The sequence below is a fragment of the Aphelocoma coerulescens genome, unplaced genomic scaffold, assembly GCF_041296385.1.
Source record: "Aphelocoma coerulescens isolate FSJ_1873_10779 unplaced genomic scaffold, UR_Acoe_1.0 HiC_scaffold_46, whole genome shotgun sequence".
NCBI classification, from domain to species: Eukaryota; Metazoa; Chordata; class Aves; order Passeriformes; family Corvidae; genus Aphelocoma; species Aphelocoma coerulescens.
Genome location: NW_027183804.1, coordinates 1,769,053 through 1,909,247, shown reverse-complemented (window position 1 = coordinate 1,909,247; position 140,195 = coordinate 1,769,053). Strand labels below are relative to the sequence as shown.

The 140,195-nt window shown below is 55.2% G+C and overlaps 5 protein-coding genes across 5 annotated transcripts; 3 read left to right on the top strand and 2 right to left on the bottom strand.

Annotated features, from left to right (window-relative positions):
- Positions 1-9,792: 9,792 nt before the first annotated feature.
- Positions 9,793-12,058, bottom strand: LOC138101758 (serine/threonine-protein kinase pim-1-like). Its single transcript, XM_068999543.1, is given in 6 exon segments — positions 9,793-9,899; positions 10,155-10,331; positions 10,946-11,312; positions 11,516-11,566; positions 11,862-12,038; positions 12,041-12,058. Coding segments are annotated over 6 exon segments (897 nt in total).
- Positions 12,059-19,842: 7,784 nt separating this feature from the next.
- LOC138101736 (maestro heat-like repeat-containing protein family member 7) lies at positions 19,843-26,001 on the top strand. Its single transcript, XM_068999519.1, has 16 exons — positions 19,843-19,954; positions 20,287-20,354; positions 20,469-20,651; positions 20,934-21,086; positions 21,270-21,418; positions 21,675-21,822; positions 22,031-22,218; positions 22,301-22,438; positions 22,712-22,826; positions 22,999-23,136; positions 23,377-23,553; positions 24,119-24,274; positions 24,434-24,535; positions 24,912-25,014; positions 25,288-25,344; positions 25,658-26,001. The coding sequence occupies exons 1-16, from the start codon at positions 19,843-19,845 to the stop codon at positions 25,777-25,779; spliced, it is 2,109 nt and encodes a 702-aa protein (XP_068855620.1). The 3' UTR covers positions 25,780-26,001.
- A 26,522-nt stretch (positions 26,002-52,523) lies between these two features.
- Positions 52,524-138,333, top strand: LOC138101774 (zinc finger protein 436-like; the record flags this gene model as incomplete). The annotated part of the gene is given in 4 exon segments (XM_068999559.1): positions 52,524-52,575; positions 52,953-53,386; positions 136,245-136,259; positions 137,818-138,333. Coding segments are annotated over 4 exon segments (1,017 nt in total), but the record flags the coding sequence as incomplete, so codon positions are not given.
- On the top strand, positions 63,116-65,261 carry LOC138101756 (serine/threonine-protein kinase pim-1-like). Its single transcript, XM_068999541.1, is given in 6 exon segments — positions 63,116-63,142; positions 63,145-63,312; positions 63,488-63,538; positions 63,742-64,108; positions 64,723-64,899; positions 65,155-65,261. Coding segments are annotated over 6 exon segments (897 nt in total).
- LOC138101728 (zinc finger protein 391-like) lies at positions 120,181-123,789 on the bottom strand. Its single transcript, XM_068999510.1, has 2 exons — positions 123,763-123,789; positions 120,181-120,723 (listed from the first exon to the last, which is right to left on the bottom strand). Exons 1-2 carry the CDS (start codon positions 123,787-123,789, stop codon positions 120,181-120,183), a joined length of 570 nt encoding a protein of 189 aa, XP_068855611.1.
- Positions 138,334-140,195: the final 1,862 nt, after the last annotated feature.

Here is a 140,195-nt window from a genome sequence, read left to right as displayed (position 1 = left end):
ACCTCAGGAAATATTGATCAGCTGACAGATTGCACTGATACCCCCTGGAGCTGTCAAATTCCAGCAGTATGGAATCACCCTCAGACAGGACAATGGGAATGTTTCCAGCCAGTTCAGGGGTGTTTGGGCTGGGAAGGGAGCCCAGGCCTCCCACAGGACCCCTTACAGGTGGACAGGTGGGTATAAAATATCCTGATTGAACAAGGTCAAGGCCAAAGGATCCCAGGACAAAGGAAAAGTGGGATTGCCCTGGGACAGACACTTGAGCTGTTTGGAATGCTGAGGTCCAGCGGCTCCTGGCTGTGGCCCAGGCTCTGAGGCTGGGCTGTGCTTGTAGAAATGATTCTGCCTTTCTCAGGGACACCTGGGCTCAGCCAACAAACAACGAGCCTTGGAGAGGCACAGAGTGTCAGCAGGACACGGTCAGATCCTTAGGAGCCCCAGGATGGGTGGGAAGTGATGGAATTTGGAGCACACATTTGGCCCTGGGAGAATCAGGAGCACCGTGGACACTGGGGGTATTAACGTTCCGTCCCTCGTGCAAGGAGTCACCACCGGGAACCCGACTGTGGGGAAAGGTTAAAGGGGATGGAACTTGGAAACATCCCAGTGCGGGAACTACAGCGGGATGGATTTTAGAATCCATCCCTGCTCCGCAAAGATCTGCCTTTAGGAACAGACCAGCCACACACCATTGGGCTCTGCAGATGGAAACTTTAGGGAATGCAGCTCCTTTGGGGTTTGCTGAAACAAAGGAACAATTGCCAGCCACAGCTAAAATGACCTTACAGAGCAGATTGGCTTTAGCCCTATTGCTGTTACATGGACAGGGAGTATGTGGATTCTTGAACTGGAACAGCAACACTTGTTGTGTGCACATTCCAAATGTAATGCTGGATTGGATGATCGGGTAGAGAGGATAAAATCGGTTGCTGCATCCAGCAGGGAATTAAGGGGAGGGTTAGACAGTAACTGGTTGGATAAAATATTTAAAGGACATAGATTTCCCCTGACTGATGGTTGGCCTCACTTTTGCAAAGTCTAACTGGGATCCCAGCAATACTTGTGCTTCTGACACTTGCTTTCAGCTGTGTAAAGAACATGGTTGTGAAAGCAGCTGAGCAACTCGTGGGATGTGAGTAAAGGAGCAGAGTGAGGCTTACGAAGGCTTGAAGGGAAGAGAAGCTTCCCAACCCTCCAAGGGGGGGAAATTTGCCAGATGAAAAACCGTTTGCACCTGGTGGGTTCATACAATGCTTCTTCTCCAAAAGCCACTGGCCATGGAACCGCACAAGGCTGATTCTGTGGGCAGCAACCAGCCCAGGTGTGCCAACTTTCACCAGTTCACCGGGCAGTCAGGGCTGGCTTTGGGGTCACCGACCACCAGGGACCCCCAAAGAGACCCCCAGGGCAGAAGAAGGGATGTGCAAAGGGGTGGGGGAAATATGCAATGATTTTGGGGCAATGATTCTCGTGTGTGTGTTTCTTGTGGGACAGTCTGGGAATGTGTCTGTGAAACACAGTCTGCAAACAGGAACATTCCTGAACTCGGCACACACGACTTTGGGAGGGGCTCTCCCCTCGTGCATCCGGCCCAATAAAGAATGCTGCTGCTTCGTGCTGCGCTGGTGCTGAGGAGGTTTTGTTTCACTGAAGTTTTGGTACCACCTCTGTGCCTGTGTCACAGAGCCACAGAGCAGCTGTGATGTCAGAAAGGGGCTGTGTGACATCACAGAGTGGGCTGTGACATCACAGGGTATGGGTGTGACATCCCAGAGAGGGCTGGGCCATCCCAGAACAGGCGGTGACATCCCAGAGTGGGTTGTGACATCACAGGGTGGCTGTGTGACATCACAGAGCGGGCTGTGACATCACAGGGTATGGGTGTGACATCACAGAGAGGCCTGGGCCATCCCAGAAGAGGCTGTGACATCACAGAGTGGGTTGTGACATCACAAGGTGGCTGTATGACATCATAGAGTCTACTGTGACATCACAGAGCTCTGTGACCTCACAGAGTGGTGCTGTGACATCATAGAGTAGGGCTGTGACATCACAGCTTGGGCTATGACATCACAGGGCAGAGGTCAGACATCATCGTGCAGACTATGACATCACAGAGCAATGGTGACATCACAGGGTGCTGGTGTGACATCACAGCGCAGAGTTGTTACATCACAGACAGGGCTGTGACATCACAGAGTGGTCGAGTGACATCCCAGAACAGACTGTGACATCACAGAGTGGGTTGTGACACCACAGGGTGGCTGTGTGACATCATAGAGTCAGCTGTGACATCACAAAGCAGCTGTGTGATATCACAGAGATGACTGTGACATCACAGGTGGTGTGACATCACAGAGTGGCTATGACATCACAGGGTTGCTATGTGACATCTCAGAGTGAGCTGTGACATCACAGATATGGCTATGATATCACTGGGCAGAGGTCTGACATCCTATAGCAGACTATGACATCACTGAGTGGTTGTGACATCCCAGGGTGGCTGTGTGACATCCCAGGGTGGCTGTGTGACATCCCAGGGGTTGGATGCCATGGCAACCCTCATCAGTTCCAGTTCCCTCGGAAACCCCCCCAGGAGCCATTGCTGCACTCAGGGTCCGTGGCCACTTGCCCGCAGACCTGTGGCTGCCCTCGGCTGCCATGGCAGCCCTCAGGACAGAGCGGTGCCGGGGCTGGTGCCAGCTACAATTGCACTGACACTCGCTGATGCCCTCAGGTGCCACGGCAGCGGCCACAGGGACCCGTTCCTCACTTTGGTGCCACGGACACCAACGCTTGGCCCCGCTGCCATGGGGATTGGCACGCTCACCTGCACTCAGGGCCCGTGGCCGGGCACTGCTGCCATGGACACGGGCACAGAGCCCTGGGCCACAGTCGGCTGCCGTGGCCACCAGCCCAAGGTCCCGTGGCCAGGGCCGGGGCCATGGAAAGGAACCCGTGGAGCCGTGGTGATGGTGGGTGGCCATGGGGTGCTGCTGTGGGCTGGGGCAGAGGGAATTTCCTTGCCAGGCCTTTCTCTGGGGCTGTGTTTGGCTCTGTGCTGAGCACAGCGTGGCTCACACGGAGATGGTTTTGTTCTTGCTGAGCTTGCACAGAGCCAAGGCCTTTCCTGCCCCTCGTCCGGCCACGCTGGGGAGGGGCTGGGGGTGCGGGGGAGCTTGGCAGGGGTCACAGCCAGGACAGGTGACCCCAACTGACCCCAGGCATATCCCAGACCACAGGACATCATGGCCAGTGTATAAAGTGGGGGAACAAGGAGGAAGGGGGGACATTTGGAGTCAGGGTTTTTGTCTTCCCAGGTAACACTCAGGCAGGATGGGGCCCTGTTTTGCTGGTGGGCAGGGTCAGCACCAAAGACACAGACACCAACTGAAGGAATTGTGCAATTTATAGAATGCAAATCTGCAAAGAGTCACAAAAGCATAAGCTCAGCAAAGCACATAATCATTAGCAAAGAATCACAGCAGGAGCAGCTCAGCAATGCCCCCAATCATCAGTGCCAAAGATTGCCTGCAGTGATTAACCAAGATCCAGCCCCAGGGACCCTCAGACTTTACCATCACCCAGAGCCACCCATCAGCTGCGGGAAGCTGTCCCAGCCAAGGACTGCAGAGCCACTCCCGGACACTGGGAATTCCTGCAGCTGCCTCCAGCCACAGCTGAGGCTCCAACCCCGCTGCGAGAGGGCCCAGCTTTGACAGTGCTGGAGAAACAAACTGACAGCACTTCCAGTGCGGGAACAGCTGCTTTCATCCTCCTCTTGGCTTCCTCCTAAGCCTGGCCAGGGCTCAAGGAGGAGCCAAGGGAGCTGACTTTGACCATACAGCCCCAAACAAGGCCAGATGTGGCCTTGTCCGGTTTCTAAATACAGAAAGGTAAATCTGTGTTTCACCAATGCACAGGTACATAGAACATATTGTTAATAGTACTTTGTTAATGAGTTAATGAGTGGGATACAAAGATAACATTTGGTTGGAAGGTTCATCAGGAGGTCAGCTTTGGCCCAGGGCCTCTTGTTCAGGCCTTACTCAGGGCCTGGTGTTCAGGCCTTGGAACTTCAATTGCTCCTTTGACCTAGAGATGAACTACAACCTTCATAACAATTCTTTCAGTAACAGGGTCTTAGATTTAGGTATTAGGCAAAATTGGAGAACAAGAGGTGATGTCTTTAAGTGCTGCTCAAGGTCATCACTCACAGCTATAATTCACATTCCTTTTAAAACAAGCCTCATTAGTTGCTATTCTCTGTTATTTATCAAATCCCCCTTTTTCTAGAGACTGTGTCTCTTTTTAGACAAGTCTCAGTGCTCTATTTCCCAGCACAAAGTGTCACAACAGCTCTAACATGGAATCATAACACACCAAGTGCTCACACTGCAGTGATGACAGTGACTGCCACAAATGCATTTGGCAGCAGCCTCCAGTTTGGCAGCCCCAAAGCCAATCCCAGCAAGGAGAATTTTCTTCTTTCTGCCACTCTTCCACTGCTCTTTCCATCGAGGTGATTCCTGACTGTTGGACTTCAAACCCATCACTGATAACAGTGCAGCATTCCTGTCCTAGAATAGCCCAGGCTCCTCCTTGGCCAGCAGGCAGATAATCCAAGGCCATGCGGGTCTGCAGAGCCCCCGTTCGTGTTTGTTGGAGCTCACAGGATGTGCTGTTGGATATTTTAACAGTATCATTTACTGCTTCTTCTAATAATCGATTCAGCTCGTTAATGTGAACTCCACAGGACGAGGCAGCGCATGGGGGGCACAGGGTGAACCAGAATCTTTGGCTTTCTGAAATCCAAGGCACTCTTTGGGTGGAAAATGTTCTCTTAACATGAAGCTCTTCCTTGCAGTTGTTGCTGAAGCACCCTAAAGGGAGGCATCACTCTTTTTCTTATTAGGAAAAGGACTGCTGGATCCAACCCCTTTATCTCCACCAACAGTGGTCATTTGAGGTGGATCTCCTTTTTTCACAATTGTTTATAAAACTGCAATATCAATAATTGTGCTGGCCTGTCATGGAGTTAAATAATCCAATCTTGTTCATTATCATTTAACAGAATTACTTTGATCTCTCCTTGATAATCTGCATCAATTCCTCCTCCCAGGACATGAACGCTTTGCAGGGCCAAGCTCCAGCGAGCAGTTATCAAACCAAAGTGTCCCGGAGGAATCTGAATTCCTATTCCTGCATTGATAACTCTCACTTGCTTCTGATTTATCCCAATTAATCCTGATGCAGGAAGGCCCAGCCCTGCAGCCTCTGGGGTGGCCCTGTCAGGGCCCATCACACCCAGAAGGATTTCCCAGGAAGTCCAAGTCTCCCTGTCCATGGGTGGATTTGCAGACTGGGTGCAGCCGGGCACACCCAGGGGTTTCCATTTCCCCAGCGGGGCCATTGTTAAGGGTATGGAGCACATCTGGGAGATGGGTTCTCCATCGGGACGGGTTCCCATCTCCTTTCTTCAGCTGCTCTTTTAACAACCCCTTCATCTGCTCAACCAATTCCTGCAGCTTGTGGATAGGCTGGGATATGAAAAACCCAGCAGTCTTCATCACTGTCTTTTTCACAGGAACAGACAAAGCATTCCAGATCACAGTATCAGCAAACCCTATAAAAACAGCCAATTCCATCCTTCCCTCCTTTATTCATTGTGTGCAATCTCACAAAATTTACCAGTGACCTTTGGGTCCTGGCCAATCCTTTTCTGGAGGGTATTTAGTGTTACATCCCTGAGCAGCCATGGCTAAAGAATTCGTATTGTCAGCACTATTTCACATTATTATTTATTATCTATACAATATAAATATCATTTTATAGATATATAAACTAGGATATTATTACTAGTTCACTTGCACAAGAAATTCAAGCTCAAAATTAAAAACTTCTTCTATTGCTCCACGTGGGAGCGTTCCAACAACAGTTGTTCCTTCTGTTGGTGCTGTTTCCAATACGCTGTTAACAAAATCCATCCTCCTCTTCCCAAACCCACAAGCTCTTTTCCTTTTTCCATATCCAATTTTGGGATGCATTTTAAGACATCCAGCGCTTCAGCTCCTTTTAACCGACTGCCCCACTGCTCGCACGGTGCTCCGACCTCAGCCCACTCCAGAGCCAGGGAACTCCAGGGAAGCTCTTCCCATCCAGGATTTCAGACAGGACTGATTCCTTACATTTACATTTAAAAAGTGACATTTTGCTGTGATCTGGCCAGACTACACCAATTTTGTTGTACCGGTGGGCAGGGCCAGCACCAAAGACACAGACACCAACTGAAGGAACTGTGTCATTTGCTACAGCTCAAAGCAGCAAAGAATCACAGCAGGAGCAGCTCAGCAATGCCCCCAATCATCAGTGCCAAAGATTGCCTGCAGTGATTAACCAAGATCCAGCCCCAGGGACCCTCAGACTTTACCATCACCCAGAGCCACCCATCAGCTGCGGGAAGCTGTCCCAGCCAAGGACTGCAGAGCCACTCCCGGACACTGGGAATTCCTGCAGCTGCCTCCAGCCACAGCTGAGGCTCCAACCCCGCTGCGAGAGGGCCCAGCTTTGACAGTGCTGGAGAAACAAACTGACAGCACTTCCAGTGCGGGAACATCTGCTTTCATCCTCCTCTTGGCTTCCTCCTAAGCCTGGCCAGGGCTCAAGGAGGAGCCAAGGGAGCTGACTTTGACCATACAGCCCCAAACAAGGCCAGATGTCAGATTTCATGGCCTTGTCTGGCGCCTAAACACAGAAAGGTCAATACGTGTTTCACTAATGAGAGGATGCATCAATCACAGCGCTAATGATCATGCAAATTTCGGTAATGAGCAGATACAAAGATAACCTTTGGTTGGAAGGTTCATCCAGAGGTCCCCTTTGGCTCAGGGCCTGTTGTTCAGGCCTCAGTCAGGCCTCTTGTCCAGGCCTTGGCACTTCAGGGACATGGTTTAGTGCTGGGCTTGACTGTGCTGGCTTAATGGCTGGACTCGATGAGCTCAGAGGTCTTTTCTAACAGAAAGGAGTCTGTAATTCCAGGATTCTGTCTGCTGCATTCAGCCAGGTCCATGGCACCTGCATTACTTTGCCCAAAAGTCTCCTCTTGCTCAGCTCTTGTGGCCTAAGGCTTCAGCTCCTTCAGCTCCTGGTGCTGAGCTGCTCATGCTGAACGAGACGCCTCGGAGAGAAGAATACAGTTCATCCAATTCCTTCTGGCACACGGAGAGGGGAGGCTGTGAAAACAGGAGCATTGTTTGCTGTGGCCTCCTCTGTGCCCTTGACGCCTTTCAGCGCTTTGAAACAGCCAAGAGCTTTCTCCAAGAGTGCAATGAAGCAGCTGTTCCTGCTCCCAGCTCTCGCCCTGCCCAGTCTCTGCCCTTGACTGCTTTTGTCCCTCTTGCTGTGCCCTCTGTGGCCCCGGGGCTCGGTGGCTGCTGCCCAGGGCTGTGGCACTGGCACAGATCCAGTGCTCGAGACCCTCCTTTCTCTGCCCTTGGAGCTGCCTGCTCACAGCAGCCTTTGCCACCTGCAAGCTCCACATGGACAGGGAGTGCCCACCTCTGCTCCTTGCACACCCTCCAGGAGCCCAGGGCTGCCATCTCCAGTCCCTGCTGGCACTGAGGGTTCCCAGGTGCCCCAGGCTGCTGTGACACCGCTGCCAACGGGAGGGAACAGCGGCAGGGGCTGTGCTGAAAGTCAGCTCCATTTGCTGCTGCTGCTGCTGCTGTGGGGGTCATTTGTCCAGCCCTGCCCCAGAGTCAGGGATCAGATCCAGGCCCTGCTGCTGCTCCCTCGGGATCAGCCACAGTTTGGGTGTTGCTGTCAGTGCCAGCAGGAGCGGGCGCTGGAGCAGCGGGTGCTGACAGTGCCCCAAGCCCCGGGGCCCGAGGGGTGCCTGGGCTGCGGGGCTGGCAGGGAGCTGCCCCTTGTTCTCCCTGTGCCTCACGCAAAGCTGGGCCGCTCACAAGTGGGGCAGCACAGCAAACAGGGAGCCTGCCAGTCTCTGCCAGCCCTGTCTGCTCTGAGATTGGGCCTTGGAGCTGCAGGGGGACAAAGGCAGCTGCTTCTGGTCCCTCTGCGTGTCCCCGTGATCAGCAGTGCTGCTCCATAATTTAGGACGTTTTTGGTTTAATTAATAGAAAAAAACAAAAGAAAAAGACCAGAAAATATTATGAAACATAAAACTAAAACCCAAATGTGGAGTGAAAAGTCTTTTGTAACTCTGGATTAAGAGGTAACTGATCTTTTCAAAAGACAACTCAGGTATTTGTAAATATGCTGATGGCATTGATCCATCTTACTGACCTCAGCAGCCCTTTTTTAAAGATTTTGGGCTTTGTTTCCAACATTGTTATTTTAAATTGTGGTTGAAGCAATAGGAAATTGATTGTGCCCTGCCAGCTCCGAGCAGGACTGGCAATCTAAACTCTGTCCCACCCCAACTCACTGACAAGATGCCCTTCCTTCTCACCCTGCCAATGAGCTGCACATTCCCTTGGAAATTGTCAGGGGTTCTAAAAGACACCAAGTCCCACTTAGGGCTTTTTGCTCTGGTTTGGCACTGGAGAAGGGCAATTCTTCGTCCATCAGCTCCAGGCTGCACTGCCTCAGGAACACGGCCCACTCGCCAGGTTGGGCCCACTCGTGGCACTTCCAGAGGAGGAAGAAAGTGCAATGGCACAATTCCAGCCCAAAAGGAAGGAAGAGTGGGACAGACAGAACACCCTGTGCAGATCCAGGCGTTCAGCTGGGACTGTGGAGAGTTTGGGTTCTTGCCAGTGGGATGTGTGTCCCTGACTGCAATCTCTTGGCCTGCACCAGAGTCTCACTCACCTGCAAAAGCAGAAAGCTCCGTCGCTGTGCTCGCAAGGGGCTCGTCTGATGCAAAGCTGTCAGAGCCCTGTGAGGGGAGAGCGGGCCCAGCCGTGCCCGGGGCTGAGCCCCAGCAGAGCCCTGGCAGAGCCCGGAGCAGCCTCAGCATCGGCAGAGCCCGGCTGCAAGGAGAGAAACCAGAACGCGCCCGTCAGCTGAAGCCTCCTGTCCCCTTGTCCCAGCCGCCCGCAGTGCCCAGGCCGTGCTGGCCGTGCTCAGAGCTGGGCCCAAAGCTGCCCAGCATTGCTGCCTTTGGGAGCAGAGCAGGAGGGCAGGACATGTGCCCAGCCTGCAGCCAGCCATGGCACAGCCACCTCCTCAGCAGCTGCCCAGAGCCCAAAAGCAGCTTGGCAGCCACTGAAGAATTCCCTGCAGCCGCCCCAGCAAAGGGGGAACCTTTGGTGCCCGGCCAGGCCGTGCCATGCCCAGCTCTGGCAGCATCCCCCTGGCTCTGGACTCACCTGCACACTGGCCGTGGAGCGTGTCTTTGGAGAAGGTGCCAGAATCAAAGGCCATCATCTTCAGCTGCCGCTGGCCAGCTCCAGGAAGAGGTTGTCGGCCTTGAGCTCATCCTTGGTGGCTCCAGCAGCAGCAGCCCCACCCGCTACAGCTTCTCCAGGGGCTCCTTCTCCTTCCCTGCGGCCACACCAGGCTCTCAGGGTTCTGCCCAGGGCCCCAGCCATCAGTGAACCAGGCAAGCAAAACCAGGGGGGATGGTGGCCACCAGTGCTTGCCAGAGCAGGCCTCCAGCTCAGCTGCAGCCCAAGAGCTGCATGTTCCCTTCTGATGCTCCCTGCTCAGAGCTACAGGCAGGACAAAATCGTCTGCTTTGCTTTGCCACTGATTGCCAAGAGATGTGTGGGGCTGTTACCTGCCAGGCCCCTGGATCACACTGTGCCCGTGGGTCCCTGCCATCCTCTAGGGCACATGAACACCCTGCAGCCAAGGGGCACTGAAGAGCTCTTCCAAGGATGGCCTGTCCAAGGGCTGCATGGACAAGCACCTCTTAAGAATATCCTGGCACTCTGGGCACAGAAACCAGAAACCACCAGTCAGCTGTAGAAGGATCCCGCCTGCTTTGCCCCCCGTTCCCGTGCCCAGGCCATGCTGGCTGTGCCCAGAGCTGGGCCTAAACTTGCCCATGCATTCTGTGCTTTGGAGGGCAGCAGGACAGCAGGACATGTGCCACCTGCTCAGAGCTGCCAGAGCGGGATGCTCCTGAGCCCGCTGCTGGCTCCCAGCCCTGCTATTCCCCCCGTGCCGCAGAGATGAGGATCCACCTGGAGAGAGCCGTCGTGGGAACAGGATCCGCCCCCAGATGATCTCCTGGCCCCTCTTTAACGGGTGCTTCCCCACCACCAGCTGGTACAGCAGGATGCCCAGGGACCAGATCGTCGCTGCCTCGCCGTGGTAGCGTTGGTGGTGGATCCACTCGGGTGGGCTGTACAACAGGGTTCCTGTGGAACACAGACCGAGTCCATCGGGGGATGCTGCTGCTCCCAGAGCCTCGCCCCAGCATCCCTGGGCACGCAGGGGCTGCACCAGTGGCACACGGGGTGACCCGCTGCCCTCTCGCCTGCACCTGTGACTTGTGTACAAACTGGTGTTGGAAAAGAGGCCACTGGTGTTGGGAAAGGGCAGCGGAAGCCCTGGGGAGGCCCAACCATGACATGCAAATGAAAAACCCACCCAGTGGTGGGGAAAACCCACTCTCCTCCCTGCCTGCAGTGCCCCAAAATACATCAATAAGCCAAGGCAAACCAGGGCAGCGGAGCAGTCCAGGCCCTTCCTCGCCTGCACACCAAACCGGCCGGTGCACGGGGTCTGACCCCCCTCTCTGCTACCCCCACAGGGGATTTTGTTGGGCTGGCTGCCCCCGCTCCAGCCCCAGCCCAGGGCAGAGTGGGTGCTGAAGGCTGCTGGCAGCGCCGGGAACTGCCCCCTCCCAGCCCCACCCAAAAGCAACTTGGCTCAAGAATTAATCCCATCCTGGCAGCAATGAGGGGAAGCCCCGGTGCCACACCCAGGCTGGGCCATGAGATGCCCAGGAGCATCCCCTGGGAGGGCTCACCTGCAAACTGAGTGTAGGCTGTGTCCTGGAGGAAGGCGCCACAGCCAAAGTCGATCAGTTTCAGCTGCCCCGTGGCCAGGTCGAGCAGGATGTTCTCGGGCTTGATGTCCCGGTGCAGGACCCCGCAGCTGGTGCAGTGCCGCACGGCCTCCAGCACCTGGCCGAACAGCCCCCGCGCCTCCTCCTCGGGCAGGAACCTCCGCTGCGCCAGCAAACCCGACAGGTCCTGACACCGCTCCGGACGCTCCAGCACCAGCAAGAAGCTGCTGGGCAGCTCAACCCACTCCAGGAGCTGGATGACACCACGGAACCCAGTGGACACCTTGTCCAGCAGCACGATCTCCAGGGGCGCACGGGCGCCGTCGGGCTGCGGGAGGAGCACGGTGCCGTCGGTGGGGCTGAGGCCGTGCCAGGGCTCTGGGACCCCTCACCCAGCCCGGGACGCTCTGCGCCCCCCGCTCACCCCCCGCCCGCTCTCCCTCCGGGGCTCCCGGCGGCTCCCACCCCGCCGGGCCCCGGCTCCTCGCCGCCCGGCACGCCCCGCCTCTGCCGCTGGCCCCGCTCACTCACCAGCTCGCCCCAGTGCCGGACGCGGTCCCGCGGCACGCATTTGATGGCCACCTGCGAGCAAGGGGCAGCAGCGGGCTGAGCTCGCCGCCCGCCCCGCCGCGCCCCGGCCTCCTCCCCCTCCTCCTCCTCCTCCGCCCTCCGCCCTCCTCCTGCACCCTCCTCCTCCTCCTCGTCCTCCTCCTCCGCCCTCCTCCTGCACCCTCCTCCTCCTCCTCCTCCTCCTCCTGCACCCTCCTCCTGCATCCTCCTTCTCCTTCTCCTTCTCCTTCTCCTTCTCCTTCTCCTTCTCCTTCTCCTTCTCCTTCTCCTTCTCCTTCTCCTCCTCCCCGCCGGCCCCGCCACTCACCGGGGCGCCGTCCGCGAGCCGCGTGCCCGAGAAGACGCTGCCGAAGCCGCCGCTGCCCAGCAGCGAACCCAGCCGGTACCGCTCCTGCAGGGCCTCCTGCGCCTTCCCTGCGGGCGACACGCGGCCGTCAGCGCTCGGCCCGGGGCCAGACACGGCCCCCGACCGCCCCCCGACCGCCCCGGCCCGGGCATCCCCATCCGAACGGGACACCGGCGGCTCGGGGCCGGCGGCCGCGCTGCCGAGCGGCGGAGCTCGGGCCGGGGAAGCCGCAGCGGAGGCGGCGGGAGCGGCCGCGCCCCGGGTGTCCTCCGCGGGCCCCGGGAGGAGCCGGGCCCGGAGCCGAGGCCGGAGCCGGGGCCGGAGCCGGAGCCCGCGTCGGGGCCGGGGCCGGGCTCGGCACAGGCGGAGCCAAAGGGTGGCGATGCCGCCCCAGCCCCGGGCACCGATGCCCGCCCGGCAGCGCCACAGCCAGGACGGCGAGAGCCGGGCGGAGGCGAGACCGCGGCGGGACGCCCGGGGCCGGGGAGGGGGCGGCCCCGCCCGGGGCCGGGGGCGGGCCTGGGGCATGGCCCGGCCCGGCAGGGGGAGGGGGAGAGACCGGGAGAGGAGGGGGACACCGGGAAAGGGACACCGAGAGACGAGGGGGACACCGGGAAGGGGAGGCGGGGGGAAGGTGCGGAACACAGGGAGAGGGAGAGGAGGAGCAAGAGCACGAAGAGGAGAGAGTCTGTAGAGTCGCTTGTGCTGCCGCTGCTGCTGCCGCTGCTGCCGCTGCTGCCGCTGCAACTGAAGCGCCGGGGCCGTTTGTCCGCGTGTCCAAATGTCCGCGTGTCCGCGTGTCCGAGTGTCCGCGTGTCCGAGTGTCCGCGTGTCCGTTCCCCGCTCGCCCCACGCTCCCCACGGCCGAGCCCCGCTCGCCCCGGGGGCAGCCCCTGAGTCTGTGCAAACACGGGAACTTTGCCGTGTCCAGCCCGGATCCAGAGTCCTGGCTCCTGCACGGTGGCAGAGGAATCCCCTCGGCTGCTGCTGTGCCTTGGCCCTGCTGAGGGTCAGACACTGCCGGGCCACATTCCCTGCCTGTAGAATTCGTGCCCCACCCAAGCTCTGCACTTTTGTCTCCAGCATTGCTTTCCAATAAAAACAGGGGAAGGCAAACTGTGTGCAGCTCACGGTATTTCAGAGTGTCTAAAACTCGCTAAGGCACAGATCTTAGAGGTGAGATCCATTTGGAATTCATGGCATGGAGAAGCAGTGCAACATGGAAAAGGGGAGCACAGAAATAGAGAGGGAAACACCTTGGATTGTTTCTTTCCATTTTCATTTCACTTCTGGAAAGCTGTTTCAGTTTTCTGGGAATCTTCTCCACAGTCCTGTCTGCTCTTTTCAAGAACCTTTCCTGGGGAGCGAGGTGCAGCTCCTGTCACAAGATGTGCCATCAACTGCAGCTTCTCTTGGCTTCCCACACTGTGAGTGCAGCACGACTGCTGCAGCAAAGCAGGACAAATGCTGGGAGAACTTTACAAGTTGTCCTTTCTTTTCCCTGTGGGCTGGGCACTTGTGCCATCGGTGAGGTTTTCATTGTGGCTGTTGTAACCTAAGAAACCAGGAGGTGGAACCAGCAATTGTTAGGGACTGCAAGCCAGGGGCGTCACTTTGCCTTTACGTGGCAGGGACGACACTACGCACTCAGCACATTGCCCCAGGCATGTGTGCACGGCCCAACAATTTGTCATCGAACAGCGGTGAGCACTTGGATGAAATCAAACTGACTCCTCATACGCAACTCATTCATTATAGAGATGACATCTTGGGCCAGGGCAGCAATGAGGAGGAAGTGCAACAAGTCCTTGAATTAGTTGTGGATCATAGGAAACAGAAAGACTGGGAAATTAACCCTACCAAAATTCAAGTGAAATTTTTGGGAATTCAGTGGCAATGTGAGCATCAGGAAATCTTCCCCAAAGCCCAGCAGAAAATGTTAGAGTTTGCCGTGCCACAAAATAAAAAGGAGGCACCAAGATTTATTGGATTATTCGTCTTTTGGAGACAACATATTCTGCATCTGAGACAAATCTCAACCCCTCTGCATAAAGTAACCAGGGGAAATAGGGAATTGGAATGGGGGAGTGAGCAGCAGGCTGCCTTTGAATTAGCCAAAGAGGCTATTAGCCAAAAAGGCCTTTAGATCTATGGCCTATGCAAAAGGGAGAAGTTGAGTTAAATGTACCTGTAAATGGGTCACATGCTGATGGGAGCCTCTGGCAGAAACAGGGAAAGAAAAAGGTTCCCCCGGGGTTTTGGGGGAGGAAGTTGCCAGAAGCAGGAAACAACTACACACCTTTTGAGAAACAGTTATTGGCATGTTATTGGGCACTGATGGAAACAGAACAACTTACCATAGGGTATGAAGTGGCTCTTCATCCGGAAATTCCTATAGTGCAGTGGGTCAGAAGGTCCCCAAAAGCCCATTGGATTGGGCACGCTCCGGAGTGTGGTACTGTAAAGTGGAAGTGGTATATTCGGGATAGGGCCAAGGTGGGAATGGGGCGGATAGCCACTCTTCATGAGCCAGTAGCAGCTGCCCCCGGGAGGGACCAAGAGGTGAGTGCCAACTTCACAGCTGAGAGGGAATCTCCAGGGAAGTGGGAAAAGCCTTCAGATCAACTAATGCCACAGGAAAAAGAACATGCTTGGTTTACAGATGGGTCAGCTGAATATATAGGAGGGAAAAGGTTTTGGAAAGCAGTAGCTGACCATCCTCATTCAGAAAAGTTTTTAGAAATGACCGGAGAAGGGAAAAGCAGTCAATATGCTGAATTCTATGCAATTGATATGGCTTTAAAACAAGAAGATCTAGGAGAATGCCTTTCCTATACTGCTTCTTGGTCGGTAGCTAAATGGGTTCGCTCCGTGGCTACCGACATGGGTAGGCAGAGCCTGGAAAATCTACTCCAAAGAGGTCTGGGGAAAGGAACTGTGGAGTGACCTTTGGGAAATGGTACAAAGAACTGATGTGACTGTGATTCATGTTGATGCCCATAGTGACACAGACACTTTAGAGCTACTTTATAACTCTGTTGCAGGCAACCGGGCAAAGATTTCCAAGCAAGACCAGAGTTCCCTCCAAAGGCGGATCACGAAGGCCTGGCAAAATGTGCACACCAAAAATGTGTGCACCTTGGACAAAAAGCCCCTTACAGGTGGGCTCAAGAGCGTGGCATTGCCATGTCACTCGATATGAGTAGAACTAGAATTGCTCACTGCCCCGTGTGCCAACATATGTACAAATGCCCGGTGCCAAACATTGTAAAAGGACAGCTGGGGAGAGGAAAATTGCCCGGACCAACTTGGCAAATGGATTACATTGGACCTTTACCCCAGGACCGAGGGTGTAAATATATCTGCCATAGACACATATCCTGGGTATTTGATTGCCCATCCTTGTGAGAAGGCCACTCAGCATAGCACCATCTGTACTATAGACACAGTAATTCTGTATTACGGAATGCCATTACCGAGTCAAACAGATAATGGGTCTCATTTCCAGAACAAATTCATTCAGCAGTACGCTGAGCAGAAAAACATTCAGTGGGGTTTTCACACACCATATTATCCCCAAGCTGTGGGATTATCTGAGCAAATGAATGGGCTATTGAAAGAGCAGTGGAGAAACCTGGGAGATGGACACCTGTCCTGGTGGAGAACCCATCTCACTGATGCACTGCACATCCTTAACAATAGGCCCATCAGGGACATGGACACAAAGTCAGGGGACGGCGCTCAGAGTCAAAGTATATCATGATTTGGTCAGAGAAACATGGTCTCTTGACACCTCCCTAAGTAAGGGAAGCTCCCAAAGATGGGGACATGATGAACGGCCACCTGAGAGAGTTCTACAACATTATGGACCGGCTCCATGGAGCCCTAGCCAATTGGTGCCAGGGGCCAGAGAACCTGCCTATCATCTGAATTGGATAAGAAGACTGCAAGCTGTCTCAGAGATAATAACTAACCAGAGGGCTGCCGCCCCTGACCTTATGGCCGACCAATCCACGCAAACGCGGAATGCGATTTTCCAGCATCGCGGGGTTTTAGACTACCGGCAGAAGAAGGAGGAGTTTGCAGGAAAGAAAATGAATCCAACTGTCGCTTACAAATTGATGACAATGGAAAAGTAGGAAAACAGACAACTTGGGAGATGAGAAAATTAGCCCATGTACCAACCCAGACATGGGAATGTTGGGAACCAGATATATTCTTGTGGCTGCCAGGGAGTCTGTGGCTCAAAGGGGCCCTTTCTCCTTTCCCTTTGTGCAGCTGCTACCTTCTTCTTTATTCCTTGTTTCATTCCTTGTATTGTACCACTCATCCAGCACAGAGTACAGGGAAGGCAGCTCGCAGCTACACCTCAAGATCAACCAACCCTATGTGCAACAACTGCAGAGGCCGTCTGACAGCCGTGATTCATCCTGTAAGTCAGAGGAGCGACTGATGTGCTGAGGCCTGAGCCGCAGGCCTCAGCCGGAGCTGACCTACAAGATGAACCCTGGCCAATCTGTGACTAACACCATCAGTATTATTTAGCTAAAAACAGATGACAAAGATGCTTATGCTAGCCATTTAACGCCAAATGGGCTGCTTTAGAAACTTTCCCATAACCGTGTACAGTTATCTGCAAGAAATGGATAATATAGGAAACTTTCCCCAGCTGACATGAATAAAGGTTTGTTTGCAGGGTGTTTGAGGGGAAACCCTCCCAGGCAAGGCCTGGGCACTGGCCAAGCTGTGGCCCCTGCTGGTTGCAAAGTGTGCCATCAGACCCAGGTGTTTCCGGACTAAAAACTCAATCAAGTTACTTGGACTTCCTGATTTGGGCCTATAAAAGCTGGAGCCATGTTAGGGGCAAATTTGGAGGCCTCACATACAGGTAGATGCACCCATAGGATTCTCCCAATTGACGGGAAGGGTTCTCCAGATCCTTGCTGCGAAACGGGGCTCCCCAACGACTGCAGATCTGGATGATGGTAAGGTATTTAGGCAGTTGGTGATGCATCTTTCTAAATCACTCTCCTTTCTCTTGGATAGTAATAATTAGGTGCATTACCTTGCTTATTTTTGCTTGTTGCTAAATCCAAGCCCCTAGTTTTACTGAATGTATCGTTTTACATTTGAGGTTCCTTAATTTCACAGTAAAATAAGAGCATTCTTTCCAGTGCTGTCTGTGTCCTTTAAATCGCCTCTGCCCCTTGGCAGAACAACAGGAGGCCCCTGAGGGGCTGGGGTGGTGGGAAGGCCCGAGGAAGTGGCTGTCAGAGGCCATAAGCAGCCTCCAGGCAGCCGCCTCGTTCCTGCCGCCCGGCTGCTCTGGCGCTTCCCCGAAGCATCTCCCAGGCCTGCGGCAGAAGCCCTCAAGGCCGGGCCTCAGCAGGAGGGTGGGGAGCACCCCGAGGTGCCGAGGCTGGGCTGGCTGGGGACAAGGAGGGCGGGGGGGCCCTGCTGGGGCACGGCCCCTGGCTGCTGCCAAGAAGGGGCGGTGGGCAGAGGCAGGGCTGGCGGCCAGCCCGGGCCCCCGCGGCTGCCCAGGCCACGGGGCTGTGACCGAGGCCCCCCTGGCACAGAGCTCTGGGCCCGCACAGCTGCTGCCACCATGGGGAGGGCGGCGATGTCTCCTCGAGCAGGGCTGCCGAGTCGCTGCTGCCGAAACAGCTCTGGACGCCACAGAAACAGCACCAGAGCGTGCACAGGAACAGCAGGAGCCCCAGTGCCGGCACCAGCTCAACAAGGCATCCGCACCAGCCGGGACGCCAAACGGGGCCATACTGTGGGCACAGCTGCACGTGGCTTGGCAAAAGGCTCCAGCAGAATTGGCCACAATGGCTTCCTCTTGCCTTGCCGGCCTCACAGCGACGCTTGGCAGCTTCAGCTGCAGCCTGTGCCCCTGACTGACTTCAGTGGCCGTGCTTGAGGGCAGACTCGCCTTCCACAGTCAGGCGTCCCAAGGCAGCGGCATTGGTGCCATCGTGAGAGAGAGACTCTGATGGGACACAAGCCCTGCACTGCAGGTGCCATCCCTCTCCTGCATGCAGGCCCCTTAAAGACACGTACATGAGTTTCCAAATGAAATCCTGGACTTGTTTGGAACAAAGGAAGATGCAGCTGGCACTAAAGAAAAGCAGGGAGTGCTGGCAGACGTTCAGGGGCGGAGGGAAGCACTTTGCTGTGTGCAGAGGAGATGGCCCGGTTCACAAGCTCAGGCTTTGCTGCCAGAGGATCCTGCTTTGCTCTTGCTGGAGGCCATTCCCTACCAGTGCATGGCCCTCCATTGTTCCTGCATCACGACTGCTGGACCTGTGTGTCCCGAGTCCATGTGACAGCAGAAAAGGGTGGGACCTGTGTGCTTCCAGCGCCTGTCTTGGCTGCTCCTTCAGGGTGCTGGCACCATCATCAGAGACACAGAACAGCTTCTCCTCCCACAGCTATCCCTATCCTCTGCACTTCCCCAGGTGTCTCCCTTGATGTTCCCTGGGGAACCTCCCTGTTTGTGGCCGTCCATTGCCCTGCTCAGCAGGGACGCAGTTGTGTTTGGACGTGAGCTGCCACAGCCAGACACACAGCAACAGGAATGTTGAATATCAGAGGCTGGGACAATTCTTTCATTTCCAGAACGCAAGAAAGACAGAAAAGCACAAGGAAACGTCACAGTGTCTCTGTAGAATCTCTTTGCCCTGTGAAACTCAGCAGCTGATGCTGTTCTGGTGCTACTGCTAATCCCTTCCATGAAAAAATTCACTCCAGGAAGGAGCAACATCTCCTGTCGGATACCAAGTGCTGCCCCCAGTCACTCCAGGTGCTCCTGCCAACAGCCCCCTGTAGGAAGGAGCACAGACCCCAATGCACCTTGGCTTTGGCTGCCCTCTGGCAGAGAAGCCCCCGGGGGCACAGGTCTCTGGGGCAGGAGATGGGCACCAGCGCTGCCAGGGCTCGGGGGGCGGCAGGTCTGCTTCGGAGGGGACTCTGCCACCCCTGCTGATTTCAGCGCTCCCCGGGCCCCAGGGGTCAGAGCAGCATTTGCGCCCTGGCCCACACGTTCCTTGTCTGTGTCACAGCCCCGGCTTTAGGATGGCCACCGGCCGGGACGTGTCCCAAGGAGGCCGTGCCAGCTTCTGTGGAAGACCCCGAGCCCTTCCCGCGGCGGCTGCGGCGGCAGCCGTGGGGGCTCCTGGTGCTGCCCCGAGCCCGCAGAGCAGGGGAGCGTTTGCTTATGGCTGGAGCCGATGCTAAAGTTCCTGTTGGGCTGCCTTAGACACTTGGGGCAAGGCATTCCTTCCAACCTGGGCCACTTGGGGTGGGCTGGGGGCGGCCCCAGGGCAGGTGGGGTGTGTGCGAGGGCCCTTTGTGACGCGGCGCAGCACGGTCACCGTGGGATGGAACGGGACAGGATGTCCCAGGGCCCTTTGTGACACGTGCTGACATTGGGGCTGGCAGCGAAGCGGCCACGCCACAGTGCTCGGAGCACGCGACGGGACAGGACGGGACAGAGCGGTGCCGTGAGGAGCCCCCACACAGCGCACTCGTTCCTCGCTGACCCGGAGCTTTTCCGAGGCGTTATTCCTGCAGGTGACCTCGAGGCCAGACCACAGGACTTGGTGACCTGTGGCCTTCTCGAGGCTTCTCTTTTGCAGGTGACCTCGAGGGCAGACCGTGGGACTTGGTGCCCCGGAGCTTTTCCGAGGCATCTCCCATCCCTGTGGCCGGTGCCCTCAAGGCCAGACCGTTGGCTTTGCTGACCACAATCCTTGACGAGGAGTCTCCTGTCCTTGTGGCAAGAGCCCTCTGAGACCAGAGTGCAGGACTTGCTGTCCTGTAGCCTTCCTGAGGCTTCTCTGCTGCTGGTGCCTTCAAGGCACAAGTGCAGGACTTGTTCACTCAGAGCTTTCCCCAGGCATCTCTCTTGAAGGTGCCCTCGAGGCCAGACTGTGGCATGGCGGGCAGATTCCGTGGCCTGTTCAAAGTGTTCAGGGGGAAAAAAGGCCCTGGAGCTGCCCCAGCACAACAGCCCGAAGAGCTGGAGCAGTTCCAGCCACAGCAGGATGGTGAGTGACAGAGCTGGGCCACAGGGCTGATGGCAGCAGCCAGCTTGGTGCCTCCCATCCCATCCCATCCCATCCCATCCCATCCCATCCCATCCCATCCCATCCCATCCCATCCCATCCCATCCCATCCCATCCCATCCCATCCCATCCCATCCCTGGAGAACAGGCCCATGGATAGGACGGAAGAGGGGCCAGGCCAGACCCCCCGCAGCAGCCGTGCTCCATCCCCTGGGCATCCCGGGGCTGTCCCTGCCTGGGGAGCGCAGGGCTGGGCTGCGTTCTCCGGCCTCTCCCACAGCCCCTCAGCTCTGGCTGCGCTCCCTCTTTGCCAGATGCAGCCCTGGACCGGACACAAGAGCAGGACCATGCCCACGGCCACTTCCAGAGAAGAACAGCGCAGGTACCTGCAGCCATCCCCACCTGGGCTGGGCCTGCTGTCGCTGCTCAGCCGAGCACCGCGCCTGGAGCACCCCTTGGAACATCCCTCTCTTCCCTGTCCTCTGTTCTCCTGCAGATGTTCCGGAAGTTCATCCGCATTCGGCGTGGAAAGACCAGCACCACAGCAACTGAGGGCACAGCTGAGCCTGACTCTGGGCTGACCGAGCTCCAGGCAGAGCCTGGTGTCAGCACAGATTCACCTGAGTGCTCAGAAGACTCTGACAGTCCCATGAATGATCACACGGCGAAGACTCTCATGGCAGGGACTGAGGACATGGGAGGGACTGAGGATATGGCAGTGACAAAGGACATGGCAGGGACTGAGGACATGGGAGGGACTGAGGATATGGCAGTGACTGAGGACATGGCAGTGACTGAGGATATGGGAGGGACTGAGGATATGGCAGTGACAAAGGACATGGCAGGGACTGAGGACATGGGAGGGACTGAGGATATGGCAGTGACAAAGGACATGGCAGGGACTGAGGACATGGGAGGGACTGAGGATATGGCAGTGACAAAGGACATGGCAGGGACTGAGGACGTGGCAGGGACTGAGGACATGGCCATCACAAACACCGACACCAGAGAGACTCAGGGCATCGCAAATCCTGACACCACGCCCACTCCCACTGGGATTCATGCTCCCGAACTGGATTTTTTTGAAGAGAGTGCTGTTTCTCCTCAGCAGCAGGTAAGCAGCCTGGGGCCAGGGCTGGACACTCCAAGGATCGTGTGCCCCCTCAAGCCACGGCTTCTGGGCCCCCTCAGCTTTTGAGACCAGAGCAGTGAGTTGAGAAGGGAAGCATTTCTTGGGGGCGGCTGGGGAAGTTGCTCCCTTGGACAGTGCTCCGAGTCTTCCCCATGCCTCCTCCAGGTGCCAGCCATGGTGAGGAACATTCACCAGAGACTCGGGTTCCATGTCACTGTGGATGCCAGGCTGCCCATTAACCTTCTGAGGCTGGCTGAAGAGCACCCCGCTGATGTGGTGCTGACCCTCCTGCGCTGTGCCCCATCGTGCGACAGGTACGGGGCCCAGCTGCCTTGAGAGCTCAGGGCTCACCAGCCCTTAGGGCCCATTGCCCTGTGCCGCCTGTCCTATGGGGTCTGCCAGACAGGCGGAGAGCTCCAGGACCCTCGGGCCCCTCTGTTTCCTGAGCCTGCTGCCATGCTCCCTCCCTGCCCCTCAGGGCACTGGGGCTCTGTCACCTGGGCCCCCACAGCTGCACAGGGCATGGTACTGTGACTGAGACGCCCCTGACTCAGAGCTCTGATCCCACAGAGCTGCCACAATGATGTGGAGACTCATAGGCTTGTCAGCCAGCACACTGGAGAAGGTGCTGCCAACACTGCTCTGTGTGATGGAGGACTGGCCTCTGCACAGCATGTCCACCTCTGATGGGGACGACACACCTGTCCTTGCCCTGGCTGTGAGTTTCTGGAACTGGCCTTTGTTCACCCCCAAGCTGCTGCTCCAGCAGCTCTCCATCCTCTCCCTGCCTCAGGCGCTGGGTGAAACCTGGGCTAGGGGCAGGCTCAGGGGGGCATCAGTCCTGGTGCTCCCCCTGCGTCTCCCCTCGGGCCCTGCCACATGGACAGCTCGGCACTGAGCGCTGTCTCGGGCTGCTTCTTTTGCAGGCAACTCTGGCGCTGTGGGTGATTGTCCAGGTGCCTCGGTGCCACGAGGCAATGAACCTTTACTCCTCCCGCATCTTTGTGGCTCTGCTCTCCCATGTTGTCATCACCACACAGCAGACGCCAGAGGAAGTTGATCACTTCTGGAGAGCGTGCCGGGAGGAACACGGCCTTCCCACCAACCCCAACAGGTCCCAGTCCTCCTGTCCTTCCCATGCCCTTGTGGCCAGCACCAGTGCTCCCAGTGTGACCTGGGCTTTGCTCTGCACACAGGTTTGCAGTGCAGGCCATGAAGGCTCTGCTCTGTCAACTGCGCTGTGACAATGAGGTGGTGGCTGTGGAGCGCAAGCGTGGCTGGGACACGCTGCTGTGTGCTGACACCCAGCACTATGCAGTGGGTCTGCTGGCCAGGTGAGACCCCCTTCTCCCCACTGCCCCCGGCACTTGTGCCCTGTGCCCGAGGTGCCCCACATCGTCCTTGTGGCCATGGGCCAGAGGGCCTGGTCAATGAGGGATGGCCAAGGGCACTGGAAAAGGCTGGAGAAGGGTGCTCAGGAGCAGCCACCTCCCAGAGCACCCACATCCCCTGCAGGGATGCTGGGGAAAGACCAGACCTCTGTGAGTCAGTCCTGGGAGATGTTTGCCCCTCACATCAGGGTCTTGGTGCGTTTTTTCCTCTGCCAGAGAGATGCGCCAGGTCTTGATGCCTTTGTGTTCCCGCATCACACTCCACCTGCTCAGGCTGCTCAGCAGGGAGGAGCCACGCTGGGATCTGCCCTTCCTGGCATTCCTTGTGGAGGTGAGCCTGACGGCCAGCGCTGCCTCGCTGAGCTGCCTCCCGCCTCTCTGCCCTCTCGTAGCTGCAGCTGCCTGGGACGGTGCCCACGCCCTGCGCTGCTGCCTGGGCCCAGCCCTGGGCGGTTCCGGGCTCCTGCCGGCCGGCTCCCCTGTCACTGCCCTGTGCCTTTCAGGTCCTCGAGTGCCTGGACTTGAGGGAATGCGGTGACAGTGTCCTGGAGATGATGTCCAGGTACCTGCTGAGCGAGTGCAGGCAGAGATGTCGCCTGGCACTCAGAGGCCTCGTGGTGCTCAGCAAGGATCCTGCGATGGTGAGAAGGCGGCAGCGGCTGAAGCTGCGCTGGGGAAAGCAGTCACATGGGCTTGGCTGGGCTTCAGGAGCTGAGGCAGCTGCTCCCAGCTCTCCTGCCTCCCGGCTCAGCTGCCCCAGTGCTTCGGGACAGGCCTTTGGCCTCCGGGCCCTGCGGCAGCAGGGTGGGCTTGCAGGGCCAGGGTGGTGTAGGCAGTGCAGCCGTTCATGGCTTCACAGCACAGCCTTGTGTTCCACACAGGCCAGAAGGATGGGCAGCCTGTCCCAACGGCTGGTGGAGCTGCTGGATGATGCAGACGGAGAGGTGGTCAGGATGTCCCTCTCTGTGTTCATGAATGTGCTGGAGAACAAAGACATCCTGGTATCCAGCACCACCGCCCCGAAACTGGCTGAGGCGCTCCTGCCACTCTTTGCAAATGTAAGGCTCTGTGCCCCAGCCATAGGCACTGGATGCTGCCCAGAAATGCTGTGCCTTTTGCATTTTCAGGCTTTTGCCTAGGTGGGCCTGGAGTAGTTTGATGCCTTTTCCTGGTCTTAAAATCAAGAGTCAAACACGCTTAGAAGGGAGAAAGGGCTTTTACCTCTGTATTTATTATAAGGATCCTTAGGTGCACCACGCCCACGTGGAATGGGCCGAAATGCGCCCCGCAATGCACACACACGATAGATTGGGTATAACATTATAGATCTTACTAATTAGCATATCTATCAAAGATTCCCCAGTGAGAGGCTCAATTGAGCCCCCCTTCCCAAGGAACCTTCCCCCTCGATGGTCCTATCTTAGTTGACAAAATGTGTTCTGGAGAGGACATTGGTGTCTGGCGTTTCTAAGATGTTTAGTCTCCTAGCTTAACAAAATAAGTCTAAGAATGTAGGCTAAAAAACACTAAGAATACAAAAAGCTATAAAAAGGTATATAAACAGGGTATGAAAGAAAAGGCAAAAAACTCATCATGGCATCAAGTTGGTTTCCTTTCCTCCAGGACAACAGCCATGTGCAGCTGCTCTCCATTCACCTCTTCTCCAAGGTGATGGAGTTGGTAGTGGAGGAGGGAAAAAAGCCCCTGAAGACGATTGTGAACCAGAGCCTTTACCCACTTTTAATCTATGGGGATGATGAGAACTGGCGTGTGGCAAAGGTAAGGTTTTGTGGGATGCTGCTGCATCCCTGCGAGGGGGCTCGGCTGCCTCCAGCCCTGGCGCCTCCCGGGCTGCAGCCTCCTCCCAGCCTTGGCACAGGGACACGAGTCCTGTGCCCTGGGCCGTGGTGCCATCTCTGGGTCTCTGCTGCTCTCCAGGCTTCTCGCGAAACACTGATTTGTGCAGCCAAGTTCCTGAAGAGGACAGATCTCGAGCAGCTGCTGAAGAAGGACCAGAGGTTGAAGTTTGCCGAGTGCCTGGTAAGGACTGCCTGGAAGCCCAAGCTGAGCCTGGAGAAGCCCCCTGCCCCTGGTGCCCAGTGTGGGGTTGGCTGCGGTGCTGCACCAGGAGCGCCAGCCTGCGCCCCACACGCCGCTCCCTTGCCTGGGCTCTTCTCCAGGCTCCTGTGGCCCCGAGCCGGCTGCCGATGGAGCCCCGGCCCCGCTGGGCCGTGGCACGGGGCGGCACCGCGGCTCCCCGGGCAGCAGCCGGCCCTCGGCCCCCTCCAGAGCCCGGCGCCAGCGGCTGCTGGCCGGGCCTCGGGGCCGTGCGGGCAGGGGAGGCCAGGGCTGGGCGCAGAGAGCCCGGCCAAGGGCTGAGCCCGCGCCAACCCTTCCCTCCTGGCGCTCTCTGCAGCTGGCAGCGGACAGGAGCCGAGCGGCCGAGCTCCTGCACCAGGCCCTGCCGTTCGTGGGCAGCCCACAGGAGTCCCTGCGGGAGGCGGCCGCCAGGTTCATGGGTGAGCCACGAGCCCGGGGCCCCTCCCCGCCCCGCCGCAGCTCGGCCCCAGCCCCGGCTGCTGCCCCGGCAGCGGGATCCGGGCCCGGGGCCGTGCAGCCCCGCCTGCCCTCGGGGCCGCTGCCGCCCTCTCGCAGCCGTGCCCTCGGGCGTCAGGATGCGGCACGGGCCCGGGCTGAGCCCTGCCGGGGCAGGAGAGCGAGTGGCCACGGGGCTGGCAGCGCCGCTGCGAGGGAGCTGTGCCGCGGGGCCGTGACCGCCTCTGTGCTCCCAGCGACTGCCAGGGTGCTCTTGAGGGGGCAGAAGGAAGAGCTCCAGGTCCTCAGTGAGGGTGAGTGAGGGCAGCGGGCTGTCAGCGGGGGCTGGCGGGGGCGAGCTGCAATGCCTGGCTCGGGAGCTGCAATCCCTGCCCTGGCTGTGGGGGCTTTGCTCCATGTGTGGACTCGGGGTGAAGTGGGCAGAGCACAGAGAGGTTTCAGGGACACGGTGGGGAGCTCCATGGCCAGCACCTTCTGGCTGATCTCCTTGGCCCCTGCTGTCTTCTGGCCATGGCAGGAGCTGGGTGAGATGGCCCTGGCAGGAAGGTCTGCTTGGATTCCCGCAGATCCAGGCTCTGACCGTGGCTCTGTTCCTGTCTCTTCCAGCCCTTCAAGCCCTGAGGAGAGATGACAGCCCTTCCCAGACAAACATCGTAGTTCAGGAAATATTCAACAAAAGAGCTGCAGAACTACGTTCATCTGCTGGCTCAGAACCAGAGTCCCTTTAAGACCTCCAGATATCCTGCAAGATGAGACCATCTGGAGACAGAGTAGAGCAGCTGGACCTCCAGGCACAGCTGATGCTGGTCACAGCTGAGCCTGTGGAAAGCTCCCATAGCTCCTGCCCTCCCTCCCTTTTGACAGCTCCATCCCTCCAGCCCTCAGACCCTGCCCATCCCCTTTTTTCCTCCCAGCTCATCCCCTTCGCTTCGCCTCCTATTAATAAACAGTTTGGCTTCTTCACTTGATCTGCATCTCTGTGGTGCTGAAGCGGCGCAAAACCTGAGCCCTGGGACACACAGGCCTCTCCTGCCGCTCTCTTCCGTGCTATTACTGCAACCCTAGGGTATATCACAATGTCCCTCAGCCGTAGGGAGGAGGAGAGAAGATCCAGCAGGCAGGAATTGTGCAGCAAGATTGATTTATTTAATTATTTTACAAACTCTTTCATAAACTTTTTTCTTCATAGTCTAATTGGACAAAGGATCAGCCACCCCTTGGGGTGATTGGCTAAAATCCTAAAGCATCCATTGTCAAAATATTTTTCTACTGTACTATAAACAAGACTTTTCAAGGCTGCAGGTGTTTGGTTGTTTACATAACTCTGCTGCCTCTTCTGTGAGAGAGAAAAGTCTCTCACGGGCTTAGAAAATAGCAAGAAAATCCTTGCTAGCAGCATTTTTGTATCCACACCATGCCATATTTTATGCAGAGACACAGAGGAACGAGGGCAGCTCAGGCTGGAAAGGTCCCTGTCCTGAAGGTCCAGTTCCACAACACTGTGGAGTCAGAGGTCTTGCTGAGCACCCCAAAGGCCCTGGATTTTAGAACAGCCAACAGGAGTATGCTCCGGAGGCAGCTGTGAGGGATTCCGTGGCAAGCCTCCACAGAGGGCAAAGGAGCTTGGAATGCTGGAAGCTTTCAAGAGCAGCTTCCTGAAAGCACAGCAGTGCTCCATCCCTGCACGGGATCAGGGAGAGGGCAGAACCAGAGACCATCCGGGCTTAACAGTGGCCTCTGGGTGTTTGCCTACGAGCAAACGAAGCAGCAGCACAGTGGCCGAGACTCGGACGCGCGACCATCCCGGTGTCCGGAGCGCTGTCAGGCAGTGTTGGGATCCTGGGGGCGGTTCTGGTCTCCACAAGTGTGGAATTGCAGCCCCTCCTGATGCCTTGAGAGGCCACCTAAAAACAGAGGCTAGACCAGAATAAGGGAATAAAGGTAGGTATTTATTTGAAAGGCCTTCAAAAGTACATCCAGGGTAGCCAGAGGCTACTGCCAAGAGGGACCCCAAGATGGACAACAGGTCACGAGTTCTTCACAGTTTTGTAAGTTTGGTTCATTTGCATATGTGCCAGTTTGGCCAAATTTAGAAATATATCCTCTGAGAGAAGGCACAACCACCCCTCCCCTGAACCTGGTTCAGGAAAAAATAAGTTTTCCTCAAAGGAAAGTGAAGGAGATAAAAACTATTTCTTTAACGAACACACGGGAAAAGGAAAATAATGCTAAATAATACAATCTTTCAGTGTGGAGGAAAAACCTGAGAAAATGTTAGAGTCCTTCCTTTGGTCTCCTCGGAGCTGGGGCTTGGGCCAGGGCCAGGCCCTCTGTGCTCGGTGGCAAGTCCTCCCAATGTGCTCTGATATTGAAGCAGTCCATCAGAAAAGGGAGAAAATCCAAAATTCCAGGGAATGAAAAAAAAATCAGCTCTCAGTCTCCCTTTGGAGAAAAAGAAGCTGAAGAACTGGCCAAAAGCTGACCAGGGAAGCAGCAAGCTGGGTGCCTCCTCCCTCCCCTGCTGCAGCTGGGAAAAAGAAAGTCCCTATCTCTGTGTGACCTTGAACAAGCTGCAAACTGCTTTGAAAAAGTTTTGCTCAGTTTTTCCTTCCCCCTCTCAGGCTCAGTTTAGAGGCACAGAAAGGCACAAAGTTAATTTCTGGGCATAGGGCAGTGATATGGGATACACATCACAAAGTCACCCCAAGACATTCCACCCCTTATCCCATATTACTGGCTCAATGCCCAAACTAAGATATTCTAACTCTACACACACACATCAATACATATACATATACATATACATATACATATACATATACATATACATATACATATACATATACACAGCTATGTACGAACAGTGACAGTGACAATCAGCAAGCAGTGGTACCCAGGCATTCCACATTACAGATGGTTTTCACACGACAATCAGATCTCCCTGCGGTACACAACGTGTTGTTCCATCTTTCTGCATTACCCACCACGTGCAACCAGGTCCCTGAGCAAAGACAACCCCACGGGTGGGTTTGTCTGTACTCGAGGCAGAATTTATCCACACAGTCTTTCCTAACAGACCTCTGACATGCACTACTGGGACCTTATCTCCATCTGTTGTATGCAGGGATTCAGATTGGGCTGGACCAGCTCTCTTGGTGGAACCTCGGGTGTTAACTAACCAGGTGGCCTTTGCCAGATGCTGCTCCCAATTTTTGAAAGTTCCCCCACCTAGTGCCTTCAAGGTGGTTTTCAACAATCCATGGCACTGTTCCACTTTGCCTGCAGCTGGTGCATGGTAAGGGATGTGGTACACCCACTCAATGCCATGTTCTCTAGCCCAGGTGTTAATAAGGCTATTCTTAAAATGAGTCCCATTGTCAGATTCAATTCTCTCAGGGGTGCCATGCCTCCAAAGGACTTGCTTTTCCAGGCCCAGGATGGTGTTCCGGGCTGTAGCGTGAGGCACAGGGTAGGTCTCCAGCCATCCTGTGGTGGCTTCTACCATTGTGAGCACATGGCGCTTGCCTTGGCGGGTTTGAGGCAGTGTGATGTAATCAATCTGCCAGGCCTCCCCATACTTGTATTTGGACCACCGCCCACCATACCACAGGGGCTTCACCCGCTTGGCCTGCTTGATCGCAGCGCATGTCTCACAGTCATGGATCACCTGGGAGATACTGTCCATGGTTAGATCCACCCCTCGGTCTCGTGCCCACTTATAGGTGGCATCTCTGCCCTGATGGCCTGAGGCATCATGGGCCCATTGAGCTAGGAACAACTCTCCTTTACGTTTCCAATCTGAATCTATCTGTGACACTTCTATCTTTGCAGCCTGATCTACCTGCCTGTTGTTTTGGTGTTCCTCATTAGCCCTACTCTTGGGGACATGGGCATCTACATGGCGGACTTTCACAACCAGCTTTCTTACTCGGGCAGCGATGTCTTTCCACTCTTCAGCAACCCAGATTGGTTTTCCCCTACGCAGCCAATTAGCTTTTTCCCACTTTTCTAACCATCCCCACAGAGCATTGGCTACCATCCATGAATCAGTGTAGAGGTAGAGCTTTGGCCACTTCTCTCTTTCAGCAATGTCCAGGGCTAGTTGAACAGCTTTGAGTTCAGCGAATTGGCTTGATCCACCTTCTCCTTCAGTAGCTTCTGCAACCCGTCGTGTGGGACTCCATACGGCTGCTTTTCACTTTCGTTTCATCCCTACGATGCGACAAGAACCGTCGGTGAAAAGAGCGTAGCGTCTATCTTCTGATGGCAGTTGGTTGTACGGTGGAGCTTCTTCAGCACGTGTCACTTGTTCTTGTTCATCAGCGAGACCAAAGTTTTCACCTTCTGGCCAGTTTGTGATTATTTCCAAAATTCCAGGGCGATTCAGTTTTCCGATACAGGCGCGCTGTGTGATGAGAGCAATCCATTTGCTCCATGTGGCATTGGTGGCGTGGTGGGTAGAGGGAACCTCTGCTTTGAACATCCACCCCAGCACCGGTAGTCGGGGTGCCAGGAGGAGTTGTGCCTCTGTGCCGATTACCTCTGAGGCGGCTTGGATTCCTTCATAAGCTGCCAAGATTTCCTTCTCTGTGGGAGTGTAGTTGGCTTCAGACCCTCTGTAGCTTCGGCTCCAAAATCCCAGTGGTCGACCTCGAGTCTCACCAGACACCTTCTGCCAAAGGCTCCAGGACAGACCATGGCTCCCAGCTGCAGAGTAGAGCACGTTCTTCACTTTGGGTCCTGTCCTGACTGGGCCAAGGGCTATGGCATGAGCGATTTCCTGCTTGATTTGGGCAAAAGCTTGTTGCTGTTCAGGGCCCCAGTGGAAATTGTTCTTCTTGCAGGTAACCAGGTAAAGAGGACTCACAATCTGGCTGTACTGAGGAATATGCATCCTCCAAAAGCCTATGGCACCTAGGAAAGCTTGTGTTTCCTTCTTGTTGGTCAGTGGAGACATTGCTTTGATCTTATTGACAACCTCAGTGGGAATCTGACGCCGTCCATCTTGCCACTTCACTCCCAGGAACTGGGCTTAATGAATATGGAACAGTTTAAGAGAGTCCTTAAGTCCACAGGAAAATGAATGGAGGGCGCCTCTGGCAATATTGCCAAGCGCCCCAGCGCTGTGATTTGCCTTTGTTCGACTAATAAATGTTCAATATTAGATTGCTAAAAAATTCAGCTTTTGTAGTCATTTTCTTCTGAGAGAGAATAAAGAGAGAAAGAGAGAGAGGGGAAATGAGAGAGACAATAAGAAGAAAGAGAATAGAGTGAGAGTAAAGATAGAGAGAATAAAGACAAACACTGCTGCTAAAGAACGTCCGTGCAGCCCCAAACGCCTTCGCACACCGGCCCCAGTGTCCGTGCTCGGGGCTTGATTTACCAAGATGTGAATATCGATCTCATATCGATATCCAGCTGAGACAGACAAAAGCTCTCTAACAGTTTAGAGTTAGAAAGTGAATGTTTGATTGGCGCCGGACAGCGGCGTGGAACAGCTTCCTAATGCGCAGTGCCCAGGTATGAACGGTTACAGAGTTCATTTAGCCACAAAAGTGATGAGTATCCAAACTACAAATACATATTTCTAACAGTGACCCCTCCCATTCTCCGCTTCGTATGGAAATGAGCTTTAATGGCATTAAGCATGCGCAGTGCGTGCTCTGAATTGAGTGGCTGCTCTCGAATTGGGTCGGTGGTCCCAGACAGATGAAGTAAGCTCATCTCCCTCACTTGGACCTTTTTTGCCTTTCTGAACTTTAACAATCTTAATTACGTTAGTGACCTCCCAATTTCCTCTTGCCTGACTTTTGAATACGTTCCCACAGAGGGAGGAAATTGGGAATTGTCCTTGTTCCCTACACCAACTGATCAATACTTCTGTTCCTCGTTCTAAGCACAGCTAAACAAACACAGAAATGACAGAGCATCAATTATTCCGTAATCAATTACTAACATCTTAAAAAGCATTTCAAATCTAGCTCTCCTAACTATTTTAATTAACTCTAGTCCAGCTCAAATTCTTTCTTATTCTAACTCATTTCAACCCAGCTAGCCTATAACTAAAATCTTTCTGTTTCTTTTAAATCTATGTTTCAGGGTGTCACCATGGCCACGGGGCTGCCCCAGGGCAGAAATCCCCTGTGGAGATACCGGGACCGACTGTGGGAGATGGGACGCCAAACACACCGGCTTTAGTCTCTTTGGGATGAAGAAGTGAGTTTTTCAGTCTGTTTGGGATAGAAAACTACTTCTGATTGCATCAGCCTGTTATACATGGGGTTTAAAAAGCATAACAAATACTAAAAAGGAATAATGATAAATAGCTGTGGTTCAAAAGGCATAAAGGAATTAGGAGGAACATATCTACTGACAGAGGATTTAATAAAAAGTATACTGTAAAAAAATAATCTGCAATGTTGTCAGTGGGTGTTCTTAGTTTTTTAAAAAATTTTGTATTTCTCATTTCCACTGATCTGCTTTGTTTTGCAACCATTGAAGCTAAAATGAGCAACATCAGGACCAAATCAACAGCTGGGTGCAAAGCCTCAGAATGAATGTGGAGCTAATGGAGGATTCCCGTGCTTTAGACACGTGTGTGCACAGGTGCAGAAAAGCATCGCTCCTTTTGGAGGCTGCATTACAGCACAGGGGTGGTAAAATCAGATTGACTCCTGTTTTCACAGGCTTCCCGGGCATCACTTACCAAGGATCTCCTCAAGCCCAGTGAGTGAGCGAGGACAGATCAAGGGTGGTTCTGGATAATCTATTTTCACTCCAATTTTCCAACTCCTCCCACTGGTTTGAAGTGCCAGTGTTCATTGTTGGAGCCAGCACAGTGGAAAGGAGCAGCACAGCTGAACAGAGAAAGCGACTTTTGCCCTCAGAGTAGAGCAAGCAGGAAGGCACACGGCTTGCACACATGAAGGTCTCTTGTCCATTCCAAGAAAAAGGCATCCACCAAAAGCAAAGATTTGTTGGATTCAGTGTAACAATACAGCGATTTCAGGGAAACATTGAAAGGAATGTGATGAATGTGTCTCTGCAAACAGACCCTGTGAATCTGCTGGTAGGCAGGGCCAGGGACTTGTAGGTAGGGAAGTGACAGAAGAAACTATCAGCTCGAGAGTCTTCCTGATGCAGAGTGAAGTAGAACCTGAAACCAGAATCAGCATCCATTGAGCACCTCGGAACCAGCATCAGACCTGGATCCCCCCAGCTCCCAGCACCCAGCCCTGGATCCCCCCAGCTCCCATCATCCAGTCCTGGATCCCCCCAGCTCCCATCATCCAGCCCTGGATCCCCCCAGCTCCCATCACCCAGCCCTGGATCCCCCCAGCTCCCAGCATCCAGCCCTGGATCCCCCCAGCTCCCATCACCCAGCCCTGGATCCCCCCAGCTCCCATCACCCAGCCCTGGATCCCCCCAGTTCCCATCATCCAGCCCTGGATCCCCCCAGCTCTCAGCATCCAGCCCTGGACCTGCCCAGCCCCCTCACCCAGCTCTGGAACTACCAGCCCTCAGCTCCCAAGCCTGGACCCCCAGCTCCCATTCACCCGTCTGTGCCCCCCAGATTTCTTCTGCAGCCCCCCCGTGAGAGTGGGGGGTGGGGGCCGAGTGCTGGTGCCCCCCTGCCTGCAGCAGATCCAGCGGTGAGGGGAGTTCGGGGGTCCCTCAGCATTTGGGCTCCCCCGGGATTTGGGGTGAACCCCCGGGCCCCCCAGGATCTCCCTGAACACGCTGACGCTGCCCGTGCGCAGCGAGAAGGTTCATACCCGGCACGGGGTCCCCAGCTCTGTCACCGGCATCGCCCAGGTACCCCAAAACCTCCCGGGAATCCCCAACACCCCCCCGGGGAACCCCAACCTTTCCTGGGACCCCAAAAATATCCCCGGGACCCTCCAAAAACTCCCCAGGATGCAAAGCCCCATACAGACCCCCCAAAACCCTCTCAGGACACCAAAATTCCCACGGGACCTCCCAACACCCCCCGGACCCCCTTGAGAAGGTTTATAACTGGCACAGGGTCCCCATCTCCATCACCGGCAGGGACTCCAAAACAGCCTTGGGACACACAAATATTCCCACCGGGATCACCCAAACCCCCACTTTGGGACTCCTGAAAACCCCCCTCGGGAACCCACAAAACCACCGGGACCCACAAAACCCCCCAGGAGCCCCTCGCGAATGTTCAGCCCCAGCACGGGGTCCCCATCGCCATCATCGGCACCACCCAGGTACCCCCAAACCCTGCCGGTACCCCCAAACCTCGCTGGGACCCCCAAACCCTCCCGGGACCCCCAAACCCCGACCCGGGGCTCCGCTGCCGGAATCAACGGGAATGGTGTTGCCCTTTTAACGGGAGTTATAGTGGGCACCGACTTTCCCGGGGCATCTTAAAGCGCCAATGGCAGAGCGAACCCCAAAATTTCACCCGGGGGGCACTCTCTCGTTTGCTGCACTCGGGGGAGCCCCGAACGGCGACAGGTCCTGGGCTGAGCCCCCTGTAGTTACAAAAATGCTGCTAGCGAGGATTTTCTTGTTATTTTCTAAGTCCGTGAGAGACTTTTCTCTCTCACAGAAGAGGTAGCAGGGAATGTAAACAACCCAGACACCTGCAACCTTGAAAAGTCTTGTTTATGGTATAGTAGAAAAATATTTTGACAATGGATGTTTTAGGATTTTAGCCAATCACCCCCAAGGGGTGGCTGGCCCTTTGTCCAATTAGGCTATGAAGAAAAAAGTCTATAAAAGAGTTTGTAAAATAATTAAATAAATCAATCTTGCTGCACAACTCCTGCCTGCTGGATCTTCTCCTCCTCCTCCTCCCTATGGCTGCGGGACACGGTGCTATACCGTAGGAACCAGGCCTGCGGTAATATTTGGTGCTGCCCGACGTGATCTGCACTCTCTGACGTGTCCTGCTGCTGCGAGCCAAGCCGAATTCCTCTAGAGGTACGCTGCTCCCCTTTGCCCCCCGGGACCGGGAGGTCCGACAGAACTGAGAAATGGCAAACAGCGGCTCACAAACCGAAGCTGCGATGCTGATCTGGAAAGGTGTGTTTAGCATATTGCGCACCTCCATTCCTGAAAACTCAGTTCGGGAATTATTAGACTGGGCTACTTTAAAAGGGATTTCCATGGACAGAGATACTGCCCTGGACTTTGCCTTATGGCAGGAACTCGGATGCGCTGTCCGACAGGAGCTCCCGACTGGGGAGCCGGCAGCGTTAGAATTATACAAAACCTGGCGTTCATTATTTTTCCTGCTGACAGACCTTGACTGTGATAGCAGGGCTGGCTCGCCTATCTCGGTGATGAGTGACGGAGGAATGTCCGAGGGGGGCCCCGTTGACTGGGTTTCCGGGGAAAATGATAATGCATTCAGGAAAACCCCCCCGGCTCCACAGGCAGAGCCTGCGCCGGCTCACCCTGCACAATCGCAGGACTCCACAGCCCCCAGGGACCCCGCGCCGCCAGAGGCGGGGGGGTCAGGGCAGCGGGAGGGCACACAGCCTGCCTTGCCATTAGGCTGGGCAGCGGCCACGGCTTATCCAGTGCCCCAGATCAGCGGCTTAGCCACTTGGACGCCCAGAGAGGCTCCTAGCTCTGTTCCATATGGACCTGGATCTAACTTCTTAGCCGGCGTAGCGCCGGGCGTGCCTGCCCCGGGACTCCCTGGGTGTGGTCCGCTGCCCTCCCTGGCGCTGGACTGTTCTGCGCAGTCGCAGAACCGAGCCATCGACCTCTTAGTGCAGCATTTGCCTTTGCTGATGGAGCTGCCAAACTTATCCCGAAGGATGGAGGAACTCCTCACCCTGCTAGATCGGCGAATGCCCGAACCAGCGCCGCCCGCGCCGCCCGCGCCCCCCCCGCCATCCGCGGGAGATGCGGCTCCGAGCCGAGAAACGGCGCGGCCGGCGGCGAACCCGGCAGCGGCTGTGGAGACGCGGCCAGAGACGGCGGCTGCGGAGCAGCGGGCAGGGGGGGAAGCGCCCAGAGCGACCCCCGAGAGCGGGCCAGCGGCGGCAGCGCCGGGCGCGGCTGGGGAGCGCGAAACAGCAGCGGCAGCGGCGACCGCGCCGAACGCAGCTGCTGTGCCAGAGGCGGCGGCGCCGAGAGCGGCTGTAGCCTCAGAGACAGCGGCAGCAGTTCCAGTACCAGTTCGGTCGGGGCTGGCCGAGACGGCCTCCCGTACAGAAACTGCTGTTAAAACTGCCGCGCAGCCAGCTGCAGTCTGTCCTGTCTGTTCTGCCTCTAGCGAACTTAGCCAAAGTGCCCCTCCACGTAAATTTCTGTTCACTCCCAGCACCCCAAAGTTGCCTTTGCCTGATGATTCCTCGTCAGGCAGTGAGGCAGATGAGGTTCTGGCCCCAGGTCGTCAGGTGGCTGTAGCCGCGCGGCGAAGGAAAAGGCTGCGCCGGTCTCGCCCCTGGACCTTTCAGGACTGCACGGTAACAGTGCGTCCGACGCATTATAATCGCTTCTTAGAGTCCCTTAAGATGCGAGCATTGGAGGAGGGTGACTGGAGGTCATTAGAAATCCTTGGAATGCCATATAGATCTGAGGATTCTGGGGGTAACCGGGGAGCTGTTACACTCCATCCACAGGCGGTGCCAGAAGTTCAGGATGGTAGTGCTTCCCCTAAAGGGGAGATCCAAGCTTTCCCAGTGTATAAGGCTCTCCCAGATTCAGGAGAGCATGACAAGCATGAGGTAATTGCCTGGAAAGTTGCCCAGGACCTCCAATCCAAGGTGGCACAATATGGGCTAGGTTCTGCTGAGGTTATGCAGATAATAAGGGTGATAAATACAGATTTGCTTTCTCCATTTGATATCAGACACTTAGGTCAAATTCTATTTCAACCTGTACAATTTACAGTTTTTGAGAAAACCTGGAGAAAGCTGGCCGGCAAGACTGCATTAGCAAATATGCAGCTCCCTGCTGCTGATCCTAGACAGACAGCAGGAGTGGATGCTTTGATGGGGACTGGTCCCTTCTCTGATCCCAGTCTACAGGGTAACTTGCCCTCTAGCATCCTGCAGCAAGCCCAACAGGTCGGCATGGCTGCCCTGTTGAAAACCATAGAGTTGTCTGCGCCCAGAAAGCGATATACTGAAATAGTTCAAGGCAAATCAGAGTCATTCCTCTCTTTTGTAGAGAAAGTTGCTGCTTCTCTCGAGAAGCAGGTTGAGGATGATGGGTTAAGACAGATGTTGTTAAGGCAGTTAGTGAGAGATAACACAAACGAGGAGTGCAGAAAAATCATAGATGCCTTACCAGGGGACCCTGAGGTAACAGACATGGTCGAGGCCTGTGCTAAGGTGGGATCTGGGAACCAGAAAAGGTCTGCCTTGGCTGCGTTCCTGCAGCCTGTTCACGCATCTTCTGGTCGTGAACCAAAGCCACCAAAACAGGTGAAGAAACGGAAGCGGCCTAAGCCGAGCCAAAAAGAGAACACACCGATCCCCCAGTGCAAGAGGTGTGGCAGGCCAGGCCATTGTACAGGCTACTGTAGATCCCGGACTCATGCCGATGGTCGGCCTTTGTCGGGAAACTTCCGCCGGGGTGCAAGGAGGGGGAATTGCTCTCCGATGCAGTCACTCCCCCAGAGAGTGGCACAGGTACAGGCACAGGCCTACCCAGCCACCCTAGAGACAGCACCCAGGGATCAGACGGCACCCACGGATCAGACGGGTTTGACGTCCACACCGCAGCCGCAGTCGTCTTAGACTCTAGCGGTATTTATAAGGTTCCCTTGGATGCATATGGACCCTTAGCCCAGGGATCCAGCGCGATGCTGGTGAGAAAACCTGGCGTTGCCCATCAAGGAATCTTAGTGCACTCAGGAGTTATTGATGCTGACTTTAAAGGCCAGATTTGCGCTATGGTCTCCACGCAAAAACCCCCTGTAACTATTCCTGAAAAGACCTGCCTTGCTAAATTAGTGCCTTTTAAGTCTTGTGTCCCCAGGGTAGAACAAACTCAGGAAGATAACGGCAGTGGATCTACGGGACTTCCGCAGGCCTTCTGGACTGCAGACATCTCTGACCAAAGGCCACAGATGACGTGTACCCTGGTCCTGCCAAGCGCCCAACCACCCCGGATTCAGCTTCGAGGTTTGATTGATACGGGTGCTGATGTAACTATCATCTCCTTCTCTGCGTGGCCTCCCTCATGGCCTTTAGCCCCGGTGGGATCGGCCATCGCAGGATTAGGAGGAACCACACAGAGCTATTTAAGTGAACGGCCTGTGGTGGTGAAGGATTCAGAGGGACACACAGCTACAATTAGGCCTTATATTGCTACCACTTCCCATAACCTTTGGGGACGGGATGCGTTGGCAGCTTGGGGTGTACGGATTGGGACAAATTTTAGCAGGGGTCACTGTGTGTAAGAGCGCACAGTATCCTACACTGCCTTTGAGGTGGTTCATTAACACACCAATCCGAGTCAGGCTCTGCTCAGTTAGTTGAACTAAGGGCTGTTACCATGGCTTTTCAGCGATTCTCACAGGAACCTTTGAATTTGGTTACTGACTCTGCTTATGTAGCAGATATCACCCAACGCTTAGATTGTTCCCTTCTGAAGGAGGTGAATAATGCGGCTCTGTTTTCGCTGTTGCAAACCTTGTGGTCTGCAATTCAGGCTCGAGTGCATCCGTATTACATTCTGCACATTCGAAGCCACACCAATTTACCAGGTTTTCTAACGGAAGGCAATGCCAGGGCTGACATGCTGGCAAACCCTGCATGGGTAGGGCCTCAGCCTGACAAAATTGCACAAGCCAAGGCATCGCACGGTTTCTTCCATCAAAGTGCACATCACCTGCAGAAGCAGTTTCATTTAACGCCAACCGAGGCGCGCGACATTGTCAGCGCTTGTGCTGACTGTCATGGACTCGCTGCGCCTTTGCCAGCGGGGGTAAACCCCAGAGGGCTAAAAGCCTTGCAGATTTGGCAAACGGATGTAACTCACGTCCCAGAATTTGGTCGGCTGAAATATGTGCACGTGTCTATTGACACTTTCTCCTCGGCTATGTGGGCTACTGCTCACACTGGAGAGAAGGGCCGTGATGTCATTGCCCATTGGAAATTGGCTTTCTCAGTCCTGGGCGTGCCAGCTTCTGTGAAAACCGATAATGGTCCTGCCTATGCCTCGGAGAAGACACGGCAGTTTTTACACCTATGGGGTGTAGACCATACCTTTGGTATCCCACATTCTCCTACTGGCCAAGCCATTGTTGAACGCGCTCATGGTACCTTGAAGCGTGTTTTGGACAAACAGAAAAGGGGAATGCATGGAGAAACCCCACAGAGCCGACTAGCAAAAGCTTTGTATACAATTAATCACCTTACAGTACCACAAAATTCAAATAATCCTGTCATTCTGAATCATTTTTTCTCATTGCAGTCTGCAGGTGACAGACAACTGCCCCGGGCAAGAGTCTGGGTGCGGAATTTACTCACTAACCAGTGGGAAGGCCCTTATGAGCTTATCGTTTGGGGTCGTGGGTATGCTTGCGTTTCCACAGATACTGGGATACGGTGGCTACCTTCAAAATGCGTTCGCCCTGACCTACGGCACCAGAGGCAGAATAGGCAACCTCCAAATGATGACCAGAACGCCAATCATCCAAATGGCGACCAGAATGTAGATCATCAGCCTAATGACTCTTCTGATGATGACCAGGATGTCAACCATCAGGCAGATGGTCCTTCTACAAGCAGAGACTGGGATGGTCCTTCTACAAGCAGAGACTGAACTTTAAATTTCTTGTTATGGAGTCAGATAGTTAAAGCCTTAAGGACATATTTAGAATTAATAACTGATGTAGATTCTATTTGGCATTAATAGTAGAGTTGTTCTCTTATAAAACAAAAAGGGGGAATTGTAGTTACAAAAATGCTGCTAGCGAGGATTTTCTTGTTATTTTCTAAGTCCGTGAGAGACTTTTCTCTCTCACAGAAGAGGTAGCAGGGAATGTAAACAACCCAGACACCTGCAACCTTGAAAAGTCTTGTTTATGGTATAGTAGAAAAATATTTTGACAATGGATGTTTTAGGATTTTAGCCAATCACCCCCAAGGGGTGGCTGGCCCTTTGTCCAATTAGGCTATGAAGAAAAAAGTCTATAAAAGAGTTTGTAAAATAATTAAATAAATCAATCTTGCTGCACAACTCCTGCCTGCTGGATCTTCTCATCCTCCTCCTCCCTATGGCTGCGGGACACGGTGCTATACCGTAGGAACCAGGCCTGCGGTAATAGCCCCCCACTCAGCCGGGGGTGGCGAGGGAACGGGGAGGGCTGGGACGGGGTTTGGGGGTGCTGGGGTTAACTGGGGGACCCCAGTGGAACCCCTTTCCCGCTGTCCCACCTCCCCGGATCCCCCCTCTCCCACCCCTTTCCCATTGTTGCCCCAAACCTCCGCTGCCCCAGCTCGCCCTGGGCTGACCCAGCCCTTTCCCATCGTGGCCCGGCCCGGCCCCGCTGCCCCGAGAGCTCCTGGGCCGCGGCCGCAGCGACGGAGGAAGGGCAGGAGGAGGAGGAGGCGGGACAGAGGAGGAGGAAGAGGAGGGACGGGGGGAAGAAGGAGGAGGCGGAGCAGGCGGAGGAGGCTCCACGTGCGGGCAGCGCTCTCTGCATCCGCAGCCGCTCGGGCCGGGAGCATCGCCCGCCCCGCATCCCGCAGGTGCCCGGGGAGGGGGAGCTCGGCCCAAACATCCCGGGCGGTGCTTTTGGAGGGGGGAGGGATATTTGGAGCTCGCAGGAATCTATTTGGGGCTCGCAGTTCCATCCTCTCTGTCGGGGCGGGCGGCGCGATGTTTGGAGCTTGCGGCACTCCAAAGGCGAGCCGCAGATGCCCCTCGGGCGGATATCGGGGGGTCCCGGGCGGTGTTTTTGGGGGTCCCGGTGTCGGTGGCGGCAGAGCCCCGGCGGGGGCGGGGGGATGCGGGTCCCCCCGCGGTGGGGGTTGGGCTTCCCGGGCCGGGCCCTCCGAGCTCTGCCGGGGCCCCGTGGGGACAACGCGGGGCCGGCGGGGCCGGGGGGACACCGGTTTTGGGGACCCCCGGGAGAGCCGCGGCTTCCCTAAGCGGGACCCCGGAGAGAGGAGAGCCCCAGAAGCCCAAAGCGGGGACCCCGAGAGGGGGGACCCCTGGGATTGGCGGGACCGCGGCGGGGGGGTCTGGGGGCTGCAGGGGCGGCACGGCCGGGAAGTGGGCTCGGGGGTCCCGGGGCCGGGAAAGGGCTGCTCCCAGTATGAGCCCAGTTCCCTCCCCGAGTGGTTCCAGTTTCCTCATCAGTCCCAGTATGAGCCCAGTATGATCCCAGTATGATCCTGGTCACTTCCCCTCACTCCCTGTTGCTCCCAGTATGAACCCAGTCACTCCCAGTCACCGCCCATTATGATGCAATTTGCCCCCAGCACAGTCTCAGTTGCTCCCAGTTCCTCCCACTTTTGTCCAGTGTGTTCCCAGTTCTCCCAGTTGCCCCAGCATAGTCCCAGTCACTCCCAGTATGATGCCAGACTCTCCCAGCAGGGCCCCAGTCGCTCACAATTGCTCCCAGTTGCCCCCAGCACATTCCCAGTCACACCCAGTGTGGTCCCAGTCAGCACCCACATGGTCTCAGACACTCCCAGTATATCCCAGTTGCCCTGACCATTCTCGTGGTCATTCCCAGGCACTCCCAGTTACCTCAGCAGGGATCAGTTGCCCCCAGATTTATCCCAGCCCCTGCCAGTACATCCCAGTTGTCACCAGCATGCATCCTATCATTCCCAGTTCCTCCCAGTGCATCCCCAGTAGGCTCTCAGCATGGGCCTGGTAGCTCCCTGTAACCCCCATTGACACCCGCTATAATCCCAGCAAGGCCCCCGTCACTCCCAGTAGGATGCCAGTGGCCCCCAGGGTGTTCCCAGTTGCTCCCTGTCAATGCCAGCATGAGCCCAGTAGCCTCCAGTATGATCCCCGTGACTCCCTGTCTCTCCCAGTATATCCCAGTCACCCCCAGCATGCTCCCAGTCACTCCCATTTCTTCCCAGCTGCATTCAGCACAATTCCAGTTGCTCACAGCCACTCCCAGTCAATCCCAGTATGATTCCAGTCACCCTCAGTATGATCCCCGTCTCCCCCAGCATGGACCCACTGTGATTCCAGTATGATCCCAGTTGCCCCCAGCATAGTTCCAGTTGTTCCCAGTTCCTCCCAGTATGATCCCAGTTGCCCCTAGAATAGTCCCAGTCATGCCCAGTTTCCCCCAGCATAGATCCAGTTGCTCCCAGGTGCCCCCAGCATGGTCTCATTTCCCCCCAGCATGATCCCAGCTGTTCCCAGTGTGATTCCAGTCACCCCCAGTATGGTTACAGACACTCCCAGTATATCCCAGTTGCCCTCAGCATGTTTGTAGTCATTGCCAGGCACTCCCAGTTGCCCCAGTAAGGTTCCAGTTACCGCAGAATGATCCCAGTCTTTCCCAGTTACTTCCAGGGTCCTCTAGCATGATCCCAGTTTCTGTCAGTTTCCCAAAGTATGGTCCCAGTTGCTCCCAGTATGATCCCAGCTGTGGCCCCAGTTGTGGCCTCAGTTGTGGTCTCAGTGCCCTCAGCATGGTTCCAGTACCTTCCAGTTGATCCCAGTTGCTCCCAATGTGTCCACATTTTCCTCCCAACATGGGCCCAGCAGCTCCCAGCAACCCCCAGCATGGTTCCATTCACACCTGCTGTAATTCCAGTGCCTCCCAGTATGGCCCCAGTAGGACCTGTAGTTACTTCCAGTATGGTCCAGTCACTTCCAGTATGGTCCCAGTGTCCCCAAATGTGATCCCAACTGCTCCCTCTCAATGCCAGTATGATCCCAGTCACCCCCAGCATGGTTACAGTCACTCCCAGTATGACCCCAGTCACTCCCAGATACTCCCAGTATTATTCCAGTCATGCCCAGAGTGACTCCCTGTCACTCCCAGTGTGGGCCCAGTTGCTCCCAGTATGAATCCAGTCACTCCCAGTTACTCCAAATACAATCCCATTTGCTCTCAGCACGGTCTCTGTTGCTCCCAGTCACCTCCAGTATGGTTCCAGTCATGTCCAGAACCTTTCCAGTCCCTCCCAGTCTGATTCCAGTATGGTCGCAGTCATCCTCAGACACTCCCAGTATCATCCCAGTCAGTTCCATTAGGATCCCAGTATGACCCCAGCATGGGCACAGCTGCTCCCATTATCTCCCAGTGTGGTTCCAGTTGAACCCAGTTGCCCCCAGTTCAGACCCAGTCACTTCCCACATGAGGTTGAGCGCTCCCTGAATTCACAGCCCCCCACCCGTGGGATCATCGCCCCCCATCCCACAGGTGCCCGGGGAGGGGGAGCTCAGCCCAGATATCCCGGGGGGGTTCCCTGGGTTGTGTTTTTTTGGGGGGGATGTTTGGAGAATGAAGAACTCCAAAGCTGAGCAGAAAATGCCCCTTGTGAGGACATTGGGGGTCCCCAGGAGGTGTTTCTGGGGGTCCCGGTGGCGGTGCCAGCAGAGCCCTGGCTGCGGGCAGGGGGATGTGGGGTACGGCCCGTGGTGGGGGTTGGGTCTGCCCGAGTCAGTCACGGCCACCTCCAGCCCGGAGCCAGGGGGCTGCGGGACCCCTTGGGAGAGCCGGAGGGGGAACCTCGGGACCCCCAGAGTGGGACGAGCAGAGAGGGGCAGTACCGGGACCAGGGGAGCCCCAGCAGTCTGGAGGAGCAAACCCCTGTGAGCCCCAGGGCCCCAAAGTGGGGAGCCCCAAAAGGGGGGAGCACCACTATTTGCGGGACCCTCAACAGCCGGGAGAAGGGGAGGGGGGACTCCTTGGACCCCCTGCACCCCGAAGCAGAGAATAAGGGGAGAAGGGACCTGGGGACCCCATAACCCCCAGCATCCCTAAGTGGGGAGACCAAAGCAGGGAGCTTTTGGATTCCTGGACTCTCAGCAGCCTGGGGAGGGTGGAGACCAAGTAGAGAGGGGGACCCCAATAAAAGAGGGACCCCCAGCAGCTGGGACAGGGGGGAACCCCCAAACACCAAAGGGGAGAGACCAGAGACAGGGAACTCCTGAGAGGCTTTTTCAGAGCAGATTTTTATGGACACACAGTGCCCAGTGACTTCTAGAGATGGACTTGGGCAGAGGGATCTTACACTCAACACCCTTGTTTCACCCCAAATCAGGATTTCCCATTCCCAACCCTTGGCCAGATGGAGGAGGAGGCTGTGAGGAAGAGGAAGATGCCCCGGGAGCCCCAGGCAGGTGAGGAGGAAGTCAGTGCCCCTTTCCCCCTCTCTCCTGCTCCATCTCCCAGCCCAGCATCGCCCCCGGCTGCAGGACAACCCCGCTGCCGACGCCGTCCTGCCGGGGACGGACTGGGGGGATCTCCTTCCCCTTCCCTGTGGCACGGAGGCAAATCCCATCCTCTCCTTGTCCTTCCTCCCCAGACAAGGAGCTGAGGACGGAGCCCAGGGAGGACAAATCCCCGCGGCAGAACCTGGTGGAAGAGGCCGTTTTGACCGGCTCCACAGCTCAGGAATCCAACGGGGAGGAAAAGCCCCGGAGATCCCTTAGGATGAGGGGCTGCAAACGCAGCCCAGGGTGCTCTGAGGAGGAAAGACCCACCCTGTGCCAGGAAGGCAGCCAGAGATCCAGCCAGAGGCCAGAGCTGGTGGTTCATGAGCAGCTTCACAATGGGGAGAAGCCCCACATGTGTGGGGAATGTGGGAAGAGCTTCAGGTGGAGCTCCTACCTGATCGACCACCAGAGGATCCACACTGGGGAGAAGCCCTATGAATGTGGGGAATGTGGGAAGAGCTTCAGCTGGACCTCCAACCTGATCCGCCACCGGCGCATCCACACTGGGGAGAGGCCCTACGAGTGTCCTGAGTGTGGGAAGAGGTTTCAGAGCAGCTCCAATCTCCTCCTGCACGAGCGGATTCACACGGATGAGAGGCCCTTCCGCTGCCCCGACTGCAGGAAGGGATTCAAGCAAAACTCCACCCTCATCACCCACCGGCGCATCCACACCGGGGAGAGGCCCTACGAGTGTCCCCAGTGTGGGAAGAGCTTCTCCAGGAGCTCTCACTTGACCCAACACCAATGGAGGCACCACTAAGGGAAGCCCTGCGAGTGCCCCGACTGCGGGAAGAGCTTTGTCCTCTGCTCCAAATCCATCTCCCATCAGAGGAGCCACGTTTGGCAGAGCCCTGGTGGCCCACATTCCCTGTGATCCAGGTTGGGAAGACCCCTGGCTGGTGCTCTCCACGTTCTCCTGGATCCCCGTAGGCACCTGGGTGAACGCAGGGGCAGGAACATCCATCAGGACTCAGATCAACATTGGAAATTCATTGGGAAGAGCTGATTTTTTAACTTTATGCCCTAAAAATTTTCATCTACTCTGTCCAATTGTTTCTTCTGGTGGTATCAAGCCACCCCGGATGATCTTGGAGGTCTTTTGCAGCCTAAGTAATTTCTATGTTAATCCCATTGAAACAGCAAAAATTGGGGTAAAAATAAAAATTTAAAGACATCTAAAGCTGCACCATTTTCCCGCAATTTGGGGGTGAATTTGGGGTTCAGGGGAATATTTGGGAGGATCTGAGTGTTGTGGGGCTGTGAAGCCAGGCAGATTGGGGCCACAATCTCACAGTTGTGGGGGCAGAACGTGTGCACCTGAGCCCGTCTGTTCTCCAGGAATTCCAGTTGTGTGTCCCAGTCCCTTCCCTGGGTCTGCCCATCCAGGGTGTCCCCCCCAAAGTGCCCAAATCGCTGCTGAAGTGCCTGAGCTGCTCTGCGTTGTGGATGTTCCTGTCCACCAACCTGTCCTGGTCAGTGCCATGGGGGCTGGGAGGGGGTCTGAGGGGACTGGGCTGGGCTTTTGAGCCTCTTGGGGCCATTTGAGGTGCTGGGAGGGGGTTTGGGGGGCTTTTTGTGCAGTCTTCAAGGGAGTTTTGGGGTGCTGGCAGGGCTGTGTGTCTTGGAGAGAATTTGGGAGGGTGTTGGGGGAGATGGGAAGGGGTTTTAGTGGTTTTTGGGATCATTTATGATGCAGGGTGTGGTTGGGGGAGTCCTGGCAAGGAGATTTGGGGGGCTTTGAGAGGTCCAAGATTGGCTCTGGGGCTGGGTGGGGGTTTTAGGGCAGGTGTGACCTCCCCCAAGACCCCCAAAGCTGCCACCAGACCCCACCCCCAAGATGCTGCCGGGGGTCAGGGGCTCCATGTTGGGGTTCATCCTCCTGGCACTGCAGGAGAAGGTGAGGGGGGTCCCCAGGGGCCGTGTGTGTCCCCCCAGAGCGTGTGTGACCCCCCCCATCCCGGTGTCACCCCCTTTTCCCTGCCCACAGGGCTCCTGAGCCAGCCCCTGCTGCCCCGGGAGGGAATTTGGGGAGGGGGCAGAGGGGGTGCGCAGCCCCCGCCGGGGGATGACCCCGGCCCAGCGCCCTTCGTTCAGCACCGAGCTGGGCTTGGGGCCGCAGGAGGAAGAGGCCGATGGGAAGCAGATCCTGCAGGGGGGACAGGGCTTGGGCTCAGGGCAAGGTCCTGCCCTGCACACCTGGCTCAGGTGTGAGCCTGCCCCGGGAAGGGAGCGGGACATTCCCATCCCCACGGATCAGGGCTGGGAGCAGCGCTGGGAGCACGGACATGGACCTGGCTGTGGGGTCAGTTGCTCTCGGCGTTCTCGGAGGGAGAAGCTGCTGGTTCTTTTCGGCCGTTTTTTCTTTCCGCGGACAAAGATCCCAGGACCCCCGGCCCACCTTCCCTATCCCACTGGAGGCCGGGCTGTGGCTGCCCTGCCCCGCTGCTGCTTCGAGCCTTCGCTTCGTTGTAGCCGTGCCCGCCCTGCCTGCCTGGGCCTCCGGGGGGGTTCCCCGCTTGGATACATTGCGTCTGCCACCCAGGATTTGTGCTCATCCCTGCCGTTCCAGCCTGCTGTTCCCGAGGGTCCGGCCGGACACCGGGATCGGCTGCCCAGGGGTTTGTGAAGCCTTTGTTCCATCCCTTCCCAGATCCCAGGGCACCGGTGCCGCGTGCTCCCCGAGCTCGCTCCGGAGCGCCCCCTGCAGCCGCGGGGGAACCATCGCACCTGCCCTGCTCACCGGGAGCCGCCAGCGCCCCTGCTGGCTGCGAGCGGAACTGCACCCGAGGGGAAAGGGCCCGACAGCCGAGAAGGCCAGGACTGGGTTTGTGTTTGCTGTTACTGCCAGAGTTGTTGTTGTTTGTTTGATTGGTTATATATATAATAGTAAAGAGCTGTTATTCCTATTTCCCACATCATTGCCTAAAGGCCCTTGATTTCAAAATTATAATAACTCAGAGGGGAAGGGGTTATATCTGCCAATTCAAGGGAGGCTTCTGCCTTCCTTAGCAGACACCTGTCTTTTAAAACCAAGACAATGAGCTAGCCTGCTTTTTGCAGAGGTGTCTTTGGTTCCAACAAGGCCCCGCTGTGTCTCAGTGCACCCTGGCTTCCATGCGGATCTGGAGTATCACAAAGGCTCCTTGGTTCCACCATGTCCTGCTGTGTCACAATGGATCCTGTGCTCCATGAGGCCCTCCAAAGTCATCCTGGAGGCTTGCTTCCATGAGGTTCCATGATGTACCAGTGGTCATCTTGGTTCCAGGAGTTTCCTTAGTGTCACAATGCTCTCCATGCTTCCATGATTCCCCACAATGTCCCAATGCTCTCCATGCTTCCATTAGGCCCTGCTTTGCCACAATGGTGCCCTTGTTTCCATGAGGCCCCGCTGTGTCACAATGGACGTATGGTTCCATGATGCTCCGTGGTGTCACCATGGTCTTCTTGAATCTGCAGTGTAACAATGGACCATTGGTTCCATGTGGCCTGGCCGTGTCACAATGGGCTCCTTGATTCCATGATTCCCCACGGTGTCACAATGGAGCCTTGTTTCTAGGAGGTTCTGTACTGTCACAATTGTCTCCTTGATGCCATCAGCCCCTGCAGTGTCACAAAGGCTCCTTGGTTCCATGAGGAACACAAAAGCTTTGCAGAAACATTGAGCAACAGCTGCTGAACACAGCTGGCAACATCTGCTTGCATCAAAAGAGGACTTCATGCTGAGAATGGCACCAGCAGCTTCCATCTGCAACAGAGACCCAGGGAAAGGACAGGCTGTGCCGGTCTGGACAAATTTGGAGGAAAATATCCTCTGGTAGAAGGCAGGTTACACCCAGCCCTCCCCCACCAGGTTCGGGAAAAAAGAATTTTCCTCGGAAGAAAGTGAAAGAGATAAAAACTGTTTATTTTACAAACACACAGGAAAAGGATAACAATGCTAAATATTCAAACCTCTCGCTGTGGAGAGAAACCTGGGATAACTGAAGAGTCCTTTCGTGTTTCAGTGGGGTCTCCTGAAACATCCCTAGACAGCGAGGCCCGTGGAAAGAAATAGGGAGCGATTCTTGAGAGAAGTTTCAGAGCTCTTTCTTCTCCAGCCACATGGGCGGGGCACTGCCAAAGAACTGAGCAATCACGGCACAAGCAGGGCCCTCCTGGCACAGGGCAACACAAAATAACCAGTGCGGAACAGGATTAGGGCACATGTGAGCAGGGAGAAGGGAGACCCCGTGCCCAGGCCATGCCTCTACCCCAGGGTCCCCTCTCCCATGACCTCATGGCAGGGGGGAGGAACCCCAACACTTCTGGAGGTGTAGTCTCCCTCCTCCTCCTTGGAGCTGGGTCATGGGCCCACATTCAGGGCCCCCACCTCGGGCGAAAATTCTCCTGGTGTGGTCTGATGTTGAAACAGTCAAGAAGAGAAGAAGGGAAAAAAACCCCCAAAGTCCCAGGAGAACAAAGTTCAACTCTCCATCTCCCTGCAGAGAAAAGGAGCTGAAAACTGGCTCAAAAGCAAGAAGGTTGCTTCCTCCACCCTTGCTGCAAGCAGGATGCAGAGGAGTGTGTATGTGTGTCCTTGAACAAACGCTCTGAGAAGTTTGTCCGGTTTTTTTTTCCTCTCCCCCCTCTCAGGCTCAGTTGAAAGGCACAGAAATGCACCAAGTTAACTTCTGGGCATAGAGCAGCCATAGGGGATACACATCCTAAAGTCACCCCAAGACACAGGCACAGAGAATTCAGTGGAAAGACTCCGAGAATTCTGCTCCCAGAGATCATTCCTGCTCACACTGACCCTTGTAGAAAGGGGCCATCATTCCAGGCAGCCTGTACTGAGCATGTGGCTCCTGAGCGGGGTTTGTTGTTTAGGAAACCTGCTCCGGCTTTTCCATTCTTTCCTTGCAAACAGGAAAACTTCTCCTGGGCCTGTGTGCAGGCAGAGCCCTGAGGAGAGCAGGTGGCACATGGTGCGCTGGGCTGGGACAGCCAGCTGCAGAGCTCAAGGGAAGAAGCCCAAAGTGGCACAATGGCTCCTTGCCTTCACATGCAACACCTGGGTCACAATGGTCTCCTTGATTCCATGAGGCCCCACTGTGTCACAATGGCTCCTTGGTTCCATGCGGTTCCGCAGTGTCACCATGGTCTCCTTTGATCCGCATTGTCATCATGGACAGAAGGAGCCGGGCGGCGGCGGGGGCTGAACCCTGGCAGCAGCGAGGAGGAAGAACAGGAAGAAGAGGAAGAAGAGGAAGAAGAGGAAGAAGAGGAAGAAGTGGAAGAAGAGGAAGAAGAGGAAGGGGCCGGGGCCGCCTGCGGTGTCCGATCCCCGGCAGCAGCGGGGAGGCCTCGGGCAGCGGCGGCGGGCGGGGCCCTTTGGAGCCGCCCCGAGGGCTCGGTGCCGCCCCGGGCCCCTGAAGGAGCCGCTCGGCGGGACGGGCGAGCTGGGAACGAGAGAAAACGCCGAGGAAAGAAGAAAATCCAATCAAAGAGCCACACCGAGGGGCGTCTCCGCCGGCCCGTGGCACCGAAGGAGCTGCACCGCGAGACCAGCGAGGAGCCCGGCGCTGAAAGAGCCGCAGCGGAGGGCGTGGGATGGGAGGTGCGAATGGAATAAAAGAAGGAGAATGGAATAATAAATTCTAGAAGTGCACGGGGAGTGGCGGCTGCGCAGCGACTGAAAGAGCTGCAGCGAGGGAGCGTCGGGGCAGCAGCGCGGGGTCTCGGCCGCTCCGTGTGACCGAAAGAGCCGCAGCGAGGGACGGGCGGGGCGCGGCTCGGATCGAGCCCTCCAGCTGCGCCAAGAGCGGCGACCCCGCGGGACCGCGCCGGGGCCGGGCGGCGGCGGCAGCCGGAGCCGGGGAAGCGGCTTGGAGCGGCGGAGACGAGCGGGGTGTTCCCGTCAGCTCCGCTCAGCCCTCGGGCACCGGGGGGTTCCGGGGCTTGTTCCCGTCAGCTCCGCTCAGCCCTCGGGCACCGGGGGGTTCCGGGGCTTGTTCCCGTCAGCTCCGCTCAGCCCTCGGGCACCGGGGGGTTCCGGGGCTTGTTCCCGTCAGCTCCGCTCAGCCCTCGGGCACCGGGGGGTTCCGGGGCTTGTTCCCGTCAGCTCCGCTCAGCCCTCGGGCACCGCGCTGGGGCCCCGCGCACTTTTCCAGCCCAGCCGCCCCCACGGGCCGGGCCCCGCGGCTCCCGCTGCCGCCGCCTCGGCCCCGCCGAGCCCAGAAACCCCGGAAAATCGCTCCCATGCACTAAGGAACCTTTCCGTGCGCAGCCAGGGGCGCAGAGGGGGGATCCTTATGAAGTCCCCTCCCCTCAGTCCCTCCTGGGCACGGCCGGGCATTAGCGCAGCTCCCGGGGCTGTGTCCCGGCACCGGCTGCTGCCACAGGGCACGGGGCTGCCGCGCTCGGGCATTAAACGCGACAGATTTGGGGAGCAGGGACAGCCACAGAAAGCCTCGGGGAGCCCTCGGGAGCCTGGAGCTGCACGAGGGCCACAAAGGATGCCCTGGACACAGCGATGGCCCCAGCAGCGGCTCTGCCCCCCAGCACGGGGCTGTGTCCCAGACCCCCCGCTCCAGCCCGAGGTTTGGGGGCGGCAGCGGAGCTGCTGGACGGAGGACGGCTGGAAGAGCAGGAGCGGGAGGAAGAGGAGGGATAAAGGGGAAGGGCGGGAGGAAGAGGCGGGCCAGAGGGGGCAGGAAGAGGAGCCTCCATGTGCATCCATCGCTCTCTGTGTCCGCAGCTCTCGGCCTCGGGAACACCGCTCCCCCCATCCCGCAGGTGACCGGGGAGGGGCAGCTCGCCCCAAATATCTTGGGCGGTGCCTGGGGTTTTTTCGGGAGAGGGGATTTTTGGAGCTTGGAGGACTCCAGCACCGAGCCCCAAATATCTTTGTTGGTTCCTGGGGAATGGGGGTTTGGTGGGCTGGGGAGGGGAGGCGGATGTTTGGATCTTGCAGGGCTCCGAATGTGAGTCGCAAATGCCCCTTGGGGGATATTGGGGAGCCCCCGGCACGCGGGGTTTTGGGGTCCCGGTGGCGGCTGCCGGGAGAAATGGGATGGGGCGGGATGGGGCCCGGGAAGGGTGGGATGTGGATTGGGGTGTGGGATGAAGTGTGGCGGAGGGGGATGGGCGGGATGGGGCCTGGGATGAGGCAGACGAAGGTTGGGGATGATGAGGCCGGGGGACCCCAGTCCTCAGGGGCCTGCGGGGTATCCGCCAGCTCCGAGGGAGTTTTGGGGCACCCCTAATCCTGAGGGGGCGGTGCTGGCAGCGGGGGACACGTGGCTCCGGCACCTCTGGCCCCAGCTGAGCCCCCCCCGCCCCCAGCGCCCCCCGGAGCGGAATTTGGGGAGGGGGAGGTGGGGGCGGGCAGGCCGGGCCCCCCCGCGCTGTCCCGGCGGGGGCCGAGTGCGGGCGGGAGCCCCGCGGGGCCCGGCCCTGCCCGGGCACGGCTGATGCCGCCCGCCCGCGCTCCGCACTGGTCCGGACTGGTGCTCCCAGTGCCGTGCGGGGCGGGGCCGCTCTGGGGACCCCCCAGGGCACAGCGCGGCTGCTTTGGGGCTGTCGGCAGCGCCCGGCGCTGGGCATGGGGCGTGTGGGGGCAGCTGGGGCCGCACTGGTGGCACTGGTGGTGCTGGGAGCCCCCCCGGGCGCGGGGGGAGCGGTGAGAAGGGGGGCGGGTCTGGGACCCCAAATTGAGCGAAATGGGGAATGGAACCCCCAAAGTGAGCAGGAGGGGCCTGGAACCCCCAAAACCAAGGCCGGGGGAGGGGAGGTGGGGATTGGGGATGCGGAAGGTGCAGAAGGAGGTGGGGGGGAAGAGGGGGCTGGGACACCCAAAGAAAGCGGGATGGGGATGGGACACTCAAATTGAGCTGGAATGGGGCTGTGGATTGGGGGAACGCTGAGAAAGGGGAGGAGAGGGGAGGGAAAGGTGGGGTTGGGACAGCAGAAGAGCGGTTCCATGGGGGTGCAGCTCTATCCCCCAGCACCTGAGCCCTGGAGCGATTCCCTGGGGCTCTGGGGAAGGGAGGGATCCGCACTGGGGGGTCCCCAACCCCCCTGTCCATCCCTGGGGCTGATCGGGGGCTCCCCCCACACAGCAGCCGGTGCTGCGGCAGCCGTGGGGCAGAGGGGGTGGGAAAGGGGGGGCAGGGTGGGAGTGGAGGAGGAGCGGGAGGAAGAGGAGGGAGAGAGGAGGAGGAGGAGCTGGAGAACCACGAGGTTCCACTGCCCGCCCACTGTGTCCGCAGCACCCCCAGCCCCGGTAGCATCTTCCCCCCATCCTGCAGGTGAGCGGGGAGGGGGAGCTCACCCCAAATCTATCGGGGGGTCACCAGGAGGGTTTTTTTGGCGGGGTGTTTGGAGCTTGCAGATTCTGGAATTGAGCCCCAGATGTTCTTGCATGTCCCTGGGAGGGATTTTTTGGGCCAGAGGGGATATGTGGATCTTGCAGGACTCCAAAGCTGAGCCATAATTGCCCCTTGGGGGTCTTGGGGGGTCCATGTGAGGATCACCCGGTCCTGGTGGGGTTGGACATTGGCTTTGGGGATCCCCAGGAGAGCTGGGGGCTGGAACACGGGACCCCTGGAGTGGGGAGAGCAGAGAGGGACGATACCAGAGCTGGGGGACCCCCAAGAGCCTGGAGGGGTGGGGGGGCCTGGAGATGAGGTGGGGTTGGGATCTCTCAGCCCTAAAAGGGGCGGTGAGGAGAGGGGGGAGCCCCAAGTGCCTGGAGTGGAGGGAGGTCGAAGAGGGGACCCTGGGACCTCTGGGAGCCAAAGCAGAATCAGGAAAAAAGGGACCTGTGGGACCCCCAAAACCCCCCAGCATCCCTAAGCAGGACCCCAGAGACGGGGATCCCCAGGACCCACGGGACCCCCAGCAGCCCTGACAAGGGGGACCCCCAGAACCCCAAAGTGAGGAGACTGGAAAGGGGGAACTCCTGGAGGCTTTTTTTGGAGTCAGTCTTGGTTTTTTGTTGGTTTTATGGACACCAGGTACCTGGTGACTTCTAGAGGTGGACTTGGGCAGAAGGAAGCCCCAACCCAACACACTCATCCCTTGTTTCTCCCCAAACCGGGATTTCCCATTCCCAACCCATGGCCAGATGGAGGAGGACGCTGCGAGGAAAAGGAAGATGCCTCGGGACCCCCAGGCAGGTGAGGAGGAAGTCAGTGCCCCTTTCCCCCTCTCTCCTGCTCCATCTCCCAGCCCAGCATCGCCCCCGGCTGCAGGACAACCCCGCTGCCGACGCCGTCCTGCCGGGGACGGACTGGGGGGATCTCCTTCCCCTTCCCTGTGGCACGGAGGCAAATCCCATCCTCTCCTTGTCCTTCCTCCCCAGACAAGGAGCTGAGGACGGAGCCCAGGGAGGACAAATCCCCAGGGCAGAACCTGGTGGAAGGGGCCGTTTTGAGCGGCTCCACGGCGCAGGAATCCAATGGGGAGGAAAAGCCCCAGAGATCCCGCAGGAGGAGGGGCTGCAAACGCAGCCCAGGGTGCTCTGAGGAGGAAAGACCCACCCTGTGCCGGGAAGGCGGCCGGAGATCCAGCCAGAGGTCAGAGCTGGTGGTTCATGAGCAGCTTCACAATGGGGAGAAGTCCCACATGTGTGAGGAATGTGGGAAGAGCTTCAGGCGGAGCTCCCACCTGATCCGCCACCGGCGCATCCACACCGGGGAGAGGCCCTACGAGTGTCCTGAGTGTGAGAAGAGGTTTCAGACCAGCTCCAGTCTCCTCCTGCACCAGCGGATTCACACAGAGGAGAGGCCCTTCCGCTGCCCCGAATGCAGGAAGGGCTTCTGGTACAACTGTGACCTCATCACCCACCGGCGCATCCACACCGGGGAGAGGCCCTACGAGTGTCCCCAGTGTGGGAAGAGCTTCTCCTGGAGCTCTAACTTGACCAGACACCAACGGAGGCACCGCTAAGGGAAGTCCTGCGAGTGCCCTGACTGTGGCAAGAGCTTTGTCCTCTGCTCCAACTCTATCCACATTTGGCGGAGCCCTGGTGACCCACATTCCCTGTGATCCAGGTTGGGAAGACCCCTGGCTGGTGCTCTCCACGTTCTCCTGGATCCCTGTAGGCACCTGGGTGAATGCAGGGGCAGGAACATCCATCGGGACTCAGATCGTCATTGGAAATTCATTGGGAAGAGCTGATTTTTTACCTTTACACCCTAAAAAATTTCATCTGCTCTGTCCAATTGCTTCTTCTGGTAACATCAAGCCACCCTGGATGATCTTGGAGGTCTTTTCCAACCTAAGTAATTTCCATGTTTATTCTGTCAAAACAATCAAAATTGGGGTAAAAATAAATTAAACAAAGTTATCTAAAGCACCACCATTTTCCCACAATTTGGGGATGAATTTGTGGTTCAGGGAAATATTTGGGAGTATAGTTGTGAAGCCACAAAGCCAGGGAGATTGGGGCCACAATCTCACAGTTGTGCTGGCAGAACGTGTCCACCTGAGCCCGTCTGTTCTCCAGGAATTCCGGTTGTCTGTCCCAGTCCCTGGCCTGGGTCTCCCACTTTGGGGTGTGACCTCCGAAGTGCCCAAATCGCTGCTGAAGTGCCCGAGCTGCTCTGGGCTGTGGATGTTCCTGGCCCCCAGCCTGTCCTGGTCGGTGCCATGGGGGCTGGGAGGGGGTCTAGGAGCTCCTTGGGTCCTTGGGAGGGGCTTTTCAGCCTCTTGGGGCCATTTGAGGTGTTGGGATGGGGTTTGGGGGGCTTTTGGGGCAGTCTCTGAGGGAGTTTTGTGGTCCTGGCATGGCTCTGTGGCTTGGAGGGAATTTGGGTGGGTGTTGGGGGGGATGGGAAGGGGATTTGGTGGCTCTTGGGGCCATTTCTATTGCAGGGAGTGGTTGGGGGGAGTCCTGGCTGGGAGCTGTGGGGTGGTTTGAGGGATCCGAGGGTGGCTGTGGGGCTGGGAGGGGGTTTTAGGGCAGATGTGACCTCGCCAGAGCCACAAAGCCGCCACTGGACCCACCCCCCAAAATGCTGCCAGGGGTCGGGGGTTCCATGTTGGGGTTCATCCTCCTGGCACTGCAGGAGAAGGTGAGGGGGGGTCCCCAGGGGCCGTGTGTGTCCCCCCAGAGCGTTTGTGACCCCCCCATCCCGGTGTCACCCCCTTTTCCCTGCCCACAGGGCTCCTGAGCCAGCCCCTGCTGCCCCGGGAGGGAATTTGGGGAGGGGGCAGAGGGGGTGCGCAGCCCCCGCCGGGGGATGACCCCGGCCCAGCGCCCTTCGTTCAGCACCGAGCTGGGCTTGGGGCCGCAGGAGGAAGAGGCCGATGGGAAGCAGATCCTGAGGGGGGACAGGGCTTGGGCTCAGGGCAAGGTCCTGCCCTGCACACCTGGCTCAGGTGTGAGCCTGCCCCGGGAAGGGAGCGGGACATTCCCATCCCCACGGATCAGGGCTGGCAGCAGCGCTGGGAGCACGGACATGGAAATCCTGGGAGCCACTGGGACCGCACTGGGGGGTGAATGATCCCCCCCAGCACCTTTCCAGGCCGCCCTGCGACCTGAGAAATGCTCGCTGGGCCTCGGCCTTGGCCAAGAGCCCCCGGGCTCAGCTGCTCTGAGCTCAGGCGCTGCTGGCTCCCGCAGCCCGCCCAGGGCCGCCCTGCCCGTGCCGGGGCTGTGCTGGAATTCTCTGCTGCTGCTGGGCCACTCGGGGGGTCTGGCCCAGCAGGAAAGGTGACCCTGAGCCAGGAGCTTTCCTTGGCCGCAGCAAAGCCTCGGCACGGAAAGACCTTCCCAGCGCTGTGCCCTGGGCCGGGAGGGATTGTGCCACCAGAGCTGTCCCTCCATTTCTTCTGCCAGGCAGCTTTAGCACAGGAAAAGTGGAGAAGCCAGAGCTGCCTCTCAGCTTTCCGCAGTCCTGCAGAGGAATCCTGTGTGGGAAGCAGCCTGGGAACAGGGTTGAGGTGCCAGGGCAGGGGAATTCAGAGCCCTTTCCTCCCCCGTGGGCCCAGGCTCTGGCCCTTGCCCTTTGCGATGGCCCTGCAGCTGCCAGAGGGGCCTTTTTGGCTCAGCTGAGAGCAGTCCTGCTGCAAGGCTGTCCTCGAGCTGCTTGGGCTGCACATGTGCCCAGGGAATGCTCATTGCTTGCAGTCTCAGGCGCTGTGGGTGTGCAGGTGTAACTACTGCAGGAGGGAACAGCTCTGTTGGGGGCAGTTCTTGCAAGGTGCTGGCCCTGGCTCGGGGCTGGGCCGGGGCCAGCGGCAGAAAATCAACTTGCAGCTCGGGCCCCGCAGCAGGGAGGAGCAGCAATTGCTGGGGGAGAGAGACTCTTGCCAAGGGCCTGCGGGGCCGGGCCCCAGGGAACGGCTTCCCGCTGCCCGAGGACAGGCTGAGATGGGATGTGGGGCAGCAATGGTTCCCTGGCAGGGCGCTCAGGGCCTGGCACAGGCTGGCCCCAGAAGCTGCGGCTGCCCCTGCATCCCTGCAAGTGTCCCAGGCCGGCTCGGCCATTGGGGCTTCCTGCCCAGGAGGGCTGGGCTGGGCTGGGGCTGCTGAGGGCGGGATGGGCTCTGGCTGAGCCAGCTGAAGGCTGCGCATGATGAGGCCGGGGGGACCCCGTTGCTGAGTGGGTTCTGGGGTATCCCACATTCCTGAAGGGATGTCAGAGTATGTCCCGTTCCTGAGGCAGTTTTGGGGTCCCCCCAGTGCTTCGGAGGGGTTCTGAGAGGGGGGCTCTGGTACTTGGAAGGGGGACCTATTGTCAGGGATGTGGGGAGCCCATTTTGGGAAGGATGCTGCTGTTTCTGGCAATGTTGAGAGGTTCTGAATGGGCTGTGGGGCCCTGGCTGTCATTTTGGGACTTGAGGTGAGCCCATGGGCACAGCAAGGGCTGAGGAGAGGTTCCAAACTCCCATTTGGGATGGAGGGATTGAGCGGGTGCCTCCAATAAACTCAATGCCAGCCCCAATGTGTCGATGGCAGCCCCAAATGGCTCGATCCGTCAGCCCCAAGGCCCGGCTGTGGGGAGTCAGGAAGCACAGAAGGGGAATTGGTGTCCAGGAGGGGTGGGGTGGGATGGGATGGGATGGGATGGGATGGGATGGGATGGGATGGGATGGGATGGGATGGGATGGGATGGGATGGGATGGGATGGCATCGTTGGGGTGGGATGAAGTTTGGGAGGGATGGGATGGTTTGGGTACTTGGAGTGGGGCACTCCCAGGAGGGAAACCAGGAGCTACTTTTGGGGAGGCTCCTGCTGCTTTTTGACCATTTTGGGGCCTCTAAGTTGTTTCTGGGAGGTTGCAGTGAATTTGGGGAAGGTGCCGTAAACCCCAAACAACTTGGGTGGGCTGAGGCGAAGTCCCCACATTTTGGGAGGGTGAGAAGACGCCGGTTGGGAGGGGATCATGCTGCTTTGCACCCCTTCAATGGGGTGAGAAGGGCTTGTGAGAGAAGGAAGGAAGCTGTTCTGTGTCTCTGATGATGGTGCCAGCACCCTGAAGGAGCAGCCAAGACAGGTGCTGGAAGCACACAGGTCCCACCCTTTTCTGCTGTCACATGGACTCGGGACACACTTGCTGCCACAGGTCCAGCAGCCGTGATGCAGGAGCAATGGAGGGCCATGCACTGGTAGGGAATGGCCTCCAGCAAGAGCAAAGCAGGATCCTCTGGCAGCAAAGCCTGAGCTTGTGAACCGGGCCATCTCCTCTGCACACAGCAAAGTGCTTCCCTCCGCCCCCGAACGTCTGCCAGCACTCCCTGCTTTTCTTTAGTGCCAGCTGCATCTTCCTTTGTTCCAAGCAAGTCCAGGATTTCGTTTGGAAGCTCATGTACGTGTCTTTAAGGGGCCTGCATGCAGGAGAGGGATGGCACCTGCAGTGCAGGGCTTGTGTCCCATCAGAGTCTCTCTCTCACGATGGCACCAATGCCGCTGCCTTGGGACGCCTGACTGTGGAAGGCGAGTCTGCCCTCAAGCACGGCCACTGAAGTCAGTCAGGGGCACAGGCTGCAGCTGAAGCTGCCAAGCGTCGCTGTGAGGCTGGCAAGGCAAGAGGAAGCCATTGTGGCCAATTCTGCTGGAGCCTTTTGCCAAGCCACGTGCAGCTGTGCCCACAGTATGGCCCCGTTTGGCGTTCCGGCTGGTGCGGATGCCTTGTTGGGCTGGTGCCGGCACTGGGGCTCCTGCTGTTCCTGTGCACGCTCTGGTGCTGTTTCTGTGGCGTCCAGAGCTGTTTCGGCAGCAGCGACTCGGCAGCCCTGCTCGAGGAGACATCGCCGCCCTCCCCATGGTGGCAGCAGCTGTGCGGGCCCAGAGCTCTGTGTCAGGGGGGCCTCGGTCACAGCCCCGTGGCCTGGGCAGCCGCGGGGGCCCGGGCTGGCCGCCAGCCCTGCCTCTGCCCACCGCCCCTTCTTGGCAGCAGCCAGGGGCCGTGCCCCAGCAGGGCCCCCCCGCCCTCCTTGTCCCCAGCCAGCCCAGCCTCGGCACCTCGGGGTGCTCCCCACCCTCCTGCTGAGGCCCGGCCTTGAGGGCTTCTGCCGCAGGCCTGGGAGATGCTTCGGGGAAGCGCCAGAGCAGCCGGGCGGCAGGAACGAGGCGGCTGCCTGGAGGCTGCTTATGGCCTCTGACAGCCACTTCCTCGGGCCTTCCCACCACCCCAGCCCCTCAGGGGCCTCCTGTTGTTCTGCCAAGGGGCAGAGGCGATTTAAAGGACACAGACAGCACTGGAAAGAATGCTCTTATTTTACTGTGAAATTAAGGAACCTCAAACGTAAAACGATACATTCAGTAAAACTAGGGGCTTGGATTTAGCAACAAGCAAAAATAAGCAAGGTAATGCACCTAATTATTACTATCCAAGAGAAAGGAGAGTGATTTAGAAAGATGCATCACCAATTGCCTAAATACCTTACCATCATCCAGATCTGCAGCCGTTGGGGAGCCCCGTTTCGCAGCAAGGATCTGGAGAACCCTTCCCGTCAATTGGGAGAATCCTATGGGTGCATCTACCTGTATGTGAGGCCTCCAAATTTGCCCCTAACATGTCTCCAGCTTTTATAGGCCCAAATCAGGAAGTCCAAGTGACTTGATTGTGTTTTTAGTCCGGAAACACCTGGGTCTGATGGCACACTTTGCAACCAGCAGGGGCCGCAGCTTGGCCAGTGCCCAGGCCTTGCCTGGGAGGGTTTCCCCTCAAACACCCTGCAAACAAACCTTTATTCATGTCAGCTGGGGAAAGTTTCTTAAATTATCCATTTCTTGCAGATAACTGTACACAGTTATGGGAAAGTTTCTAAAGCAGCCCATTTGGCGTTAAATGGCTAGCATAAGCATCTTTGTCATCTGTTTTTAGCTAAATAATACTGATGGTGTTAGTCACAGATTGGCCAGGGTTCATCTTGTAGGTCAGCTCCGGCTGAGGCCTGCTGCTCAGGCCTCAGCACATCAGTCGCTCCTCTGACTTACAGGATGAATCACGGCTGTCAGACGGCCTCTGCAGTTGTTGCACATAGGGTTGGTTGATCTTGAGGTGTAGCTGCGAGCTGCCTTCCCTGTATTGTGTGCTGGATGAGTGGTACAATACAAGGAATGAAACAAGGAATAAAGAAGAAGGTAGCAGCTGCACAAAGGGAAAGGAGAAAGGGCCCCTTTGAGCCACAGACTCCCTGGCAGCCACAAGAATATATCTGGTTCCCAACATTCCCATGTCTGGGTTGGTACATGGGCTAATTTTCTCATCTCCCGAGTTGTCTGTTTTCCTACTTTTCCATTGTCATCAATTTGTAAGCGACAGTTGGATTCATTTTCTTTCCTGCAAACTCCTCCTTCTTCTGCCGGTAGTCTAAAACCCCGCGATGCTGGAAAATCGCATTCCGCGTTTGCGTGGATTGGTCGGCCATAAGGTCAGGGGCGGCAGCTCTCTGGTTAGTTATTATCTCCGAGACAGCTTGCAGTCTTCTTATCCAATTCAGATGATAGGCAGGTCCTCTGGCCCCTGGCACCAATTGGCGAGGGCTCCATGGAGCCGGTCCATAATGTTGTAGAACTCTCTCAGGTGGCCGTTCATCATGTCCCCATCTTTGGGAGCTTCCCTTACTTAGGGAGGTGTCAAGAGACCATGTTTCTCTGACCAAATCATGATATACTTTGGCTCTGAGTGCCATCCCCTGACTTTGTGTCCATGTCCCTGATGGGCCTATTGTTAAGGATGTGCAGTGCATCAGTGAGATGGGTTCTCCACCAGGACAGGTGTCCATCTCCCAGGTTTCTCCACTGCTCTTTCAATAGCCCATTCATTTGCTCAGATAATCCCACAGCTTGGGGATAACATGGTGTGTGAAAACCCCACTGAATGTTTTTCTGCTCAGCGTACTGCTGAATGAATTTGTTCTGGAAATGAGACCCATTATCCGTTTGACTCGGTAATGGCATTCCGTAATACAGAATTACTGTGTCTATAGTACAGATGGTGCTATGCTGAGTGGCCTTCTCACAAGGATGGGCAATCAAATACCCAGGATATGTGTCTATGGCAGATATATTTACACCCTCAGTCCTAGGGTAAAGGTCCAATGTAATCCATTTGCCAAGTTGGTCCGGGCAATTTTCCTCTCCCCAGCTGTCCTTTTACAATGTTTGGCACCGGGCGTTTGTACATATGTTGGCACACGGGGCAGTGAGCAATTCTAGTTCTACTCATATCGAGTGACATGGCAATGCCACGCTCTTGAGCCCACCTGTAAGGGGCTTTTTGTCCAAGGTGCACACATTTTTGGTGCGCACATTTTGCCAGGCCTTCGTGATCCTCCTTTGGAGGGAAGTCCGGTTTGGCTTGGGAAATCTTTGCCCGGTTGCCTGCAACAGAGTTATAAAGTAGCTCTAAAGTGTCTGTGTCACTATGGGCATCAACATGAATCACAGTCACATCAGTTCTTTGCACCATTTCCCAAAGGTCACTCCACAGTTCCTTTCCCCAGACCTCTTTGGAGTAGATTTTCCAGGCTCTGCCTACCCATGTCGGTAGCCACGGAGCGAACCCATTTAGCTACCGACCAAGAAGCAGTATAGGAAAGGCATTCTCCTAGATCTTCTTGTTTTAAAGCCATATCAATTGCATAGAATTCAGCATATTGACTGCTTTTCCCTTCTCCGGTCATTTCTAAAAACTTTTCTGAATGAGGATGGTCAGCTACTGCTTTCCAAAACCTTTTCCCTCCTATATATTCAGCTGACCCATCTGTAAACCAAGCATGTTCTTTTTCCTGTGGCATTAGTTGATCTGAAGGCTTTTCCCACTTCCCTGGAGATTCTCTCTCAGCTGTGAAGTTGGCACTCACCTCTTGGTCCTTCCCGGGGGCAGCTGCTATTGGCTCATGAAGAGTGGCTATCCGCCCCGTTCCCACCTTGGCCCTATCCCGAATATACCACTTCCACTTTACAGTACCACACTCCGGAGCGTGCCCAATCCAATGGGCTTTTGGGGACCTTCTGACCCACTGCACTGTAGGAATTTCCGGATGAAGAGCCACTTCATACCCTATGGTAAGTTGTTCTGTTTCCATCAGTGCCCAGTAACATGCCAATAACTGTTTCTCAAAAGGTGTGTAGTTGTTTCCTGCTTCTGGCAACTTCCTCCCCCAAAACCCCGGGGGAACCTTTTTCTTTCCCTGTTTCTGCCAGAGGCTCCCATCAGCATGTGACCCATTTACAGGTACATTTAACTCAACTTCTCCCTTTTGCATAGGCCATAGATCTAAAGGCCTTTTTGGCTAATAGCCTCTTTGGCTAATTCAAAGGCAGCCTGCTGCTCACTCCCCCATTCCAATTCCCTATTTCCCCTGGTTACTTTATGCAGAGGGGTTGAGATTTGTCTCAGATGCAGAATATGTTGTCTCCAAAAGACGAATAATCCAATAAATCTTGGTGCCTCCTTTTTATTTTGTGGCACGGCAAACTCTAACATTTTCTGCTGGGCTTTGGGGAAGATTTCCTGATGCCCACATTGCCACTGAATTCCCAAAAATTTCACTTGAATTTTGGTAGGGTTAATTTCCCAGTCTTTCTGTTTCCTATGATCCACAACTAATTCAAGGACTTGTTGCACTTCCTCCTCATTGCTGCCCTGGCCCAAGATGTCATCTCTATAATGAATGAGTTGCGTATGAGGAGTCAGTTTGATTTCATCCAAGTGCTCACCGCTGTTCGATGACAAATTGTTGGGCCGTGCACACATGCCTGGGGCAATGTGCTGAGTGCGTAGTGTCGTCCCTGCCACGTAAAGGCAAAGTGATGCCCCTGGCTTGCAGTCCCTAACAATTGCTGGTTCCACCTCCTGGTTTCTTAGGTTACAACAGCCACAATGAAAACCTCACCGATGGCACAACTGCCCAGCCCACAGGGAAAAGAAAGAACAACTTGTAAAGTTCTCCCAGCATTTGTCCTGCTTTGCTGCAGCAGTCGTGCTGCACTCACAGTGTGGGAAGCCAAGAGAAGCTGCAGTTGATGGCACATCTTGTGACAGGAGCTGCACCTCGCTCCCCAGGAAAGGTTCTTGAAAAGAGCAGACAGGACTGTGGAGAAGATTCCCAGAAACCTGAAACAGCTTTCCAGAAGTGAAATGAAAATGGAAAGAAACAATCCGAGGTGTTTCCCTCTCTATTTCTGTGCTCCCCTTTTCCATGTTGCACTGCTTCTCCATGCCATGAATTCCAAATGGATCTCACCTCTAAGATCTGTGCCTTAGCGAGTTTTAGACACTCTGAAATACCGTGAGCTGCACACAGTTTGCCTTCCCCTGTTTTTATTGGAAAGCAATGCTGGAGACAAAAGTGCAGAGCTTGGGTGGGGCACGAATTCTACAGGCAGGGAATGTGGCCCGGCAGTGTCTGACCCTCAGCAGGGCCAAGGCACAGCAGCAGCCGAGGGGATTCCTCTGCCACCGTGCAGGAGCCAGGACTCTGGATCCGGGCTGGACACGGCAAAGTTGCCGTGTTTGCACAGACTCAGGGGCTGCCCCCGGGGAGAGCGGGGCTCGGCCGTGGGGAGCGTGGGGCGAGGGGGGAACGGACACGCGGACACTCGGACACGCGGACACGCGGACACGCGGACACGCGGACACGCGGACAAACGGCCCCGGCGCTTCAGTTGCAGCGGCAGCAGCGGCAGCAGCGGCAGCAGCAGCGGCAGCACAAGCGACTCTACAGACTCTCTCCTCTTCGTGCTCTTGCTCCTCCTCTCCCTCTCCCTGTGTTCCGCACCTTCCCCCCGCCTCCCCTTCCCGGTGTCCCCCTCGTCTCTCGGTGTCCCTTTCCCGGTGTCCCCCTCCTCTCCCGGTCTCTCCCCCTCCCCCTGCCGGGCCGGGCCATGCCCCAGGCCCGCCCCCGGCCCCGGGCGGGGCCGCCCCCTCCCCGGCCCCGGGCGTCCCGCCGCGGTCTCGCCTCCGCCCGGCTCTCGCCGTCCTGGCTGTGGCGCTGCCGGGCGGGCATCGGTGCCCGGGGCTGGGGCGGCATCGCCACCCTTTGGCTCCGCCTGTGCCGAGCCCGGCCCCGGCCCCGACGCGGGCTCCGGCTCCGGCCCCGGCTCCGGCCTCGGCTCCGGGCCCGGCTCCTCCCGGGGCCCGCGGAGGACACCCGGGGCGCGGCCGCTCCCGCCGCCTCCGCTGCGGCTTCCCCGGCCCGAGCTCCGCCGCTCGGCAGCGCGGCCGCCGGCCCCGAGCCGCCGGTGTCCCGTTCGGATGGGGATGCCCGGGCCGGGGCGGTCGGGGGGCGGTCGGGGGCCGTGTCTGGCCCCGGGCCGAGCGCTGACGGCCGCGTGTCGCCCGCAGGGAAGGCGCAGGAGGCCCTGCAGGAGCGGTACCGGCTGGGTTCGCTGCTGGGCAGCGGCGGCTTCGGCAGCGTCTTCTCGGGCACGCGGCTCGCGGACGGCGCCCCGGTGAGTGGCGGGGCCGGCGGGGAGGAGGAGAAGGAGAAGGAGAAGGAGAAGGAGAAGGAGAAGGAGAAAAGGAGAAGGAGAAGGAGGGTGCAGGAGGAGGGCGGAGGAGGAGGAGGAGGCCGGGGCGCGGCGGGGCGGGCGGCGAGCTCAGCCCGCTGCTGCCCCTTGCTCGCAGGTGGCCATCAAATGCGTGCCGCGGGACCGCGTCCGGCACTGGGGCGAGCTGGTGAGTGAGCGGGGCCAGCGGCAGAGGCGGGGCGTGCCGGGCGGCGAGGAGCCGGGGCCCGGCGGGGTGGGAGCCGCCGGGAGCCCCGGAGGGAGAGCGGGCGGGGGGTGAGCGGGGGGCGCAGAGCGTCCCGGGCTGGGTGAGGGGTCCCAGAGCCCTGGCACGGCCTCAGCCCCACCGACGGCACCGTGCTCCTCCCGCAGCCCGACGGCGCCCGTGCGCCCCTGGAGATCGTGCTGCTGCACAAGGTGTCCACTGGGTTCCGTGGTGTCATCCAGCTCCTGGAGTGGGTTGAGCTGCCCAGCAGCTTCTTGCTGGTGCTGGAGCGTCCGGAGCGGTGCCAGGACCTGTCGGGTTTGCTGGCGCAGCGGAGGTTCCTGCCCGAGGAGGAGGCGCGGGGGCTGTTCGGCCAGGTGCTGGAGGCCGTGCGGCACTGCACCAGCTGCGGGGTCCTGCACCGGGACATCAAGCCCGAGAACATCCTGCTCGACCTGGCCACCGGGCAGCTGAAACTGATCGACTTTGGCTGCGGCGCCTTCCTCCAGGACACAGCCTACACTCAGTTTGCAGGTGAGCCCTCCCAGGGGATGCTCCTGGGCATCTCATGGCCCAGCCTGGGTGTGGCACCGGGGCTTCCCCTCATTGTTGCCAGGATGGGATTAATTCTTGAGCCAAGTTGCTTTTGGGTGGGGCTGGGAGGGGGCAGTTCCCGGCGCTGCCGGCAGCCTTCAGCACCCACTCTGCCCTGGGCTGGGGCTGGAGCGGGGGCAGCCAGCCCAACAAAATCCCCCGTGGGGGTAGCAGAGAGGGGGGTCAGACCCCGTGCACCGGCCGGTTTGGTGTGCAGGCGAGGAAGGGCCTGGACTGCTCCGCTGCCCTGGTTTGCCTTGGCTTATTGATGTATTTTGGGGCACTGCAGGCAGGGAGGAGAGTGGGTTTTCCCCACCACTGGGTGGGTTTTTCATTTGCATGTCATGGTTGGGCCTCCCCAGGGCTTCCGCTGCCCTTTCCCAACACCAGTGGCCTCTTTTCCAACACCAGTTTGTACACAAGTCACAGGTGCAGGCGAGAGGGCAGCGGGTCACCCCGTGTGCCACTGGTGCAGCCCCTGCGTGCCCAGGGATGCTGGGGCGAGGCTCTGGGAGCAGCAGCATCCCCCGATGGACTCGGTCTGTGTTCCACAGGAACCCTGTTGTACAGCCCACCCGAGTGGATCCACCACCAACGCTACCACGGCGAGGCAGCGACGATCTGGTCCCTGGGCATCCTGCTGTACCAGCTGGTGGTGGGGAAGCACCCGTTAAAGAGGGGCCAGGAGATCATCTGGGGGCGGATCCTGTTCCCACGACGGCTCTCTCCAGGTGGATCCTCATCTCTGTGGCACGGGGGGAATAGCAGTGCTGGGAGCCAGCAGCGGGCTCAGGAGCATCCCGCTCTGGCAGCTCTGAGCAGGTGGCACATGTCCTGCTGTCCTGCTGCCCTCCAAAGCACAGAATGCATGGGCAAGTTTAGGCCCAGCTCTGGGCACAGCCAGCATGGCCTGGGCACGGGAACGGGGGGCAAAGCGGGCGGGATCCTTCTACAGCTGACTGGTGGTTTCTGCTTTCTGTGCCCAGAGTGCCAGGATATTCTTAAGAGGTGCTTGTCCATGCAGCCCTTGGACAGGCCGTCCTTGGAAGAGCTCTTCAGTGCCCCTTGGCTGCAGGGTGTTCATGTGCCCTAGAGGATGGCAGAGACCCACAGGCACAGTGTGATCCAGGGGCCTGGCAGGTAACAGCCCCACACATCTCTTGGCAATCAGTGGCAAAGCAAAGCAGACGATTTTGTCCTGCCTGTAGCCCTGGGCAGGGAGCATCAGGGCTGCAGCTGAGCTGGAGGCCTGCTCTGGCAAGCACTGGTGGCCACCATCCCCCCTGGTTTTGCTTGTCTGGTTCACTGATGGCTGGGGCCCTGGGCAGAACCCTGAGAGCCTGGTGTGGCCCTAGGGAAAGAGAAGGAGCCCCTGGAGAAGCTGTAGCAGGTGGGGCTGCTGCTGCTGGAGCCACCAAGGACGAGCTCAAGGCCGACAACCTCTTCCTGGAGCTGGCCAGTGGCAGCTGAAGATGATGGCCTTTGATTCTGGCACCTTCTCCAAAGACACGCTCCGCGGCCAGTGTGCAGGTGAGTCCAGAGCCAGGGGGATGCTGCCAGAGCTGGGCATGGCACGGCCTGGCCGGGCACCAAAGGTTCCCCCTTTGCTGGGGCGGCTGCAGCCAATTCTTCAGTGGCTGCCAAGCTGCTTTTGGGCTCTGGGCAGCTGCTGAGGAGGTGGCTGTGCCATGGCTGGCTGCAGGCTGGGCACATGTCCTGCCCTCCTGCTCTGCTCCCAAAGGCAGCAATGCTGGGCAGCTTTGGGCCCAGCTCTGAGCACGGCCAGCACGGCCTGGGCACTGCGGGCGGCTGGGACAAGGGGACAGGAGGCTTCAGCTGACGGGCGGGTTCTGGTTTCTCTCCTTGCAGCCGGGCTCTGCCGATGCTGAGGCTGCTCCGGGCTCTGCCAGGGCTCTGCTGGGGCTCAGCCCCGGGCACGGCTGGGCCCGCTCTCCCCTCACAGGGCTCTGACAGCTTTGCATCAGACGAGCCCCTTGCGAGCACAGCGACGGAGCTTTCTGCTTTTGCAGGTGAGTGAGACTCTGGTGCAGGCCAAGAGATTGCAGTCAGGGACACACATCCCACTGGCAAGAACCCAAACTCCACAGTCCCAGCTGAACGCCTGGGTCTGCACAGGGTGTTCTGTCTGTCCCACTCTTCCTTCCTTTTGGGCTGGAATTGTGCCATTGCACTTTCTTCCTCCTCTGGAAGTGCCACGAGTGGGCCCAACCTGGCGAGTGGGCCGTGTTCCTGAGGCAGTGCAGCCTGGAGCTGATGGATGAAGAATTGCCCTTCTCCAGTGCCAAACCAGAGCAAAAAGCCCTAAGTGGGACTTGGTGTCTTTAAGAACCCCTGACAATTTCCAAGGGAATGTGCAGCTCACTGGCAGGGTGAGAAGGAAGGGCATCTTGTCAGTGAGTTGGGGTGGGACAGAGTTTAGATTGCCAGTCCTGCTCGGAGCAGGCAGGGCACAATCAATTTCCTATCGCTTCAACCACAATTTAAAATAACAATGTTGGAAACAAAGCCCAAAATCTTGAAAAAAGGACTGCTGAGGTCAGTAAGATGGATCAATGCCATCAGCATATTTACAAATACCTGAGTTGTCTTTTGAAAAGATCAGTTACCTCTTAATCCAGAGTTACAAAAGATTTTTCACTCCACATTTGGGTTTTGGTTTTATGTTTCATAATATTTTCTGGGTTTTTTCTTTTGTTTTTTCTATTAATTAAACAGAAAACATGTCCTAAATGATGGATCAGCACTGCTGAACATGGGGACACGCAGAGGGACCAGAAGCAGCTGCCTTTGTCCCCCTGCAGCTCCAAGGCCCAATCTCAGAGCAGACAGGGCTGGCAGAGACTGGCAGGCTCCCTGTTTGCTGTGCTGCCCCACTTGTGAGCGGCCCAGCTTTGCGTGAGGCACAGGGAGAACAAGGGGCAGCTCCCTGCCAGCCCCGCAGCCCAGGCACCCCTCGGGCCCCGGGGCTTGGGGCACTGTCAGCACCCGCTGCTCCAGCGCCCGCTCCTGCTGGCACTGACAGCAACACCCAAACTGTGGCTGATCCCGAGGGAGCAGCAGCAGGGCCTGGATCTGATCCCTGACTCTGGGGCAGGGCTGGACAAATGACCCCCACAGCAGCAGCAGCAGCAGCAGCAGCAGCAAATGGAGCTGACTTTCAGCACAGCCCCTGCCGCTGTTCCCTCCCGTTGGCAGCGGTGCCACAGCAGCCTGGGGCACCTGGGAGCCCTCAGTGCCAGCAGGGACTGGAGATGGCAGCCCTGGGCTCCTGCAGGGTGTGCAAGGAGCAGAGGTGGGCACTCCCTGTCCATGTGGAGCTTGCAGGTGGCAAAGGCTGCTGTGAGCAGGCAGCTCCAAGGGCAGAGAAAGGAGGGTCTCGAGCACTGGATCTGTGCCAGTGCCACAGCCCTGGGCAGCAGCCACCGAGCCCCGGGGCCACAGAGGGCACAGCAAGAGGGACAAAAGCAGTCAAGGGCAGAGACTGGGCAGGGCGAGAGCTGGGAGCAGGAACAGCTGCTTCATTGCACTCTTGGAGAAAGCTCTTGGCTGTTTCAAAGCGCTGAAAGGCGTCAAGGGCACAGAGGAGGCCACAGCAAACAATGCTCCTGTTTTCACAGCCTCCCCTCTCCGTGTGCCAGAAGGAATTGGATGAACTGTATTCTTCTCTCCGAGGCGTCTCGTTCAGCATGAGCAGCTCAGCACCAGGAGCTGAAGGAGCTGAAGCCTTAGGCCACAAGAGCTGAGCAAGAGGAGCCTTTTTGACCAAAGTAATGCTGCCAACATGGACCTGGCTGAATGCAGCAGACAGAATCCTGGAATTACAGACTCCTTTCTGTTAGAAAAGACCTCTGAGCTCATCGAGTCCAACCATTAACCCAGCACAGTCAAGCCCAGCACTAAACCACGTCCCTGAAGTGCCAAGGCCTGGACAAGAGGCCTGACTGAGGCCTGAACAACAGGCCCTGAGCCAAAGGGGACCTCTGGATGAACCTTCCAACCAAAGGTTATCTTTGTATCTGCTCATTACCGAAATTTGCATGATCATTAGCGCTGTGATTGATGTATCCCCTCATTAGTGAAACATGGATTGACCTTTCTGTGTTTAGACGCCAGACTAGGCCATGAAATCCGACATCTGGCCTTGTTTGGGGCTGTATGGTCAAAGTCAGCTCCCTTGGCTCCTCCTTGAGCCCTGGCCAGGCTTAGGAGGAAGCCAAGAGGAGGATGAAAGCAGATGTTCCCGCACTGGAAGTGCTGTCAGTTTGTTTCTCCAGCACTGTCAAAGCTGGGCCCTCTCGCAGCGGGGTTGGAGCCTCAGCTGTGGCTGGAGGCAGCTGCAGGAATTCCCAGTGTCCGGGAGTGGCTCTGCAGTCCTTGGCTGGGACAGCTTCCCGCAGCTGATGGGTGGCTCTGGGTGATGGTAAAGTCTGAGGGTCCCTGGGGCTGGATCTTGGTTAATCACTGCAGGCAATCTTTGGCACTGATGATTGGGGGCATTGCTGAGCTGCTCCTGCTGTGATTCTTTGCTGCTTTGAGCTGTAGCAAATGACACAGTTCCTTCAGTTGGTGTCTGTGTCTTTGGTGCTCGCCCTGCCCACCGGTACAACAAAATTGGTGTAGTCTGGCTGGATCACAGCAAAATGTCATTTTTTAAATGTAAATGTAAGGAATCAGTCCTGTCTGAAATCCTGGATGGGAAGAGCTTCCCTGGAGTTCCCTGGCTCTGGAGTGGGCTGAGGTCGGAGCACCGTGCGAGCAATGGGGCAGTCGGTTAAAAGGAGCTGAAGTGCTGGATGTCTTAAAATGCATCCCAAAATTGGATATGGAAAAAGGAAAAGAGCTTGTGGGTTTGGGAAGAGGAGGATGGATTTTGTTAACAGCGTATTGGAAACAGCACCAACAGAAGGAACAATTGTTGTTGGAACACTCCCACATGGAGCAATAGAAGTTTTTAATCTTGAGCTTGAATTTCTTGTGCAAGTGAACTAGTAATAATATCCTAGTTTATATATATCTATAAAATGATATTTATATTGTATAGATAATAAATAATAATGTGAAATAGTGCTGACAATACGAATTCTTTAGCCATGGCTGCTCAGGGATGTAACACTAAATACCCTCCAGAAAATGATTGGCCAGGACCCAAAGGTCACTGGTAAACTCTGGGAGATTGCACACAATGAATAAAGGAGGGAAGGATGGAATTGGCTGTTTTTATAGGGTTTGCTGATACTGTGATCTGGAATGCTTTGTCTGTTCCTGTGAAAAAGACAGTGATGAAGACTGCTGGGTTTTTCATATCCCAGCCTATCCACAAGCTGCAGGAATTGGTTGAGCAGATGAAGGGGTTGTTAAAAGAGCAGCTGAAAAAAGGAGGAGATGGGAACCCGTCCTGATGGAGAACCCATCTCCCAGATGTGCTCCATAGCCTTAACAATGGCCCCGCTGGGGAAATGGAAACCCCTGGGTGTGCCCGGCTGCACCCAGTCTGCAAATCCACCCATGGACAGGGAGACTTGGACTTCCTGGGAAATCCTTCTGGGTGCGATGGGCCCCGACAGGGCCACCCCAGAGGCTGCAGGGCTGGGCCTTCCTGCATCAGGATTAATTGGGATAAATCAGAAGCAAGTGAGAGTTATCAATGCAGGAATAGGAATTCAGATTCCTCCGGGACACTTTGGTTTGATAACTGCTCGCTGGAGCTTGGCCCTGCAAAGTGTTCATGTCCTGGGAGGAGGAATTGATGCAGATTATCAAGGAGAGATCAAAGTAATTCTGTTAAATGATAATGAACAAGATTGGATTATTTAGCTCCATGACAGGCCAGCACAATTATTGATATTGCAGTTTTATAAACAATTGTGAAAAAAGGAGATCCACCTCAAATGACCACTGTTGGTGGAGATAAAGGGGTTGGATCCAGCAGTCCTAATAATGGAGCCAGAGTGTGGGTCCAGAGGCCCAAAGGCCCTCCCGAGGCAGCTGAAGGAACAGCTCCGGGGAAAGACAGCACTGTTTGAATCCTGGAACCTGGGCAGAACGATGGGAATGTGTCCCTGCAGCCAAGTGTTCTGTGTGAGAACAAGGAGATGTTACAGGATATTGTTTTACAGATCCTGCCAGACCCAATCTCCCTGTTTGCCCCAACGGCCCCTTTGGAAAATGCTCTGATCCACGGGGCTCCATGTGAAGGCTGATGTGACTCTGAGTGACTTCCACACGGATTCCAGCCAGGAGCCTGGGTGCCCCTCAGGGACTGGGACCCGGCACCTCTCCAGCCAAAGGGGAAAGGACCCACCAAGCCTTGTTACCCCTACACCGCAGTAAAGCTGAACAGCAAAGGACCTTGGGGGCATTATTCTGGAATTAAAAAGGTGCCAGCTCCATGGACAATGGAATTATTGTTCCTAACCCCAATGAGACTGAGGAAAAAGAGTGATGCCTCCCTTTAGGGTGCTTCAGCAACAACTGTAAGGAAGAGCTTCATGTTAAGAGAACATTTTCCACCCAAAGAGTGCCTTGGATTTCAGAAAGCCAAAGATTCTGGTTCACCCTGTGCCCCACATGTGCTGCCTCGTCCTGTGGAGTTCACATTAACGAGCTGAATCGATTATTAGAAGAAGCAGCAAATGATACTGTTAAAATATCCAACAGCACATCCTGTGAGCTCCAACAAACACGAACGGGGGCTCTGCAGACCCGCATGGCCTTGGATTATCTGCCTGCTGGCCAAGGAGGAGCCTGGGCTATTCTAGGACAGGAATGCTGCACTGTTATCAGTGATGGGTTTGAAGTCCAACAGTCAGGAATCACCTCGATGGAAAGAGCAGTGGAAGAGTGGCAGAAAGAAGCAAATTCTCCTTGCTGGGATTGGCTTTGGGGCTGCCAAACTGGAGGCTGCTGCCAAATGCATTTGTGGCAGTCACTGTCATCACTGCAGTGTGAGCACTTGGTGTGTTATGATTCCATGTCAGAGCTGTTGTGACACTTTGTGCTGGGAAATGGAGCACTGAGACTTGTCTAAAAAGAGACACAGTCTCTAGAAAAAGGGGGATTTGATAAATAACAGAGAATAGCAACTAATGAGGCTTGTTTTAAAAGGAATGTGAATTATAGCTGTGAGTGATGACCTTGAGCAGCACTTAAAGACATCACCTCTTGTTCTCCAATTTTGCCTAATACCTAAATCTAAGACTCTGTTATTGAAAGAATTGTTATGAAGGTTGTAGTTCATCTCTAGGTCAAAGGAGCAATTGAAGTTCCAAGGCCTGAACACCAGGCCCTGAGTGAGGCCTGAACAAGAGGCCCTGGGCCAAAGCTGACCTCCTGATGAACCTTCCAACCAAATGTTATCTTTGTATCCCACTCATTAACTCATTAACAAAGTACTATTAACAATATGTTCTATGTACCTGTGCATTGGTGAAACACAGATTTACCTTTCTGTATTTAGAAACCGGACAAGGCCACATCTGGCCTTGTTTGGGGCTGTATGGTCAAAGTCAGCTCCCTGGGCTCCTCCTTGAGCCCTGGCCAGGCTTAGGAGGAAGCCAAGAGGAGGATGAAAGCAGATGTTCCCGCACTGGAAGTGCTGTCAGTTTGTTTCTCCAGCACTGTCAAAGCTGGGCCCTCTCGCAGCGGGGTTGGAGCCTCAGCTGTGGCTGGAGGCAGCTGCAGGAATTCCCAGTGTCCGGGAGTGGCTCTGCAGTCCTTGGCTGGGACAGCTTCCCGCAGCTGATGGGTGGCTCTGGGTGATGGTAAAGTCTGAGGGTCACTGGGGCTGGATCTTGGTTAATCACTGCAGGCAATCTTTGGCACTGATGATTGGGGGCATTGCTGAGCTGCTCCTGCTGTGATTCTTTGCTAATGATTATGTGCTTTGCTGAGCTTATGCTTTTGTGACTTTTTGCAGATTTGCATTCTATAAATTGCACAATTCCTTCAGTTGGTGTCTGTGTCTTTGGTGCTGACCCTGCCCACTGGCAAAACAGGGCCCCATCCTGCCTGAGTGTTACCTGGGAAGACAAAAACCCTGACTCCAAATGTCCCCCCTTCCTCCTTGTTCCCCCCACTTTATACACTGGCCATGATGTCCTGTGGTCTGGGATATGCCTGGGGTCAGTTGGGGTCACCTGTCCTGGCTGTGACCCCTGCCGAGCTCCCCCACACCCCCAGCCCCTCCCCAGCGTGGCCGGACGAGGGGCAGGAAAGGCCTTGGCTCTGTGCAAGCTCAGCAAGAACAAAACCATCTCTGTGTGAGCAACGCTGTGCTCAGCACAGAGCCAAACACAGCCCCAGAGAAAGGCCTGGCAAGGAAATTCCCTCTGCCCCAGCCCACAGCAGCACCCCATGGCCACCCACCATCACCACGGCTCCACGGGTTCCTTTCCATGGCCCCGGCCCTGGCCACGGGACCTTGGGCTGGTGGCCACGGCAGCCGACTGTGGCCCAGGGCTCCGTGCCCGTGTCCATGGCAGCAGTGGCCGGCCACGGGCCCTGAGTGCAGGTGAGCGTGCCAATCCCCATGGCAGCGGGGCCAAGCGTTGGTGTCCGTGGCACCAAAGTGAGGAACGGGTCCCTGTGGCCGCTGCCGTGGCACCTGAGGGCATCAGCGAGTGTCAGTGCAATTGTAGCTGGCACCAGCCCCGGCACCGCTCTGTCCTGAGGGCTGCCATGGCAGCCGAGGGCAGCCACAGGTCTGCGGGCAAGTGGCCACGGACCCTGAGTGCAGCAATGGCTCCTGGGGGGGTTTCCAAGGGAACTGGAACTGATGAGGGTTGCCATGGCATCCAACCCCTGGGATGTCACACAGCCACCCTGGGATGTCACACAGCCACCCTGGGATGTCACAACCACTCAGTGATGTCATAGTCCGCTCTATGATGTCACACCTGTGCCCAGTGATATCATAGCCATATCTGTGATGTCACATGACAACCCTGTGATGTCATAGCCACTCTGTGATGTCACACCACCTGTGATGTCACAGACCTCTCTGTGACATCACACAACTGCTCTGTGATGTCACAGCTGACTCTGTCACGTCATACAGCCATCCTGTGGTGTCACAATCTCCTCTGTGATGTCACAGAGCTACTCCATGATGTCACAGTGGACTCTGTGATGTCATACAGCCACCCTGTGATGTCACAACCCACTCTGTGATGTCACTGCCTTTTCTGGGATGGCCCAGCCCTCTCTGTGATGTCACACCAATACCCTGTGATGTCACAGCCTGCTCTGTGATGTCACACAGCCCCTTTCTGACATCACAGCTGCTCTGTGGCTCTGTGACACAGGCACAGAGGTGGTACCAAACCTTCAGTGAAACAAAACCTCCTCAGCACCAGCGCAGCACGAAGCAGCAGCATTCTTTATTAGGCCGGATGCACGAGGGGAGAGCCCCTCCCAAAGTCGTGTGTGCCGAGTTCAGGAATGTTCCTGTTTGCAGACTGTGTTTCATAGACACATTCCCAGATTGTCCCACAAGAAACACACACATGAGAATCATTGCCCCAAAATCACTGCATATTTCCCCCACCCCTTTGCACATCCCTTCTTCTGCCCTGGGGGTCTCTTTGGGGGTCCCTGGGGGTCGGTGACCCCAAAGCCAGCCCTGACTGCCCAGTGAACTGGTGAAAGTTGGCACACCTGGGCTGGTTGCTGCCCACAGAATCAGCCTTGTGCAGTTCCATGGCCAGTGGCTTTTGGAGAAGAAGCATTGTATGAACCCACCAGGTGCAAACAGTTTTTCATCTGGCAAATTTCCCCCTCTTGGAGGGTTGGGAAGCTTCTCTTCCCTTCAAGCCTTCGTAAGCCTCACTCTGCTCCTTTACTCACATCCCACGAGTTCCTCAGCTGCTTTCACAACCATGTTCTTTACACAGCTCAAAGCAAGTGTCAGAAGCACAAGTATTGCTGTGATCCCAGTTAGACTTTGCAAAAGTCAGGCCAACGATCAGTCAGGGAAAATCGAAGTCCTTTAAATATTTTATCCAAACAGTTACTGTCTAACCCTCCCCTTAATTCCCTGCTGGATGCAGCAGCCGATTTTATCCTCTCTACCCGATCATCCCATCCAGCATCACATTTGGAATGTGCACACAACAAGTGCTGCTGTTTCAGTTCAAGAATCCACACACTCCCTGTCCATGTAACAGCAATAGGGCTAAAGCCAATCTGCTCTGTAAGGTCATTTTAGCTGTGGCTGGCAATTGTTCCTTTATTTCAGCAAACCCCAAAGGAGCTGCATTCCCTAAAGTTTCCATCTGCAGAGCCCAATGGTGTGTGGCTGCTCTGTTCCTAAAGGCAGATCTTTGCAGAACAGAGATGGATTCTAAAATCCATCCCGCTGTAGTTCCCGCACTGGGATGTTTCCAAGTTCCATCCCCTTTAACCTTTCCCCACAGTCGGGTTCCCGGTGGTGACTCCTTGCACGAGGGACGGAACGTTAATACCCCCAGTGTCCATGGTGCTCCTGATTCTCCCAGGGGCAAATGTCTGCTCCAAATTCCATCACTTCCCACCCATCCTGGGGCTCCTAAGGATCTGACCGTGTCCTGCTGACACTCTGTGCCTCTCCAAGGCTCGCTGTTTGTCGGCTGAGCCCAGGTGTCACTGAGAAAGGCAGAATCATTTCTACAAACACAGCCCAGCCTCAGAGCCTGGGCCACAGCCAGGAGCCGCTGGACCTCAGCATTCCAAACAGCTCAAGTGTCTGTCCCAGGGCAATCCCACTTTTCCTTTGTCCTGGGATCCTTTGGCCTTGACCTTGTTCAATCAGGATATTTTATACCCACCTGTAAGGGGTCCTGTGGGAGGCCTGGGCTCCCTTCCCAGCCTAGACACCCCTGAACTGGCTGGAAACACTCCTATTGTCCTGTCTGAGGGCGATTCCATACTTCTGGAATTTGACAGCCCCAGGGGGTATCAGTGCAATCTGTCAGCTGATCAATATTTCCTGAGGTAATTTCCAGATCCGGTTTGGAAATGTTACAATTCTCAGCAGTATTGTTCTGATGTGCCCATGGTAAGGAATATTCTCCTTCCATCCCTGTCCAGGTGCCCTGGGTGCTATTTCCTTCCCACACGTGTTCCCAGATTTTTGTCAAATTGCTGACTGCAGCTCCCCACAGAACTGGATTTTCTGCAGAGGTTGGTGTTGGCAAACAAGCTGTTACAGGGGTCACATTCTGTCATCTGCCAACATCTTGCACTGACTTTGAAAACCACATTTCCCTTCCCAGAAGTCAGGAACATTGTTTCTATTATTATTATAAATACACAATTATTGATCATCTTCATCCAGATCCAATCAATAGTATCCCCTTAGAAAATCCTATTCAATACCTAAAACAATAGGATTGATGTAAAACCCTGTCATAGGTTAGCCAGCATAGTCCCGGAAGGGATGTCCTTGCTAAGGGGTGCTTACAGCTTCCTCTGGGACCTGATAGAACCTATCAGCTGGCCAGTTTGAATATGGACAACTCTTTAAGCCACTTAAAGTTGTGACCGCCTCTGTGATCCACACTTAAGAATAGACAAACTCCCCCCCAAGCTCTCTCTCGTTTCCGGCACTGGGACAGGTGGCTGCAGGCCCCGTGCGGGGGCCAGCGGGCCCGGCCAGGCCCTGCTTGGGCCAGGCTGGGCTGGGCCGCGGCCAGCCTGGAGCCATGGGCCTGTTCCAGCCATGGAACCCCCCCCACTGCCTTGCCGTGGGCAGACGGAGCGGCTCGGAACCCCCCCCTCCACTGCGGCCGAGATTCAGCAAAGCGGCACCTCTGTCCGACAGAGGTCAGGTGACCAACTGCGATAAGCCACATTCCAGCTGCAAGGCCGAGGTGAGATTAACCCTTTTATTGCTGTGAAGAGCTGAAAACCTGAGGGAGGAGAGAGAGGAGATGCTTAAAGCTCAAAGTCTGTTGTGAAGCTATGATATATCAGAGTATCCCGTTGTAATTTCATGAAGATATGGGGGGTGGAGTGTTCAACTCATAAGCAGAAGCACCTGCGCTGAGATAGGCAGATGCTGACGCAGCTGTAATTTCATGAGAAGTTTGGACAGGGAGAGTTGAACCAGATGAACCAGATGAGGACTTTTGCTCCAAAGAGGAAAGGAGAAAAACCTCAATTCCTAGAGATGCTTCCAGAGATAGTCTTAAAGATGAAGATGACCCTTTGCTCCCAGGGAAGGAGAAGGGCCTCTGTTTTTTTTTCTGAACAGCTCAACCTTAAAATTGTACCCCGAAAAACTTCAAGAGTGGACCCTCGAAAGCAGTTGCGGGAAAAGCTGCAAGTCGGGGGAAGGGACTCACATCGCAAGCAGAGAGACTCCTCTTCCTAAATGGACTGAACAATATTTGGAAGTGGGTGGCTGTCTCATTGTGATACTGTTTTCATAGCACGAGCAAAAAGAGACTTCTCTTTCTAAATGGACTGAACAAGGTTATTATGGAAGTGGTAAACAGACTGAGCATCTTAAGCGTTGTCTTTACATTGTCAGTGGGAGAAGGGAGGAAGGTGGGGGGAGGAGAAGAGTTCTAAAGGTGGTATAATTTTTTTTCTTTTCTTCTTTTAGGTCTGTTAATAAACTTCTTTATATTCATTCAAGTTGGTGCCTGCTTTGCATTTCTCCTAATTCTTATCTCACAGAAGATAAACAGTAATGAGTATTTTAGACCAAACCACTACACTAAATTGGTGTTTCCGCCCGGTTACAAACCCAACCCGCGACAATGCCGCAGGTCTTTTTTAGTCTCTGGGGTTTCAATTTGGTCTAGGTGGCTGAGGGTGTCTGGGGCAATACACACCATTCCTCCTTTCCACCAGATTCCCAAGAATTTTACTTCTAGGGAAGGGAGTTGTACTTTTTCAGGAGGAATACGTAAGCCCGGGGATTCTAGATGTTTAATGATGTTTGTTTGTGTTGTTTGTACAGGTGTCATCTCATCTCCTGCCACCAAAATGCCATCAATGTATTGGTATACTCTTACTCCTGGTGCAGGAGGAATGAGTGACAATTCTTGTGCTAGTGCATGATGTGCTAGAGTGGGTGAGTGTTTGAATCCTTGTGGGAGGCGAGTGAAAGTATATTGCTGGCCCTCCCCCGTGAAAGCAAAATGCTCCTGATCTTGTTCCTGCGAGGGGACCATAAAAAACATGTCCTTGACATCAATAGTGGCCACAATTGGATGAGCTTGTTCTTGTCTAGTAGCTCTCAGCTCAGCAATGTTTGGGACTGCAGCAGTGAGAGGCCCTGTTTTTGAGTTAAGCCGCCGATAGTCTCCTGTCAGTCTCCAGTTGCCATTAGGCTTGCGGACTGGCCACACAGGAGCATTGTAAGGGGAATGTGTTGCAATCACTATTCCTTTTTCTTTCAAATGTGCAATAATTGGTGTGATTCCTTCTCTGGCTCCTAAAGGCAAGGGGTAAGGTTTGACATTGGTTACTAGGGAGGGGGGAAGAGCAGGAGCAGAACTTAACAAACACAAATGGGAGGTTTCCTGCCCCAAAGTCCCTATTTTTCCTTCTTCATTGGTCCAAGGCCTTCCCTTTAGGAGGTCCAGACCCAGTGAATTTGTAGGAAATTCACCTGTAATCATTAGGGTGTCAACTGCTTTCTCTTCTGCCGGTAACCAGCGTCTTACCTTTGCTGTCATCTGGGCTTGGGTATTCTCAAAAACATCTGTGACACGTGTACTCTTACGTGAGGGAGTGATTCCACGTGAGGAGGCATCTTCAATTTTAAGGGCAGACACCTGAGCACCAGTATCTACTAAAAAAGTTACCGGGGCTTTGTGGGGACCAGTAGGACAGGTTATTAACGGGTCTCCTCTGGAATTGTTAGAAAGGCGCCTGATGTGAATCCACCCTTCGCCCCCTGGCTTACCTTCTGCAAAGATAAGGGTTTTCTGTCACCTTCCCTTTCTTGTGGTTCCTCCAGGGGAGGGGCTGTAGCAGGGACAGCTTTTAATGGTTCCTCTTTTGCTGGCCACTCTTGGATGAATAGTTCTAATTTATTAGTGGGCTGGCCATCCATTAGGGTCCTTGGGACTCCCTTTTGTAAGCCCGCAATCCACAGGGCATTTCTTTTCTCCTTGCGTTCTTCCCCTGTATTTGTTTGTCTACCCAGCCCAGGGGAGAACCTTACCTTTTGGAGTTTTGCTGGGGACAGGGTTTTGCACTCTGTGCGCCGAATTGATCTAGAATCAGTTGTATTTGAAGGAATTGGGCCATATTTTCTCCCGTAATTAATTAATTCTTGTGCCACCTTCCCCCCCAGGTCCAAACCTTCCCTTTTGCCCGGTTAAGACTGAGGGAAATAGCTGCTGCCTCCAAGGTGGCTACAGCTCTTTCTGCAATTGGGAGACTTTCTATTTGTCCTTTTAGCTGCATGCCTATGGGTTTCACAGCTTCAGGGAGGCCTCTGATAAGAGGTATCATTCTCTCAGGATCCACAGGCACGATCACTGGAGATTCACCTCGTGGTGTTAATTTCCTATCATGCATCATTTGTAAACGAGCCGCTTTCTGTACACTTTCTACAGTCTGATTGACATTCCTTACTATAGCCAGGGGATCTCCTCTTTCTGAAGGACTGAGTCTGCCAGCCCAATCAGCAGCTCTCTGGGGAGGGACCAAGGAGCACGGTTATCTCCTGTGGTAAGGAAGACTCCTGCCCCTCCAGTACCCTTCTGCCTCTTTTTCTGAGAACAGAATTTGGTCAGCCCGTGTGAGAGAGAGTCTCCAAACACATTCAGTTTCAGATTCTTTGGGACTTTGGCTATATCCTTCCTTTAGTTTGGCCAATTCAGTAGCTGTAGATGGGATTTCTTTTGTGGTTATGTCAGGTGTGTCGTCGTCTGAAGCCTCATGGGTGTATTCTGTTTTAATGAAGGGACGGAGCGAGGCTGAGGGCTTTTCTGAGTGATTACGCAAGGATTCTAAGTCCGAGAGGGGGTACGCTTCTTTAGATAGTTCCAGCTCTGACTCCTTTTTTCCCTCATTTGCTGATCTTGCAAACAGCTCCTCTCGGAGCACACAGACAGTAGCCTTTTCATTCCTTATCTCTTCCTGGAGGAGGTGGGTGTTAGCTCCAGCTGAAATGGCAATGCTTTAACCAAATGCTGTAATGAAGCAGTAACTTCCATATCAGCTTTCTGCTGGTGCTCTCTGTGTTCTACTGCAGCTAGCACAGCAGCAGCTAAGACAGAACATACCACTGGTTGTGCTTTACCTTTTTTGAGTCTCGCTCCTGTGCGCAGGACAGAGACTCGATCAACAAGTGCTTGGATATTATACCAATAGTTTTGTGCCCAGTCCGTCCCTGGAGGAGATGGCCTGGCACCAAATTCATCCAACAAAGTAAACAAAGCTTGTGTATGATGTCCCATGTTACTTACAAATGTCGGAGTGATCATTCCTAGAGGATGCCCAGCGTAAAGTAAATTTACAGAAGTCTCACCCCTGCACTCTGGGAAGGTTCCTCTTCTGCCAAACCAAAGAAAGTTACAAACACTGGAGTAGTCTCTCTTGAGGGACACCCCTTACAAAATGGTTTCTGAGGTCCTACTCCTTACACCTCGAGAGCACCTAGTGTTTACCAAAGTTACAAGTCTCAAAATTACTTTCCAAACTCCCAGGTCTTTTACCTACAGGAGTGCCAATTTCCCAGACCCTGGGCCTCGGGAGCACCGTTTTAGCTCAGGTGCATGTGCAAACACACAAGCAAACAAACAAACAAACAAAAGAGTAAGACAGAGTAAGAAAGGTAGAGAGGTGTTAGGAAATGTAGAAAGGTACGTTGTTTTATTTTCCTAAAATGATCCAATCATAAGAATTAGCAATTCATGCATTTTTTGGAAACAACACTCTCATTTTACGGGGATCCTGCCGACTATGCCAATAAAGTGTTACGATCCGGTTCAGACCCAGAAAAGCAAAGCAGGCGAAGTCTCTGAGCATAAACCAGAAAGAACTTAGAAGGTTCAAAATATTGCCAGATGTGAGATTAAAACCAAACGAGATTAAATGTCGATGCCAAAAAATTGATGTATTTTATTTGACAGTAAAAGTAGGGCCCAGTTTGGGGCCAATCACCCTTGCAGTGCCTAAAGGGGCTCCAGCAGAGCTGGAGGGGGGCTGGGAGCACCCGGAAGCGGGAGCAGCCAGAGCTGGGAGCACCTGCATCTTGGCCAAGGCAGCTGCCGCCAGGTTTGGTGGTGCCTGAGCAGGGCGGGGACGATGCCAGGGACATCCCGCAGTGACGTCTTCTCTTTTCCGCTGGGCGTGCGCTCGGTCCCAAAGCGCACGCCCATTCTGATCTCAGTCTCACTCCATGTTTAGACACGCTCACAGTCCTGGATTTCATCCCATGCCAGTGGCAGACCCGTGCAGCCCCAGAGCCAATACCAAGGCCAGGCTGAAGGCAAACGCCACATTTAGCCTTCACGCCAATGGTAGCTGTAATGTAAAACCCAGCCCTAACGCCGAGGCCTCTCCTAATTCCAGCCCCTTGCTAAATGCTCAGCCCTAAACCAAATGCAACGGTGTAATAAATGAATTGGTTTCAGGGTGTTGATTTTTACTGTTTGGAGGAGATAGAAAAGAGGGGAGTCGATAGTTGGATAAATGGGCATGTTAACGGAGGATATTGCGAGACTGTCTGGGTGTAATATCGGAGTGTGAGCACTAGGTGGAGGCGCAATTGGGGATGTGATGACGTGATGGACTAGAAAATGACCTCATGCAGGTGATGTCAACATCTTGGACCGCTTAGCCAATCATTCGACACCCTCGGGAAATGATTGGACAAAAATGCATCTTGATAAAGACCAATAGAACCCCTGGAAGCGAGCCAATCAGAAGAAGAATCCAAAATCCACCAATTGTGAACGGACAGAGGGCATAAGAACGGACCTGGGACTTTATCCGGGGAGCTCCTGCGGAACTTGGGGTCCGAGGTTGCACCCAGTGGGTCACACTGTCCTTTTTGTGTGCTGCTTTACTCTGGCTTGTCGTGCGGAGCCTGGGCTTATCCTGGGTTCTCGCTCTCAGTTGTTAATGAATAAACAAACGAGTTGGCTTTTCTTTTTTAAAAAAAGTCTCAGCCTCGTTTATAACAACGGTGAGCTCGAAGGCCAAAGCCAGCCCCAACTGCAACTCTTAAGATCAAGCCCAACACCAGTCCCAACTGAAGCCCTAAGTCCAGCTTTGAGCCCAGCCCCAGCCCACACTCCAATGCCGCCTTTAGCTCTAACTCCCAAACTCAGCCCCAACTGCTGCCCTAAGGCCAACCATTCATGGAGTTAAGGCCAGTGCCCCAGGTGCACTCCCTAGCCCAAGGCAGGCTCCAAGCTCAAGGCCACCGTTAGCCCTAAGGGCAAGGCCAGCCCTAAGGCCGGCCTGAGCCGCAATGGCAGCCCAAGGCAGCCCAAGTGGGGCTTCAACGCCGACCCCTCCCCGAGCCCGCCCTGATGCCGGCCCTGCCTCCCTGCGCTGCGAGCCAGGCGCTGTCCCCGCGTGTCACAGAGGCCGCGGCCTGTGGAGCAATCAGCGGGCTCGGTGCGGTGCTGGCACTGGCCGTCCCCGAGCCCCCTGCCTCTGGGGCAGTGTCGTCGCCCGCAGACGTCGTGGCCCCGCCGCCTGCGCCGCAGAGTTGTCACAAAGGGCAGCGGCGACATTAGGACTTCCTGGCCAGCCGCTATTTCCAGGCATGATGCTTAAGCATGGATCGGCCGTTTCTGATAGCGTGTCTGTCTTGGGCGAGCGTTTTTGTGATGGCTGTGCAGGCGCGTTGGATACAGCTGCAGGACGCTCTGTTTCCACAGAAAATTTGCGGCCAGCACTGCCAGGCATGGTCACAGGATGCCTGCTAGTAGTGGCTCAGCAGCTCTGAGACCGCTCTTTGCAGCGTCCAGCGGGGAGTTCAGGGCAGCGTTGAATCGAATGATAGCAATGCAAAAGGATGCAAAGCACAGCGTGTGAACAGGAGCTTTGGAGCCCTCGGCACACAGGATATTTCAGAGGAGAAATCCCCTGGTGCACCTGGCCCCAATAAAGAGCGGCCGCTGCTGAATGCCACACTCCAGTGGCGTTTTAAATGTAATTTTTCTATTTTATAGGGTTTCATTTTTGCTAAGCTTTGGTAATGCCCGGGGTGTGATGTCATTGACCCGCTGCCTCTCGACCAATCAGATCGCTCCGCTACGTTCTGGCCCCGCCCCTCATTGTTTCCTCACAATGAGGAACCTTGGCGCTCGATTCCCATTGGCTGCCGCCCGGGGGGGCGGGGCTTAGGCTGCCTATATAAGGCGGCGGCGGTGGCGGGGCTTCAGTTGCAGTCCCGGCGTGGAGGCGGCAGCAGCGGAGCGGAGCGGGCGGAGAGGAGCGGAAGCCCCGAGGCCGGAGCTCTGGGAGCGGCCCGGCCCTCAGCGCCGCGGCCCTGGAGGCCCGGGCCGGGGCGGGTGTGAGGGGGTGGCTGGGAGGGAGATGGGATGGTTCGCTGCGCCGCTTCTCGCCGCCAATGCGCCTTTTCTCTCTGCCACTTTTCTCAGGTACCTGCGCCGGCCCCTCCAGATGGCAGTGGGAGCGCCAGCAACCCCGGCTCGGCAAAGGCAGGGACGGGCAACTACCGCGGCAACGAGGGACCGCACCCCAGCTCGGCAAAGGCAGGGCCCCAGCAGCGCCGGGGCAACGAGGGACAAAATCGGAAGAGTTCGGACACCACCCGAAGCCCACCAAAGGTAAAATCAGGTAATACCAGGTAAAACACGGTAATACCAGGTAAAACACGGTAATACCAGCTAATACCATCTAATATTATCTAATACAGGTAAAACACGGTAAAATCAGGTAATACCAGGTAAAATCAGCTAATGCCAGGTAAAACACGGTAAAACAAAAGAAAATTGGCAAAAAACACATCAAATGCCTTGAGTGAGCTTTGCTCTCCCAGCGAGTCGCTTGCGATGCAAACAAATCCCAAAGCCCCCGCCTTCCCCGTGGGAGAGGAGGCCGGAGCCCCCCCGGCCTCAGCTGGGGTGAGGAGCACGCATGGCCCGGGGCTGTCTCCGTCCCTCTGCATCCTGGGGGGTCCTGTGGCGTCTTCAGGCCTCTCCTGTCGGGGAACGATCGGGACTGGGGGGATCTCTGTCCAAGTCATGGCGGGGGATACTCGGGGCGGTCACCCCAGGGCTGAGAGGGACGGAGCCCCCCTGGCCCCAGCCCCCACACGCATTTCCCAGGGCGAGAGGGACCAGGATGTGCAGCTGGCGGAAAGGCTGCTCGGCCGCGGTGCTCTCTTGCGCGCCCGGTGCTGCGGCCACGCCTCCCGCTGCCTCTCCCGGCGCCCTCTCCTCGCTGCCGGCCTCAGTGGGCGGCGCCCGCCGCGTTCCCACCGTCATCCTTGCATTATTCTCCTTTTTAAAGGAGCCTCCAAGGCTTTAGCACATTAATAGCTGTCTCATCTCCTGTGGGAGCCGCTTCGATTCTAATTTTACCAGCCTGCTTCAACCTTTCCAAGCCCAGGGCAGTCCCCTCGGAGCCGTCTAGTCTGTGGCTCTTACACCATGTGCTTAAGGCTGTTAAAGCCTGTTGGTCGTATTTTATGCCTTTTTTTGTTAAAAAGCAAGTCCATACCTGTAGTACGGGGTCTTCTGGTGCTGAAACTCTGCGCCCATGCTGGCAATGTCTCCCAATTACAAAAAAGGAGAAAGAAAAAAAAAAAAAAGAGAAGGGAAGGTCCGTCTGAGCAGCAGCTCACTGTGCTACCTTTAGTGCCGCCGAGATGGGGTGGGGGGAGCGAAGCAGTTGGAAGCGTCTTATCTGCCTCCTCTGATCTTGGGAGCAGTTTGGCTGCAAGGCGGCCGCCCGTCCTCCGAGTTGCAGGCGCGGTGCCCGGTCGCTGCAGCCGAGCCTTGGCCCACTCGCGGTGCTCTCAGCACGGCACGCAGCAGCAGGGGAGGGGTTCCACAACTCACTCGTGGTTCCGCTCCAGGGCTGCAGGTTCGGGGGGTTCTCCTCAGGCGGGCGGCGTCGGCTCCAGGAGGCCTCAGAGTGTCTCGCAGCAGGCAGCGGTGGTGGTGGTGGGGGGGGAGAGGCAAGGGTCAGCCTTCTTCGGTGGTGGTGATTTGAATACAGCGTACAGAGGGGGAGAAGGAAAGGAGTAAGTGTTGTATCATGCATTTAACCCAGCCAATACCAACGATTAACAATGCAATTCCAGTAGCAATTGTTATTCCAAGTTGTGCTAACCATTTTCCCCACCCTGTGAGCCCAAAATACTTTAGGATGGTAGTGACCCATGAACTATCAAATACTTCTCGCGGTTGCATTGCATGAAACAAATTTCTAGTATGATTACTTATTTCTCTCATCTTAGCTCATGCCTCCTCAGCGGAGCTAGAGGCATTATGAATTGTAATACAACCCTCAGTTTCTGTTCTATTGAACATCCCACAAACTCCTTGTTCTTTTAACAATACCATCTCTAAAGCTAATCTATTTTGCAGGGTCATTTTAGTATTTTGCTGGACTTGGGTGTATAATTCTCCAAATGCATCTTGTGTCCAATTGCTTCATATACTTAATTGCCAGGTAATATCTTCTAATACGAACTGGTGTCTTTTAAAGGTAACATAGGGAGTAAAGAAATTTTCCAGAAATAGAGATACTTTTTGTCCAGTGGTATTGAAAGGCAGGAAAGGACTCCACTACTAGAAAAGTAGTAAAGTAGGTATGTTTTATTCCAGCGCTGGGACGCATGGGGGATAGCTCCTCCAAAATCATGCGTGCCTACAGCTGTCTTCAGCTCGGTATTTATCGGGTTACAAGTTCCATATTCATTAAGTTTCTTAACAAACTCATACATATTCATCACCTAGCCCCGCCCAGCCTCGCTTCGTATTATAATGAACTCAAAAGTCATTTACATCCGCATTGCGCTTGCGCAGTGTTGTCTGGTGGTTGTGGTAGGGGTCTCTCGGGGGTCTTGTGACGAAGTCAGGGGAGTCTTCCTCGTCTGAACTTTTCACCTTTCTCTCCTGCGCATGCTCTTTTATACTTTTGGCCTGGGTTTAAGCTTTGGGACTGGTTTGAGCTAGTTTTGGGATAAAGCAGGGTGCCTGTCTGAGACTCCCCCTGGTTTTATCAGCAGTCTCTTATCTTCTTCTTCCTGCTCTGGTATGCTGACCAAGCTAGATGCATTGTTCCTAACAAACGGATTCTTTTGCTCCCCATCCCCCTGATTCAGTCCCCCCTTTTCTAAAGAGTTAGTAAATTCTTTTACTAATACTTAAATTCTTCTCCTAATGAATTTTTTTGGTAGGCATCTCTTAATGTTTTCCCGTGTGCGTTTGACAAAGTAGTTAGAACTGATAGTCTTTTTAGTACTCTATAGTTCTAAATAAGTAACGCGATAGACAGCGCAAGACAGGTGCTAACCAAGGTTAATAAGACAATTATGGGGTGACATAACGTATTTAGGATACCAGTTGCGGTAGGTGACCACCCGAAAAGTGAGTCCCACCAGTTATGACTTGCGTCTTGTCTCACTCTTTGCAAAATTCTGCTGATTTCTTGTGTGTCATAATGGACAGTGACTAAGGTCTTTTCCCCGTTTCTTTGGATTTCTTTCAAAATCTCCATGAGGTCCTGATGTTTTACTAATTGCTTTACTAATGTTAGGTTCATCCCAATAGGTGTGGGTAGCAATTTATGGTAAACGGTATAGTTAGACCTTATTAATTGATGAGATACGACTGGTGCTAAATACGAAAAGTCACACCCAACAATTTTGGCAAAATTACAAATACAAAAATTAGAGTGATTCCTGGCAGTTACATTTATAACATTGTCATCTATTATCATTGAAGTGCAGGTAGTTCTTAAGCACACACAGCCTTGCCCAACATATACGAGTACAGTTTTCGGTGAAGTGTCTGGGTGGATCTCAAAGTGACATATGCCTTGTTCTGTATCAAGACATATGTCTCTGGCATCAAGTGTATTACTTTCACAGATAAATCCTTGTTGTTCCCGTGTAATACAAGATTCTAAATTCACTGTTTGCCATTTTTCTCTTACCATTCGAGCCCATACTCTATGTTCAGAGGGGTAGAAAACTGTCCCTTTATGGTTTAATCCCAATGCGACAATAGGATGAATTACATAAACTGTGGCATTCCGTATCGTAAGCACAAAGGCAGTAGCTATGTTAGTCATTGGGTCATAGGTGAAATTTACCAAGGTCCACCAGGATTGGAGCTTTCTTTCTAATTTAGTAGCATTGTTTCAAACAGCCTCTCGGATTTCAATAGGAAATACACCTTCATTACCCTCTCTTATGATTAAGGAAGCTGTGGACTGCATCCATAATTGAGCTTGTATGCAGCTAAGGGCTAATGAGACATTGTCCTGAGCTGTGCCAAGTGTGTTTAATATCAGTTCGTGATCCAGGTTGCTGATTTTTGCAAGGTCTGGGAGTATTTTTGAGACTTGCCACTGGCTGTTTCCTAATGCTAATAGGGAAGATTGTAGGGGCTGTTTTAATTTGGTCAGGTCACTGGTTGCCGTGGCCAGTTTATTTATCAGTATCTCTGAATCAATTCCATTTATAACTCCCAGCCCTGTTCCTAGCATGCCACTCAGGTCTCTCCGCATTCTGCCCTTGAGGGGGGTTTGCTTCTGCAGCCAGGCTGTCCACCCTTCAAGGGATGTTTGAATTAAAGGGGAGCAGGCTGGTTGGATTTCAGAAATGTTAATTTGCATTAGTAGTTCTACACGCTTAAGAGACCATTCTGGGTTAAACAACAGTAATTGTTGGCCTGTGTTCCTTACTACATAAGGGCCAATCTCATAAACCTTTGGCTCAGATTTAAGTGGTGTGACCTGGGTTTGGATCTGATTGCCAGAGTAGGTCATAGTGGGCTTAGCCATGGCATTTATCTGGAATTTGAATGAGAGTCCATTACTGCCTTGGCCCCAAAGACAAACCACTTCCACAGTCTGTACTAATGTAAAATTATACCAACAGTCTGCTTCACTTGCGTAACTACAGATTTCACGGTGTTTGTCTGTAGGAGTAGTTGAGACACTGATTTGGGTTGCTTTTCTGTGAGTAGTCCCGTTAATCATTCGGCATCCAATCTTGATTTTTTCTCCTACAGTCCCCTGGAGCTGCCAAGTTCTTTGTTTTTCCCACTCTTGCTTTGTATACACTTGGTTTCCGTGTATGACTACAGTCAACAGGTTTAAATTTTTTAAATCAGAATATTTCCCCATGAGTCCAGTAACCCGCATAAAGGCTTGAGACCATATGTCTTCTCCCCTAGGAATAATTTCTTGGCTGATGGTTACAATTATAACTGTGAGAAAAACAATTTTCCGGGTTATACTTGCGTGCCACCCTAACATTTTCATTTTGTTCGAGTAAACTTCAATTTCAGTTCATCCCCAGGGGTCACTTTCCAAGGGGTCTCTGGAGCCTTCTTTACTCGGGTATGGTGAATCCAGGCACTCTGTTCTCTGATCTTAATCACGGTGTAAGTGGTGAGGAGCACCTGGAATGGTCCTTCCCACTGTGGTTCCAGAGTCTTTTCTGTAAGAGACTTAACATATACATAATCTCCAGGCTGAATGCCGTGTACAGGACCGTCTAGGCCTCGACTTCGAGTTCCAGCCACATGTTTTCCAATTTCTCTAAGCTGTTTATCTAAAGCAATCATGTAGGTGGTTAGCGTTTCTTCCCCTGTTTGGGTAGATATTCCTTTCTGTACCCCATATGGTCTCCCATAAAGTACTTCAAAGGGACTTAGCTTTTCCTTAATCCTGGGCTTGGTTCGAATTCGTAACAATGCAAGTGGGAGAGATTGGGGCCAGGGTAGGTTAGCTTCTTGCCCTAATCTCACAATTTGCTGCTTAATCATATGGTTCATTTTCTCTACTTGGCCACTCGACTGGGGATGGTATGGAGTGTGGAGTTCCCAATCTATGCCTAAGTGTCGGCTAGTTTGTTGTACCACCCTTGAAATAAAATGTGGTCCCCTATCTGATGACATTGTGGCTGGAACTCCGAAGCGCGGTATTATTTCTTGTAGTAACATCTTTGTTACTTCTCGAGCCTTAGCGGTCCTAGTAGGAAAAGCTTCTGGCCATCCTGAAAAAGTATCTGTTAGCACTAACAAATATCGATACCCCCCTTTTCTTGGAAGTTCTGTGAAATCAATCTGCCACTGCTGTCCTGGCCCATGGCCTCTCCCAATTTGGCCTAATTTTGGTTTAGGGGTATTTTTGGGATTAGTCTGGAGGCAAAGGTTGCACTGTTGAGTTACTTGCATAACAGTTTCGTATAAGTTTCTGGCGATAATTTTCTCAATTAAGTAATTATATAAGGCATTTGTTCCCCAGTGTGTTTTCTGGTGTTCCTCTCTAACTACGGCCCATAGCAAATGAGAGGGAACAACTACTTTTTCCCCTGCAGTGATAGCCCATCCCTCTTGGTTAAATGTTCCCTTTTCATCTTTAATTAATTTCTTGTCTTTTTTTATTATATGTTGGCTTACCCTCTAGGGAAAGTTGTCCATCTGGGATCAAGGCCCCAGTTGTTGTTACTTCACCTTTTGCTGCTTCTTTTGCCTCTCTGTCCGCCAGTTCATTTTCTTCTTCCAATTCTGAGCTCACCTTTTGATGTGCCCTTATGTGCATGATTGCTACTTTCTCAGGTAGCTGGACTGCTTCCAACAGCCGCATTATTTCTTCTGCATGTTTGATGTTCTTTCCATGCGAATTTAACAGTCCTCTTTCTTTCCAAATGGCCCCGTGTGCGTGTACAACTCCAAACGCATACCTTGAGTCTGTATAGATGTTTATTTTCTTTCCTTTTGCCATCTCTAAGGCACGAGTTAGGGCGATTATTTCAGCCTTTTGTGCAGAGGTGTTTGTTGGCAGGGGTCCGGATTCTATCACCTCCTGGCAGGTGGTAACTGCATACCCAGCATGTCGCTTTCCACTGATGATGTAGCTGCTCCCATCAGTAAACCAGGTCTCTGCGTTGTCTAAAGCGGTATCCTTCAGATCCGGGCGGCTGGAGTAGGTGGCTTCGATGGTCTCCAGGCAATCATGGCGTACTGGTTCTTCTTGATTTCCGCTGAGAAAGGAAGCTGGATTGACAATGTTAGTTACCGCTATTTCTACATCATCTTGTTCCACCATGATGGCTTGATATTTCAGGAACCTTTGTGGGGAGAGCCAGTGCCCACCTTTCACTTCCAGCACCGCAGACACCGTGTGGGATACCAGTACAGTCATTCTCTGACCCAAGGTGAACTTGCGTGCTTCTTGGATGTTTAGCACGACTGCTGCAACAGCTCTGAGGCACCCAGGCCATCCTTTGGCTGCTGCATCTAGCTGCTTAGAGAAATAAGCAACTGCCCGTCGGTATGGGCCCAGGTCCTGTGCTAGTATTCCCAGGGCGATCCCTTGCTTCTCATGGGAAAATAGAAAGAATGGCTTACTCACGTCTGGGAGTCCTAGAGCTGGAGCTGACATGAGGGCATTTTTTAGCTGGCTGAAGGCCCGCGTGGCCTCCTTTGTCCACTGGAGATCTCTGCTTTCCTTTGTAATGAGCTCATATAGTGGTTTCACGAGCAGCCCGTAATTGTAAATCCACAATCTGCACCACCCCGTCATCCCCAGAGAAGTCCGTAACTCTTTCGCTGTCTGGGGCTTTGGGGTTTGGCATATCGCTTCTTTGCGATCTTGCCCCAAAGTTCGTTGCCCAGCACTGACTTCATAGCCCAGATAGATCACTTTCCGTTTCGCCACCTGAGCCTTTTTCTTGGATACCCTGTACCCTTGGAGTCCCAAGAAGTTTAAGAGGCTTACCGTCCAGGCTGTGCAAGCTTCCTCTGTTCGGGTAGCTATTAGGAGATCATCCACGTACTGCAATAGCTTCCCTTCTCCTGGTGGGGCTTCCCAGGACTCTATGTCTTTTGCGAGCTGTTCTCCAAACAAGGTGGGACTGTTCTTAAATCCCTGAGGCAACACCGTCCATGTGAGCTGGGTTTTGCGCCCACTCTTAGGGCTTTCCCATTCGAATGCAAAAATTTTCTGGCTGGCTTCATGGAGAGGGAGGCAAAAGAAGGCATCCTTTAGATCTAAAACAGTAAACCAGGTTAGTTCTGGTGTTAAGCATGTTAACAGAGTGTAAGGGTTTGCCACCACAGGATAGAGATCCTCAGTTATCTTATTAACAGCCCGTAAATCCTGGACCACCCGGTAAGATCCATCGGGTTTACGGACAGGCAGGATAGGAGTATTAAAATCAGATTGGCACTCTTTTAACAATCCCAACTGTAAGAATTTTTCAATTATTGGGCCAATTCCTTCCCTGTCTTCCCTTTTAAGGGGATACTGTTTAATTCTAACTGGTTGTTTCCCTTCTTTGAGTTTGATCTGTATTGGGGTTGCATTTTTGGCTCTCCCAGGTACATCTGTGGCCCAGACTCCTGGGAACACCTGGCTTATTATCTCTTCCCTGATTTCCTCCACAGGGCCTTTGGTTGTTAATATTAGGCTCAGTATCTCTATGTACTGTTGGTCATTTACCTCCAGAATAACTTCCCCATTCCTAAAAATAATGGTTGCTTGTAATTGTTCTAATAAGTCTCTTCCCAAGAGTGCTTTTGGAGAATTGGGTAAATATAGAAACTTGTGAATACCCCATTGTTTCCCAATTTTATATTTCAATGGCTTACAAAAATAAGCTTTTTCAGATTGGCCAGTTGCTCCGTGTACTACAATATAGTCATTCTCCACAGGCATCAAAGCTTTATTTAAAACTGAATATGCTGCCCCTGTATCCACCAAAAATTCTATTTCTTTTTCCTTGTCCCCTAGCTTCATTATAACCAGTGGATCTGCTAGGGTGGAATCCCCCGGTCCTCTTCAGTCTTCTTTCACATGTGCAACCACCCTCCCCCTTCCTCGGTTTCCTCTGTTCTGGCGGTCTTCTTGTCTTCTTTCTGGGCACTCATTTTTCCAATGGCCAGACCTTCCACAAATCGCGCATTGGTCTCTACCTAGCCGGGGTGGGCCCTGTCTGGGAGGTCCTCGTCTGGGGGGTCCTTGTCTGGGTTTTTCTCTATTTCCTTCCCTTACTACTGCTACTAATCTCCTCATCCCTTGCTTGTAACTTTCTTCTCGATTACTGAATACTCTCTAAGCTGCATCTAATAGAGTTTCTAAATTCCTCCCTTCTGGCCCCTGAAGTTTCTGTAATTTACGTCTGATATCTCTTGTGGATTGCCCTATAAACAAAGATACCAGCTGTTGTACCCCTACCTCGGTCTCAGGATCCAGCGATGTGTTACGGCGCATTGCATCCCTCAGACGATCCAGGAATTCGGATGGTGACTCGGAAGGACCCTGTCTTATTGCGTACAAAGCTGACCAGTTTAGGGTCTTGGGAATAGCCCTTTCCACCCCTTTTGCTATCCATTCTTGATAACCTTTTAATTTCTTTAATTCAGCTGTTCTATTCGGATTCCAGTGTGGTTCCTGGAGTGGGAAGTAATCTTTTACATCTAATTGTTGCGTTTTGTAATAGTCCTCTGCCAAGTCTCGAGCTGTTTTCAAAACTAACTGTCTTTCTGTCTCTGTTAGTCCACCTAATAACAATTGTATATCAGCCCAATCTGGATTATGCTGTTTAATTATAAGTCGCAAGCGCTCAGCAGTACTTGCTGGATCATTTCGGTAATTTTTGGCAATATTATACCATGCATCTAGGTCAGCAGTAGAGAAAGGTACTCTAATCAACATTGTATCCCCATCAGGTGCCACCGCCTCTCTCAGGGGTGCCATCAGTACCTGTTTCCTGGTTCGGGACGAGACAGGACTGCCCGGGGGAGAGGGGGATGGCGCTGGTGTTCCTTCCGAGTCCGCATCCTCTTCCTGTCTCCTAAGGGGAGGCTTAAGCAAATCGGTTAATTCATCATCATCTTGTCCCTGAGCTGCTGTTTGATAGACTTTGTCTGACCTTATGCATCTCTGACCTATGCTGCACGACGAGCAGCAGCGCTTAATTCTCCTTTGGCCCTTTTTATTTTCTTTTTTCAGAGCTAACACCATAGGATCACTGGGGGGTTTGATTCCACAGTCTCTCTGCCATTCAGGGTGTTTTCGGAGAGAGAAAAATGCATCAGCGTAGGAAACTTCTTCCCATTTACCTTCCCGCCTCAGAAACAGCATTAGCTGAAGCAAAGTATTATAATCTAAAGTTCCGTTAGATGGCCATTTAGCTTTATTTTCTAATTTATACAGTGGCCACCACTAGGTACAATATTTTATAAGGGTTTTTTTTTCTCTGTGCCTCCAGCTCCTACTATCTCCTTCCAATGGGCTAGAATACAGCCGAGCGGGCTTGCTCTGGGGATTTCCTTACTTTGTCTGGTTCCCATCCTATTTGAGCTTACTCAAATACTGTGCCACCCCCTTCGGGTCACCTGTATCCTATGCCTTTTGCCAAGGCTGCTTGAAATCTCCCTTTTTTTTTTTTTTTTTTTTTTTTTTTTTTTTCTCCTTTCTCCGACTTCCACAAGATCTACACTGAACTTACACCCACACACCAAGCAGGGAGTCCTCTCTATCACTCGAGCAGATAGGACACATGAATGGAGAGAGTTTTGTCCCCTAGCGTTATCTCGTTTCCACCCAAATCTTTCTTCACACTTTCTCACAATTCTTTCCCAATTTTCTTCCCGAACCTCCCAAACCTCAGGCACCAAATGCGACTTCCCACACACAATCTTTAAAATCTCAGGCTCAAAATACAAACTTTACACTGCATTACTATCCATGCAACTTGCTGTCCTCCCGTTGAAAAAGGTTCTGATACATCTACAAGAGCAAGCTATTTCTTGTACTCTTTCAAACTTTAAATTCTCTGCTGCTGGTTGTTCTTAATCAAAAGCCACTAATATTCCTGCAGAGGTTCTTCCAGTCAAGATTCCAAATTCAACGAACAAGCACTCTTCCAAACAAATGTCTCAATATCACACTCTCAAATATCACACGGCAACACGCAAGCTTCCTGTTTTACAAACGAATAAGCGACCTGATACACATCTGCACGACCGAATACACATCTGCACAACCGAATACACATCTGCACAACCGAATACACATCTGCACGACCGAATATACATCCACACCCATAAAAGCAATCCGACAACAACCAATGTCTGCACAAACATATAAACAACATTCAAACCAGCTACTAGTAGCAAAATGTTCGTAACACTCGCTTGTAATAGTTTCAGGGTCCCGCTTGTATTTTTCCAACACAGTAACAAGTTCCACCGGGACCCCCCCCTTGGAATCACCCAATCCGCCCCCAGGATTGCTAGCGGCCGCTCTATCGGTCGGCGATTCCCCCTTGCCGGCCCCACCTTTTTCCTCACAGGGACTACGCTGCGCGTGGGACGTCTCCTCACGGCTTACCAGCAGCCCTGGCCACGCGTACGACTTACAGGCACCTTAAATGCAAAACATACCGTTTGTCCGCAGCTTTAGCAGGTCGTTGTCTGTCCGCTGCAGTGAGCGAGCTGAGGGGAGGAGATCCTCCAGGAAAGCCCTGGGGCGCGCCTAGGATGTCCGCTCCTCAGCCGATCCTGCAGCCGGGCAGAGTCTCTCCTGCCTGGCTCGCCAAATGAAAGGCAGGAAAGGACTCCACTACTAGAAAAGTAGTAAAGTAGATATGTTTTATTCCAGCGCTGGGACGCATGGGGGATAGCTCCTCCAAAATCATGCGTGCCTACAGCTGTCTTCAGCTCGGTATTTATCGGGTTACAAGTTCCATATTCATTAAGTTTCTTAACAAACTCATACATATTCATCACCTAGCCCCGCCCAGCCTCGCTTCGTATTATAATGAACTCAAAAGTCATTTACATCCGCATTGCGCTTGCGCAGTGTTGTCTGGTGGTTGTGGTAGGGGTCTCTCGGGGGTCTTGTGACGAAGTCAGGGGAGTCTTCCTCGTCTGAACTTTTCACCTTTCTCTCCTGCGCATGCTCTTTTATACCTTTGGCCTGGGTTTAAGCTTTGGGACTGGTTTGAGCTAGTTTTGGGATAAAGCAGGGTGCCTGTCTGAGACTCCCCCTGGTTTTATCAGCAGTCTCTTATCTTCTTCTTCCTGCTCTGGTATGCTGACCAAGCTAGATGCATTGTTCCTAACAAACGGATTCTTTTGCTCCCCATCCCCCTGATTCAGTATAGTAATCTGGAATGTCAACTCCTTGAATTGCCCATTCTGCTCTTTGTGTTGCCTTTGAAGAGGGAACACTACGACAGTGACGTTCTTTAGACACTTTGGTGAAAGTAAAAATACGTCTGGGGCAAAGGGAGGGAATTCCAATTCCACACCTAAGTCCAGCATGTTGTTCTAATGACAAATGTGAATAAAATATCTCATCAGAGCATCCCCAAGCCATTCCAAGAGGGGCTATATATTTTGCAGTTTTCCACTTAGTTGCATCTGCATAATCAAGGATGGTGATTTTTGGCTTAGTATTGATTGGAGTCCCACGGACTGGGTAGTGGGTAAAAGGAACTCCACATGGGTTGAGAAGGTATTTGTAGGAGGAGTTACAGGACTCATCTTGATTTCTCCAGCCTTTTGAGAGGTATCCCCAACAAGTACACACATCAGTTCCTAATGTTCGAATTCTAAGTGAAAACCATGTTTCTGGAGGATCTCCTGGTCCTTCTTTGCATGTTATCACCTTTGAGCAATTGAATAGAGGACTATCTTCTTTTGTAGTCTTTTTTAGTCTCTAAATTTACCTTTAAGAACTGTTTGTACAGACCATGCCCACATTAAATGTTGTCAGTCGATTGGGGTTCTATTCGTTATGTTCGGAAGTTGACCACAGCAGGAAGGGTTAAAAACTGTGCTATATTTGCCTTCATCTACATCTGGTGTGTAGAGTGGGTCAAACCGTGGATCCCATGGGTAAACAAGGCAGGGCTGTTTAGCATTATATTCCTCAAAGGTTATTGTCTCAGGGCTGAATTGACTTTTATCTAATTTGATGGCTGGGTGAGGGGATTCAATTTGAGATAAGATGGTTCTATTTACCTTTGGACGCCTAGTTCTACAATATTTCTGGTGCAACTGTCCTTCATGAGGTGCATCAGAAGGTGGGTCATATGTTTGGTAAAGGTTATGTACTATAGGGGTACCTCTGCACTCAACTTGGGCTCCATTTTTCTGACTTGTCCACTGTTCAGGTAGAGGCAATGGAGCTGCCACACTAGTCATATTGAGGACAAAAGATAAATTCAAGGGTACTATGTAAGATGGCAATCCTGGTTCAGCAGAATCAGGTAATGTTACACATACACCTTGATCAGTAGGATTCCATATTTTTGCAAACCCTTTTCCTAATTTCCAGGCAAGGTTCCTTTGATCTAGCTCTGCTAGCTAGCTCTGCTGAGCACATGCACAAGGTAAATAAGCATAAAAATAGAGCTAACGTGTTACAATCACAATTACCAGTAAACCGAAGCATAGTTCGTATCTGAGGTTTTTCATGCACAGTCCTGAATATTTTTTTCTCCTGTTGTTCAGTTACCTGTGAAAGACAAGAAAAAGTCTGTCCAGCCCCTTTCAGGGCTAATATTAAAATGTAGGAATAAGCCAGCGAGAGCTTATTTTGTGTTCTTTGCCATAAGCATCGTTTGCTTTCCAGGTATGCATGTTCAAAGGAGTAGTGAGTACCATGGGTACAGCTCCTGCGGTAGGCAGTTCCACCCATACAGGCTGTCCTGGGAAGCGTGCGGGTTTTTGATTACCTGTAGGTTTAGATGTTGCTGGTATCAAGGAGGGAGGCTGCAGATAAAAAGCTGTGAGTCTGGGACATCCATTTACTCCCCATTGCTCATGTACTGTTTTCACAGCATCCCATAGTCGTTCAGTCCAATTAGAATGTTGAGGTTTCAGAAATGGCTTAAGCAGGCCATTTGTTCTCTCGACGATGCCATTTGCTTGTGGATAATGGGGTGTGTGAAATATCCACTGGATCCCTTCTTCTTTGGCCCATTTTTGGACCATGGTCGCTGTGAAATGTGCCCCGTTGTCGGATTGGATAGGTACAGGTTTTGGAAAGAAACTGAACCACATTTTAAGGGCTTCTAGTGTGTTTGCACTAGTTGCCCGAGAGAAGGCTCCTGCTTGGACTAGTCCTGACCTGGCTTCTACCGCCACGTGTTGTTTGCCCTCAGACTTTCCAAAAGGTCCAATATCATCTACTTGCCATGTGTCCCACAGTCCCTTTCCTGTCTCTGATATGTGAGGGGGGCTGTTCTAAAGGGTGACGCTCTGATCGGGTCCGGCACTGCTCGCATGAAGATCTGCAGGTACGGCACATTTCCCGAGTCCCCGGCCATCCTCTGCTTGCTGCTTCCTTGTATAGGTCTTGTGCCCCGGTGTGCTGTCGCTTTAAGTGCAACCATTCTAATAATGGATCCCAGTTTTCTCTGGGAGGTTTTCTACTTAGTGGGGCTAATCTGGCCCTCTCATCTACTTTGTGATTCCAGTGGCTAGTTGGGGTTTCCTTTTCTTGATGAGAGGCTACCCAGCCAACTAAAAAATTCCCCTTTTTTGCTACAGCAAGAATTTCTTGCCATTTTTCCTTTTGCCAAGCAGGGACCCTGTTTACTTCCCAGTCCTTTTTGTCCCAGAAGGGGAGCCATTCAGTACACCCTTTGAACACAGCAAAAGAATCAGTGTAAACATATACAGAGTCTGAGGTTTCAGATGCATGGTTAAATACACTCCAGACTGCTGCCAGTTCTCCCATTTGTGCACTACCTTCCCCTTCTGTTACAATTTGCTTGCCTGTATTGATTTGTAAGGCTACAGCACCACATTTCCAAACCTTACCTTCTCGCTTTGCTGATGCATCCGTAAACCACACATTCTGCAATCGTTCTGAGTACGGGGGAGCAACTTGGATCATAGAAGGTGAAAAGTCAGTGGTGCTATTTAGGGTTACCTCATCTTGTAGAGGAAGATTTTTGCGAGCTCCTTCTGTTACTTGAAAAATGGTGCAATAATGTTCCATTTGAGCATACCGTTTGCAAACAGAGGCATGTTGGGCCACCCCGTCAGGGGGTGGGATTCCTGCCAAAACTGACTTGATGACTGGAAAAGGTTCCCTTAAAATCAGGGGTTGTTTGTGGGTAGTTTTCTCTGCTTCCTGAAAAGCAGTGCTGACCACGAATAAACTTTTTTCCCAGGTAGAATATCGTTTTTCTGCATCTTTAAACTGCATGAGTAAAACCCTATGGGTCTGGTAGGACCATCGGGTCCTTTCTGCCATAAATGTATAGACAGTCCAGAGCTTGCAAATCGCCATTCCATGTGTACTGGATCAGTGGGATGTATAGGACCTAGGGATTGGTATGTGTTAGCTTCAAAAATTAGGAGTTGTAGGGCCTCATCGTGCAAGGGAGTCCAATCCCACTTTGCTTTTTTTCCTAGCAAATCATACAGGGGCCTTGCAATTATTGAAAAGTCAGGAATGTGTTTCCTCCAAAAACTTAGCAGGCCTAAAGCATGCCGCAGGTCTTTTTTAGTCTCTGGGGTTTCAATTTGGTCTAGGTGGCTGAGGGTGTCTGGGGCAATACACACCATTCCTCCTTTCCACCAGATTCCCAAGAATTTTACTTCTAGGGAAGGGAGTTGTACTTTTTCAGGAGGAATACGTAAGCCCGGGGATTCTAGATGTTTAATGATGTTTGTTTGTGTTGTTTGTACAGGTGTAATCTCATCTCCTGCCACCAAAATGCCATCAATGTATTGGTATACTCTTACTCCTGGTGCAGGAGGAATGAGTGACAATTCTTGTGCTAGTGCATGATGTGCTAGAGTGGGTGAGTGTTTGAATCCTTGTGGGAGGCGAGTGAAAGTATATTGCTGGCCCTCCCCCGTGAAAGCAAAACGCTCCTGATCTTGTTCCTGCGAGGGGACCATAAAAAACATGTCCTTGACATCAATAGTGGCCACAATTGGATGAGCTTGTTCTTGTCTAGTAGCTCTCAGCTCAGCAATGTTTGGGACTGCAGCAGTGAGAGGCCCTGTATTTGAGTTAAGCCGCCGATAGTCTCCTGTCAGTCTCCAGTTGCCATTAGGCTTGCGGACTGGCCACACAGGAGCATTGTAAGGGGAATGTGTTGCAATCACTATTCCTTTTTCTTTCAAATGTGCAATAATTGGTGTGATTCCTTCTCTGGCTCCTAAAGGCAAGGGGTAAGGTTTGACATTGGTTACTAGGGAGGGGGGAAGAGCAGGAGCAGAACTTAACAAACACAAATGGGAGGTTTCCTGCCCCAAAGTCCCTATTTTTCCTTCTTCATTGGTCCAAGGCCTTCCCTTTAGGAGGTCCAGACCCAGTGAATTTGTAGGAAATTCACCTGTAATCATTAGGGTGTCAACTGCTTTCTCTTCTGCCGGTAACCAGCGTCTTACCTTTGCTGTCATCTGGGCTTGGGTATTCTCAAAAACATCTGTGACACGTGTACTCTTACGTGAGGGAGTGATTCCACGTGAGGAGGCATCTTCAATTTTAAGGGCAGACACCTGAGCACCAGTATCTACTAAAAAAGTTACCGGGGCTTTGTGGGGACCAGTAGGACAGGTTATTAACGGGTCTCCTCTGGCATTGTTAGAAAGGCGCCTGATGTGAATCCACCCTTCGCCCCCTGGCTTACCTTCTGCAAAGATAAGGGTTTTCTGTCACCTTCCCTTTCTTGTGGTTCCTCCAGGGGAGGGGCTGTAGCAGGGACAGCTTTTAATGGTTCCTCTTTTGCTGGCCACTCTTGGATGAATAGTTCTAATTTATTAGTGGGCTGGCCATCCATTAGGGTCCTTGGGACTCCCTTTTGTAAGCCCGCAATCCACAGGGCATTTCTTTTCTCCTTGCGTTCTTCCCCTGTATTTGTTTGTCTACCCAGCCCAGGGGAGAACCTTACCTTTTGGAGTTTTGCTGGGGACAGGGTTTTGCACTCTGTGCGCCGAATTGATCTAGAATCAGTTGTATTTGAAGGAATTGGGCCATATTTTCTCCCGTAATTAATTAATTCTTGTGCCACCTTCCCCCCCAGGTCCAAACCTTCCCTTTTGCCCGGTTAAGACTGAGGGAAATAGCTGCTGCCTCCAAGGTGGCTACAGCTCTTTCTGCAATTGGGAGACTTTCTATTTGTCCTTTTAGCTGCATGCCTATGGGTTTCACAGCTTCAGGGAGGCCTCTGATAAGAGGTATCATTCTCTCAGGATCCACAGGCACGATCACTGGAGATTCACCTCGTGGTGTTAATTTCCTATCATGCATCATTTGTAAACGAGCCGCTTTCTGTACACTTTCTACAGTCTGATTGACATTCCTTACTATAGCCAGGGGATCTCCTCTTTCTGAAGGACTGAGTCTGCCAGCCCAATCAGCAGCTCTCTGGGGAGGGACCAAGGAGCACGGTTATCTCCTGTGGTAAGGAAGACTCCTGCCCCTCCAGTACCCTTCTGCCTCTTTTTCTGAGAACAGAATTTGGTCAGCCCGTGTGAGAGAGAGTCTCCAAACACATTCAGTTTCAGATTCTTTGGGACTTTGGCTATATCCTTCCTTTAGTTTGGCCAATTCAGTAGCTGTAGATGGGATTTCTTTTGTGGTTATGTCAGGTGTGTCGTCGTCTGAAGCCTCATGGGTGTATTCTGTTTTAATGAAGGGACGGAGCGAGGCTGAGGGCTTTTCTGAGTGATTACGCAAGGATTCTAAGTCCGAGAGGGGGTACGCTTCTTTAGATAGTTCCAGCTCTGACTCCTTTTTTCCCTCATTTGCTGATCTTGCAAACAGCTCCTCTCGGAGCACACAGACAGTAGCCTTTTCATTCCTTATCTCTTCCTGGAGGAGGTGGGTGTTAGCTCCAGCTGAAATTGCAATGCTTTAACCAAATGCTGTAATGAAGCAGTAACTTCCATATCAGCTTTCTGCTGGTGCTCTCTGTGTTCTACTGCAGCTAGCACAGCAGCAGCTAAGACAGAACATACCACTGGTTGTGCTTTACCTTTTTTGAGTCTCGCTCCTGTGCGCAGGACAGAGACTCGATCAACAAGTGCTTGGATATTATACCAATAGTTTTGTGCCCAGTCCGTCCCTGGAGGAGATGGCCTGGCACCAAATTCATCCAACAAAGTAAACAAAGCTTGTGTATGATGTCCCATGTTACTTACAAATGTCGGAGTGATCATTCCTAGAGGATGCCCAGCGTAAAGTAAATTTACAGAAGTCTCACCCCTGCACTCTGGGAAGGTTCCTCTTCTGCCAAACCAAAGAAAGTTACAAACACTGGAGTAGTCTCTCTTGAGGGACACCCCTTACAAAATGGTTTCTGAGGTCCTACTCCTTACACCTCGAGAGCACCTAGTGTTTACCAAAGTTACAAGTCTCAAAATTACTTTCCAAACTCCCAGGTCTTTTACCTACAGGAGTGCCAATTTCCCAGACCCTGGGCCTCGGGAGCACCGTTTTAGCTCAGGTGCATGTGCAAACACACAAGCAAACAAACAAACAAACAAAAGAGTAAGACAGAGTAAGAAAGGTAGAGAGGTGTTAGGAAATGCAGAAAGGTACGTTGTTTTATTTTCCTAAAATGATCCAATCATAAGAATTAGCAATTCATGCATTTTTTGGAAACAACACTCTCATTTTACGGGGATCCTGCCGACTATGCCAATAAAGTGTTATGATCCGGTTCAGACCCAGAAAAGCAAAGCAGGCGAAGTCTCTGAGCATAAACCAGAAAGAACTTAGAAGGTTCAAAATATTGCCAGATGTGAGATTAAAACCAAACGAGATTAAATGTCGATGCCAAAAAATTGATGTATTTTATTTGACAGTAAAAGTAGGGCCCAGTTTGGGGCCAATCACCCTTGCAGTGCCTAAAGGGGCTCCAGCAGAGCTGGAGGGGGGCTGGGAGCACCCGGAAGCGGGAGCAGCCAGAGCTGGGAGCACCTGCATCTTGGCCAAGGCAGCTGCCGCCAGGTTTGGTGGTGCCTGAGCAGGGCGGGGACGATGCCAGGGACATCCCGCAGTGACGTCTTCTCTTTTCCGCTGGGCGTGCGCTCGGTCCCAAAGCGCACGCCCATTCTGATCTCAGTCTCACTCCATGTTTAGACACGCTCACAGTCCTGGATTTCATCCCATGCCAGTGGCAGACCCGTGCAGCCCCAGAGCCAATACCAAGGCCAGGCTGAAGGCAAACGCCACATTTAGCCTTCACGCCAATGGTAGCTGTAATGTAAAACCCAGCCCTAACGCCGAGGCCTCTCCTAATTCCAGCCCCTTGCTAAATGCTCAGCCCTAAACCAAATGCAACGGTGTAATAAATGAATTGGTTTCAGGGTGTTGATTTTTACTGTTTGGAGGAGATAGAAAAGAGGGGAGTTGATAGTTGGATAAATGGGCATGTTAACGGAGGATATTGCGAGACTGTCTGGGTGTAATATCGGAGTGTGAGCACTAGGTGGAGGCGCAATTGGGGATGTGATGACGTGATGGACTAGAAAATGACCTCATGCAGGTGATGTCAACATCTTGGACCGCTTAGCCAATCATTCGACACCCTCGGGAAATGATTGGACAAAAATGCATCTTGATAAAGACCAATAGAACCCCTGGAAGCGAGCCAATCAGAAGAAGAATCCAAAATCCACCAATTGTGAACGGACAGAGGGCATAAGAACGGACCTGGGACTTTATCCGGGGAGCTCCTGCGGAACTTGGGGTCCGAGGTTGCACCCAGTGGGTCACACTGTCCTTTTTGTGTGCTGCTTTACTCTGGCTTGTCGTGCGGAGCCTGGGCTTATCCTGGGTTCTCGCTCTCAGTTGTTAATGAATAAACAAACGAGTTGGCTTTTCTTTTTTAAAAAAAGTCTCAGCTTCGTTTATAACAACGGTGAGCTCGAAGGCCAAAGCCAGCCCCAACTGCAACTCTTAAGATCAAGCCCAACACCAATCCCAACTGAAGCCCTAAGTCCAGCTTCGAGCCCAGCCCCAGCCCACACTCCAATGCCGCCTTTAGCTCTAACTCCCAAACTCAGCCCCAACTGCTGCCCTAAGGCCAACCATTCATGGAGTTAAGGCCAGTGCCCCAGGTGCACTCCCTAGCCCAAGGCAGGCTCCAAGCTCAAGGCCACCGTTAGCCCTAAGGGCAAGGCCAGCCCTAAGGCCGGCCTGAGCCGCAATGGCAGCCCAAGGCAGCCCAAGTGGGGCTTCAACGCCGACCCCTCCCCGAGCCCGCCCTGATGCCGGCCCTGCCTCCCTGCGCTGCGAGCCAGGCGCTGTCCCCGCGTGTCACAGAGGCCGCGGCCTGTGGAGCAATCAGCGGGCTCGGTGCGGTGCTGGCACTGGCCGTCCCCGAGCCCCCTGCCTCTGGGGCAGTGTCGTCGCCCGCAGACGTCGTGGCCCCGCCGCCTGCGCCGCAGAGTTGTCACAAAGGGCAGCGGCGACATTAGGACTTCCTGGCCAGCCGCTATTTCCAGGCATGATGCTTAAGCATGGATCGGCCGCTTCTGATAGCGTGTCTGTCTTGGGCGAGCGTTTTTGTGATGGCTGTGCAGGCGCGTTGGATACAGCTGCAGGACGCTCTGTTTCCACAGAAAATTTGCGGCCAGCACTGCCAGGCATGGTCACAGGATGCCTGCTAGTAGTGGCTCAGCAGCTCTGAGACCGCTCTTTGCAGCGTCCAGCGGGGAGTTCAGGGCAGCGTTGAATCGAATGATAGCAATGCAAAAGGATGCAAAGCACAGCGTGTGAACAGGAGCTTTGGAGCCCTCGGCACACAGGATATTTCAGAGGAGAAATCCCCTGGTGCACCTGGCCCCAATAAAGAGCGGCCGCTGCTGAATGCCACACTCCAGTGGCGTTTTAAATGTAATTTTTCTATTTTATAGGGTTTCATTTTTGCTAAGCTTTGGTAATGCCCGGGGTGTGATGTCATTGACCCGCTGCCTCTCGACCAATCAGATCGCTCCGCTACGTTCTGGCCCCGCCCCTCATTGTTTCCTCACAATGAGGAACCTTGGCGCTCGATTCCCATTGGCTGCCGCCCGGGGGGGCGGGGCTTAGGCTGCCTATATAAGGCGGCGGCGGTGGCGGGGCTTCAGTTGCAGTCCCGGCGTGGAGGCGGCAGCAGCGGAGCGGAGCGGGCGGAGAGGAGCGGAAGCCCCGAGGCCGGAGCTCTGGGAGCGGCCTGGCCCTCAGCGCCGCGGCCCTGGAGGCCCGGGCCGGGGCGGGTGTGAGGGGGTGGCTGGGAGGGAGATGGGATGGTTCGCTGCGCCGCTTCTCGCCGCCAATGCGCCTTTTCTCTCTGCCACTTTTCTCAGGTACCTGCGCCGGCCCCTCCAGATGGCAGTGGGAGCGCCAGCAACCCCGGCTCGGCAAAGGCAGGGACGGGCAACTACCGCGGCAACGAGGGACCGCACCCCAGCTCGGCAAAGGCAGGGACGGGCAACTGCCGGGGCAACGAGGGACAGCAACCCCGGCTCGGCAAAGGCAGGGACGGGCAACTACCGGGGCAACGAGGGACAGCAACCCCGGCTCGGCAAAGGCAGGGACGGGCAACTACCGGGGCAACGAGGGACAGCAACCCCGGCTCGGCAAAGGCAGGGCCCCAGCAGCGCCGGGGCAACAAGGGACAAAATCGGAAGAGTTCGGACACCACCCGAAGCCCACCAAAGGTAAAATCAGGTAAAACACGGTAATACCAGGTAAAACACGGTAATACCAGGTAAAACATGTAGAGAGCTTATCTGAGGAATGGCTGCGCAGCAGAGGACATGATAAGATAGAGCCTTGCAGGATGTAGGAGTCAGCCTGTCGTGGGAAAAGGGGTTTCTTATCAACAAGGTGTCCAACAGGACACAAGCCAGAGCAGATTGGAATGAAGAAACCATCACCGCAGGGTGTGTTGTTCCCACGAGAGAAGATGACCAATCGTGAGCTCAGGTTTTGCAATATGTATGAGCTGTTTAAGTGTTGTATAAATAAGAGATGAAAAGACAATAAAATCGAGGCTTGCCGATCATGAAATCATGAGCTCGTCTCCTGCGCCTTTCCCGACATCTGACGCCCGAACAGAAGGCACGTCATGTACCCCCCCCTACCCCCACTTCCACAAGGAAAGGTGCGTTGGGTTCAGGTCCTGCAGCTAGAGGGACGGCAATAAGAGCGGAGGACAACTGTGTTCCCGTCTCCGTGCCCGAACGACCACACCGGTGGGTTCGCTGATACATGCTGCCGAAGCCTGGAGGGCTAGCAACGGTACCGTAAGTATGGATAGGCAAGCAGCACAGGATTTATTTAAAGCTTTTCTTCTTAAGCGTCACTTTAAAGCTTTTAACTTAGAAAAAGACCTTCCTTCCCTACTAACTCACGCGCGTTCTTATGGTTTCTTTAACGACCCTCACAGCATTCACGAATTAGCAGAATGGCGGAGGTACGGGGATGAACTTTTTAGCCTTGTTTTAGACGATGATAAGTCAGCCAAGAAAATAAGCAAACTTTGGAAAGCAGTTCATAATGAGTTACTGTTAGTGCAGGCAGAGAAGCGAGCAGTCATAGGCATTAAGATAGCGCATTCCCGTAACCAAGATAATGACTCCTCGGTTTTCCCTACAGCCCCCAACCCCCCTGCCTTTGCCACTGTTGAGATTCCTCCAGAGCCACCCCCCGCTGACAGTCAATCCCCCGCGCTGCCTACCTCCCTGCCTGCTCCCCCGCCTTCCGCTTCAATCGCCGTTTCTGCATTAACCCCGTCATGCCCGCCGCTGCCGCCCGACCCCTCTAATGCCACGAAGCCTGTCCCTGGGGCAGAATCTGACCCGGCGGAGGCTATGGCAGCAAGGAGGAGAGAGTTGTGGCAGGCGCTTGCCCGAGACGGCATGGAAAGGGGAGATTCCAAACTCCTAGCAGCGGCACAAGAAGCGATGGCTTTCCCTGTTGTTTTCACTACTAATGCGCAAGGGGGTCAGAACGCGCAGTTTGCCCATCTCGACTGGAAACTCCTGTCCCAGCTGAGAGCAACAGTCAGTAACTTTGGGGTGTCTAGTGAACCAGCTAAGCAGATGTTAGATTATCTTTTTAATGCCCACATTCTTCTTCCTGCCGATATCCTGGCCATCACGAAACTCATTTACACCCCCTCTCAGAGATTGCTTTTTGAGGCAAGGTGGAGAGAGGAAGCGGCAAGTAGCGCTAATCTCCCCAGACCCCAGGGGGACCCCTTAACAGGCCTTACTGTAGACGAGCTTATGGGACAGGGCCCGTATCTCAGAGTTGAAGCTCAAGCTGGACTAGGGCCACATAAACTTAGGGAGGCCATGGCAGTAGCTAAGAGAGCAATAGATAAAGTCAGGACATCGGGAGGGACCCCCCTATATATGAGCATCAAGCAGGGTCGTGATGAATCGTTAAGCTCCTTTGTTGATAAGGTTATGGATGCTATCTCTAGGGCAGGGACACCCGATCATATGCAAGATGCTATTTTAAAACAGTGCATTTTGCAAAATAGCAACCCTAGCACCAGATCTTTGATTACCTCTATACCTGGTGATTGGACCACTCAGGCATTACTAGATAAAGCTGCGACCTTGCCCACAGGTGCTCAAGCCTTTTTAGTCCACGCGTTAGAAAAGCTGGGGGAGGGATTGAAGGAACAAGCAGCTAGTGCTCAGATGCAGGTAATGGCCGCCCTTGCTCCCCTCCAAGCAGCAGCCACGCGCCCCCGGTTGCCTCCAGAGGGAAACAGAATGAGATGCTATCGATGTGGCCAGTCGGGTCACCTTCGTCAGGAGTGCTCAGCATCCGGAGTTTGGTGCAACAGGGTCACCTTCGTCGGGAGTGCTCAGCATCCGGAGTTTGGTGCAACAAATGCCAATCCAACACGCATAACTCGAATGCCTGCCGTAACAAGAAGCGGGGAAACTCCCGGAGCAGCGCGTCCAGCAGCCGCGCAGGGACACAAGTAGCAGCTGCAAACCCTTGCCCTGCCTCCAGCCAGCAACAAGTGGCAGCCTCGGCCTGGACTTGGCAGCCTCAGTAGACTGTGATCTCCTGACGTCTGAAATCCATAACATCCCTACAGGACTCACAGGACCCATCTGCCTCAATGGTACACCAGTAGGAGGCTTGATTCTTGGCCGATCATCTGCCACTGCCCTAGGACTGTTCGTTCAACCAGGCGTGGTGGACGCTGACTCACAGGGTGATATCTTCATACTGGCTTATACTGTTCATCCACCTGTAAGGATTCCTAAAGGCCAAAGACTAGCTCAATTTGTACCTTTGCCTCAAGCCACACAAGGCATGCAGCCCTTGCAGGCTCAACCAAACGCTCATACAGGCTACGGCTCAACTGGGGAACTAACCTTGCTCACCATCGATCTTAATAGCCATCCACGGAAGCCGTGTGCCCTAACCTACAAAGGAGAAACAATCACGTTACAGAGCCTCCTAGACACAGGGGCAGACTCCAGCATTGTCGATGTGAACACATGGCCCTCACATTGGCCTCTTCTGCCAGCAATGACAGCCATCACTGGTGTCGGAGGGATGAAACTAGCACACAAATCTCCGCTGATAACTGTAGAAATTGAGGGCAAGAAAACTACCGCAACTTTTTCTATCGCCCCTCTACCCCCCACAGTTGACTGCCTCCTCGGAAGAGATGTATTGGCCCAAATGAGTCTTGTGCTTATTGATGATCGCCATTTCTGCTAAGGGCCGTTGCTTGGAATTTCCCGCTGCCACTAAGATGGACTGACAATAACCCTGTGGTGGTTAAGCAATGGCCTTTAAAACGGGAAAATCTGCTTCAAGCACACGCTCTAGTCAATGAGCAGCTTCAACAAGGACATCTTAAGCCATCGACAAGCCCATGGAACACCCCAATTTTTGTCATCCAAAAGAAAAATGGCATGTTTCGTCTGCTACAAGACCTTCGAACTGTCAATGCTCGTATGGAGCCTATGGGAGCGCTGCAGCCAGGACTCCCTAACCCAGCAATGTTGCCACAAGATTGGCCTCTTCTTATTATTGACTTGAAAGATTGCTTTTTCACAATTCCACTACATCCAGATGATACGAAGCAATTTGCCTTTTCATTGCCTGCTCTCAATCGTGGTGAACCAGACAAACGTTTTGAGTGGACCGTATTGCCGCAGGGAATGCGCAACTCTCCCACCATATGTCAATTGTATGTTGATGCAGCATTGCAACCACTGCGACAAAAGTTACCTCAGACCATCATTTATCATTATATGGATGATATTTTGTTTGCGCAGAAGGAGCCTTTTGACCAAACAGAAATTCAGCTTATTACCTCCTCTCTTCAAGAATGGTCTTTAGTAATAGCTGCTAACAAAATTCAAATATCCTCCCCGTGGAAGTATTTAGAATGGGTCATCACCAATCAAAGAGTGAAGCCTCAAAAACTGCATATCCAAGCCTCAATCACCACTTTAAATGACGCTCAAAAACTGTTAGGTGATCTGCAGTGGTTAAAGCCAATAGTAGGAATCCCTAATGTTCTTTTAGACCAGCTCCGTCCCTTACTAAAAGGATCAGATCCATGCACACCAGTACACCTGACGCCGCAGCAACAAGAAGCTCTACAACAAATCACCACCTGTATCACAGACGGTTTTGTTTCGCGTCTTAATCCAGACATCCCCCTCTCTCTTACTATTTGGAATTCTGAAACTCACCTCCTCGGCGCAATTACGCAGCTAAAGAAAACGGGGGAGCTGGCGGTTTTAGAATGGATATCACCACAGTTGCAGCAACAAAAAACTATTACCACAAAACTTGAAAATTTGGCTAATTTAATTAAGAAAGGACGTTTGCGCATTCTGGAAATTGGAGGACAAGAACCTGAGTGCATCAATCTCCCAATGGAAAAACCTGCCTTGGACTGGTACTTGCTAAATTCTTCATTACTCACGGAAGCCCTGTTGTCCTCAGGAGCCAAAATTCAGACCAGTCCCCTGTTTCCCAAGCCATTACAGTGGATAGGAGTATGGAACTGGATTTCAAAACCCTTGCGAGAAGATAAGCCTATCCACAATGCCATTACTGCATTCACAGATGCCGGAAGAAAGACAAGGAAAGCAGCTCGGGCTCATCGCAATATAGAGAGATTAAGCTGCTGGGTAGTGAAGCAAGCAAATGGAACAAGTAGAGTACTGTCTGCGCTAGCAGATGATTTAAGCACAGTCCAACATGCTGTATTACAAAATAGAGCTGCTATTGATTTTCTGTTGTTAGCTCATGGACACGGGTGTGAAGAATTTGAGGGACTATGCTGCATGGATCTAAATGATCATTCTCGCTCTATTCATGCAGAGATTCAACAGCTTATAAATCACTCTCAAAAAATTAAGGAAGATACAGGTTTTCTTTGGCCTAGATGGGCTGGTCAGTAAACTGGGATTGGGTGGTTGGGTAAAAAGCATGGTGAAAACATTGTTTCTCTTATTGATCATGGTTTTAGTAGAATTAGCCCTGTTCAGCTGCGCTCTAACTTGTATCAAGAGGGTACTGCTAAAAACAACAACTCTGAGCATAATAGCACATAAAGAAAACGGGGGAAGTGTAGAGAGCTTATCTGAGGAATGGCTGCGCAGTAGAGGACATGATAAGATAGAGCCTTGCAGGATGTAGGAGTTAGCCTGTCGTGGGAAAAGGGGTTTCTTATCAACAAGGTGTCCAACAGGACACAAGCCAGAGCAGACTGGAATGAAGAAACCATCACTGCGGGGTGTGTTGTTCCCACGAGAGAAGATGAGCAATCATGAGCTCAGGTTTTGCAATATGTATGAGCTGTTTAAGTGTTGTATAAATAAGAGATGAAAAGACAATAAAATCGAGGCTTGCCGATCATGAAATCATGAGCTCGTCTCCCGCGCCTTTCCCGACAACCTGGCAAAAACTGGAATGTTCTGCAACAAAAACCAGATTCCAGTGATCAGGACAGGCAGTCAGCCCCAGCAGCAGCAGCTACGGAAAATCCCAGCAGGTGATTGGTAACCCAATGTGGGCAGGTAATTGTAGCTCCACAATTAATGTAGAACGGAACTCAAACATCAGGAAACACATTAGGAAATGGAGAATATGGTGGCCAGTTTACAAAGGCATCTAGTAAGCACAAAAATGGCAAAAAATGATAGATCAGTTGTTGAGAAAGATGGGATTGGTGTTCAAGGAAGAAGGCTGCCTCCAGGGCTCATTAAGTGGGAATCACCAGGTGATTTTGGCAAAATGATTTTGCAGAACTGCCCCGGCAGAAGGGGGACTGGCACATTTTGGTATTGGTGGATCCTTTTTCTGGATGGCCAGAAGCTTTCCCGTGTGGCACCAACAAGACAAGGGAAGGCTCAGAAGCTTTGCTGAAATGAATATTTAATAGCACTGGGACTAACTCTTGTAAGCCTTAAAAGGTGCATGGTTCTCAACAGATCATTGGGGCTGGACTCGCCTGTACATCCTTTCCAACCAGGAGATCCAGTGTGCATCAGAACCTGGAATTTTGGAACAATCCAGCCAAAGTGGAAGGGACAATCTCAAGTCCTCCTGGTAACCTACCCTGCACTCAAGGTAGAAGGAATCAAACTCGGGGTTCATCACATGTGGGTAAAACCAGCGAGCACACATTAAACACAGCAGAAACAAGACTGTCTGACACCGTGGAGTTTGGGGTTTTACATCAATCCTATTGTTTTAGGTATTGAATAGGATTTTCTAAGGGGATACTATTTATTGGATCTGGATGAAGATGATCAATCATTGTGTATTTATAATAATAATAGAAATGATGTTCCTGACTTCGGGGAAGGGAAATGCGGTTTTCAAAGTCAGTGCAAGATGTTGGCAGATGACAGAATGTGACCCCTGTAACAGCTTGTTTGCCAACACCAACCTCTGCAGAAAATCCAGTTCCGTGGGGAGCTGCAGTCAGCAATTTGACAAAAATCTGGGAAGACGTGTGGGAAGGAAATAGTACCCAGGGCACCTGGACAGGGATGGAAGGAGAATATTCCTTACCATGGGCACATCAGAACAATACTGCTGAGAATTGTAACATTTCCAAAGCAGATCTGGAAATTACCTCAGGAAATATTGATCAGCTGACAGATTGCACTGATACCCCCTGGCGCTGTCAAATTCCAGAAGTATGGAATCGCCCTCAGACAGGACAATGGGAATGTTTCCAGCCAGTTCAGGGGTGTCTGGGCTGGGAAGGGAGCCCAGGCCTCCCACAGGACCCCTTACAGGTGGACAGGTGGGTATAAAATATCCTGATTGAACAAGGTCAAGGCCAAAGGATCCCAGGACAAAGGAAAAGTGGGATTGCCCTGGGACAGACACTTGAGCTGTTTGGAATCCTGAGGTCCAGCGGCTCCTGGCTGTGGCCCAGGCTCTGAGGCTGGGCTGTGTTTGTAGAAATGATTCTGCCTTTCTCAGTGACACCTGGGCTCAGCCAACAAACAACGAGCCTTGGAGAGGCACAGAGTGTCAGCAGGACACGGTCAGATCCTTAGGAGCCCCAGGATGGGTGGGAAGTGATGGAATTTGGAGCAGACGTTTGCCCCTGGGAGAATCAGGAGCACCATGGACACTGGGGGTATTAACGTTCCGTCCCTCGTGCAAGGAGTCACCACCGGGAACCCGACTGTGGGGAAAGGTTAAAGGGGATGGAACTTGGAAACATCCCAGTGCAGGAACTACAGCGGGATGGATTTTAGAATCCATCTCTGCTCCACAGAGATCTGCCTTTAGGAACAGACCAGCCACACACCATTGGGCTCTGCAGATGGAAACTTCAGGGAATGCAGCTCCTTTGGGGTTTGCTGAAATAAAGGAACAATTGCCAGCCACAGCTAAAATGACCTTACAGAGCAGATTGGCTTTAGCCCCATTGCTGTTACATGGACAGGGAGTGTGTGGATTCTTGAACTGAAACAGCAGCACTTGTGTGCACATTCCAAATGTGATGCTGGATGGGATGATCGGGTAGAGAGGATAAAATCAGCTGCTGCATCCAGCAGGGAATTAAAGGGAGGGTTAGACAGTAACTGTTTGGATAAAATATTTAAAGGACTTGGATTTTCCCTGACTGATCGTTGGCCTGACTTTTGCAAAGTCTAACTGGGATCACAGCAATACTTGTGCTTCTGACACTTGCTTTGAGCTGTGTAAAGAACATGGTTGTGAAAGCAGCTGAGGAACTCGTGGGATGTGAGTAAAGGAGCAGAGTGGGGCTTACGAAGGCTTGAAGGGAAGAGAAGCTTCACAACCCTCCAAGGGGGGAGATTTGCCAGATGAAAAACCGTTTGCACCTGGTGGGTTCATACAATGCTTCTTCTCCAAAAGCCACTGGCCATGGAACCGCACAAGGCTGATTCTGTGGGCAGCAACTAGCCCAGGTGTGCCAACTTTCACCAGTTCACCGGGCAGTCAGGGCTGGCTTTGGGGTCGCCGACCACCAGGGACCCCCAAAGAGACCCCCAGGGCAGAAGAAGGGATGTGCAAAGGGGTGGGGGAAATATGCAGTGATTTTGGGGCAATGATTCTCATGTGTGTGTTTCTTGTGGGACAATCTGGGAATGTGTCTGTGAAACACAGTCTGCAAACAGGAACATTCCTGAACTCGGCACACACGACTTTGGGAGGGGCTCTCCCCTCGTGCATCCGGCCCAATAAAGAATGCTGCTGCTTCGTGCTGCGCTGGTGCTGAGGAGGTTTTGTTTCACTGAAGTTTTGGCAACACCTCTGTGCCTGTGTCACAGACCCACAGAGCAGCTGTGATGTCAGAAAGGGGCTGTGTGACATCACAGGGTGGGCTGTGACATCACAGAGCAGCTGTGTGCTGTCACAGAGAGGACTGTGACATCACCGGTGGTCTGACATCACAGGGGAGCTATGTGACATCACAGAGTGAGCTGTGACATCGCAGATAAGGCTGTGATATCACTGGGCAGAGGTCTGACATCCTATAGCAGACTATGACATCACTGAGTGGCTGTGACATCCCAGGGTGGCTGTGTGACATCCCAGGGGTTGGATGCCATGGCAACCCTCATCAGTTCCAGTTCCCTTGGAAACCCCCCCAGGAGCCATTGCTGCACTCAGGGTCCGTGGCCACTTGCCCGCAGACCTGTGGCTGCCCTCGGCTGCCATGGCAGCCCTCAGGACAGAGCGGTGCCGGGGCTGGTGCCAGCTACAATTGCACTGACACTCGCTGATGCCCTCAGGTGCCACGGCAGCGGCCACAGGGACCCGTTCCTCACTTTGGTGCCACGGACACCAACGCTCGGCCCCGCTGCCGTGGGGATTGGCACGCTCACCTGCACTCAGGGCCCGTGGCCGGCCACTGCTGCCATGGACACGGGCACGGAGCCCTGGGCCACAGTCGGCTGCCGTGGCCACCAGCCCAAGGTCCCGTGGCCAGGGCTGGGGGCATGGAAAGGAACCCGTGGAGCCGTGGTGATGGTGGGTGGCCATGGGGTGCTGCTGTGGGCTGGGGCAGAGGGAATTTCCTTGCCAGGCCTTTCTCTGGGGCTGTGTTTGGCTCTGTGCTGAGCACAGCGTTGCTCACACAGAGATGGTTTTGTTCTTGCTGAGCTTGCACAGAGCCAAGGCCTTTCCTGCCCCTCGTCCGGCCACGCTGGGGAGGGGCTGGGGGTGCGGGGGAGCTTGGCAGGGGTCACAGCCAGGACAGGTGACCCCAACTGACCCCAGGCATATCCCAGACCACAGGACATCATGGCCAGTGTATAAAGTGGGGGGAACAAGGAGGAAGGGGGGACATTTGGAGTCAGGGTTTTTGTCTTCCCAGGTAACACTCAGGCAGGATGGGGCCCTGTTTTGCCAGTGGGCAGGGTCAGCACCAAAGACACAGACACCAACTGAAGGAATTGTGTAATTTATAGAATGCAAAGCTGCAAAGAATTACCTTTTTTGTTGTTTCATTCAGAATTTACATTGTTTTCACTTCCTTCCTTCCTTCCTTCCTTCCTTCCTTCCTTCCTTCCTTCCTTCCTTCCTTCCTTCCTTCCTTCCTTCCTTCCTTCCTTCCTTCCTTCCTTCCTTCCTTCCTTCCTTCTGTTGGGGAAGATGAAACAGGAAAGCCTTATAAATATGATTGCCTAACAAAAGATTTTGGGAATATGAAAACTATAAGCGACATCGAAATGAAGGCCATCTTTGAGATATGATGTCTTAGTTACTGAACAACTAGAAAACAATGGTATAGCCGGCTGAAGGTAATCCCCTCTTGATTGAACAATACCCTCTGCTTGCAGACAGGTCCAAGGGTCAGAGCAGACCCTACTAGCTCAGCAGAAGGGGTCCAAGGAGTAGTTTTTAGAAGTTAAAATGTAACACTCTATGGTAATGTAAGAACTCTTATAGGCTGTATGTAAATGCTATAGGATTTGTACCTTGTATTAGATTGGCTAGTGAGAATTAGAATATTCACTACAGAAGATGATTTATTGTATTGTAACAAGCTCCTCGCTCTCTTAACTCCTCTCTTAACTCCTCTCTCTTAACTCCTCTCTCTTAACTCTTCTCCTCTTAGTAACTCTCTTAGTAACTCTCTTGCTCTAGCTCTCTCGCTCACTCTCTCTCCCTCTCTTACACCTTGGGCCTGCTTGGAGCTGCAGCTGGCAGCTCTAAGCAGTGCCTCTGTACCCACGCCCTCTGCAATAAACTGCATGCTCCAAAGACCTGCTTATAGAGATCTCTCGCCTCCATCCGCCCGTCTCCAGCCGGGCCCGACCGAACCCACACCCTCAACACCCATCATCTCACGATCAGTTTCGACACCTTCCTTCCTTCCTTCCTTCCTTCCTTCCTTCCTTCCTTCCCTCACAAGCCACATTTCTCCCCATTGAAGGGGTGCAAAGCAGCAGGATCCCCTCCCAGTTGGGGTCCTCTCACCCTCCCAAAATTTGGGGACTTCACCTCAGCCCCCTCCAGTTGCAGGGGGTTTACGGCACCTTCCCCAAATTCACTGCAACCTCCCAGAATCCCCATAGAGGCCCCAAAATTGTCAAAAAGCAGCAGGAGCCTCCCCAAAAGCAGCTCCTCCTTTTCCTCCCAGGAGTGCCTCACTCCAAGTGCCCATCCTATCCCATCCCACCCCAGCCCACCCCTCCTGGACACCAATTCCCCTTCTGTGCTTCCTGACTCCCCACAGCCGGGCCTTGGGGCTGACGGATCGAGCCATTTGGGGCTGCCATCGACACACTGGGGCTGGCATTGAGTTTATTGGAGGCCCCCGCTCAATGCCTCCATCCAGAATCGGAGCTTGGAACTTCTCCTCAGCCCTTGCTGTGCCCATGGGCTCACCTCAAGTCCCAAAATGACAGCCAGGGCCCCACAGCCCATTCAGAACCTCTCAACATTGCCAGAAACAGCAGCATCCTTCCCAAAATGGGCTCCCCACATCCCTGACAATAGGTCCCCCTTCCAAGTACCAGAGCCCCCCTCTCAGAACCCCTCCGAAGCATTGGGGGGACCCCAAAACTGCCTCAGGAAGGGGACATACTCTGACATCCCTTCAGGAATGTGGGATACCCCAGAACCCACTCAGCAACGGGGTCCCCCCGGCCTCATCATGCGCAGCCTTCAGCTGGCTCAGCCAGAGCCCATCCCGCCCTCAGCAGCCCCAGCCCAGCCCAGCCCTCCTGGGCAGGAAGCCCCAATGGCCGAGCCGGCCTGGGACACTTGCAGGGATGCGGGGGCAGCCGCAGCTTCTGGGGCCAGCCTGTGCCAGGCCCTGAGCGCCCTGCCAGGGAACCATTGCTGCCCCACATCCCATCTCAGCCTGCCCTCGGGCAGCGGGAAGCCGTTCCCTGGGGCCTGGCCCCGCAGGCCCTTGGCAAGAGTCTCTCTCCCCCAGCAATTGCTGCTCCTCCCTGCTGCGGGGCCCGAGCTGCAAGTTGATTTTCTGCCGCTGGCCGCGGCCCAGCCCCGAGCCAGGGCCAGCACCTTGCCCTGGAGCTCTGCGGGCGCTGCGTTTGTGCGGCCGCAGCGCAGCGGCCGCAGCTCGGAGCTGCCCTTTGTGTCCCCGCCGGCAGCTGGCAGAGCTGGTGGGGCCGGACCAGGGCCGGGCCAGCCCCGGCCTTCCCGGCTCTGCGACACAGCGGCGGCAGCCCCAGCCTTCCAGCCCTGCACACGCTCCCACACAAGCGTCCAGAGCCGCGGCCACGCAACGCAACTGACCGGCCACTGACCCCCCAGCCTGGCCTGATGGCCATTCCTCTGCCCACACCTCGGCCAAGCTCCCCTTGGCCACCTCCTGAGCCACAGTGCCACAGACAAGTGCCACATACAGCTACAGAGCTCTGCCCAGAGCTGGCAGGGAACGTTCATTCAACAGAAAAACCACCAAGAAAAAGAGAACTGCCCCCAGCAGAGCTGTTCCCTCCTGCAGTAGTTACACCTGCACACCCACAGCGCCTGAGACTGCAAGCAATGAGCATTCCCTGGGCACATGTGCAGCCCAAGCAGCTCGAGGACAGCCTTGCAGCAGGACTGCTCTCAGCTGAGCCAAAAAGGCCCCTCTGGCAGCTGCAGGGCCATTGCAAAGGGCAAGGGCCAGAGCCTGGGCCCACGGGGGAGGAAAGGGCTCTGAATTCCCCTGCCCTGGCACAGAAACCCTGTTCCCAGGCTGCTTCCTGTTGGGGTCCCTCCCCTGCCATGTAGCCCTGAGGGAGGCACGGGGTTTCCCTGCCCCTGGTCATCCTCGTTCCCCATTGGTTGGTTTGTGTTCCCCTGCGCGGGCAAAGCAGCTCGGGCCCGACTGGCAGAGTCCCTCAGCAGAGCCCGGCCATGCGGCTGGGGAAATAAACATCTCTGAAACATCTAGCAAGAATCCGTCCGTATATATTTATTTCTTTTTCACGGGACTCCTGGTTTGATATATGCGTGTTGCAGTATCCCTGCTGCAACATATGGTGGAAGATTGCGAGCAGAACGATCCCCGTGACTGATTTGTGTGAGTAAACCCTGGAAACTTTGGATTCCTCTTCTTGGTTTTGTTTTGCTATTGCATATCTGGACTATGGAAGAATCGTGGGAAATGGGGCTCTCTGAGCCACAGAAAAAAATGTATCTAGAAGTAAAAGGGATCCTTGAACAACAAAACAAAAAAGTATTGGAACCGGGAGATCTTGAACACTTTTTTATCTGGCTTTTCAAAGAGTTCCCCTATATTTCTCGAGACTTACTTTTTGATATCAAACCTCCTGGATATTCTCAGGAGTGTTTCTGGAACGAGATCTGTGATAAGCTAAGGGATGGACTAGCAATAGAAGCTCTCCGTGGATCCTTTATAATCAGTGACGCTCTTCAGGAGCATCTGTATGATCCCATTACCCCTAAAGCAGAAGATCATACTTCTCCCGTGGCCGAGACCGCGTGGCGGCCACCCCAGGAGTGTATGACTGCAGCTGTGCCAGCGGAGGTGCCTGCGCTGGATGTGCCCGGCCCCCTCGGGAGCGCGCGCCTTACTGCGGACCCCATCCCTGTCTCGGGGTCCCCGGCCACGCGGCCGCGAGTGAGGGAGCGATGCCGCAGGCGCCATGGGTGCCGTGGGCCACGAGCAGCCAGGAAGCGGAGGTCAGCGTGGAAGCCCGCTCTGTGCATACGGCTCAGAGAGCCCTATGCAGGGAGAAGCGGCGGTTTCCACAGCGACACGAGAAGCTGTGCAGTGCAGCGCCGAGCCGAAACGGGGCCGCTCTCAAAGCAGCGTGGAGTTTGCGGAGCGGAGCCGTGCAGAGCCCAGACAGGCGCTGGAGCGGGGCCGTGCAGAGAGCGCAGAGCGGCCGCGGCGCGGGGGCCTGACCGAGACGTCGGAGTCGGCGAGGCGGCGGCCACGCGGGACCAGCAGCCACGACAGACACGCAAGCAAGTGATAGGAGACGTTCTAGCAACGAAAGTCACAGGAACTGTGAAATGGTACAATGTAAAAAACAACTATGGATTTATAACACGAGATGATACAGGGGAAGATTTATTCATCCATAGAACTGCCATTAAAAGGAATAACCCTAAAAATTACCTGCAAAGTGTAGGAGATGGGGAAGTTGTTCAATTTGATATAGTGCAAGGAAAGAAGGGTTTACAAGCAGCGAATGTTACTGGGCCTGGAGGTATTCCCGTCAAAGGCAGCCGTTATGCACAAAATTATAAAAAATATCCATTCCAGCAATTTCCCTACCCACAGCCTAATTTCCCCTTTTACCCTATACCCAATATGAACCCTTTCCTAAGTTTACCCTATCCCCAGTTTATTCCCAATCCGTTTTTTCATCCATGGTTTCCCTCACAAACCCCTGCCTTTGCCAATTGTTTCCCCAAAAATCCCTTTCCGATGCCGATGGGGGGATGAAAAGGGGGAGGAAAGAAATTAAACCCTCTCCTGCCTCAGTTTCCCCACAGGCATGTCCAGAGAGTTCTGTCTCCCTTCTGTCAGCCCTGAGATGTTCCACAGAATTTGTTTGGACATTTAAAGACTCAGGAGGGTGGCTTGTTTTGTTTTGAAACTGTTCCTGTTATGTTTATCCAATTGTCTTCATTCTCCTTTTATTAAAATAAAACGGGTGAGATGTTGGGGTCCCTCCCCTGCCATGTAGCCCTGAGGGAGGCACGGGGTTTCCCTGCCCCTGCTCAGCCTCGTTCCCCATTGGTTGGTTTGTGTTCCCCTGCGCGGGCAAAGCAGCTCGGGCCCGACTGGCAGAGTCCCTCAGCAGAGCCCGGCCATGCGGCTGGGGAAATAAACATCTCTGAAACATCTAGCAAGAATCCGTCCGTATATATTTATTTCTTTTTCACGGGACTCCTGGTTTGATATATGCGTGTTGCAGTATCCCCGCTGCAACAGCTTCCCACACAGGATTCCTCTGCAGGGCTGTGGAAAGCTGAGAGGCAGCTCTGGCTTCTCCACTTTTCCTGTGCTAAAGCTGCCTGGCAGAAGAAATGGAGGGACAGCTCTGGTGGCACAATCCCTCCCGGCCCAGGGCACAGCGCTGGGAAGGTCTTTCCGTGCCGAGGCTTTGCTGCGGCCAAGGAAAGCTCCTGGCTCAGGGTCACCTTTCCTGCTGGGCCAGACCCCCCGAGTGGCTCAGCAGCAGCAGAGAATTCCAGCACAGCCCCGGCACGGGCAGGGCGGCCCTGGGCGGGCTGCGGGAGCCGGCAGCGCCTGAGCTCAGAGCAGCTGAGCCCGGGGGCTCTTGGCCAAGGCCGAGGCCCAGCGAGCATTTCTCAGGTCGCAGGGCGGCCTGGAAAGGTGCTGGGGGGGATCATTCACCCCCCAGTGTGGTCCCAGTGGCTCCCAGGATTTCCATGTCCGTGCTCCCAGCGCTGCTCCCAGCCCTGATCCGTGGGGATGGGAATGTCCCGCTCCCTTCCCAGGGCAGGCTCACACCTGAGCCAGGTGTGCAGGGCAGGACCTTGCCCTGAGCCCAAGCCCTGTCCCCCCTGCAGGATCTGCTTCCCATCGGCCTCTTCCTCCTGCGGCCCCAAGCCCAGCTCGGTGCTGAACGAAGGGCGCTGGGCCGGGGTCATCCCCCGGCGGGGGCTGCGCACCCCCCTCTGCCCCCTCCCCAAATTCCCTCCCGGGGCAGCAGGGGCTGGCTCAGGAGCCCTGTGGGCAGGGAAAAGGGGGTGACACCGGGATGGGAGGGTCACACACGCTCTGGGGGGACACACATGGCCCCTGGGGACCCCCCTCACCTTCTCCTGCAGTGCCAGGAGGATGAACCCCAACATGGAATCCCCGACCACCAGCAGCATCTTGGGGGTGGGGTCTGGTGGCAGCTTTGGAGTCTGGGGGAGAGGCCCTAAAACCCCCTCCCAGCCCCACAGCCACTACCAGACCCCTCAAACCACACCACAGCTCCCAGCCAGGACTCCCCCAACCACTCCCTGCAAAAGAAATGGCCCCAAAGCCACCAAATCCCCTTTCCATCTCCCCCAACACCCACCCCTCCAAGCCACACACCCCTGCACCCACCCCAAAACTCCCTCACAGACTGCCCCAAAAGCCCCCCAAAGCCCGTCCCAGCACCATAAGTGGCTCCAAGGGCCACAAAAGCCCCTCCCAGTCCCCCAAGGTGCCCCCAGACCCTCTCCACCCCCCATGGCACAGACCAGGACAGGCTGGGGCACAGGAACATCCACAGCCCAGAGCAGCTCGGGCACTTCAGCAGTGATTTGGGCACTTTGGAGGTCACACCCCAAAGGGAGAGACCCAGGCCAGGGACTGGGACAGACAACCAGAATTCCTGGAGAACAGACGGGCTCAGGTGGACACGTTCTGCCAGCACAACTGTGAGATTGTGGCCCCAATCTGCCTGGCTTCGTGGCTTCACAACACTCAGATCCTCCCGAATATTCCCCTGAACCCCAAATTCACCCCCAAATTCTGGTAAAATGGTGCCGCTTTAGATCTCTTTGTTTAATTTCTTTATTTCTACCTCAATTTTGGTTGTTTCAGTGGGATTAACACAGAAATTACTTAGGTTGCAGAAGATCTCCAAGATCATCCAGGGTTGCTTGATACCACCAGAGAAAACAATTGGACAGAGCAGATGAAAATTTTAGAGTGTAAAGGTAAAAAATCAGCTCTTCCCAATGAATTTCCAATGTTGATCTGAGTCCCGATGGATGTTCCTGCCCCTGCGTTCATCCAGGTGCCTACAGGGATCCAGGAGAACGTGGAGAGCACCAGCCAGGGCTCTTCCCAACACAGATCACAGGGAATGTGGGTCACCAGGGCTCTGCCAAACGTGGGTCCTCTGATGGGGGATGGAGTCGGAGCAGAGGACAAAGCTCTTCCCACAGTCGGGGCACTCGCAGGGCTTCCCTTAGCGGTGCCTCCGTTGGTGTCGGGTCAAGTGAGAGCTCCTGGAGAAGCTCTTCCCACACTGGGGACACTCGTAGGGCCTCTCCCCGGTGTGGATGCGCCAGTGGACGATCAAGGAGGACCTCTCTGAGAAGCTCTTCCCACACTGGGGACACTCGTAGGGCCTCTCCCCGGTGTGGATGCGCCGGTGCATGACGAGGGTTGAGTTTTGCTTGAAGCCCTTCCTGCAGTCAGGGCAGCGGAAGGGCCTCTCATCCGTGTGAATCCGCTGGTGCAGGAGGAGACTGGAGCTGGTCTGAAACCTCTTCCCACACTCAGGACACTCGTAGGGCCTCTCCCCAGTGTGGATGCGCCGGTGGCGGTTCAGGTCAGAGCTGTACCTGAAGCTCTTCCCACATTCCCCACACTCGTAGGGCCTCTCCCCAGTGTGCATCCTCTGGTGGTTGATCAGGTTGGAGCTCTGGCTGAAGCTCTTCCCACATTCCCCACACTTGTGGGGCTTCTCCCCATCGTGAAGCTGCTCATGAACCACCAGCTCTGACCTCTGGCTGCATCTCCGGCCGCCTTCCCAGCACAGGGTGGGTCTTTCCTCCTCAGGGATCCCTGGGCTGCGTTTGCAGCCCCTCCTCCTGCAGGATCTCTGGGGCTTTTCCTCCCCATTGGATTCCTGCGCCGTGGAGCCGCTCAAAACGGCCTCTTCCACCAGGTTCTGCCGCGGGGATTTGTCCTCCCTGGGCTCCGTCCTCAGCTCCTTCTCTGGGGAGGAAGGACAAGGAGAGGATGGGATTTGCCTCCGTGCCACAGGGAAGGGGAAGGAGATCCCCCCCAGTCCGTCCCCGGCAGGACGGCGTCGGCAGCGGGGTTGTCCTGCAGCCGGGGGCGATGCTGGGCTGGGAGATGGAGCAGGAGAGAGGGGGAAAGGGGCACTGACTTCCTCCTCACCTGCCTGGGGGTCCTGGGGCATCTTCCTCTTCCTCACAGCCTCCTCCTGCATCTGGCCAAGGGTTGGGAATGGGAAATCCTGGTTTGGGGAGAAACAAGGGATGAGTGTGTTGGGTTGGGGCTTCCTCCTGCCCAAGGCCAGCTCTAGAAGTCACCGGGTACCTGGTGTCCATAAAACCAACAAAAAATCAAGAATGACTCCAAAACGGCCTCCAGGAGTCCCCCCTTTCCAGTCTCCTCACTTCAGGGTTCTGGGGGTCCCCCTTGTCAGGGCTGCTGGGGGTCCCGGGGGTCCTGGGGATCCCCCTCTCCGGGGTCCTGCTTAGGGATGCTGGGGGGCTTTGGGGGTCCCAAAGGTCCCTTTTTTCCTGATTTTGCTTCAGCTCCCAGAGGTCCCAGGGTCCCCTCTTCACCCTCCCTCCACTCCAGGAACTTGGGGCTCCCCCCTCTCCTCACCGCCCCTTTCAGGGCTGAGGGGTCCCAGCCCTGTCTCATCTCCAGGCCCCCCCACCCCTCCAGGCTCTTGGGGGTCCTCCAGCTCTGGTATCGTCCCTGTCTGCTCTCCCCACTCCAGGGGTCCCGTGTTCCAGCCCCCAGCTCTCCTGGGGATCCCCAAACCCAATGTCCAACCCCGCCAGGACCAGGCGATCCTCACATGGACCCCCCAAGACCCCCAAGGGGCAATTATGGCTCAGCTTTGGAGTCCTGCAAGATCCACATATCCACTCTGGCCCAAAAAATCCCTCCCAGGGACATGCAAAGACATCTGGGGCTCGATTCCAGAATCTGCAAGCTCCAAACACCCCTCCAAAAAAACCCCTCCTGCTGACCCCCGATAGATTTGGGGTGAGCTCCCCCTCCCCGCTCACCTGCAGGATGAGTGGGAAGATGCTACCGGGGCTGGGGGTGCTGCGGACACAGTGGGCAGGCAGTGGAACCTCGTGGTTCTCCAGCTCCTCCTCCTCCTCTCTCCCTCCTCTTCCTCCCGCTCCTCCTCCACTCCCACCCTGACCCCACTTTCCCACCCCCTCTGCCCCACGGCTGCCGCAGCACCGGCTGCTGTGTGGGGGGAGCCCCCGATCAGCCCCAGGGATGGACAAGGGGGTTGGGGACCCCCCCAGTGCGGATCCCTCCCTTCCCCAGAGCCCCAGGGAATCGCTCCAGGGCTCAGGTGCTGGGGGACAGGGCTGCACCCCCATGGAACCGCTCTTCTTCTGTCCCAACCCCACCTTTCCCTCTGTCTTGGGGTGACCTTATGATGTGTATCCCATATCGCTGCCTATGCCCAGAAATTAATTCCTGTGCCTTTCTATGCCTCTAAACTGAGCCTGAGAGGGGGAAGGAAAAAACTGAGCAAAACTTTTTCAGGGCAGTTTGCAGCTTGTTCAAGCTCACACACAGATAGCAATTGGTTTCCCAGCTGTGGCAGGGGAGGGGGGAAGCACCCGGCCAGCTGCACCCAGAACAGTTTCTTTTTTGGCCAGTTGTTCAGCTGCTTTTTCTCCGGAGAGAAACTGAGAGTTGAATTTTTCCTCCCCTGGAAAATCCCCTTTTCTACTGGACTGCTTGATTGCTTTAACATCAGAGCACATCGGGAGGACTTTCCACCGGGCACAGAGGGCCTGGCCCTGGGCCAAGCCCCAGCTCCGAGGAGACCAAAGGGAGGACTCTAACACTTTCCTAGGTTCTTTTCCTCCACAGCGACAGATTTTATTATTTAGCATTATTTTTCTTTCCTGTGTGTTTGGTAAATAAATAGTTTTATCTCCTCCACTTTCCTTCGAGGAAAATTTATTTTTTCCCAAACCTGGTGGGGGAGGGGTGGTTGTGCCTTCTCTCAGAGGATATATTTCTAAATTTGGCCAAACCAGAACACCCTCCCCTCTCCTCCCCTTTCTCAGCGTTCCCCCAATCCACAGCCCCATTCCAGCTCAATTTGGGTGTCCCATCCCCATCCCGCTTTGTTTGGGGGTCCCAGCCCCCTCTTCCCTCCTCCTTCTGCACCATCCCCATCCCCAATCCCCACCTCCCCTCCCCCGGCCTTGGTTTTGGGGGTTCCAGGCCCCTCCTGCTCACTTTGGGGGTTCCATTCCCCATTTCGCTCCATTTGGGGTCCCAGACCCGCCCCCCTTCTCACCGCTCACCCCGCGCCCGGGGGGGCTCCCAGCACCACCAGTGCCACCAGTGCGGCCCCAGCTGCCCCCACACGCCCCATGCCCAGCGCCGGGCGCTGCCGACAGCCCCAAAGCAGCCGCGCTGTGCCCTGGGGGGTCCCCAGAGCGGCCCCGCCCCGCACGGCACTGGGAGCACCAGTCCGGACCAGTGCGGAGCGCGGGCGGGCGGCATCAGCCGTGCCCGGGCAGGGCCGGGCCCCGCGGGGCTCCCGCCCGCACTCGGCCCCCGCCGGGACAGCGCGGGGGGGCCCGGCCTGCCCGCCCCCACCTCCCCCTCCCCAAATTCCGCTCCGGGGGGCGCTGGGGGCGGGGGGGGCTCAGCTGGGGCCAGAGGTGCCGGAGCCACGTGTCCCCCGCTGCCAGCACCGCCCCCTCAGGATTAGGGGTGCCCCAAAACTCCCTCGGAGCTGGCGGATACCCCGCAGGCCCCTGAGGACTGGGGTCCCCCCGGCCTCATCATCCCCAACCTTCGCCGGCCTCATCCCAGGCCCCATCCCGCCCATCCCCCTCCGCCACACTTCATCCCACACCCCAATCCACATCCCACCCTTCCCGGGCCCCATCCCGCCCCATCCCATTTCTCCCGGCAGTCGCCACCGGGACCCCCAAAACCCCGCGTGCCGGGGGCTCCCCAATATCCCCCAAGGGGCATTTGCGACTCACATTCGGAGCCCTGCAAGATCCAAACATCCGCCTCCCCTCCCCCGCCCCACCAAACCCCCCTCCCCCAGGAACCAACAAAGATATTTGAGGCTCGGTGCTGGAGTCCTCCAAGCTCCAAAAATCCGCTCTCCCGAAACAACCCCAGGCACCGCCCAAGATATTTGGGGCGAGCTGCCCCTCCCCGGTCACCTGCGGGATGGGGGGAGCGGTGTTCCCGAGGCCGAGAGCTGCGGACACAGAGAGCGATGGATGCACATGGAGGCTCCTCTTCCTGCCCCCTCTGGCCCGCCTCTTCCTCCCGCCCTTCCCCTTTATCCCTCCTCTTCCTCCCGCTCCTGCTCCTCCAGCCGTCCTCCGTCCAGCAGCTCCGCTGCCGCCCCCAAACCTCGGGCTGGAGCGGGGGGTCTGGGACACAGCCCCGTGCTGGGGGGCAGAGCCGCTGCTGGGGCCATCGCTGTGTCCAGGGCATCCTTTGTGGCCCTCGTGCAGCTCCAGGCTCCCGAGGGCTCCCCGAGGCTTTCTGTGGCTGTCCCTGCTCCCCAAATCTGTCGCGTTTAATGCCCGAGCGCGGCAGCCCCGTGCCCTGGGGCAGCAGCCGGTGCCGGGACACAGCCCCGGGAGCTGCGCTAATGCCCGGCCGTGCCAGGAGGGACTGAGGGGAGGGGACTTCATAAGGATCCCCCCTCTGCGCCCCTGGCTGCGCACGGAAAGGTTCCTTAGTGCATAGGAACGATTTTCCGGTGTTTCTGGGCTCGGCGGGGCCGAGGCGGCGGCAGCGGGAGCCGCGGGGCCCGGCCCGTGGGGGCGGCCGGGCTGGAAAAGTGCGCGGGGCCCCAGCGCGGTGCCCGAGGGCTGAGCGGAGCTGACGGGAACAAGCCCCGGAACCCCCCGGTGCCCGAGGGCTGAGCGGAGCTGACGGGAACAAGCCCCGGAACCCCCCGGTGCCCGAGGGCTGAGCGGAGCTGACGGGAACACCCCGCTCGTCTCCGCCGCTCCAAGCCGCTTCCCCGGCTCCGGCTGCCGCCGCCGCCCGGCCCCGGCGCGGTCCCGCGGGGTCGCCGCTCTTGGCGCAGCTGGAGGGCTCGATCCGAGCCGCGCCCCGCCCGTCCCTCGCTGCGGCTCTTTCGGTCACACGGAGCGGCCGAGACCCCGCGCTGCTGCCCCGACGCTCCCTCGCTGCAGCTCTTTCAGTCGCTGCGCAGCCGCCACTCCCCGTGCACTTCTTCTAGAATTTATTATTCTCTTCTCCTTTTTTTATTCCATTCGCACCTCCCATCCCACCCCTCCGCTGCGGCTCTTTCAGCGCCGGGCTCCTCGCCGGTCTCTCGGTGCAGCTCCTCCAGTGCCACGGGCCGGCGGAGACGCCCCTCGGTGCGGCTCTTTGATCGGATTTCCTTCTTTTCTTCCTTTCTCTCGTTCCCAGCTCGCCCGTCCCGCCGAGCGGCTCCTTCAGGGGCCCGGGGCGGCACCGAGCCCTCGGGGCGGCTCCAAAGGGCCCCGCCCGCCGCCGCTGCCCGAGGCCTCCCCGCTGCTGCCGGGGATCGGACACCGCAGGCGGCCCCGGCCCCTTCCTCTTCTTCCTCTTCTTCCTCTTCTTCCTCTTCTTCCTCTTCTTCCTCTTCTTCCTCTTCTTCCTCGTCTTCCTCTTCTTCCTCTTCTTCCTCCTCGCTGCTGCCGGGATTCAGCCCCCGCCGCCGCCCGGCTCCTTCTGCCGCTCCTGCCCGGCACGAAGCGGCGCTGCCGCTGACGGGGCCGGAGCGCGGCTGCCCCGCGACTGCCCCGCGCCTCAGGGCCGGGCCGGGGAGTGACCGCACGGCTGGGGAGGGACCCCCCGCTGGCCAGGGCAGGGACTGACCCCATGGGAGGGACCCCGCGCCGCAGCAGGGAAGGATTCCTGGCCCCGAGGGGGAAGCAGCGGCACGAACTGAGCGCGACTCCCATCCCTTCTCCCTGCCCCGCTGGGCACAGCAGGGAGGAGCCGGGCATAAAGTGAACTCCGCCAAGGAGAAAGAGGTCGGGGGAAGGTTCTGTACCAGGGTTTATTTTCCTCCTCACTCTCCTGTTCTGATCCGCTCCGTCCCAAATCCAGTTCATTCCCCACGTCGGGGCTCTTGTGGCCGCGATGGCGATCCCTGAGTGACCTCTCCCTGCCCTTAGCCCGAGCCACGAGGACTCGGATCTGTTCCAGTTCCGTGCAATTCACGGGCATTTGGGGCAGCTGGAGCGAAGCAGCTGGAAACCACAGCGGGCTCGAGAGGGACTCAAGCAGGGCAGGAGCCGGGGCTGCCCCGAGGGAGCTCTCCCGACGCGAACCTTGCCGGGCTCTTTGGACGGGAATTGCGGGGAATGTTTCCATCCATCGCTACAAAGCAGAGTCACGAGTGGAGCTGAGCTTTCAGCTTGAAATGAGGGAATCGAACGTGTGCGCGGGGACTGCTGGAGCCTCCAGGTGTCACCGATACTTTAGTTTCGGAAATATTCAGCCCCTCAGCAGCGATGTCTCTCCCAGCCCACCGGCTCCTGGCTCAGACCCGGCTCGGAGCTCGGAGAAGAGACCCGAAGTCGCAACGGAATAATCTCGGCCGTTATTTTCTTCATTCATAATTATTTTATGCTATTTTACTTTATAATACTCTTTTTTTTTTTTTTCCTTGCTTTTCTTCTTAGTTTCTTTCTTCTTTTTTTTTCCAATTTTTTTCTACCACAACTTCGGGTTTTTTCTCTATTTCCCCCACACAGCCTTTGTTCCCCTCCCGGAGGTTTGTGGTGAGATGCTGTCCTACCGCTTCTCCCCCGGAAACCAACGAAATCAATCGAAATAATGATGGATTTTTGAACTCTTCCCGCCGCTCTTTCCAGAAGGTCCCGACCGGATCTGCCAGGAGGAGCCAGGGGCACACAGGGGCCTCAGGGCTTAATTGGGGAGAACAGTTTAATTGGGGCGAGAAACACTTCAATTCTGGGGAGAAAATGTGAATGGAGGGGAGAGAAAATGAACGGCGGGGAGGAGCCCCCCAGCCCCCGGCTGTGCCCCGAAGGTGCTGCCCGCGGCTCCCCTGCTCCCACCCCCGGGCTGGGGGCGCGGAGCTGCCGCTGCTCCCGGGGACGTCACGGGATAAAAACTCCATTCAAGCTTTTCCAGCCGCGGCAGCGACGCTCAGCGTTCCTTGGACCTTCCACGGTCCGTGGACATCCCGTGTCCCTCGGCTGGTCCGCGTCCCCCGGGTGTTCCATGTTCGCCCAGTTTGTTCCCGCACGCTCCCAGCCACTCCCAGCTGCTGCCAGCTGCACTCAGCCCGCTCCCAGTTTCTCCCAGTCCTCAGAGTGGTCCCTGTTGCTCGCAGTGTGACCTCTGTTACCCAGTTCTGGTCCCAGTGGGTTCCGGTCCTGGTTCTGGTTCTGGTCCTGGTGTATCCCGGTGTCCCAGCCTGTCCCAGTCCATCCCAGCCTGTCCCAGTCCGTCCCGGTCCCTTCCCGGCAGCCGCCGCCGTTTCCCGGATCCTGCCCCTCCCGCTCCGGAGCTGCCGCCGGACGCCCCCCAAGATGCTGACGGGGGCCGGGGGCTTCGTGTTGGGCTTCGTCCTCCTGGGCTGGGGCTCGGCCTCCACCTGCGGGAGGAGGTGAGGGGGGATCCCTGGGGGTCGTGTCCCGCCAGGAGCGCTTGAGCCCCTCCCAGAATTGCCCCTATGCTGGGGGTTGCCCCCTTTTCACTCTCCTAGAGCTCCTGACCCAGTTCGTGCCCCTCCGGGAGGGGGCTTTAGGAAGTCCCCCTTTTCCTTTACCTTGAGACCCCCTTGAATCCCCATTCCTGGGCACTGGGACCCCCTGCACCCCTCATCCTGCACCAACACCCCCTGCAATCCCTGTCCCGGGTATCCTCCTCTCCCAGCCCCTGCATCCCCTGTTTTCCTGACCCCGGGGACCCCCGGACCCCATTCCCGGCCATCCCGGGGCACCTCAGCCCCAGGCCTCCCATTCCTGCGAAACCCGAGCTGGGCACGGGGCTCTGCAGCCGCTCCGGGATTTGTGATCACCCAAAGGAAAGGGAGAAGAGAGGAGAGAGAGAGAGAAGGAGATGGGGAGTCAGGGATCGGGGTCCCAGCGCCCAGTCCTGCTCCGCCGGGGCTGGGGCCCCGCAGCCGCAGGACAAAATGGATCCGCGGGTCCCGCTGCTTGCCCCGCTTCGGGCCGAACCCAGCGGGTTCCAGGCAGAGTTTGGCCGCGGGGCCCGGGAGCTCAGCCCGGCCCGGCCCGGGGGTCCCGCAGGGCGCGGCCGAGGAGGGTCCGGGGGATGGCAGGAGGGGATCCAGGGGAATTCCCTGGAATTGCCCCGTCCCCTCCCCCCGCGCTCCCTCGGTCCCTTTGGCTTCTCCGCCTCCCGCCCTGCGCCGCCGGGATCTGCCCGGCGCCCGGTGACGTCACGAGCAGCCCGAGCTGCCATTGGCGGGCAGGAAAGAGCGGCGCCAATGGCGGGGCCGGAGGCGGCTCTGGGGGCGGGGCCGGGCTGGGGGCGGGGCCCAGCGGAGCAGCGCGATGGCTCCAGCGCTGGGGCCGGGGGCGCTCCTGGGGGGGCGAGGGGCGAGTGGGACCCCCGGCACGGGAACCCCCGAACCGCAACTCCCGGGCACGGGAACCCCCTGAGCTCCCATTTCCGGGTACTAGAGCACCCTGCACCGCCATTCCCGGACACTGTGACCCCCCTGCATCCCCTTCCCCAGCACCGGGACCCCCTGTTCCCCGTTTTTTGGCCCCGGGGCCTCCCTGAACCCCCCTGAACCACCATTCCCGGGTACTGTGACCCCCTGCATCCCCCTGCCCAGCACCGGGACGCCCTGTTCCCCTTAGCTGGCACGAGGACGTCCCTGAAGCCCCATTCCCGGCAAGGGGACTTCCCTGAACCCACATTCCCCGTCCCAGGAAAACCCCCTGAGCCACCGTTTCTAGGCCCCGGGACCTCCCTGAAACTCCATCTCCGGGTCGGGGACTCCCCCGTCCCCCCCGTTCCCGGCAGAGGGACCACCTGACCCCCCCCCCATTCCCGGCAGCGGGACCTCCTTGCACCCCCATATCCAGGTCTGAACCCCCACTCCCGTGCACGGGGACCGCCCGGCACCTCCATCCCCGGCGCTGAGACCCCCCCGAGCCCCCTTATCCCGCACCGATACCCCCTCGCACCCCCTCTTCCCCCGCCCCCGCGCTCCCTCGGGCACTTCCGCGGCTCCCAAGCTGCGCCACCGGGATCCGCCCGGCGAGCGGGGACTGCCCCCGGCACCGGGACCCCCCTCCCGCCCCCGGCTCCTCCCGGGGCCTTCTGGAAACAGCAGCGGGAAGAGTTCAACAATTCATCATTATTTCAATTGATTTCGTTGGTTTCCGGGGAGAGCCGGTGGGACAGCACCTCACCACAAACCTCCAGCAGGGGAACAAAGGCTGCGGTAGATGAAAATAGGGAAAAAGCCGATGAAATGGAAGAAAAAATAAAAAGGCAAAAAGAAAAAAAAAGACAAACGAAAAGTAAAATAGATTTTACAATAAAATAGCATAAAATTACTGGGGAAAAAAAAAAAAAAAAAGGAAACAACAGCAGAGCTTGTTCTGTTGGGACTTTGTGTCTCTTCTTCAAGATCCGAGAACCGAGGCGGCGGCGTGCTGGCGGAAGGGGCAGAGACCGGAGAGGGGGGAAGTTGAGTGAAGTGTAAATGACTTTCTGGGCTTCATGAATATGGAACAGTTTAAGAGAGTCCTTAAGTCCACAGTGAAATGAATGGAGGGCGCCTCTGGCAATATTGCCAAGCGCCCCAGCGCTGTGATTTGCCTTTGTTCGACTAATAAATGTTCAATACTATATTGCTAAAAAATTTAGCTTTTGTATTCATTTTCTTCAGAGAGAGAATAAAGAGAGAGAGCGAAGAGAGAGTAAAGAGAGAGAAAGACAGAAAGAGTAAAGAGAGACAGAATAAAGAGAGAGGGGAAAAGAGAGAAACGATAAGGAGAAAGAGAATAGAGAGAGAAAGACAGAGAGGATAAAGACAAACATTGCTGCTAAAGAACGTCCGTGCAGCCCCAAACGCCTTCACACACCGGCCCCAGTGTCCGTGCTCGGGGCTTGATTTACCAAGATGTGAATATCGATCTCATATCGATATCCAGCTGAGACAGACAAAAGCTCTCTAACAGGTTAGAGTTAGAAAGTGAATGTTTGATTGGCGCCGGACAGCGGCGTGGAACAGCTTCCTAATGCGCAGTGCCCAGGTATGAACGGTTACAGAGTTCATTTAGCCACAAAAGTGATGAGTATCCAAACTACAAATACATATTTCTAACAGTGACCCCTCCCATTCTCCGCTTCGTATGGAAATGAGCTTTAATGGCATTAAGCATGCGCACTGCGTGCTCTGAATTGAGTCGCTGCTCTCGAATTGGGGCGGTGGTCCCAGACAGATGAAGTAAGCTCATCTCCCTCACTTGGACCTTTTTTGCCTTTCTGAACTTTAACAATCTTAATTACTTTAGTGACCTCCCAATTTCCTCTTGCCTGACTTTTGAAAAGGTTCCCACAGAGGGAGGAAATTGGGAATTGTCCTTGTTCCCTACACCAACTGATCAATATTTCTGTTCCTCATTCTAAGCACAGCTAAACAAACATACAAATGACAGATCATCAATTATTCCGTAATCAATTACTAACATCTTAAAAAGCATTTCAAATCTCTTCTTATTTTCTCTTAATTAGTTTAATTAACTCTAGTCCAGCTCAAATTCTTTCTTATTCTAACTCATTTCAACACAGCTAGCCTATAACTAAAATCTTTCTGTTTCTTTTAAATCTATGTGTCAGGGTGTCACCATGGCCACGGGGCTGCCCCAGGGCAGAAATCCCCTGCGGAGATACCGGGACCGGCTGTGGGAGATGGGACGCCAAACACACCGGCTTTAGTCTCTTTGGGATGAAGAAATGAGTTTTTCAGTCTGTTTGGGATAGAAATCTACTTCTGATTGCATCAGCCTGTTATACATGGGGTTTAAAAAGCATAACAAATACTAAAAAGGAATAATGATAAATAGCTGTGGTTCAAAAGGCATAAAGGAATTAGGAGGAACATATCTACTGACAGAAGATTTAATAAAAACTATACTATGAAAAAATAATCTGCAGTGTTGTCAGTGGGTATTCTTAGTTTTTTAAAAAATTTTGTATTTCTTGTTTCCTCTGATCTGCTGTGTTTTGCAACCATTGAAGCTAAAATGAGCAACATCAGGACCAAATCAACAGCTGGGTGCAAAGCCTCAGAATGAATGTGGAGCTAATGGAGGATTCACGTGCTTTAGACACGTGTGTGCACAGGTGCAGAAAAGCATCGCTCCTTTTGGAGGCTGCATTACAGCAACACGGGTGGTAAAATCAGATTGACTCCTGTTTTCACAGGCTTCCCGGGCATCACTTACCCTCAAGGATCTCCTCAAGCCCAGTGAGTGAGCGAGGACAGATCAAGGGGGGTTCTGGATAATCTATTTTCACTCCAATTTCCCAACTCCTCCCACTGGTTTGAAGTGCCAGTGTCCATTGTTGGAGCCAGCACGGTGGAAAGGAGCAGCACAGCTGAACAGAGAAAGCGACTTTTGTCCGCAGAGCAGAGCAAGCAGGAAGGCACGCGGCTTGCACACATGAAGGTCTCTTGTCCCTTCCAAGAAAAAGGCATCCACCAAAAGCAAAGGTTTGTTGAATTCAGTGTAACAAGACAGCGATTTCAGGGCAACATTGAAAGGAATGTGATGAATGTGTCTCTGCAAACAGACCCTGTGAATCTGCTGGTAGGCGGGGCCAGGGACTTGTAAGTAGGGAAGTGACAGAAGAAACTATCAGCTCGAGAGTCTTCCTGATGCAGAGTGAAGTAGAATCTGCAACCAGAATCAGCATCCATTGAGCACCTTGGAACCAGCATCAGCCCTGGATCCCCCCAGCTCCCATCATCCAGCCCTGGATCCCCCCAGCTCCCATCACCCAGCCCTGGATCCCCCCAGCTCCCAGCATCCAGCCCTGGATCCCCCAGCTCCCATCACCCAGCTCTGGATCCCCCCAGCTCCCATCATCCAGCCCTGGATCCCCCCAGCTCCCATCACCCAGCCCTGGATCCCCCCAGCTCCCAGCATCCAGCCCTGGATCCCCCAGCTCCCATCACCCAGCTCTGGATCCCCCCAGCTCCCACCATCCAGCCCTGGATTCCCCCAGTTCCCAGCATCCAGCCCTGGATCCCCCCAGCTCCCATTACCCAGCCCTGGATCCCCCCAGCTCCCAGCATCCAGCCCTGGACCTGCCCAGCCCCCTCACCCAGCTCTGGAACCACCAGCCCTCAGCTCCCAAGCCTGGACCCCCAGCTCCCATTCACCCGTCTGTGCCCCCCAGATTTCTTCTGCAGCCCCCCCGTGAGAGTGGGGGGTGGGAGCCGAATGCTGGTGCCCCCCTGCCTGCAGCAGATCCAGCGGTGAGGGGAGTTCGGGGGGTCCCTCAGCATTTGGGCTCCCCCGGGATTTGGGGTGAATCCCCCGGGCCCCCCAGGATCTCCCTGAACACGCTGACGCTGCCCGTGCGCAGCGAGAAGGTTCATACCCGGCACGGGGTCCCCAGCTCTGTCACCGGCATCGCCCAGGTACCCCAAAACCTCCCGGGAATCCCCAACACCCCCCCGGGAAACCCCAACCTCTCCTGGGACCCCGAAAATATCCCCGAGACGCAAAGCCCCATACAGACCCCCCAAAACGCTCTCAGGACACCAAAATTCCCACAGAACCTCCCAACACCCCCCGGACCCCCTTGAGAAGGTTTATACCTGGCACAGGGTCCCCATCTCCATCACCGGCAGGGACCCCAAAGCAGCCTTGGGACCCCCAAATATTCCCACCGGGATCACCCAAACCCTCGCTTTGGGACCCCTGAAAACCTCCCTGGGGAGCCCCCCAAAACCACCGGGACCCCAAAAACCCCCAGGACCCATAAAACCCCCCGGACCCATAAAATCCCCCAGGAGCCCCTCGCGAATGTTCAGACCCAGCACGGGGTCCCCATCGCCATCATCGGCACCACCCAGGTACCCCCAAACCCTGCCGGGACCCCCAAACCCTGCCGGGGCCCCCAAACCCTGCCGGGGCCCCCAAACCCTGCTGGGACCCCCAAACCCCCCCCGGGGCTCCGCTGCCGGAATCAACGGGAGTGGTGTTGCCCTTTTAACAGGAGTTATAGTGGGCACCGACTTTCCCGGGGCATCTTAAAGCGCCGATGGCAGAGCGAACCCCAAAATTTCACCCGGGGGGCACTCTCCCGTTTGCTGCACTCGGGGGAGCCCCGAACGGCGACGGGTCCTGGGCTGAGCCCCCCACTCAGCCGGGGGTGGGGAGGGAACGGGGAGGGCTGGGACGGGGTTTGGGGGTGCTGGGGTTAACTGGGGGACCCCAGTGGAACCCCTTTCCCGCTGTCCCACCTCCCCGGATCCCCCCTCTCCCACCCCTTTCCCGTTGTTGCCCCAAACCTCCGCTGCCCCAGCTCGCCCTGGGCTGACCCAGCCCTTTCCCATCGTGGCCCGGCCCGGCCCCGCTGCCCCGAGAGCTCCCGGGCCGCGGCCGCAGCGACGGAGGAAGGGCAGGAGGAGGAGGAGGCGGGACAGAGGAGGAGGAAGAGGAGGGCCGGGGGGAAGAAGGAGGAGGCGGAGCAGGCGGAGGAGGCTCCACGTGCGGGCAGCGCTCTCTGCATCCGCAGCCGCTCGGGCCGGGAGCATCGCCCGCCCCGCATCCCGCAGGTGCCCGGGGAGGGGGAGCTCGGCCCAAACATCCCGGGCGGTGCTTTTGGAGGGGGGAGGGATATTTGGAGCTCGCAGGAATCTATTTGGGGCTCGCAGTTCCATCCTCTCTGTCGGGGCGGGCGGCGCGATGTTTGGAGCTTGCGGCACTCCAAAGGCGAGCCGCAGATGCCCCTCGGGCGGATATCGGGGGGTCCCGGGCGGTGTTTTTGGGGGTCCCGGTGTCGGTGGCGGCAGAGCCCCGGCGGGGGCGGGGGGATGCGGGTCCCCCCGCGGTGGGGGTTGGGCTTCCCGGGCCGGGCCCTCCGAGCTCTGCCGGGGCCCCGTGGGGACGGCGCGGGGCCGGCGGGGCGGGGGGACACCGGTTTTGGGGACCCCCGGGAGAGCCGCGGCTTCCCTAAGCGGGACCCCGGAGAGAGGAGAGCCCCAGAAGCCCAAAGCGGGGACCCCGAGAGGGGGGACCCCTGGGATTGGTGGGACCCCGGCGGAGGGGTCTGGGGGCTGCAGGGGCGGCACGGCCGGGAAAGGGGCTCGGGGGTCTTGGGGCCGGGAAAGGGGCTCGGGGGTCCCGGGCTCGGGAAAGGGGCTCGGGGGTCCCGGGGCTGGAAAGGGTCTCGGGGGTCCCGGGCTCGGGAAGGTCTGCTCCCACTAGGAGCCCAGTTCCTGAGTGGTTCCAGTTTCCTCATCAGTCCCAGTATGAGCCCAGTATGATCCCAGTATGATCCTGGTCATTTCCCCTCACTCCCTGTTGCTCCCAGTATGAACCCAGTCACTCCCAGTCATTCCCCATTATGATGCAATTTGCCCCCAGCACAGTCTCAGTTGCTCCCAGTTCCTCCCACTTTTGTCCAGTGTGTTCCCAGTTCTCCCAGTTGCCCCAGCATAGTCCCAGTCACTCCCAGTATGATGCCAGACTCTCCCAGCAGGGCCCCAGTCACTCACAATTGCTCCCAGTTGCCCCCAGCACATTCCCAGTCACACCCAGTGTGGTCCCAGTCAGCACCCACATGGTCTCAGACACTCCCAGTATATCCCAGTTGCCCTGACCATTCTCGTGGTCATTCCCAGGCACTCCCAGTTACCTCAGCAGGGATCAGTTGCCCCCAGATTTATCCCAGCCCCTGCCAGTACATCCCAGTTGTCACCAGCATGCATCCTATCATTCCCAGTTCCTCCCAGTGCATCCCCAGTAGGAGCTCAGCATGGGCCTGGTAGCTCCCTGTAACCCCCATTGACACCCGCTATAATCCCAGCAAGGCCCCCGTCACTCCCAGTAGGATGCCAGTGGCCCCCAGGGTGTTCCCAGTTGCTCCCTGTCAATGCCAGCATGAGCCCAGTAGCCTCCATTATGATCCCCGTGACTCCCTGTCTCTCCCAGTATATCCCAGTCACCCCCAGCATGCTCCCAGTCACTCCCATTTCTTCCCAGCTGCATTCAGCACAATTCCAGTTGCTCACAGCCACTCCCAGTCAATCCCAGTATGATTCCAGTCACCCTCAGTATGATCCCGGTCTTCCCCAGCATGGACCCACTGTGATTCCAGTATGATCCCAGTTGCCCCCAGCATAGTTCCAGTTGTTCCCAGTTCCTCCCAGTATGATCCCAGTTGCCCCTAGAATAGTCCCAGTCATGCCCAGTTTCCCCCAGCATAGATCCAGTTGCTCCCAGGTGCCCCCAGCATGGTCTCATTTCCCCCCAGCATGATCCCAGCTGTTTCCAGTGTGATTCCAGTCACCCCCAGTATGGTTACAGACACTCCCAGTATATCCCAGTTGCCCTCAGCATGTTTGTAGTCATTCCCAGGCACTCCCAGTTGCCCCAGTAAGGTTCCAGTTACCGCAGAATGATCCCAGTCTTTCCCAGTTACTTCCAGGGTCCTCCAGCATGATCCCAGTTTCTGTCAGTTTCCCAAAGTATGGTCCCAGTTGCTCCCAGTATGATCCCAGTTGTGGCCCCAGTTGTGGCCTCAGTTGTGGTCTCAGTGTCCTCAGCATGGTTCCAGTACCTTCCAGTTGATCCCAGTTGCTCCCAATGTGTCCACATTTTCCTCCCAACATGGGCCCAGCAGCTCCCAGCAACCCCCAGCATGGTTCCATTCACACCTGCTGTAATTCCAGTGCCTCCCAGTATGGCCCCAGTAGGACCCGTAGTTACTTCCAGTATGGTCCAGTCACTTCCAGTATGGTCCCAGTGTCCCCAAATGTGATCCCAACTGCTCCCTCTCAATGCCAGTATGATCCCAGTCACCCCCAGCATGGTTACAGTCACTCCCAGTATGACCCCAGTCAGTCCCAGATACTCCCAGTATTATTCCAGTCATGGCCAGAGTGACTCCCTGTCACTCCCAGTGTGGGCCCAGTTGCTCCCAGTATGAATCCAGTCACTCCCAGTTACTCCAAATACAATCCCATTTGCTCTCAGCACGGTCTCTGTTGCTCCCAGTCACCTCCAGTATGGTTCCAGTCATGTCCAGCACCTTTCCAGTCCCTCCCAGTCTGATTCCAGTATGGTCACAGTCATCCTCAGACACTCCCAGTATCATCCCAGTCAGTTCCAGTAGGATCCCAGTATGACCCCAGCATGGGCACAGCTGCTCCCATTATCTCCCAGTGTGGTTCCAGTTGAACCCAGTTGCCCCCAGTTCAGACCCAGTCACTCCCCACATGAGGTTGAGCGCTCCCTGAATTCACAGCCCCCCACCCGTGGGATCATCGCCCCCCATCCCACAGGTGCCCGGGGAGGGGGAGCTCGGCCCAGATATCCCAGGGGGGTTCCCTGGGTTGGGTTTTTTTGGGGGGGATGTTTGGAGAATGAAGAACTCCAAAGCTGAGCAGAAAATGCCCCTTGTGAGGACATTGGGGGTCCCCAGGAGGTGTTTCTGGGGGTCCCGGTGGCGGTGCCAGCAGAGCCCTGGCAGCGGGCAGGGGGATGTGGGGTACGCCCCATGGTGGGGGTTGGGTCTGCCCGGGTCAGGCACAGCCACCTCCAGCCCGGAGCCAGGGGGCTGCGGGACCCCTTGGGAGAGCCAGAGGGGGAACCTCGGGACCCCCAGAGTGGGACGAGCAGAGAGGGGCAGTACCGGGACCAGGGGAGCCCCGGCAGTCTGGAGGAGCAAACCCCTGTGAGCCCCAGGGCCCCAAAGTGGGGAGCCCCAAAAGGGGGGAGCGCCGCCATTTGCGGGACCCTCAACAGCCTGGAGAGGGGGAGGGGGGACTCCTTGGACCCCCTGCACCCCGAAGCAGAGAATGAGGGGAGAAGGGACCTGGGGACCCCATAACCCCCAGCATCCCTAAGTGAGGAGACCAAAGCGGGGAGCTTTTGGATTCCTGGAGTCCCAGCAGCCTGGGGAGGGTGGAGACCAAGTAGAGAGGGGGACCCCAATAAAAGAGGGACCCCCAGCAGCTGGGACAGGGGGGAACCCCCAAACACCAAAGGGGAGAGACCAGAGACAGGGAACTCCTGAGAGGCTTTTTGAGAGCAGATTTTTATGGACACACAGTGCCCAGTGACTTCTAGAGACAGACTTGGCAGAGGGACCTGTAAAGTAAATGGGCTCATCCCTTGTTTCTCCCCAAACCAGGATTTCCCATTCCCAACCCTTGGCCAGATGGAGGAGGAGGCTGTGAGGAAGAGGAAGATGCCCCAGGACCCCCAGGCAGGTGAGGAGGAAGTCAGTGCCCCTTTCCCCCTCTCTCCTGCTCCATCTCCCAGCCCAGCATCGCCCCCGGCTGCAGGACAACCCCGCTGCCGACGCCGTCCTGCCGGGGACGGACTGGGGGGGATCTCCTTCCCCTTCCCTGTGGCACGGAGGCAAATCCCATCCTCTCCTTGTCCTTCCTCCCCCAGACAAGGAGCTGAGCACGGAGCCCAGGGAGGACAAATCCCCGCGGCAGAACCTGGTGGAAGAGGCCGTTTTGAGCGGCTCCACGGCGCAGGAATCCAACGGGGAGGAAAAGCCCCGGAGATCCCACAGGAGGAGGGGCTGCAAACGCAGCCCAGGGTGCTCTGAGGAGGAAAGACCCACCCTGTGCCGGGAAGGCGGCCGGAGATCCAGCCAGAGGTCAGAGCTGGTGGTTCATGAGCAGCTTCACAATGGGGAGAAGCCCCACACGTGTGGGGAATGTGGGAAGAGCTTCAGGTACAGCTCCAGCCTGATCAATCACCAGCACATCCACACCGGGGAAAAGCCTTACGAGTGTCCTGAGTGTGAGAAGAGGTTTCAGACCAGCTCCACTCTCCTCCTGCACCAGCGGATTCACACGGATGAGAGGCCCTTCCGCTGCCCCGACTGCAGGAAGGGCTTCAAACAAAACTCCCACCTCGTCACCCACCGGCGCATCCACACTGGGGAGAGGCCCTACGAGTGTCCCCAGTGTGGGAAGAGGTTTCAGACCAGCTCCACTCTCCTCCGGCACCAGCGGATTCACACGGATGAGAGGCCCTTCCGCTGCCCCGACTGCAGGAAGGGCTTCAACCGCAACTCCACCCTCGTCACCCACCGGCGCATCCACACCGGGGAGAGGCCCTACGAGTGTCCCCAGTGTGGGAAGAGCTTCTCCAGGAGCTCTCACTTGACCAAACACCAACGGAGGCACCGCTAAGGGAAGTCCTGCGAGTGCCCCGACTGCGGGAAGAGCTTTGTCCTCTGCTCCAGCTCCATCTCCCATCAGAGGACCCACGTTTGGCAGAGCCCTGATGACCCACATTCCCTGTGATCCAGGTTGGGAAGACCCCTGGCTGGTGCTCTCCACGTTCTCCTGGATCCCTGTAGGCACCTGGGTGAACACAGGGGCAGGAACATCCATCAGGACTCAGATCAACATTGGAAATTCATTGGGAAGAGCTGATTTTTTAACTTTACGCCCTAAAAATTTTCATCTACTCTGTCCAATTGTTTCTTCTGGTGGTATCAAGCCACCCCAGATGATCTTGGAGGTCTTTTGCAGCCTAAGTAATTTCTATGTTAATCCCATTGAAACAGCAAAAATTGGGGTAAAAATAAAAATTTAAAGACATCTAAAGCTGCACCATTTTCCCGCAATTTGGGGGTGAATTTGGGGTTCAGGGGAATATTTGGGAGGATCTGAGTGTTGTGGGGCTGTGAAGCCAGGCAGATTGGGGCCACAATCTCACAGTTGTGGGGGCAGAACGTGTGCACCTGAGCCCGTCTGTTCTCCAGGAATTCCAGTTGTCTGTCCCAGTCCCTTCCCTGGGTCTGCCCATCCAGGGTGTCCCCCCCAAAGTGCCCAAATCGCTGCTAAAGTGCCTGAGCTGCTCTGGGTTGTGGATGTTCCTGTCCACCAACCTGTCCTGGTCAGTGCCATGGAGGCTGGGAGGGGGTCTGAGGGGACTGGGCTGGGCTTTTGAGCCTCTTGGGGCCATTTGAGGTGCTGGGAGGGGGTTTGGGGGGCTTTTTGTGCAGTCTTCAAGTGAGTTTTGGGGTGCTGGCAGGGCTGTGTGTCTTGGAGAGAATTTGGGAGGGTGTTGGGGGAGATGGGAAGGGGTTTTGGTGGTTTTTGGGATCATTTATGATGCAGGGTGTGGTTGGGGGAGTCCTGGCAAGGAGATTTGGGGGGCTTTGAGAGGTCCAAGATTGGCTCTGGGGCTGGGTGGGGGTTTTAGGGCAGGTGTGACCTCCCCCAAGACTCCAAAGCTGCCACCAGACCCAACCCCCAAGGTGCTGCTGGAGGTCAGGGGCTCCATATTGGGGTTCATCCTCCTGGCACTGTGGGAGAAGGTGAGGGGGGGTCCCCAGGGGCCGTGTGTGTCCCCCCAGAGCGTGTGTGACCCCCCCCATCCCGCTGTCACCCCCTTTTCCCTGCCCACAGGGCTCCTGAGCCAGCCCCTGCTGCCCCGGGAGGGAATTTGGGGAGGGGGCAGAGGGGGTGCGCAGCCCCCGCCGGGGGATGACCCCGGCCCAGCGCCCTTCGTTCAGCACCGAGCTGGGCTTGGGGCCGCAGGAGGAAGAGGCCGATGGGAAGCAGATCCTGCAGGGGGGACAGGGCTTGGGCTCAGGGCAAGGTCCTGCCCTGCACACCTGGCTCAGGTGTGAGCCTGCCCCGGGAAGGGAGCGGGACATTCCCATCCCCACGGATCAGGGCTGGCAGCAGCGCTGGGAGCACGGACATGGACGTGGCTGTGGGGTCAGTTGCTCTCGGCGTTCTCGGAGGGAGAAGCTGCTGGTTCTTTTCGGCCGTTTTTTCTTTCCTCGGACAAAGATCCCAGGACCCCCGGCCCACCTTCCCTATCCCACTGGAGGCCAGGCTGTGGCTGCCCTGCCCCGCTGCTGCTTCGAGCCTTCGCTCGCTGTAGCCGTGCTCGCCCTGCCTGCCTGGACCTCCGGGGGGGTTCCCCGCTTGGATACATCGCATCTGCCCCCCAGGATTTGTGCTCATCCCTGCCGTTCCAGCCTGCTGTTCCCGAGGGTCCGGCCGGACACCGGGAT

Excerpts from the sequence above, each read along its gene's own strand:
- LOC138101736 (XM_068999519.1), top strand. The coding sequence starts at position 19,843 with ATGGCGGGCAGATTCCGTGGCCTGTTCAAAGTGTTCAGGGGGAAAAAA. Across the intron at positions 21,419-21,674 it reads TGTGCCCCATCGTGCGACAG|AGCTGCCACAATGATGTGGA; the intron begins GTACGGGGCCCA and ends CTGATCCCACAG. Across the intron at positions 23,554-24,118 it reads TCCTGCCACTCTTTGCAAAT|GACAACAGCCATGTGCAGCT; the intron begins GTAAGGCTCTGT and ends CCTTTCCTCCAG.
- LOC138101728 (XM_068999510.1), bottom strand. The coding sequence starts at position 123,789 with ATGGGGCCTGGGATGAGGCCGGCGAAG. Across the intron at positions 120,724-123,762 it reads CTGGGATGAGGCCGGCGAAG|AGGTCAGAGCTGGTGGTTCA; the intron begins GTTGGGGATGAT and ends AGATGCAGCCAG.